At 39.7% G+C, this 144,179-nt stretch overlaps 1 protein-coding gene across 1 annotated transcript; it reads left to right on the top strand.

Moving 5' to 3' along the window:
- Positions 1-81,158: 81,158 nt before the first annotated feature.
- On the top strand, positions 81,159-143,918 carry RORB (RAR related orphan receptor B; the record flags this gene model as incomplete). Its single annotated transcript, XM_079789953.1, has 10 exons — positions 81,159-81,198; positions 94,106-94,191; positions 98,466-98,607; positions 104,153-104,554; positions 121,572-121,693; positions 122,680-122,812; positions 127,891-127,998; positions 129,742-129,852; positions 132,736-132,848; positions 143,763-143,918. 10 exons carry the CDS (start codon positions 81,159-81,161, stop codon positions 143,916-143,918), a joined length of 1,413 nt encoding a protein of 470 aa, XP_079646079.1.
- Positions 143,919-144,179: the final 261 nt, after the last annotated feature.

Here is a 144,179-nt window from a genome sequence, read left to right as displayed (position 1 = left end):
AGACGTTATAAAGAGTTGGAGGTCATACTGATTTTTCCTTACTAGCTAAAGGCTTGCATGCCATATAAAATGAATCTAACATCAAGGCAGGGAGAAGTTGTGCTGCCGAGATCCTTTTTAAGAAATCCGTAGGAAACCGAACAGTTGTATAGTCTAGTTCATAAAGTCAGGCCATAGGGTAATGGAACTTTATTTTTACTCTTTCTTAGAGAAAGCTAGATATTTATCTTTATAATTGGTCAAATAATCTTTAGGTTTCCATCTTGCATTTCACTTGTTATTAGACCAGTCAGGTTTTCTTCCTGTGCCCCTCTTCAAAGGACAAGAGGCTACCACACCCACAATTAGATTTTCACTCTGTCAACGCAGCAAGTCGGCAGGTATGTGGGAAACCTGATTTATGTTCAGATGTTCCCATGGGCTGATGAATAAATGTACCTGTTTCAATTTTTATAGTGAGTGTAGAATTCTACTGTTTTTGTCTTGAACCCCCATTCTAGCAGCACCCTCATGAATGTTCATATGTGCTTTCTGAAACCTATAATTAAATCAGAATCTCTTATTAAAAGTATCCCAAGTAGCCCAGCCAGTGTGGCTCAGTTGGTTGGGCGTCGGCCAGTGCACCACAGGATTGCCAATTGGAGTCTCAATGGGGGCGTGAGATGGATGTCTCCCTCTCACATCCATGTTTCTCTCTCTCTTCCTCTCCCTTCCTCTCTCTCCAAAAATCAATAAAAAATATATTTTTAAAAGTATCTCAAGTAATTTTAACACAGAACCAGGACTAAGAGACATTGAGGAAACAAATGCAAACATAATTGCAAAAACACTGCTTAGAAATACATATGTGATATAGTAAGTTAAAAACAAAATGATGGCTCCTAATTTATAGCTTCTTCGTGCACATTCATTTTCACAATAAGAAAACCAAAATGGATGATAAAATACTCACCTACTTTGGAATCACCCAAGTTGGGATCAGCCCCGTGGTTGCATCAGATTGACTGGGGAATTTATTTAAAATGCAGACTACTAAATTAAAATCTCTAACCGAGGGGCCCAATAATGTAACAAATACCTACTTTAACAAAGACCCTCAAATGTAGTCCACACTACAGCTGAAAATCCATACCCTAGCTAACTCACACACTTTCCCCTTAGGAAAACAAAGGCTTGCATTTAATTTTGAAGTTTGCCCTAACCCCTGTGTGGGTCAGTGGTTAGAGCATCAGCTCCTGCAATGAAGGGTTGTGAGTTCTATTATCAGTCAAGGGCATGTACCTGGGATGCAGGTTCGATCCCCAACCCCAGAAGTCTGCCATGACTTCTGTGTTTTTTTTTAATTATGTAATTATAATCAATTTCAGAATACACATCTGCAATAATATCAAAGAGACACTTAGGGCAAAGTAGGAGACTCGCGGCTAACCAAGAAAAAATCAGGTAAATATGCATTTCAGAAATTTATGCTTTAACATTCCCAAAACAAACAAGACAATAAATACCAACAATAAATAATAATAACCAATTCCAACCCCCCAAAAAACAATAAAAATTAAATGTTAAAGAAGAGACATTCTGGGACACACTGGTAGAACCAGGACTAATGAGTCGAAGTTATTAAAAAGCAAATTTCCATTCATAAAAAGAAATACTTTGTCTAAGAGAGCTGAGTTGAGCTCTGTCATTGACATACTCAAGCAAAGCTTGGCATGGTTGATTTTTACAAACATAAGCTTCACTGAATGCAAGACTGGAATTAAAGATCAAAATTCCATTCCAGTGCTAATATTCTATGTTGATATATTTACAGCCATTCACAAAAGGCAATTTGGGAAAGACACCCTAATTAATTAAAGCTATCCATAAAGCTTATGATTTGGACCTATAAACCATAAGCATAAGCAGTTGACCATTATCTTGTTACTAGCAATATAAGTTTCAATGTGAAAAAGATTTGATTATTATTTAACTTTTAAATTAGAAATTTATTTTCAAACATTTGTTAGATAGGATGGAAGGAGAAGCTTTAATTACAGTACTCTACCGGAGAAAACAGGATGCTAAATTACGAACGGTTATAAGACTCATTCATTCTATAAGTATTTATTGAGTACCTATTATGTGTCAGTCACTGTTCTAAGATCTGGGAATACAGCCATGAATAAATGAGACCAAAATCCCTACCCCAATGAAACCTACATCCCAGAAGGAGATAATTATAATTGTATTAAGCTCTACAAGAGAATTGTATTAAGCTCTACAAGAGAAATGTATTAAGCGCTACAATAGAAAATAAAATAAGGAAGGTGGATAGAGGAACTATCATAACAAGAATTTGCAGGAATTATTATTTTTCTGTCTATATAATAAAGGCATAGCCATGTTTATTATTGCCAAGAATAATTTTAGATTTCACAGACACAGTGTCATAGAGTTTAATCTTCTGGCCTTACAGAAAAGAGAACAAAGCCCACAGAAGCTCATGTTTTGTCTAAGATTTCCAAGATCTGAGTTCAAATCCCTCTCTCACAGGCCAGCACTGTATGCAATGTATCATATGTACTTCTTCAAAGTTTAGAAATTGTCCTTCAAATACATTTTGTCACTGCAAACGAGTCCACACTTTGACTAAGAATATTTTCACTCTTCCAAAATATTTCTCTATGTGTATCTCTCTCCAGCAGCATGTTGATAGGGGAGCCAGTTGACTTCCATGCACTTGAAGATAGATGGCTGTTAGCACCATGTTGTGAGTAACTTCACATGATTTCCAAATGGAGTTTCAGAGCTACTCTTCCAAGACTAAGATCTATGCAGACTATCAACAGATGACCAGAAATATAGTTTGCTATATTTTATTTTTAAACTATCTATATGCTTTTAAAAGACACTCCCAATCTGTCACTTTCTTTTCCCTACACTTCAGTCACATAAAATGAGAGAAGATCATTGTTCTCTGAGGCAAGGACCAGAGAGACCTTGAAGGAAGAGGCGAGCAAGAAACTACCCTACTTGAGTAAATCGGCAATCTACATAAAGAGAGTGGGGGATTCTTATAGTCCAAGTGTTGAAAACACTTTTAAAGTGCCGTTATTACTAGAAGTAACTGTGAAAATGCTGTTCTCCTCGTGCAGCTGCTCCCTTCATATTTGCTTTACTGAAAAAGAAAAATGTTTACTATGGTTAGTAATGCAAGCCTCAGGCATCCGTGTCTCAAGTGTCTCCTAATCTCTCCTCCCAGAGGCGTGTGTCTGACGGAGGGAAAGGCAGCAGCCCTAGATGTTTCAATCCAGGATTTAGTGTGCAGGCCCCTGTCTGCTTCCCTTTCCACCTGTGAACTGTGAACAAATGAGAGAATGAAGGAGACAGACTGTGAATGGACCTAAAGTAGATTTTACAGTCTCGCTGTGGGTAGAATTGGGTCTTCAATATTATTTGGGGACAAACTGGACATTATTTTTTCTGAACATAATGTGTTCTTTTTCGTGACATTACTGAAATGATTTTCTTCGTCGTTGGTCAGCCTGCACTGGCATGTATTGAAGAGCTGCTAGGTGCTGGTTCTTAGTCTGTGTTCTATGCTTTGCTTCAAGTTTTACTGCACTAGCAGGAATCTATACTAATAAAAGCCTAGGTGGTCATCACGCCCTCACACGACATCACCACAAGATGGCCACCACAAGATGGCCACAAGCACAGCGGAGGCAGGGCCCGGCAGCCACTCTGTGCAGTGCGGAGGAGGCTGGTCCCAGAGTCTCCACCGCCTCACATGGAGGAGGCAGCAGGGGAGGGCATTTGGGGGTGATTGGACCAGCAGGGGAGGGCAGTTGGGGACGATTGGACTGGCAGGGTAGTGGTTAGGGGCAATCAGGCAGCCAGGGAGGTGAGCGGTTAGGAGCCAGCAGTCCCGGATTGTGAGAGGGATGTCCGACTGCCGGTTTAGGCCAATCCCTGTGGAATTGGGCCTAAACCGGCATTTGGACATCCCCCGAGGGGTCCCAGATTGGAGAGGGTCCAGGCCAGGCTGAGGGACACCCCCCCACACCTGCACGAATTTCGTACACTGGGCCACTAGTTTCTATGATAAAAACCCTGTGGTCATGACGCCGTCACGACGGAACAAGCAAAGACTGGTCACCAGGAGGCTGAGTGTGTGGGCACCAGCAGAGACTTGACGATGGCATGGGTGGGCTGGTCTGTGAGCGCTGTGAGGCACATGCGGGTGGGCGGGGCCGCACGATTTCATGCGCTGAGCTCCTAGTAGTAATAATATTTCTTATGTGCCTACTCCATCCTAGGCACTGTCTTAAGAGCTTTGTTATCTCATTTCATTCTCACAATTCCATGGATACTGTTATTACTGCCATGTTTTAGAAGAGGAAAGGAAGCCAAGGGAGTTTGAATAACATTCCCAAAGTTGCCTACTTAGTGGTGGAGCTGGGACTCCAGACCAGCAGGATTCACCATCATGAAGCCTCTTTTGCCCAAGTGTTGACTGAACTCTTTATTTGACCACTTTCTCAAAGGAGAGTGCCGTATTTTCTATCCACGAAAATGGTTAAGGAATGGAGGAGGTGTTTTTGCAAATCTCAAATATTTCAAAATTAAGAAAATGTCTTCATGCTGTTAGAGAATTTGGGAGCATTGGCTTTTAGACAATAATATTTTTTCTTCATAAACGGAAGAAACATTGAAACCCAAGGACTCCTGAAGGTTGACTTGTTACTGGAAAATTAAGGAAGAAAGGGAAGAAGGTAGTTTGTAGTGGCAAGAGGATTGAACAAAAGAATAAAGAAGATAAATAAGGAACTAACTAGCCAAGAATAGTTAATGCAAAGCTAGAAAAAATATAAAACTAAGATTAGATGTAACTATTTAGTTGTTAACCATAAAAAATCAAACAAAAATAAAATATTTAAAAAAAAAAAAAAAACAACACCTCTAAGTCTTGTTAAGAAAAATATTTGAGGCAAAAAGTCATCCTAAAAGAAAGGGTTTATTGAGCCTTATGCTGGCCTGGAGAAGGACCAGGTCCTGGGGCATGCAATCTAAATCACCCGCAGCAGGGCTAGATGGAGAAGACGTGGGTCTAATAGGGCCCCTTTATGCAATGGGTTGGGGGAGAAAGATGTTAAGTCCTTTTGAAAGGATTTACATTGGCTACAGATAAAAGGGGTGGAAAAGGGTGAAGCAGGGCCAGTTCTAGGGTAGGTGCACAGTCCGTAAGGAGGAAATATTTCTTACTTCTGGATAAATCCTGACCAACAGTCCAGAAAGCTCATGCATAAGCAGGATGCTGTGGCATCTGGTGGTCAGCTATTTTTTTACTTAGCCGCCTGGAAGTTAATTCCAAGTTTTAGCATACATTTTGAAATGTGAGCAGTCTTTTGTTGGTTTTAACCAGTGGCTCTGTTAACTGATTAACCTCTCACCTCTTCCGCCCACCCTCCAGCCTGCCATAATTTAATTTAGGACATCTCAGAATTTTTCTCTTCTTATTCTCTGCTCCTTATCGAATCACTGCATACTTCCTCAATATTTAAATCTTTGGAAGTTCAGGCTTTCTTTGACTGAACTTCTTGTCTATAAAATGGGCATAATAATAGTAGCACCTGGCTCAGTGACTAGTTGTGAGAATTAATATAGCAAATGCATCTAAAAGAACAAATACAAAGTATTTTTTAAAGTGCTTTTAACAGTTTTAGTACATAGTGAACACTCAAGTATTGGGTTCTGTGAAGTTTCATGATTACATATTAATATGTAAAAGAGTATAATACATGAGGAATTAAAACTAATTCACAAGTTTCTGTTTTAAGTATGAGGACATATTATGAGCTGGTGTATTATTTAATTTAGCAACGCTCCAGAGCTGTGTCAAATGGGAGTGGGTCAGATCGCAGGCGTGGCCAGGCTATGTGCTGCAGTGTAAACATTCTGTCTCTCAACCCAAACATAGGAACATGCCATGTCTCTTCTGAAAACTGATCTCTCCTTTCTGTTTCTGCAAATCTCTGAAATAAATCCGAATTCCAGCCCAAATATGATGAACAATTGTGCACGTGACCAAAGCATTTCCCAAATAGAAGTAAAAATTTATTCCTTTACATTCTGGTGGTTGAGTAAGAAAACATGATTCTGTTCACTTCCTCTGAGAGTGGACTGAAAATTCTCTACTTTTTCATTAGGATAGAAAAAGCAAAGCGATCATAACTGTTAATACGCTGAATTTGCAGCTAAATAAAGCCTCAACAATTAAAGTGAAGCCCATCTCTTTAAGGGTGACACCAACCCAGTTATGGATGCTGCTGGGAAATCTTCGCATAGCTTTCTGCAAGTAAAATTGGCCATATGGCCACCTGAAGAGGAAATTTGATCTTTCTTGTCATGTAGATCCGGGCCTTTGAACCAAGCAGAGGAGAAATTGTCAAACTATGCCATTTATGCTGGTAATCAAAAGGCACTCATCTACAAGTCAGACCAGAACACTCAAGAGCTTGTGGCCTGAAATCACTCATTTTCCTTTAGCTCTCTCCTCCCTATAGGTATAAATTAAGGACATCAGTCCTTCTTCCCTGGCCTCAAGGTGACTTTGCTTCTAATACAGGCTAATTGTTTATTTCCCAGTGAATACTTGAGACATTTTTTAAAGGCATCTTCCTTCTTATCATTCCCATTTATTTTTTTTAAATAAATATTTTTTATTTCAGAGAGGAAGGGAGAGGGAGAGATAGAAACATCAATGATGAGAGAGGATCATTGATCTGCTGCCTACTGCACATACCCCACCAGGGATCGAGCCCACAACCTGGGATTTACCCTGACCGAGAACTGAACCATGACTTCCTGGTTCATAGGTAGATGCTCAACCACTGAGCCACTCAGGCCGGGCTTATCATTCCCATTTATTAAATGTGACTCATCCCAGAAATTAGTTTATTGTAATCCTTCATTTTCCTTTGTTGTTTCATAAGATACCAGACTATTATATTGTTAATCTCAACATTTCTCCTGCAACAGGAGAATTGTGCTCCCCTAATAACACTATTCGTCTCAGGAAGAGACTCAATGCACGAGAACACTTTGCTAGGGAGGTAGTTTACTAAGAAGTAGAGTTACTGATGTGAATTGGGGTGAGTGAGTTCACATTTTGTTAAAGATGTAAAGTGACAACCTAAACCCTTGGGTTTCTCTGATTATTGTATCAACATGACAATGGCTGATCGAGATAGAATGCTAATTTAAGCTTTCTGCTTTGTAGGATGCAGCCTTAATCCCAAAGTGTCCCAGCTCCTATGAGTACAGGACTCCACCTTCAGACCAGGGCCATGTGCACAGCCAAATCAAAAGTGCCCCCAAAGTTCCCAGTTGTCTACATATTACATCCAGGTATATAGTGAAGATCCAGAGGTACTGGGGGAGCTGAATTCCCCTCCCTGAGTGAATGGCATTCCCATTTTGGAAATGCCAAACTTGGGGTTTAGACTATTTCATCCCTCTGTAGACTATAATTCTATTTATGAGATCCATTTATAAGGCTCAGACATCTTAGGTTCAGACATCTGAACGTCACATAGGTATAACCACTGCATAATTGCCTTCTTTAAATAGAATGACAATCAAGTTTTATTGTTATTTGATTTCTTTAATATACAAGAGAGAGAAAAATAAGCCCTTCATTTTTATCTTCTTTTGAAAGAAAAGTAAATATAAGTCAACTCAGAACAGCTTTTCTCTCTCCACTCTTCCCCATTAAAATTTGAGTGTAAACATGCTAAACCTTGCCTGAGAATTATTTTTGGTAAAGACTGCAAAGCCTTCTTGCATATGAGGTGCAGTTTATATGGAGGGGTGATGAATTCCTAGTCTAGAAATTCACAGTGTCAAAATTATTGCCATTTAAAGTCATGTCTTGAATTTTCTTTCATCAAAATTAATGCTATGTGATGTTTGAAGCCCATGAAAAGCCTTCTGTGTTTCTTTTCATCTAAGCTGACACATGTCACTGCGGGTAAAAATTTTAAAAACATACAGTGCTGTGAATTGTTTGCAATCAGAAATTTGCTTTCAAGCTTACCTATCATTGATCAATTATCCATGACCTTTACAGTCAATATCAGTTTCTAAGAATCAAAACCTGAATATTTCTGTTGGCAGGGGAATGGCACCAGGTGTTAGACGGGTGGAGTCAGACCCAACCTGGGTTCAGCAACCTTGGTATTTGAGTTCTGACTAAGAAAGGATTCAGAGCCAAGACTCAAACTACAGGAGAAAGTTTATTTAGAAAGTCACAGAAGTAGTTGAAGTGAGCTGTAGAAGAAATGGGCTCAGGAAACAAGTTACAGAGGCTAAAGAAGGGCCCTTGGAGCTTAGGAGAAAGAGAGAGGCAAGAAAAATGCGCCTGGGGCAAGGAGGTGGGGAAAGGTCTCCATTCCTTTAAGAGCTGCACTGGGTTCTCTTTGTTCAGAGTATTCATCTGGAGGCCTCAGGGAGGATCCTAGTAGAATATTCATCAGCTTTCCAGGTGTGTCCCTTGCAGCTCTCGCCTGGCTCTTTTTTCCATTCCCCCTTTAAGATGTCTCACCCCGTGGTCGGCAAACTGCGGCTCGCGAGCCACATGCGGCTCTTTGGCCCCTTGAGTGTGGCTCTTCCACAAAATACCACGGCCTGGGCGAGTCTATTTTGAAGAAGTGGCGTTAGAAGAAGTTTAAGTTTAAAAAATTTGGCTCTCAAAAGAAATTTCAATTGTTGTACTGTTGATATTTGGCTCTGTTGACTAATGAGTTTGACGACCACTGGTCTAACCCACAGGACTAGCAACATGCCAGGGGAGGGTCCGAACTGCATGACCAGTGATATGAAAGGTCAGGGGGTCTAATTCATATGACCAGTGAGTGATATGCTAGGGGAGGAAAGTTACCCTGGGAGTGAGGTCCTTATTTTCCCAGTTTTGCCCATTGCTAGGCACCCGGGACCTTCTGCCCTGGTGACATTCCATCCTTGGCCTACTGTCCTGCTCTGCTCCTGCCTGTCTGCCTACCATATTTCTATAATTCTTTCTTGTGCTATTCTACACATAAGAAAATGACCAAATGTAAATGCAATCCTATTTCATCTACTGTGAAGATCATACAAAATCTAACAGATTCTCCACCCTACCCCTCTTTTTCCCTTTTCCTTGGTGGTCAGATCTAATATTCACCCCCAAAGCAACACTCTAAGCTTAGTTTTTATTTTCTCTCTTCAGTCTCATTGACTCCTCCTGCTCTTTATTCTTCAAAAAGTCACATTTACTCTTATCTTTATCATGTAGAAGAAAGAGCCCAATGTTTACTGTCTTTTGCAGTACAGTTGGAGAGCTGCTTTCTTTACTTGGTTCAGCTCCCCAAGTACACATCATACTCTTTAAGAGTATAACCCAGGCCCCAGAAGGTGTGGCTCAGTGGTTGAGCATCGACCCATTAAACTAGGAGGTCACATTTCAATTCCCAGTGAGGGCATATGCCCAGGTTGTGGGCTCCATCCCCAGGGGGTGTGCAGGAGGAGGAGGCAGCCAATTAATGATAATGTCTCATCATTGATGTTTCTATCTCTCTCTCCCTCTTCCTTCCTCTCTGAAATCAATTTAAAAAAAAAAAGGCACTTCTTTTTTAAAAGAGTAAAACCCTATGTTTCTCAGAGCATCAATATTGAACGTTATAGTCAGGAGACTCAATAAATATGGATAGCGGGGTGACAAACTCCATAAATTACAAATGACAGCAGAAGTGATGAATCCCACCAGCATTTTTATTATTATTATTATTATTTTGGTTAGTTTATAGTTGGGCTCATTTTGAATAAATGCCCTTATTTTAAAAGCAGGACACTTTACAAAAATCCAGATTTCCAGTTTCTCTGTAAAAAATGTCAGCAGCTTTAGGCCTCCATTCTCCCCAGGGCAGCTCCTGAAGCCCAGAAGGGGCCCCCCTCTTCAGATGGGCTGCACTCTGTTCCCTGTGCCCACTGGCCTTGCTTCACGCATTGCACGGGCTGCCCAGCCATTTGAGTTTGCTACCTCTGCTCTGCACCAACATTGCTCAAACACTTTCTAATCTATTTTACGGAATTATCTCACGAATGCAATTTCCCCGTGAGGCCAAATGATAGATGCTTTCCTCTGATAGAATCCGGCCAGTGTCAAAATGTTGTTCCTGTGGCTTTCCTCATATGTATGCAAAATTTTGCAGGACTTTCCTTTACAGTTCTACAGGAGTCCTCCTTCAGCTGCCCCTACCCTGGGAATATGATGAGATTTTTGAAACGTTCTGTAAAATGTCCTGAAAAATTACTAGCAGTGGCAGTGACAGCAACATCCCTCCCTCCCTAGCATGGTTACTTCTGGCGAGAGGACGGGAACGGTTCGACCTCTTTGTTTTTCATCACAATGCAGTTCTCCAAGGGTTAACAGGCTCTGCTGCTTATTATTTTGTTTTGTTTTTAATCTACCCCCTAACTTTTCAAAAATTCATTTAATCTGGATGGGCCTGTCAAGCTTATTTAAATTGATTGCGGGGCTGAATGTCAGTCCAGGGAGATAATGGCGCCAGTTCTCCCAAGTTTGGCTTTGTTATCACATCCATGAGCTCCAGTGGCTATGCTTCTTTAATTAGGAGGAACCCGGGAAATGTTTTTATTTCTTTACAATGTATGCCTTGTTGAAATATTAGACTTAGGAATATTGATTTTTTTTCTCTTATGGAAAAAAGACGACGACATTCTGGGGTGGGGGGAAGAGGGATTGCCCAATGAGTTTAAGTAGAGGCCCCATTAAAAAATGGAGACTTTAACATCGACTCACCGATTTAGTCATGTAGTGGGGAGGACGGTAATCTTTCCAAATAGTGGATGGCCACTGTGGTCCCTGGATTGCTGATTTGTTGACAAAATTACCCATCTCTCCCTTGGGTGTTCTCCAACAGACTGAGCCCACATGTGACTTTTCTAATGAAGCTCCTCCTTCTATTTCCTAAGTGTCCCTTTCCTGCACTTGCTGTTTTCTTCCTCCTGTTAAAATGGCCAGGTTCTAAGGGGTAAAGAATCAACAAAAATGCCTTTTAGCACTCTCTTAGGGAGTGAAGAGCCTTCCGAGAAAGAAGTTCCTCTCAGATTTGAATGCTGAATGGAAGTTGATTGTCAAGTGGCACCGGTTAAATATGATTGATAATGGCTTGATATTATTTCTTTGATCTTATTTTCTTTTTTCTCTCTTTAATCCACATGAATAGTAATGAGCACAGCTGAGTGAATGAATACAAAAGCAGATAAGCTACTGTGCGCGTTTTATACGCTCCAATCTAATGAGCACATTGTCTTTCACATCATTAATGAGTTTTGCAAAATCTGTAATATTTTCATACAACACTCTGGCAGCTTGTTTAAGGGTCATTTGACCATATTTTGCCCCTGGCACTAGAGTGATGGCTTAATTTTTAATTACAAATGCTAATTCTAATTAGCAGGCCTGGAAAAAGTCAGATTGAGTTCTGTGTGACCCTGTCCACCCACTTACACCCCAATGCTAACTTGAACCCCAAAGCCACAATATATGAACTCTCTCTGTGGCGCCTGAGAAAAGATGCTGCAGTTGCTGCTGCACCCCCCCAAGGTGGGAATGGTGCCAGAGAATATTTTGATATAATGATTACAATAATATTTTCACTCGGCAGTTACTCTACCCAAAAGTGGCTATGTCAGGACATCATTTCTTCTTTTTCTGTTTTCTCAACCACAAAACCAGTCTCACAATTGGATTTGGCAGCTGCCGAGCTACCCTAATATAGCAGCAGACGAATCCAGGCAAAGAACAGATCTATCACTGTATCTGACTGATCTTTCTGCTTATGCACAGTGACAAATTCTCACCCTCCATATAGATCAGCAGGCTCTGTAACTAGTCAGTCACGCATAAGTTGTGACAGCGCATCACAAGACTGGCATTTGGGAGCCCTGAGAACAAGGTGAATTGTGAATTGTGCAGTTATTTCACATGAAAACTGCAGTCTTTCCCAGAGCAACATAGGAGAGAGAGAGCGTGTGTGTGTGTGTGTGTGTGTGTGTGTGTGTGTGTGTGTGTGGTACATGTTACAGAAAAAAGCATAGTATTCCATTCACTTTATTAAAGTACATAAAAAATGAGGAGCTAAAAAAACAAATCTTTGTGCTACAGAAGAGGAATTTGCATTGTCATTGTATAAAGATTGCCCAGATTTCTTTTCCCACCTGCTTCTGAGTTACTCAAAGTGGCTGAATAACCGGAGCCTCTGGCTAATGAGAATATGTATTCAGTCTGGGATTCCAGTACTATGCTCAGGATAACAGAGGAAAAGAAATGTTTGGATAAATTTTCCAATCTTTCCCCTCCTATTCCCAGGAAAATGCACTCTCAGGAGGCTTGTGTTTACCTTCATAAACTCAAAACCTGCCACTTTACCTCTCCACTTAAAAACTTTTAAGAAATAGCGCCCGGCTGGTGTGGCTCAGAGGTTGATCATTGACCTATGAACCAGAAGGTCATGATTCAATTCCTGGTCAGAGGACATGCCCAGGTTTCAGGCTTGATTCCCCATGGGGAGCAGCCGATAGATGATTCTCTCTCATCATTGATGTTTCTGTCTTTCTCTACCTCTCCCTTCCTGTCTAAAATCAATAAAAATATATTTTAAAAAGCTTTAAAAATAGTTTTGGAATTTACATAGATTTTAGAGAAACCCCCTTGTCATTTCACAACAAACATATTCACAGAATCAAAAGCCTGGCTTCTGAAATGGTTCAAGATCTGAGGCAGAAATCACTCCCATAAGATGATCTACTGGCTAATAAATCTATTAATGATGTGTATATGCTGGAATTTATAGCTTTGAGGTATACAAATCAAATGTCTTCACATTAGTCATTTATAGGCAGCTAAATCTGAAAAAAATGGCTCAATAAAATAATATATGATTTTAGGATTGTTGGTGATTATCTATACGTTATAGGTAGAAGAGATAGTGAGTCACAGTCTTAGGACAATCTCGGGTTATTGACGCAACAGATACTCCCAAAATAGAAGCAACAAAATCATATCTAAAAACTCAATTTATTACAAAATCTCATAAAAAATAACAAAAATCTCTGCTTACATAAAGTATTAAATTCTTCCATTAAATTTACTTCCACTAAGAAAGGACAAGACCTTATTCAGACTGTGGTTTATTTTGGTTCGATGGTTAAAAATAACATCTTGTTTGTAGGTTTAAAAAAGGGGGGAGTCAGTTGTTATATTTTCTGTGCTTAAAAAAAACTAAAACACTACATTAAAATTGAGTAGGAATTCAGTAGATGATGATGGTGGTGGTGGTGGTGGTGGAAGAGGAGGAGGAGGAAGGCAAAAGGAAGTACAAGAGGAGATTAGGGAAATTATATTAACTGTCCTATTTCTGTGGAATAATGGATAAAGAGGACACTATGTCAGCAAACTAGTTCTTTAATTCAAAGTCCTTGGAAATACATTAAATAAAATCCTTTACCTCTTTGGGAACAGTAAAGTACCATATGTTCAAATATTTGGTCAATTAAGATTATAAACAACTCAAAAATCTCCCTTTCACTCTCTATAGCAAACTCAATTGCCTATATTATTTCAAACCTATTGCTCACTCTGACTGTCCTGACCAAGTCAGTAACTTCAAGTTTCCAAAAATGGACTGTGTAGCTGGAGTCATTTGTTAAATTATTCTCAGAGCATGAAAAAGAAAAAAAAAATCTGAAATCCTGAAGATGTGAAAATTACAAAGAGGAAATATCAGCTGACTAGCCCAAGGTCACCTGGTGAAACAGGGACAAAGACAGCAGCTTAATATCTGTCATTCCAAAAACTTTCAACTTGCATAGAAAAGGACAGATTTTTACTAGTAAGCTTCCCTAAAATGTGTGAACATTCCCATGACCCACATAAGGAAGAAGTCTCTCTGATATTGATACTGAGCTTTTATTCTCTGCACATGCAGTTCACCTATCTGAGTTGATCCCCCATCTATTTGGTGTGATCTACAAAAGACCCATTTTACAAGTAAGGAAACTGAGCCCCAAGAGGTTAAATGACTCCCTGCAAGTTATAGAACCAGTTAGGAACAGAGCTGGAAGTAGAATACAGACCTTTATTCTCCTAGTCTAAAGTTTTCTAGAATGTCACAGTGCCTCCCTCGTCGTTACCTTTCCCAAATGCTTCCCGGCACACAAATCTGGTTTTGTTTGGGAGACTTGAAGAATAAAGACTGTACATTATCTTACTTATGTAGTAAACAGAGGTAAATGAAGCATTAATGTATTAAGCATCGGAAAGCAAGCAAAGACATTTTTCTGTATGCGGCTTGCTAGTTCTTAAAAGGTTTATTTTTTTTCTCTTACTTTCCTCTTCTCAAAAGAAAGTCCCCATTGCATCTCATGAAACTTGAAAAGGCTAATTTGTTTCCTCCACAGGAAACCCTCAACTGTTTAAATATAAGAAATCTTCAAGCAGGTGTTTGTTTTCTTAAAAACAAGAATGACATTTTAACTTGATTCAGTCTGTTTCCAAAGCAAGCATTTTATTCATTAGCTCAAATGAAACATTTTCAAAGAGCTTCATTGCTGACTAGTTTCATGCCATTTGAAGTTATAAATGTCATTTGATGAGTGTTAGCAGGACAGAGTAGAAACAATAAAAAGACTTTGGTTAATTGATGAAACACACAACATTCTTCTCAAGATATGGATAATTTTAAAATAGAGGAAAGCAATGTTATCACTGTAGAAATGTGAGTTCGCTCACTGTTCACCCCTCCATTAAAAAATTAAAGAAGAATAAAAGAAAATGAAACTCAGAGAAAACGTTTTCACAAGACCAACTATTTGGCACAACTTATTGTGAAAATGCTTCCTCTGTTAGTGTTTTGCTTCAGCAATACTATTATCAATACTTCGGACTTTAATTATTATTTCAATTATTTATTAATACTAATAATTATTCAATTAGTATGCAAATAAAATTATAGAATTTAGGAAGGCATTTATATATGTTTGTCTGCATGTATTTTTTGTTATGCATGACCTACTTCATAAAATAATTTTGAATAGCTTACAATAAAAACAAGATTCAATCAGTAAATAAACAGGGTTAAAAGAAGAGTTAAATAATAAAAGGGAAGTGGTCCAGTTGTAATTAGGAGCATGGACTTTGGAGTCAGATAAAACTGAGTTTAAATCCAAGCTTAGCTGATGACTAGTCTGACCTTGGACAATTTATCCAAATTCCCTGATTCCCAGTTCTTTGAGCTATAAAACAGAAATAATAATGACCACCTCAATGAAAATAATGGTAACTGCTGTTGTTTTTATTCCTGAAATGTCTTTACTGGGCTTTATTGCAACTAAACACAAAAACAAAATTCTGACCTACACTCTCTGCCTCTATTCATGATTATATAGCAATGTAAAAACAAATGATGCACTAACATTTATTGCAATTAAACACAAAAACAAAATTCTGACCTACACTCTCTGCCTCTATTCATGATTATATAGAAATGTAAAAACAAATGATGCACTAACATTTATTTCCCCATGAGGTTAGAAAGATCAAATAGTAAAAAAAATTCTGTAGAATGGCCTTCATGAATACATTTCAAATGTTAATACCTACAAAAGTAAGCAATCAATTAAGAACCATAGTAGAACATCTTAAGCAAATATCAGAGATACCCACATACATTTATTCTTACAGTTCTAGGTCTTTTTGCATTAGTTTTCATTCAGATGTTACTGGTTTCTCTTTGTAACACCCCTGAAATGCAATATTTTTAGAGAAACTAATTCCAGAATACATTGAAAATGAATGCACAGCATTCCAAGATTCATTGCTGTTTGGATGAGAACAAATAAAGGAAACAGAAAATGATGTCAAAAACTGCTCACTTTGAATATGTATATATTTAGACAGATTAAACTGGGACTTTTTCTATTAATAACTTCAATAAATATTTATTGAAAGGGGCCACTGTTTCTAAGTGTACTGGGCTACAGCATCAGTAAGCCAGACGAGGTTCTTGCCCTCATAAAGCATTTTATTCATTAGTTCAGTGAGGAAGACAGACCAAAATCAAATAAATGTGACAATAAAAATTACACAAATGGCAGTGGTTGATAAATGCCATGAACTAAAATAAAGCAGGGTAAAGGAACAAAGGGTGGCAGGCAACCAGAAGCAGTGAGATGGGGCCATCTTTTACTATGAATTCCATGTGTGGATGAAAATAAAATCTCATTTTAAACACAATTCCAGAAAATCTTGAGTTTTGTGGTTAAATTACCTGGTCACCTATCCACCCCAACCTCTCAGGGAAAAAAAAGAACTTTCTTAAGAAAAACAAAGTAAATTTGCTTCTTGCTTCAGCCTTTAAATCATCTCCTGGACACAAAATCAGCTATCATATTCTAATTTAAAATGGTAAAAGAAAGAGCGCTTTATTTGAACGAAGATTTCCTTTTGTCAGTGTGACAGAAAGGCAAGGCTGGAATAAACAGGATTTACAAACTACCATTTGCAACTTCCTCTTCCAGCAATATAGCAAACAAATACCTTACACTGAAAACAACTACAAATGCTGGGCACTTTAAAATATATATACCCCCACGAATGTGGCTCAGTGGTTGAGTGTCAACCTATGAACCAGGAAATCACAGTTCGATTTCAGGTCAGGGCACATGTCCAAGTGGCAGGCTCGATTCCCAGTGTGGGGCATGAAGGAGGCAGCCGATCAATGATTCTCTGCATCTATCTCTCTCTCCCTCTTCCTTCCTCTCTGAAAGCAATAAAAATATAGCTATATATATATATATATATATATATATATATATATATATATATATATAGTGTGTGTGTGTGTGTGTGTGTGTGTGTGTGTAGAGAGAGAGAGAGAAGAGAGAGAATTCACAGATACCTTTTTCCTGCCTGCCCCATTGACTCCCACTGTACAGCAACCTGCCTCCTCTAGCTAATCATTTGTATTAGTTTCCTGTGTATCCTTCTACTTCCTAGCTCTATGACCTTGAATATGTTATTTAACCTCTCTATGCTTTAATTTCTTCATCTGCAAAAGTGGAGATAATAAAATCCATCCAAAGTGTCTTAAACTAGGGTGAACTGGGTTGATATTCATAAAAATCCAAAGGGTCCCTCCCTGACTTGCGATGGTTGGTTTGCCTTATAATTTTCCTACTTTATGATGGTGACTTTAGGATGGTACAAAAAAGTGATACATTCGGTAGAGATGTAGTTCAAATTTTGGATTTTGATCTTTTCCCATGCTAGTGATAGGCTGTAGGATACTATCTTGTGATACTGGGCAGTGGCAGAGAGTGAAGTTCCCAGTCAGACACACAATCACAAGGGTAAACAACCTATACTCCATAGTGTATTATTAAATGCATTTTCTACTTAAGATATTTTCAATTTATCAGGACCTAACCTCATTGTAAGTCAAGGAGTATCTGTACATAGAAGAATTCCTGACAAATGAAAAGTGTTAAGTACATGTATGTTAAGTAATACATACATACATACATACATACAGCAAATAAATTAGTAATATCCTTCTTTATTATATAATTGGTGGGATATACTATACTCTATTTTGTAATTTGGCTTTATAAACTTAGTATAAAATATTTCATTATTAGTACAGAGAACTTCCTTATTTTTTTATAGCTGCACTAGAGGCCCGATGCACGAAATTCGTGCAAGAGTAGGCCTTCCTTCCCCTGGCTGCCAGCACCGGCTTCCCTCTGGCACCCAGGACCCAGACTTCCCTCGCAGCCCTGGCTTCGTCCAGAAGGTCATCCAGAAGGACATGTGGTCTAATTAGCATATTATGCTTTTATTATTATAGATAGTATTCTATTGAATAGATGTGCCAGGCGTGGTTTAACTATTTTGCCATTGCTGATCATTTGGGATACTCCCAGCTTTTACCTTTATAAGCCTTTATAAACAGTGTTTCCATGAACAACCTCATAAATATATCACTTTGTAGGTGTTCAGGTAAATCTGTAGGACAAATTTTCAGAAGTGACATGCCTGAATCAAAGGGTAAATGCATTTATTATTTTATAAGTATTCCCAAATTTCTCTCTGTCATAGTTGAACCATGTTGTACCCCCACCAAAAATCTGTGAGAGTGCCTGAGAAAACATCTTTTTAAAATACTTTGTCGAGGCTCTAGCTGGTTTGGCTAAGTGGATAGAGCATCGGCCTGTGGACCTGGGTTGGATTCCAGTAAAGAGCATGTACCTTGGTTGCAGGCTGCTCCCTGGGCCTGGTGCCTGGTCAGGGCTTATGCAGGAGGCAACCAGTTGATGTGTTTCTCTCACATCGATGTTTCTCTCTGTCTTTCCCTCTCTCTTCCACTCTCCCTAAAAATCAATGGAAAAAATATCCTCAGGTGAGGATTAAAAATTAAAAACATTGTCAAGTCAAAAATCAAAAGACTTCTGAGAGGAAAAAAGTGCAAGTCAGATTGAAAAGTAGTGGAGTCAATTATTATACTACTAGAGGCCCAGTGCACAAAATTCATGCACGGGGGTGGGGGGGGGGGGAGGTCCCTCAGCCCAGCCTGAACCTTCTCCAATCTGGGACTCCTTGAGGGATGTCCGGTGGGATCGAGCCTAAATGGGCGGTCAGACATCCCTCTCACAATCCAAGACTGCTGACTCCCTACCGCTTGCCTGCCTCAACCTGATTGCCCCTAACTGCTTCTGCCTGCCAGCTAGATCACCCCCTAACCACTCCACTGCCAGCCTGATCAACACCTAACTGCTCCCCGGCCAGCCCGATTGCCCCTAATTGCCTTCCCCTGCCGGCCTGGTCACCCCTAACTGCCCTCCCCTGCCAGTCTGATCGCCCCTAACTGTCCTCCCCTGCAGGCCTGGTCACCCCCAACTGCCCTCCCCTGCAGGCCTGGTCCCCCCCAACTACCCTCCCCTGCAGGCCTGGTCTCCCCACAACTGCTCTCCCCTGTAGACTTGGTCCCCCACAACTGCTCTCCCATGCAGGCCTGGTCCCCCCTCAACTGCCCTCTCCTGCAGGCCTGGGTCCCCCCCAACTGCTCTCCTTTGCTAGCCTGGTCTCCCCCAACTGCCCTCCTCTGCCGGCCTGGTCACCCACAACTGCCTTCCCCTGCCAGCCATCTTGTGGTGGCCATCTTGTGTCCACATGGGGGCAACCATCTTTGGCCACATGGGGGCAGCCATCTTGTGTCTTGGAGTGATGGTCAATTTGCATATTACTCTTTTATTAGATAGGACTAGAGGCCCAGTGCACAAAATTCATGCACGGGGAGGGTCCCTAGGCCTGGTCAGCGATCAGGGCCCTTCAGGGCCTTCCAGCTGCCAGCTGGGGCCTTCCTTCCCCCACTGCCAGCTGCCAGCCAGGGCCTTCCTTCATTCCACGCTGCCCCTGGTGGTCAGCACACATCATAGCAAGCAGTTGAACTGCTGGTCAGTTGAACTCCTGAGGGGAAAATTTGCATATTAGCCTTTTATTATATATAGGATTATGTTTTTTTAAATAGTTTTAAATGATAAGACAATTTATATACTAAAAATTTAGAGTGACGTACACAGTAAAGAGGACAATCCCCTCTTTAAGTAACCATCCTATCCTCTAACCTGTCTCACATTTTCTTAAACTGAGTCTATTCAACCTGTGATTTACTTTTTTTCCTAAACTCTATATTGGAGTTTTTAGTGGTGATGTTGTTCTAGAAAATGGGAATTTTTAATTTTGAACTATAAAGTTTTGTGTAGAAAATATACTTTCCCTTCAGTAAATTCATAAACATACATAATCCCAAACAAGAGAGGGAGAAAGCATGTAAGCTGTCTTTTCTCTCTGATCCATCTGCCAACCCTCATGAGCTTCCATTTTGATGAATTCACACAAAGTGCTAAGGAACATAAGTTAACAATCAAAAATGACCAAAACACTAAAGAAAATAAGATATTCTGACATAAACACTAGACTTCAGTTATTAGAATCATGAGACTCAAAATATAAAATATGTATATTAACTATGTTTCAGGAGATTAAAGGGGATACATACTATGGAAATAATGAATAGGAGACAATAAGACCTATCATATTGGGGTGGAGGGGGAGGTAAAAAACTTATAGAAATGAAAAATATATTGATTCAGAAGTTCAAGGAATTCTGGTTTAAAAATAAAAACCTTAGCTTGATGATGGAGGAAGCAAAGAAGTTGGAACTTTTGAAATGACGCATATATGTTCAAATAAAAACAAATTGAGTCAGTAAATAATATCTCCCTAATCACTTGTATAAAAATCTAATATAATCCTCTATCGATGATCTTTAAAAGGGAGTTGGAAGATGTTTTCCTTTGTAGTAATGCAAAGGAAATTAATATCACTTCATCAGAACATGAAAGGAAATTACTGAGAAATACAGTCTCAGCTAAATGCATATAAAATGAAGCCTAGTTTCATCTATATGTATAAACTAGGATGTGATGTGGGCTTGCAATTTAATTTAACACCTTGAAGCTAGACTTAAACTGCTGGAGAGTTTTGTTTCTAGTCCCTGGACTTAAGGCTTAAATTGGATAAAATTTTTCAGGATATTGTGCCAGGAATTCTCTTTGGTGAAGAGCCAGTGAATGTACTGTCAGCAGACACAATACCTTTTCGCTTTCTTATTTTGTCTTCATTACTGGGCCTCCCCGCCCCCCACCCTCACCCCACGCCCTGCCTCCTCCAAACACTCAGGCTCACCATTTGCCTGCCTCCTTCTGTTTGCTCCATTCTCTGTCATTATCCTTCTGATTTGAAGACACAGCTATTGATGTTGATTGCTATCTGGGCACATACTGGAGGCAAAAGAGGCCTACACCTGTACAGTAAGCCCTTTCTCTCTCTCTCTCTCTCTCTTTCTCTCTCTCTCTCTCTCTCTCTCTCTCTCTCTCTCACACACACACACACACACACACACACACACACACACACACCACAAAGACTATTCTTTAGTTTCCAGCGACCCCAGGATGTCTATGCACACTTGCACAATTCCATGCTGCAAAATTGTTAAAACCAAAGATAGGGGGAAGGGATTTGCTCTACTGATTGCCTTATAATTTCCTAATTTGCATACCATGGCTCTAAATAAATAAATCCACTAAGGGATGTGGTCCTGATTTAGAGGGCTAGTTCTGTGCTAAATGAGCATTCATCCTCAGAGCCCGAATCTCTCCTCCCACCTCCCTCCAGGCTGATTTTCCTCTCTTGCCCATCACGAGTTCTCCTCTGGGTTCTTTCTCAGGCACCTCCTGGCAGAGACAGGCACAGAGATTCCCCTCTCCTCAATGTGCACAGGGATCCTGAGGGAGGAGGGCTTCCCCCAGCCAGCCAGCTTGATCAGCTGAGTCAACCCCAGCCTGCAGAAGGATGACAGATGTCACAGCCAGGTCCTCATCATCAGAGGAGTAAATATAAGCTTTGAAAACTGAGCTTTAGAATTTGCATTCAGCATGACCATTAACTAGGGGGGATGAGAGGGCCATTTAACTCTTCAGAAACTCATCCACTTCATCTTAAAAACTGGGATTAATAAAACAGGATATCGTGGCACTTAAATGTGGAACTGTATTGAAAGTTCTTTGGAAATTGTGATGTGCTGCACAAATGTGAGTCATTCCTCTTCTTCCATTGCCACAGGATATTTTGCAGCACTAATTGTGGGGGTCCTTTCCGCTGCTTCTCAAAGTGATAACTAGCCAGTGTTAGGTTAGACGAAGCTCATAGTTGAATATACTGTTTTGCATTAAATGGTATTACCTTAATTGAGATAACAGCCTACTTTTTTTATATATATATTTCACAACTGCAGCTTGAAACAGCAATTTCTGTGGGCTGAGAAGTATAAAAAATATATACGTTCAAGATAATACAGGGACAAACCATATAGTGGAAATGAGCTTTCTGCTTAGAACGCCAACTCTGGGCTCTATACTTACTTCCTGGTTCCTTCTCACTCTAAACAAGCTTTATTCTGTGGCTCCAGCCAATCCAACTTTACCTGTTTTGTTTTCTATTCTTTTTCCTATAAAAACTTCCTGCTTCTGCCCCATTTTGCAGTTGTCCACTTCATGAAGTGTTAGTTTGCTTGTATCACCTAAGTTGTCTTGAATCATTTTCTTAAACACCAACCCGCAGTTAACAAAGGACAGAGGATCTTTTGCTAACAGTGAAGGAGACACAATTAGGATTGGGAAAACAAGATTGGAGAAAGTTTGTCGCAGCTGATTTGGGAAATTCTAATAGTAGACCCAAGAGGCTTGCGATTTTAAATAGAATTGTCAGGGAGACCTCACTGAAATGGTGACGTTTGTGCCAATATTTCAAGTTGGTGAGGGAGTGAAGAAAGTGGACATCTGCTGAAGAGCATGCCAATCTGAGGGAGCAGCGAGTGCAAAGGCCCTGAGGTAGGACATCACCAGATGTGTTCAATGAATGGCAGTGAGCAAGGAGATAAGGTCAGAGGATTAGTAGAAGGAGGAGAGGTAGTGACTTTTATAATCCATGATTACATAAGACCTTATAATAAAGAATATAGTTTTATCTTATATAAAACTAGAGGCCCGATGCACGAAATTCATGCACGAGTAAGATCCCTAGGCCTGGCCAGCCATCAGGGCCGATCTGTGGGGCAACCGGCAGGGCAATTTGGGGACCCCCACTTGCACCTGCCTTGGCTGGCCTGGGGCCTGCAGGCTGGGGGCAGCTCCTGCGTTGAGCATCTGCCCCCTGGTGGTCAGTGCACATCATAGTGACCGGTGGTCCCATCAGTTGGTAGATTTGCATATTAGGCTTTTATTATATAGGATGGGAACCCATTCTAGGGAGGGACAGGTGACACGAACCAATCTGAGAATGGTTTAACTTTTTTATGTTGAGTTGTCAATATACTTTTAAATAAATCAAGAAGATTACTTGAAGGATTGAATGTAGGACCTGAGACATCAGGCAAGGATGACTCAACACTTTTTTAGCATAAGCGCTCAGGGCAATAATGGGATGATGATGGTGGAGAGGGTCGGGGAGGGGGACAGATGAGCTAACCTGTGTGTTTGCTGTTGTTACTGTGACTTTTCTTCTTATCACTTTCTCTATCTCAGACATTACTTTGTGCATTAAATGCTGATACTTTCATTGAAATAACAGGTTGCTTTTGGGACAAACCATATACTGAAAATGAGCTTTCTGGTTAGAAAAGATTTTTTTATCCCATGGAATTCAGTTTTCTGGTTTGTTTGTTTGTTTTGTTTTGTTTTTTGGTGGCTTTTTTTTTTTTTTTGGTCCAGATTAATTCTTTTTAGTGTTTCTTATTTTGCAATTTATTTTTTTTTTTAGAATAAGTGGATTTACAACATAATCTGAGCTGCTGCTTCCAGCTATGCCAAAAGCACCTGCTCAACTCCAGGGCCACCATTGACATGGTGGCTTCCTGCTCCCTGGAGGCACAAGGCTACTCCTCTGAAAGCAGCATGAGCTTCAAACGTAGTAGCTATCAATGCAGAGAATGTGAACAATGCAGGAACACGTAAAGAAAACCATTATCAGAAATTAATTAACACTTTGAAACATATGGGTGAATTTTCTTCCAGATTTTTTTCTATGCCTATGTGTAAATATATAGTTTTATTTTTCAGATTTGAGATCATTCTGTAAACAAATTTAGTATCCTACTTACTATCTTCTTTCCCATTTAAACATTCTAAGGATTTTTCCATGACCTTAGTTACTTTTCATAACCTTGCATGATGGCCCATAATATGGATAATGGATATATCATATTTGTTAAAAATTGCACCATTATTGGATATTTGTGTTCTTTCAAAAAAATTCTACTACATATAACACTATTCCAGGCCTTTATTTAAATTTCAAATTCTTTACTTAAATCTTTAACTTGGACCAGAGACATAGAATCACAGCACAGACTGTTGAACCTCAGAGGGAAGGCAGAGGTGGGTGGGTGGGAAGAGATCAACCAAAGAACTTGTATCCATATATGCATAACCCACGGACACTGACAATAGGGTGGTGAAGGCCTAGGGCAGAGGGCAGAGGTGAGCTGGAAGAGGTCAATGAGGGGAAAAAAGGACATATGTAATACTTTCAACAATAAAAATTTTTAAAAAGGAAAAAAAAGAAATAGGCTCATTTTGAAGTAGTTAAAATCTTATCAGTGAAAATGATCAAGCATAAAAGAGGTAGTCATTTGGCATGGATTTTTTGGGCAAGGGGTGATTTATCTTAAGTGCATCCGTAATATATGGTTAAGACAACAAACTCTTAAAACAGACAACCTGGGCTTGAATCCTGACCATGTGCTTACTGGGTGTTTTTTACTTTAAACAAGTCAATTAATTTCTCTCTGCTTCAGTGTCCTCATTTGTAAAATATGGAATATGATGATGGTACTACATCTTAAGTTTGCTCTGAGAAGTAAATGTTAATATATTAATAAATAAAGCACTTCCGCAAGTCCCTAGCATGGAGTATGCATAATATGTGTTTAGCTAGTTTAATGTAGGCTCATGTTTCTCTACAAAGCAAAAGGATGTCTCTCATATCATGTTTATAATATCATTTATTCATTCATTCAACAGATGAATCTATTAAACACATTTCAAGAAAAAGAGCCAGTAGCAAGTGCTGTGCATTTGACATAGGATGAAGTGATAGAGAATGACTGGGCAGTCATGGAAGATTTCTCTGAAAATCAGAATCAAAGGAAGGACTGGGCCCAGAGAGCATTTCAGACAGAAGAGGGTGTTGGTGCAAAGGCCCTGAGGAGGAAACGAACTTGGCAAGGATCAGCTATCCAAGGATCAAAATGAAGGTCACTGTAGAGTTTAGGAAGACTACCTAGAATAGGTGGGGTTGCAGAAGAGAAGGAGTCTTGATATGGAATTTGGCTTTTAGTCTGAGAGCAGTGAGAAGGCATTAGAGGATTTTACCCTGAGAGATGGGGAGTGGAAGCAGAACCAGGAAGGCCAATTCTGGGTAGTCTTGGTGAGGCAAGATGGTTTCAGCAATTTCTTTCTCTCTAAATGTAGAACTACCAGATGAGACTTATGTAGTTTGCCTCCTTTTTACTTTATATTTTGGTTCTGAAACAGATCTACGTGTAATGCACTTAGATATTTGGAGATTTAGAATGATGATCAAATACTAGTATTGTCAACTCTAGGCAAGAATGCTCACATTTTATAGATAAGAATTTTGAGACCTAGAGTAGTGAAATGACTTCTCTAGAATCACATTTGGTCAATAATAGAACTAAAACCAGAATTAACGTCACATAATTTGCAATGACTACACAGACCAGCACTTATTCACCAAGAACTAGAGCCACATTCTTAACAGTGAGGTGAAATTTATGTAACAAACATGGCTTTATTTTTTTAATTTTTTAAAATGTTCCAGTATGTATTGACATAAAATATTGTATAAGTTTAACATATACAATGTGTTGCTTTTAATACATTTATATATTACAAAATGATTATCCCATAGCATTAGCTAACACCTGCATCACGTCACATAATTACTATTTCTTTTTTGAGATAAGAACATTTAAGATCTCTCTTAGCAACTTTCAAGTACATAAGGCATTATTATTAACTCCAAGAAATAAACACATACAAAGAGAAAGCACAAATTCTACTAATGTGAATTTATCAACAAGTGGATTTCCAGCTATGTCTTTGCAGGTCAGTTTGTACAACGATTAATACATTGCTTATGTATATCATCCTGTACTTTCATGTAGACACTTGTCATCACTTTCTATTTTAATTATCAAACGAATGACTTCAAAGAAAACTGGAATCATGATTTTTCTACTGAAACAATAGGAGGCTGAGTTATGGCCACCCCTCAGTTCTCTTGACCCAGACATAAACAACATACAAGAGTCTAAGTTAATGTAAAATGATATGTAGCACTGAGAACTCACGGACCCTTTGGAAATCATCTGGTTCAGTAGTTCTAACTGAATGTCCCCTGACCTGCAGCGTCACCATCATCTGGGAAGTGGTTAGAAATGCAAATTCCCAGGCCTTGTCACAGACCGCTGAGTCAGAAACCTTGGGGATGACGCCCAGGAATGTGTGCTTTAGCAAGACCTGAACGAGATTGCTCTTGACTTACACGTCATTTTGAGAACCACTGATCTAGTTCAAATTCTTTATTGCACCGGTGAGGCAACTGAGAACCAGAGGAGTAAAGTGATTTGCTTGAGTTGACCCTGGTTAGCATCACAACCAGGACTAGAACCTGGGCCCCCAGATCTTGAACTGGACTTCCTTCCATTCTCTGCAGTTGCAACCTGAGAAGCCCAAGTTGGGCCCAGTCGTCATTGCTTTTTGTCTCTGCCCTCCTATCCTCCATCAGGGAAAGGTATGCTTCACCGAAGCGCCTGGGTTCTTTCGTTTCTTTTTGGACCGGTGCAGGAGTTTGTTGTTTGGAAGCTGCATAAATAATGAGCAGGCCTGGCCAGCCCTGTTTAGCCACGGCTAAACCTTAGAAGGGAGTGTAGAGCTACCCAGTGTCCAGCCTCTTCCAGATGCAATTTGAATAACTTAAAAAAAAAAAAAAAGAATGGAGGTTCACTATCTATTTTCACAAGCATTTATCTGATCAGCGCTTCAATACAAGCTTTCTGTTTGTTTGTTTGTTGAGGAATGAATTAATACAAAGGTCCCAGTAGAAGTGGAAAGATAGTTGAAACACTAGCCTGAAAATTCAGATGTGCAGTGACTATTTGGTAGCACCCGGCCATAGCAGTGTAGCCCCTGCTTTCTTTGCTAGGAAGATGGTATTACGAATTCAGTCCCTGCTAAAAAAGAGATCTTGTCATCCTAGAACTTTACCTGGCATCTCCTTTCTATAGTTGTTAATATAGCCAAACACGATACAGTTACTCCAGTGGTTGGGTGGTGTTTCTGGCGGGTGTGATTGTGAGTGTGTCTGTGTGCAGGAGAGGTGAGCAAAGAAGCAGTTGGAGAGACGAACGTGCAAAGGAGCAAATCAGCACTGGGAATTGGCTATCTGAGGAAATCAGTCATTAAAACTAGGCACATGCTAATTGCGCAGCCTGACCCCCACTCATCCTCCCTCATGGCCCCTTCCCAATCCAGTTTATCCTCCTAAGCACTGAGGCCACAGCCCGCTGGCCTCTTATGTAAGTCTGAAATCAGATCTGGCGTGCGATTTGTTTTAGCCTGTCACAGACGCAGGCCACTGTGTTGCCCTGACAAGGCTGTTCAGCATAGCATATGACTATAAATCTTCTTTTTCGCGCACCACAGTGGGGACCTTTGTCCTAGCAGTGATTTAGCAGCTTTTATTAGCCTGAGAAGCAGCCAGGAATCAGGAAACATTTAAAGAGGGAGCTTGCTCATTGAGATGGAGAAGAATCCGGAAACCCACAGCTTTTTATTTTTTTTAATTACTTTTGATTTAAGAAAAAAAATAAGGCCTTAAAAACTAAGTCTATGGTATGTTTTCATTTTAAATCTATGATTGCTCAAACTGATCCACACATAATTTAGCAAAGACTTGAACTCACAACTGTTGAAGTGTCTTTAAAACGTTGCATTTGTCAAATCCTGAGGCATGGGAGTTTAACTTGGAGATTTTAGAATGATGCATTTTGAAAGATTGTAGTTCCTGTGTATGCTATTCAGATCCTGGAATATCTACTACTTTTAAATTCACTGTGATTCCAATTAGAGTTTGGGCTCAGGGGTTGGCAGCAGCTGCAAATGAGAACTAATAACATTTCATTCCACTACTTATGTATTCTGCAAATGCGTTCTTGACATGGTCGTTTGCATATGATGTCAGCGTGGGAAAATAAGAAGGTATTAGCATCTGTAAGCCCCGCAGAAATTTCTCAGAGAAGTCACCTCTCAAGCTCTTACAGCTGATTCCACAATTTAGGCAGTGTTCGCATTTTTCAAAATGTATTTGGTGATTTTTTTCATTTACTGAGCCATAAAATAGCAATGGCTCTTTATTTGCAAATTTTTATTTCACTTTCATTGAGATTAAATGTTCTCAATGAAACATACTAAGACTACAAATCAGTGGTCTTATTACTATCTGCCACTGTAATTTTTATACAAATATAAAATAATTATTCTCAGAAATTTAAACACATCTGTATGGCCATCAATCTGGAGGTTTTTGTTGAAGTGCTTTCTATCAGTTCCTGAAACTATCTGTGGGAAGACGGAAGCATTATAGGCATTCAATTCATTTATATCTTATACTTATTATTGACATATACTATTGTAGAAACACAAGGGCCTCTGCTGTAGGTCTTAGGACCCTCTGGGAGAGTGAAAGAGTGTCATATGACACTAAGAGAGGGAAATGAGCCTTTCAAAAGGAACTTTGCTTTTAAAATGTGGCATAAATGATCTTATCTCTATAGCAAAGAGTTTGATCCTGATTCACAAAGAGCTGGAGTTATGCAGCCAAAGAAAAGTGGAGGCCTATCCATTTATCTGAGGATTTGGGGACCATCCACAGCGACCAGGCAGGTTGTTCAGGAAACAAAGCCCACCCTTCCCGGCATTATCTGATGGCATAGATGGTCTTATATTTCCCAGATAATTGCACCACACACTGTTTTGCTTTGCTGGGTCATAGCAATAGGCTGATCTGCCATGAGATAAAGGGGGGGAGGGTTGAAATTCACCAGGAAAGTCATTCCTTTAAAAGTATTTACCTATAAGCTGTTGTGGGCGCTTTGTGTGCTGGGGAGCAGGCCGCCAGGATTGGGGGGATGGGGGAGAGGCAGGGAATGAGTAACAATCTGATAATGGGACTGAATGGGACCATAGAATTATTTTTACACCAGCTTGCTATGGCTGCAATAACTGAAACCCAGAAATGTTGCGACTTTCTTCAGTCAAATGGTTTGTTAATGCCAACCACTCGAATAGATTCTGGGTGTCCTGACTCATATCTTGATAATTTTTCCCCCAATATGAATATACTACCATGTAGTACGTACTGTTCCTTGCTAACTAGTATTTATTGGCCCTTTTTCTTCTATTTACTAGAAACCCACCCACCCAACCTCCCACCTTCTCTCTCCCCCTAGGAACAAACTCTTTCCCCATGTAGTACCTAAGACCCAGGCACAATTGATTCTAGTCCCAGCTAGAGTCTAAATCCAGGCAATCCCGCCCAACCGTGCCTTGCCTGGGATTGGTTCTGGAAACCAAGCTGAAGCCAGTCATCACAAGGCATTCTCAAACATCACTATTGGCCCAAATAAAGTGATGGGAAGGACTTTTATCCCATTCTTGGGTCAGTAACATCAATAAGGAGGCAGGCAGGCGGCCCCAGTTGCTGCTGGCAGGCATCTTGAACCACACGGAAAGCCAACTTGAGGAACATGCCTCACAACACGGCAGTCAGAATACTAACGGTACCGTCCCTTGAACTAGTCTGGCCTCTGGATGTTTTAAATGACTTAAATTTTCAATCAATTCAGCCAATTTGAGTTCTAGTTTCTGTGACTTGCAGTTGAAAATATCCCACCTCGTAGGCACTAATGTGTTTAGATATGTGAATACACCCGTACCTGTGATGGGGCCTCAGGAAACCATTGGGCTTTGACAGAAGATCCCCCTCTCACTAAGACAACCTTCCAGAACTTTGGCCTCAATTGTGGTCATGGCAGAGAACTCCTTGTGATGTTCCTCACAACTCCCGTAGCCTGGGATCCTGTCTTTTCTCCTTTATTTTAGTTGTGGCTTTGACTCCCTAACAAGGAGAAAACACTATGTTTGATTTCTTTTAGGTTGTTCATATGCAGAACACTTATTGGCTTATGTTGTATTTACCTATGAACTTTAAGTTTCTAGAACTTGAGCTTGATGGCCAATTATAATATAAAATTTAAAAATGATAAAATAAGAAGAGAATAAAAATGATCTATCATATTCCCAGCTTCCAAAGCAAACCGTTGTTGGGAAATGGTCAGATTTGCTTCTATTCTCCTATCAAGGCACATATGTTTTCTTTAATATTCATGGTTTACTTATCTAAATATTTATATAAATGTTATAATAATTATATTAATGCTATTTTGTTTTTTTTTATATAATGTGACATCTTGACTAATGTTATATTCCATTTGCATTATAACATCCCACAAAGCTACTTCTCCTTTTGTGCTGCTCCTCAGGTAGCAGCATCGAGCTGAGTGCCTATGGATTGAAGGAAGTCAATTAGGCCTCCACAGGACCGGGTGACTGTTGGAGCTGGGAGTGCTGTTCCTCAGCCTTGAGAATCTGCTGTCCTCAGGGGGCCCCTCTTGGAGACATGCCCATCACCTCTGTCAGTTTTCCAGCTTTCTTTACCTTTTTATCTTAGCTCTCATCCCCACTTTAAGACTACATTAAATAGATACATGTTGATTTTAGAAGACTAACGAACAAAAGATGGACTTTTTGTCATAAACAGAATTCACTCACTCACTCTGCACACCCTCGCCTGGAGTGAATGGATCGGAGTACCTTATCTCCGCGGTTGCCAGTCTCCTGGGGGAGACAGACTAGGAAAGAACCATGGCAATACACTCTGAGGAAGGAGAGAATGCAGGGCTGAGAAGACACAGAAGGGGGAACAACTGAACTCTGCAAGCCCCGCTTCCTTTTAGGAGATGCTCACGTTTGTGTTACAGAGTCACTTTGCATAAGGCCTAAGGCTGGTTAGTTGCCAGTTATCCTGAGACTTTACCCCTAGAAAGATACAGAGAAAGACAAATACCATGTGATCTCACTTATATGTACTAGTAACATCTAAAACAAAACAACATAGAAAAGCTCAGACATACTGAGAACAAACTGGTGAATGGGTGAAGGGGTCGAAAGGTACAAACTTGCAATTACAAAATAAATAAGTCATAGGGATGTAATGTATAGCATGGTGATTATACTGTGTTAATAATACCATGTAGCATATTTGAAGGTTGCTAAGAGAGTAAATCTCATCACAAGGAAAAAAATTGACTAACTATGTGTGGTGATAGATGTTAACTAGACTTATTGCGGTGATCATTTTGCATTACTGGTACATACAAATATTGAATTATTATGTTGTACCCCTGAAGCTAATATAATGTTATATGTAGATTATACCTCAATTTAAAAAATGACTGCTTATCCTGGGCTTTTCACTCTTGAAGAGATCTGAGCACTTATCTGCTATAATAAAATTCGCCTTGGAGAGGGTTCATTAAAAGCAGACACATGTAAATGGTCATTATTAGCAACAATTATGAAAATAAATTCTAGAGAGAGTGTGACTGACCCATTTAACTAAGACTTCAATCTCTTGAATTGGTATGTGGTTGTCAACTTCAAAAATGTCCCATTTGGTAGCCCTATTTTCCAAACTCAGGGCATAGGACTTGATAACCACTGTGGGCTAGTGGGGCAGAATATATGAAATCACTACTATATCGACAAATCCAAGGCACTGGATCTCTGTAAACCATATTGCCTTACATATTTGTGTATATTGAACAAGTCACTTGATTTACCCTCTATACTAGAATGCCAAGTAGTGGCATTTAAACTCTGAAAGAGGTAGAGTGAGTCTTTACATATTGGCTCCCCAGCTCCAAGGTACAGAAATTACCGGAAGATGGACACTTCAGAGCTGCTCCTGCCAGAATGTGAGCAGGAGGCTGGAACTGTGTGTGGTTACTGGGTGCCTCTGGCCCGTGAAACTCTTCCCCAGATCCTCAGCCACCATCTTTCCTTGCCTGTTTTTCTGTCTGTGAGTTATTTTTTCTTTTTAATATTAGCGACAGCTTCATCTTTGACTTTGCACGTTACTGACAGAAAGTTGATGAAATTTTAAAACAAATCCAGATTTTCAGACTGAAATTTTATATGCAAAGACAGGAAGTTTGGAACAGGCTAGATGGGATAATAATGGTAATATTCTAGTTTTCTATGACATCCTCCCACCAAAGAGATGAATGCACCTTGATAACAATATTGAAATATTCATAAAATGTCCATAAGTAAATGTAATGCCACCTTATTTATGAAAAAACCAGGCCTGCTTTTCTTTTTTTTTTTAAATTTTTTATTGATTTCAGAGAGTAAGTGGAGAGAGATATATATAGTAACATCAATGATGAGAGAGAATCATTGATTGGCTGCCTCCTGCATGCCCAACACTGGGAATCGAGTCCGTAACCTGGACATGTGCCCTGACTGGGAATTGAACCGTGACCTTTTGGCTCACAGGTCAACACTCAACCACTGAGCCACACCGGCTGGGCAAGGCCTGCCTCTTTTGAAGGCACTTTTCAAGGCTGAACAGAAAGTGGCTAAGTTGGAACTTTCAGGGTCTTTAAAACAGGGACACCGAGGAAAGATTTAAGAATTCTATGTAACTATCATACAACCACATTATGAACCATTTACAAAATCCCATTTAAATGTATTGACATTGAATAGTCATAGGGAGCAAATCCTGCTTGAATCATGTATCTTAAAAAATAACTATAGCAAATGTATTTGGAAAACGTTAAGAGATTGGAGCATTTGTTTCCTTTACAGTTCACCCATTTCTATTATTCTTCTTCAGTGACATGTGGAAACCTCATGGTTCTCCTAGGATGTGTAATTTAAGAGGAAAAATCTATCTCTAGAAGCATCCTTTGGCTATTCCCCTTCACGAAGTTCAAATTGCAGTTCACAACTTCAAGTGCAAGATATTTTTAATCTATTTCTGTGCTTGTGGTGGAGTGTAATGAAAACATTCAGAATCCAAGGTTGGGCATAAGGCACGTTGTGGCACAATCCCTGAAGTCCTCTAGCAACGTAAGAATGTTATCCTACACAAAGCGTGTCAAAGAGCGCTGTGGCTCCATGTACTAACAATCGCTGTGCCCTGGTCGCCACCAACTCTAAAGCAGCTTGTTGAACTGAAAATATTAGGGGAGAAAGTATGACTGCAGTTGTTGATTCATAGATTTAAGAAAAAGTATATATTCTCAGAAGTTTTTGGCTTTAGTAAAAACATTTGAGACTTTTCCAAAGAGAAATGGAGGCTGTTGGGTTAAATCTTAAAGCAGATTCAAAAGATTTTTGTCAACCTTTTGAAATTTATCTAATACCTAGAGGCCCGATGCACGAAATTCATGCAAGGGCCTTGGCCTCGGCCCCCTCCCGCTGCCGCCTCTGCCTCCGCCCCCACCCCCTGCGGCTTTGTCCAGAAGGAAGGACGTCTGGTCTAATGAGCATATTACACTTTTATTATTATAGATATGTGAATTTAACCTAAACATCTTTTAATATTGATAAGATGCTATTAATGATGAGCACAACTCACCTATAATTTCAAAATTACTTGCTTCACTAAAAAATCAAAAGCAAGACACATAAATGGTTCTTTCCTTCAAGTAGGTGGGCTTCAGTTTCTCTTACACGATCCTCTCAGAGTCCTGTAAATGTGCACTATTTGCCATGATTCTATCTAAAATTACGTTATCATAATTAGGCCTGAGACCTAGTATGAGGAAGGGGTCTTAGCTTCCCATCTGTGGAATAGACATGAAACTGTTACTCCTCAGTCTCTGAGCAAAATTAAAGATGATGTTACCTACAATAGATGCAACATCCCCTCCATTCTTGTGTAAGAGAATTAGTCATGCTCTTCCTCACACTCCCAGTGGATAGAACCAGAAGAAATATTAGAACCAAATTGCAGCACTGAAAGTTTCCAACTCCCTGGGATGCCTTCATTGAATCTTTTCTAGAACCATGAAGAATGGGCTATTTTTGCTCATTACCATTCCCAGCATTATATGTTTCTCTAGCTCTTGTCCTAAATGGCAATCAAAAAGAGGATTGAAATGTCAGGGGACAGCCCTAGCCGGTTTGGCTTAGTGGATAAAGCGTTGGCCTGCGGACTGAAGGGCACATGCCCGGGTTGCAGGCTCGATCCCTAGTGGAAAGCGTGCAGGAGGCAGCCAATCAATGATTCTCTCTCATCATTGGTGTTTCTGTCTCTCTCTTCTTCTCCCTTCCTCTCTGAAATAATAAAGAAAAAAAGAAAGAAAATTGTTCCAGCTAAATAAATAAAAAATTTTTTAAAAAAGAAATATTTGGGGACATCTTGGATAAAGTACCACATTCCCTTGAAAGATACTCAAAGTAAATATTTTTTCATAAATGCTATGAGCCTAAAGAATCATACATACTTTGACATCTGTCTATAAGTACCGACTAAATGAATACCAGTTTAACATTTGAAACCTTTTAAGTTGGGTACAAAATAACATTTTAAGACTTAATGTGCCATGTCTATGCACAAAATTGGAAACATTCAAAACAACATTGTAATAGTTTTATATTCCAGAATGAATATCTGGTAATATTTTTTCTATTTGAAATAATTTTAGACTTAAAGAAAGGTGCAAAAATAGTACAGAGAGTTCACATACACCCGTCACTTGACTTCCTCTAATGTTAACAATTTATATAACCACAGTACTGTGATCAAAAGCAGGAAATTTACATTGGTACAATATTATTAACTAAATTACAGACTTTATTCAAAATTTACCAATTTGTCCTCTAATGACCTTTTTCTTTTCCAGGATCCAATCCAGAAGTCCACATTTTATTTTGTTGATGTGCCTCTCTAATCTGTGAGAGTCTCTCACACTTTCTTATCTTTAACATTTTCGATAACTGCTGGTTGAGTATTTCATAGAATGTCACTCAACTCAGTTTGGCTTTGTCTGATGTTTTTCATGAATAGATTGATGATATGCATTTTTTACCAGAATATCGTAAAAGTGATGTTGTGTCCTTTCAATGCATTATATCAGGGGCTGGCGCATGATGTCAATATGTCATATTGCTCATGGTGATTACCGGGATCGTTTGGTTCAGGTGGTGTCTTCGAAATCAATAGTAATCTTGACTCTGCTATCCTTGAGCCAGTGAAACTGTACCCAAATTCAAACCTTCTAACATACTGCATATTCAAATCTGCTCTCGTGTTGTGCACCCAATTACAGGTTGGGTGTGACTCCACATCTTACCTGAGAGGACATGCTGAAATATTACTCTTGGTATCTCAAAGCTAGATTTAGGGAAGCAGAACTTAAGTCAACTTCATCATGTACTCTGACCCCTGCCAACGTCTCAGAATGTGCATATATACATTTTTATAGATTTAATGTGTGACATTATTTGATATATTTTATGTCAAGATTATCAAGTAAGTTATAAATTTGCATTTGTGAATCCCATCTGAGAGCAGAGTTAGGGCTCCGAGTGCTCTGGGAGGCACCCTGATCACCCTCCTTCTGGTTTACCCCCCATTAGACCTGGTCAGCTAGGCGGCCATCTTTTCTTCTCCCCCAGCCCTTATCGCGATGCCTCATGTGGCTCTGACGCAATCAAAGGGTCAAATAGCAGGATCGTCATTCTTAGTAGACAGCAGCTAACATGGTGATTCAAATCCTTATCAGTGAAAGTCCTGGCAGAAATTAGACAACACACTCAGCTTGAATTTTTGGAAACTCTTTTTAAATTATTTTTATTTTTTGACTTTGGAAAAGTTTCCAATTTGCACAAAAGTTGCAGCAATAATACAAAACACTCCTATATACACTCCACCCAGATTTCCCAGTTGTTAACACTTTATCACTATTGCTTTCTCGTTCCTTCTCCCTCTCTCTCTTTCTCCCCGCTCCTTCTCACTCTTCTATATACACACCTTTTTTCCTGTTCCACTTGAAAGTCAGGTGAAGATGTTCCTCTACTTTCCTAAACATTTTAATGTGCATTCCTAGCAATAAGGACATTATCTCATATAACCACAGTACAATCATCAAAATCAAGAGATCAGCAATGATACATTACTATTACCTAATGCACAGGCCTTACTTACTGGTATAGTTCACCTATTTTCCCAATAATGTTCTTAACAGAAAAAAAGTAATACTCTTATCTGGAGTCCAATCTGGGATCACATGTTGCATTTGGGTGCCGTGTCTCTTTAGTCTCCTTTAATATGGAAATTTCCCCAGTCTGCTTTTTTTCTTTCATGGCATTGACATTTTAAAGTATAAAGGCCAGTTATTTCGTAGACAGTCCCTTAATTTGGTTTTGTCTGATAAATCCTTGTGATTAGATTGAAGTGCATTTTTGGCAGTGATGTGTCTTGAAGAGACTCATACTGAAGGGACAATGTACATAAGGATGGGAAGGATTAAGGAAACCATCAAGGGATGCAGAGGGACTTAGAACTAGCAAAAGAGGAAGTGGTTACATACCTGCAGGGAACTGTTATGAGCTAGAGTTGGAACCTTGTGGGGATGGATTGGGGGCAGGAGGAGGGGAGTTGAGAAGAGCAATAATCTTAGAGGGAGGTAGATACTGCGAGAGCTGTGGGAGTGGAAGTGGGTGCCTCTCAATGTCTGAATTCCACAAGAAGCTGTCAGGCAAGGAAGTCCGGTGATGTAGTTCATGAATGCCAGCCCCCTGAGACCCAAAACAAGGCAAAGAAAAACAGAATGGATCCGGTAGGCAAATAGAGAATAGCCACTGCAAAATTTCAGATTCATAGTTCTCATTCCTCCTCTTACAATCAACGCATTCCATCAAGATGCAATACATAACGTTCTAGACAATAAACTATAAAGGATTTCAAACTATGAATCAGAAGACTTGGGCTCAGTTGCTAGCATCACATCTTTCTGGCATGTCACCCTAGGCCAGATGCTTATCTCTTCTGAGTCTCTGTAAAAATCAGCATCTTAACATCTGTCTCTCTATTTCATGGTGTCATTGCAAAGATTATTATCAAGATATATAATAGGTGTAGGCCTATGAAGTTAGCCACAAGTTGTTAACTTAGAGCAAACGTAAATGAAGCACAATAATTTTTGTTTATGCCTCATGTTTAAAGCGAGAATGCCTTACCTCTTTATTACTAGTAGACTTGTGTTCTAAGGAAACCATTTTCTCCCGCGGATGCCTTTCTTGGATTTATCATATTACTGCTTCCCTGTGAGTAAAAAGCTGTAACTTGGAAGCGCACCATTTTCTCCCATGTGGGGATATTACTGAAAAGAATTGAACTTGTTGTGACTGCTCTATCTCTTGTTTTCTGTTCTTTTTTGCCCTTTTGCATTTCTGCAGTCATTCCTTTGTGTAGTTGACTATGATTCTTTCAATAGTCAGTAGACATACAATTGCTGGAAGGTAGAAAGAATGAATGTAAACATGAATTTTATGTAAGTATGCTTTTTAAAAACAGCATCCACTGGGATTTACAAGGAGAACTTAGAAATAAAAAAAGAAGATTTTTTTAAATGAAGTGGAAAAACAGAATTAAAAATGGGATGGGTCAAAGCACTGAGAGGTTGAGATTTAAAGGATCTCAATCTCAGTTCTAGAGCTCTTCTTAAGGGTGGGAAGCTGCCAGGAGTTTAGGCTTGGAATGCTGGCATAGAGAAAGTGTGGCTTTTTGAGAGGCAGCAAACATTCAGAACATCTTCTCAGTGAATATTAGTTCACTGACATCTCAGAGCAGTGATGACTCTCAAAAGAATATATCTTTAATGTAATGGGCACTGGTCATTAAGGCATATCTTTAAATTTTCCTATTTTATTGTTAAATGTCTTTCAGTGGTATTACCTATTTTCTGTTACTTAAATCTGGTATTCAGGACGTAACAACATAAATACCAGATATCAGTATAATTCTCACCCGAAAGCACCCACCCTTTGCAAAGACATACCACAAATTTGTGCAAATACAATTACTGTTTGAGAATTTCTGGAGAGAACAAATGGGTTGCTCTTACCGGTTTCTTCTTTGATTTAATATTTAGCATCCTTGGGTAGGATGAATTTTTGAGACATCAAAAATTCAAACTCAGAAAGTTGATTAAAATCACATAAATGAATTTGGCCACTGTTTATTTCTCAGCTTTTGCTTTAGCCGGCCAACACAAGAATCAGGTTTTAGCATAAGCAATCTATATCTTAGAGATCAGTGTGATTTTATTTTTAAAGGTATCCCGCTTTGTGGGCACTCACATGACCCATCAGCAATAAAATTTAGAGAATGTGAATTCAAGATAAAGATTATTTACCTTTACGTTTCTTCAAAAAGTGGAATCTAACAACTTGTCAATAGCTTTAAAACATGCCTTTCCTTTAAAAGCACCTTCTTTTTCCTACATTTTCATTTAAACTTTGTTACTTGTGTGTTGGCAAAATAAGTCTCCATCAGGTTATATGCGACTGCCCTGTGGATATTCTGTCAGTGAGGTCAAATTTTATCATTCACACTTCTGCATAAGTCACAGTCCCCTTCATGACATCCTCTAGCATGAATATCACAATTGCCTAATTCGAATGAAACTGCCCTGATTAGAGACAAGTGCTTTTTGAATAAGATGTTCTGATGATCTCTAATCCTCAAATTCCCCGCTAAAAAGGTTCTAAAACTACTTCATGCATTGTAATCTTGCTCTCAAGCACTGACCGCGTATTAATGAAAAAGACCATAGTCATCTATCTATTTACCTCCTGAGAGAGGTGGAATAGTGCCAACCCAGGGATAAATCTGTTCTCTTTTTCTTCTGTCCCCTATTCCCTCAAATGCTGAAAGGAGGAGTGAGGAGGTGATAATATTCAAGACCAGGGAGATGCATTAGCCAAAATAGTCTCTCCATTAATGCCTTCCATCAAAAGTTTTTACAACGCTTTGACTTTTTCTGGCTTTATGAAATCTAAATTTTTAAAGTTAAAGTCTCAAAATAATCCTGCTTCATACAGCTGTTGGGAAGTTATGAGATAATGTATATATTATTTATGTTTTCTCCATTATTTTATTTGTAGTGTTAGTTTTATTAACTTGCCTATACTATTATTAACAGTTTTCTGTTTCTATAGTTACATTCCTTATAACTTTCTCCCCAATATTCATCTTTGATAAGTCTTCGAGGCTTCTGATGACCCTTTCCTAAGTTAACTGGGGAAAGTGGGGTGAGATGTAAGGCTAATAGCCCCGATTAAATCAGAGAAGTCATCAATATTTCAGTAAGTCGGCCATATTGATATTGTCACTTGATATGAATTATCTTCCTATGTGGGAACCTAAAATCCCCCAGAAGCTTCTGCTTACAGGAGTATGGTCTCTGTGTTATTTTGGCTTTCCAAAACGCTGCTGCTTACCTGCCTCATTTGGGACAGAGGTGCCCTCTATCTGACAGTACCCTCTTGTCCGAGAAAAGCTGGGTAGGTTTCAAGGGAAGGGAAGCAAAGATTCATTTGAGACAAAATTAAATTGGACCTTCGCATTTTTTATTGGTAATTAAGCCCACATAACCAAGATAGGAAAAAGAAGTCAGAGCAGGTAATGGCAAGGAATGAAAAGTAGATCTCCTCAATGCCATAGCTCTGAGGAACAGGCACATGATAAGTGTGGGGGGAAATGATGACAAGGATCTCCACAGAAACCATAATGTTGATGGGTACCCCCTTTGCAAAGCAATGGCACATAGCGGATTTAATTCAGCACCATAACATCTCCCTCTCCCCATTCTGAAACGTGGCTGCTAGCTTTAAGGGAAAAACATTTCCTCCCATGAAATACAAAGGCTCAGCAGTCCTGTTTTCAACATTCTAAAACAGCACATCTCTTTCCTTGAGCGAGTGGATGCTTTTATACAAATGTATTGGAAAGACCCGTGCTTCCTTGGAATGGAGTGTCATGAAAGAAAACACATTTTGACCAACTACAGAGCAAACATCAGGAACTGTCAGATGACTTGTCATTGAGGTTTTTAAGCCTGGTGTCATTTCATTTTTATAACCCACGGTTTTCCCAGCTCAGAAGGCTTTCTATGTGTTCATTAACCACAAATCTGTAATTTAAATGTACAAATATCTCCTGTTTCATAATCTCTTACATCGTTTCCATTAAATAGTTTCCATTTCTTTCTGCTCTCAACACTCCAGATAGAATCTAAATATACCAAACTCTTATAATACCTTTCACATGTTAAAAGTGTGCGGTTTTGCTGAACAAAACAAAATAAAATAAAATTCAGCACTGGACAGCACTCCCCAAAGCTGCCTGATTCAGGTGAAAAGGATTGTTTCCATATTGGCCTGCAGGATATATTTATGTAAATGTTCTGAAAATAGAAACCCAGCAATATTACTGTGAGGTATTTTTTTTAGGTCATTACATTGGGGATAGAGAGATGTCACCTAATAATGATGAAAACTAGCAAAATAAATATGACTATGAGATTAGCAATAATTTTCCCCAGAAAAATGAACCAGAAACTTATCTTTAAAAATGTTAGGATAATTTGAACTAGTATTTTTAACTAGAGTGAATGAGCAGTTAAAATATAACTCTAAAATTGTGTTTCTAAATGTAAATATATATTTTAAATAATTTGTAGTTTCATCAGAATATTTATAGTGTCACATTCTACAGCTATGAAAATCCATCTTTTACCAAATATTGAAAATCATAAGCCTCAAAAAGTCCTCATTATAAGAAATACTCTCTTAAGAACACATAAGAAATACACTCCCAGTTAGACATTACAGTGAATGGCCTTTGTTAGTTGAAGAGGTTGTTCCTAGAATGGATATAAACTATTGAGAAGTTATTGTGTAACTAAAGCATATATCAATCTACCTCAGTCACAGCACACAAGTGGAAAAGAATTTTAATGGACCACAATAAAGTGAAATTACTAGTATAGTCTAATTTTTCTTGATTTCATTAATGAATGCAATGACCTGCTCACCATTATTTCAAGCTTTAGCTTGTAAAGCTTATTCATATTTTTCTGAGTTTTTATAAATATGTAAGATCCATTTCTTGTTATTGTTAAAAGGGCCATGTCAAAGGCATTAAGAATGTATATATATTAAAGTGTATACTATAGCCATAGTCAAGGTTTATTAGAAATGTCAGTGCTATTTTTTGCTGAAGTTCATTCTAATGACAGTTTAAAAAGTGAGACCAATTCCAGAGTGTTTATTACATACAGAAAATGGTAATAACTTTGTAGGAAAGTAACATTGTACTTTATGGTGTCACTGGGAAGAAGATTGTTTCATAAATGTGACATGTTACATTAAAATAGCATGTAGAAACCAGATGGAGATACCTTACTCAAAGGTGAAACATTGCTGTTGGTGTGAGCCCCTAGTCATCCTTGAAATAGCCTGGAAACTACAAAAACGGTCTACAAAATTAAGAAGTTTTTATATTCTTGTTTATAAATAATTTAAAATACCTCAGGGAACTTATAAAGAGAAAACTATACACTACATTTTTCACAAACGTGACTCCGTGACAGCTGCAATGCAAATGCAAGTGTCTCTCTTTGGCTGTATATACAGGGTGGGCAAAAGTAGGTTTACATTTGTGAGTACAGGAAACATAGTTTATTCTTGTATTATTATCTATTAACTATTAGGTTATTTTCCATATGCACAACTGTAAACCTACTTTTGCTCACTCTGTAAATAAAGCCAAATATCCAGCATGTTTAATTAAAAATTCAGCTCTGTGTTTTCTCCACCAAATATTTGGAAACATTCAAAAATTTTATTCCATTGTTTTCCAGACCTCATTAAAGTGTTTATTAAGAGCATCATTTTTGTTCTTCCTCTCTCCCATATGCCCTAAAAAGGAACAGCATATACATATATTCCAATCATTTATAACTTCAGTTGATATTTTTTTAGGGCTAATAAAATTATATCAGTCTTATGAACACTGAAATCCTTTCTTTCCATTAAGTTTTTTTTTTTTAGGAATGATAGAATAATCAACAAAATAAATATAATTCCTTAGAACTTAAGGTTATTTTTAATAAAAGGAATTTCTTTATAAGCTTTTGTCAGATAGCTTTGTTGTATACTTTCTCACTTTATAATGTATCATTACATGCTATTATTTGTTAAATTAATAGAATTCTGCATGTAGGCATATATGTGCTGAATGTCTAAATAAATATGCATTAGTCATCTTTAATGTATTTTAATTTGGCTGATATACCCTTAAAAAGCTTCCAGCATATTTGCATAATTAAGCATACTATTATGATAAACCATTTCAAGGAAATGGTTTGGTCTTATCATCATAATACATTTATTTATTTGACCCTGTATATTTAGAGTATATTTGTGAGAGGAATTGAGGATAGAAAAGACCAGCTCTGGTTCATGAAGAGAGGTGAAATGTTATTTTAATTAATCTTGTGTTATGCCAAAATAGAGTAATTATATAATAAATATTAAACATGACTGGTACAATTTTGAGGAGCAAGATTATCCTCTACTTTCTAGCTTTCACATAAAAAAAGATTTCTAGCAGGTGGTATTGATTGGGATTGCAGTATGCTACAGCTGTGTGTGTGTGTGTGTGTGTGTGTGTGTGTGTGTGTGTGTGTGTTATAAATGTGTCTATTTCTGCAATTCACCATGAGCCTCATAGATAGTGTTCAAACCATATCCTTTGATTAGTTCTTACTCTCCCTCCGAATTATGTCACCATAACATAGGTGAAGGTTAATAAGCAAAAGGATCTTTTGAAAGGATATTTAAAATTTTTATTATTAATATTTTAAAAATAAACAGGAATGTGTAAATTCTGGGAATCCCTATACTGGTAAATTAATAATAAATAATAATATAGTGATAGATTAATGTTAAATGCTAATGTTTTTTAGCTTGATGGATAGAAAGAAAATTCATGAACAAACTAGAAAATAATTTAACCTTTGGGGAAATGCATGCATTAAAGTTTACCCCCAGGCTCTAAGTCAGTACTGTAGTTGTTGGTGACATCGTGTGGTTGGTATTGGTATCGACAACAAAGGCAGAGAGTTTCCTAAAAACAATTGAATTACTCTGCTGGCAAATTTTAATTATACCGTGCAACTATATCAACTATGTTACACATTGCATCCTCAGATCTTATTTATCTAATAAATGAATGATTGTACCCTTTTACTAACACCTCCCTATTCCCCTTTTTTCTCCCTTCCCCACCCAGCCCCTGGCAACCACTTTTCTATTCTCTATTTCTATGATTTAACTTACATGTTCTCACACATACACACAAAAAATAAGTATGTGAGGTAATGGGTGTGTTAACTTGATAAACAGAACCTTTTCATATTGTATATGAAATTATCACATTATACACTTTAAACCTCTTACAGTTTCATTTGTCAATTATTCTCAATAAAGCTGGGAAAACATACTGTTCAGTGCAGTAAAAGGTCTTAAATAGATATTGCCTAAATTAAATTTGAAACAAAGCACTTTACCTAAGTCAAGACTATTAATTTGTCCCTCAAATGATAGACTTCTTATAGAATAACATGCAGACGCTTGTGAGAATTGATGAGTCATAGTACTACATGCAGAATACACAGGGGACATTATTTATATTGCAGCACTTGCTCCTTTTCATTTAAAAAAGCTAACATTTTAAGTTACTACTAGAGTTGGGTACTAGATCTCCTCAAAATTCCATACATGAGCGTGCTGGCGTCTAAAGTAACTTCCACGTCGGCGATGCCATGCTGCTGCACGCAGTTTGATGAGAGGGGAGGGCGCTGACGTTCATCAGCCCGTTCTCCCGGAGGAAGGGCAGGGCTGAGGCGCAGGGTGGTCAGCACAGGTCACAAGGGCTCACTGAGCCATCTTCCTGCCACACCGCAAAGAGGTGCTGATTCCTTCAGTCAGCATTCCTGGGGCTGTTCCCATCTCTGCACCTCTTCCTCCCACCTGCAGCTCTTACCTGGTTCCCACCTTACATTATCTATAATAATAAAAGCGTAATATGCTAATTAGACCGGACAGCCGAACGGCCGTCCGGACAACCTTCCTGATGAAGCTGGGGCTGTGAGGGCCAAGCCCCTTGCACGAATTTCGTGCATCGGGCCTCTAGTGTTGTATAATACAGGGCCCCCTAGGGACCCTTCTGTCCCTACCCGGGGAAGGATTTTTAATTCGACCACATCTCCACCTGAGATATCCATTTGCGACTTTTGCCAGGGTTTAGTGAATGCACGTTCCCTAGAGGAACTCTCATTGTGCCACGCGATACCAAATGAAAAGCTTCCCTTCTCTCTTTCCCTCTTTCAAATCCAGGCCTCTGGATTCAATGGGATGGGGAAGCACAGATAACATTTACTTACATAGGCTGGTTGCAAAGGAAAATGGAAGTGATGGGTACTTTAGCATTCAAGAAAATGGGGTTGTCAGCCATGTCTCAAGGCCACGTCACAGAAACACAATCTTTACTTGGCTACGAAAGTTCCTTAAAGAAAGCACAGGGATGAAGAGCCTTTTCCCCGAGCTGGGGTGACTGAGGAAACCTGGGCTGCGCCTGGGACTGCAGTGCAGGCTATTTTTGGAGAGAGCCGAGACCTGTGGTTGCTTCTCGTCAGGGAAGATGCCCCACAGCGATAGCCGGTTATTGAACTGGTGGCATTGGCAATTGATGAGGCGATGGTATCATCCTTTAAGTGCAGGTCACAGGAGGGAAAAAAGGGTGATCTTGAGGGCAATGAGATACAAAACCAGCGGGAATCACACTGCCATTGCCCAGAGCTAAATTAAAAGCGGTAAGGAAATACCCCTTGGAATATTTTTCCTTCCACCCTTGGGGCCAGCCTTGGGACAAACCAGCTAAATTCCACTGAAATCCCCTTTTTCCTCACTAGGTTTCATTGAATTACTACTTCATATGTTTCCAGGTGTAACACGACCAGGTTAAGTTCAAACAAGTCCCAGTGCCACTTTGTCAAATACATTTCTAATTTTCCCCCTTGTGTGTGGCACAACGGATGAGAGCTTCTAGAATGCCAGGAACTGACTTACCGAAGGACTTCTCAAATCAGCAAATTGTAGCTGAATTTGAAAGGGTAATTTTAACCCTTCAGAGTCTTTTGATTGCAGCTAACCAACACCTCCCCTCTTTTATATTCAATTGGGTAATTCATCCAGGAACCCCACTTTCCCAACCTATTAACATATTTAACAGGAAGCAAAAGTAATTTAAAAAAAATTTTTTTAATGTGTATTTCGACTACTAGAAAGATTGGCAAGTTTTTAAATGTGCTTTTTCCACATCTTAACTCTCTCGGTTTTACTTTCTCAAACTGAGTAGGTGGCGCCATTTCGGACATTTAATTAGCTGGTACATCTTACAGGGAACGCAAACATGATCTGTAATGGCTCTGAAGGGGCTAAAACATCAGGCGCTGACGAGGCGCCAATCAGCCGCTTGTGAGTGCCATTTGTACAAGTGGATTTTCCCATTCGATTCTGGTTCCACTCTAAGTGATGACTTCAGCGCTTGGGCTTGTTCCACGGACGGCCAGGAAAGCACCGTGTCCTCTGAGTTCGATTTGCGACAACCTTCAGCCAAAGGGAGGGCTTTTGTTGTGAGGGAAAAAAAACTGGGCTTAATGATCGCAGCAAGCAGGACGGGGGTTTTATTGGTGTACTCTATGTGACTGTGACAGTGTTGACATTAAATCAAATTCAATTAGCATGGGCCTGCTAATGACTTACACTGCTTCCAAAAGTAGCAAGGACAAAGCACTTGGCAAAAAAAAAAAAAAAAAAAAAAAAAAATCTCCTGGTTACAGTCTGGTTTCCAACTCCTTCTGCTTGACCAGCGTGTCCCCTAAAGAACTTCGCTAATGAAACACTTAGTATCTGTGTGTGATGAGAGGGAAGGAGCAGGGAGGGCAGGGGGACTCCTGTCCTCAGGTGCTCTCGAAGCAATTTCGAAAACCACGGTGGAGCACATCGAGAGAAACAGCAACTGCGTCCCTAGAGGATAACTTGGCTGGACAGGGTATCAAAGCTGCGAGGGGAAATAAGGTCTGTGGTCAGGGTAGGGTTTCAGTAAAGCTAGAGGCACCCTCTCGGAATGCGTGGGAGGCCAGGCCATTATCTGAACAGCATTTTAAAGGAACAGAGGAGCCATTATGATCCCTGCACCACCCCAGCACGACCAAGACGATGTCCGTTCCAGATAGCCACAGCTTTGATTGACTGCCTCCCCATTGTTTCATCCCTGAGCGACTGGCACTCTCATTATCATACCCACCCACCCCCACGGGGCAAGGACAGCTTGGATCACATAGACACCTCCCCCTATGCTATCAGCCAGCAGTCCCAGCCCTGAGTCAGTTTCAGCAGTGCTCTGCAAACACAATGCTGAATACCTAAAATATGATCTTAATTTAGAGAAAGAATTTATGGAGAAAAAGCCAATATCCTGCCATACTGTTATGTCATTTTAATACTTCAAGCTGGTTCCTTGAATGTTTATCCTCAAATTATCTTCTCCCTTTCACCTCATAGATAATTTCCCTTAATGTCTCTTTTCCATTCACTTAAATATACTGTTAATAACAATTGCATAAAAGAACTAGCATTAAAGAGCTCCAAAAAGGAAATAAAATAAAGCATGGCATCCGATGAGAACATGCACATCTGTTTAATTCTTTAGGCATACAGCATGATGCTGTAGTGCCACCAGGTTATTGCGAAAGAACTAAGCTTATGAAGTGGACACTGGGCAAAACCTTCAGCTCTCTCAAAACATTTGTATCTGATAGAGAAACTGGAACTTGGAAATGCCAGTAAAAAGCCCCAAGCTAGCCATACAATTGAGAATTCAAGTCTACAGTGAGGCAATTTTGACATTAGCAAAGAAAGGGAGAAATCATTCCATTCCAGTGACTTCTAAGGTTATAAACAAAGAGGAAATGGCAGGGAGCGATGCCCCTGAAAGAAGTGTTCATGGTAAGGGGACCTCCCCCCCATACCCCACCCCACCTCAGATCACCAGTCAGCCATGCTGCTCGGGACTAGGCTTACCCGGGACTGAAGCCTGGATTGGTTGGGGGCAAAGGAGTATTTTGTTCAGGAGGAATACGGATGTAAAGAATTATAAGGCATTCAAATTGCTCTGTGTCCCCCAATCCCTTTAAAAGTTGGTTGAGCCACATGGAAAATTAGTCTGAATGCCTCAAACATATGGCCTGGTGCAGAACGGGCAGTGTGCCCCTCTCTTAATAACAACAACTACAAGCTGGCCTCTACTATGGAAGAATCACCTTATTTACCCTTTAAAAGTACCCTGTAAAATAGGCATTATTCCTCTCTTTTTACATATGAGGAAACTGAGGCTCAATCTCCAGGGCGGCTCTAGAATTTCTCAGTGGAAATGTCCACTTGGAAGAGGCAGTTCAAGGAGAACGGGGAAGAGGGAGGCCCAGTTAGGGCTGCACTGGCTTGGCAGTCACACTCTGCTCACTTACATAGACTGTGCCTTCGTATGGCTTAGCCCTGCTACCTCTAAACCAGAGAAGGCGAGAAATTTTTTCAAAGTCTACCCAGTAGTGGTAGAGCCAGGATGATTTGAATCCATCTGCCTGACATCAAAGCTTGTACTCCTATAGGCTGCTTGCAAAATGTTCCATCAGTGGTAACTGTATTCACGGTTACAGGCATCCAGTACCACTGTGCATGCCTGGACATTCATCCAGGAAATAACTACTCCAGCTCACAAGGCTATGGACACACACATACAAAGTCACACACTTTCCTGTCTACAAGTCAGGAATTTGCCTCCTGAAATTTTGCACAAAAGTCCTAAAAGCAAAGAAATAAAGAGCAGTCTCCCCACCGAATGGAACAGGGAAATGTTATAGTCCACAGAGTAGGAAGGGCAGATTGGACACAGAATTTTGTGAAGATCAAATGAGATAATGTATGTGGAAGCACTTTGTAAATGAAAAGGCACTGTGAGATGTAGGCTTGCGTTATTAATAACATCATCACACAGGATTTCTCTGCCTCCGTTCTTAATGAAATAATGATCTTCTTCAAGGTCCCTGGAAGCCAAGCCAAAGGAATGTTTCGTTTCCAGAGAAACAAAATGTAAAGATGAATTGTGGATGTTCAATAAATATTAAACAGCCTCGCTATTTGTGGGAAGCTTCAAGTGCATGATTAAGTTGCAGGTGATGGTAAAGGAAACCAGCGTGATCTTTAATTATAAAATACTTCTTAGGTTTGATTCCAGTAAAATGCAATTACCTTGAGACTTCCGGTTATATCTCACAAGAGGTTATGTTCTCAAGATGAAAGCTTTTGTGGTTGAATGTTAGACCCCATTGTTTGGGACCATCTACACCGGTCCTGGCTCCTGTCTGCAGCAGCTAATCACCATTAACTTGGCGAGCCTCACAGGAATTCCCAGTTGTGTGCCAGCCATTCTGTGGCCCGCCTTGAAGTATGGAAACATCACAGAAGTGGGGATAAGGGCAACAGTGGCAGACCAGAGCATTAGTTAGGCTTAGGGAGAAAAGGACTTAAAGGGAATTCAAGATTTCATAGTGGACAAAGAAAGCTCAGTAGGAGGGACAAAATGGAATTGTCCTTGTACATGTCACCATGGTTATAATGCAAACATGTATTTTTTAAAGACTAGCAAGAAAAATGATTTCATTTAGGAAAGTGATCCCTCAGTCAGTATAGCTTCATTTTAAAATTGAAATTTTTAATCAGTGTCTATTTTTTTTTAACCTGCCCATGGAAGCAATTGATGGGCTAAGAAAATGCTATTTTGAAAGCCTTTTTTAGTTTCATACTGGTAAGGTTCCTTTCTTATATAATAATAATAGCTAGCATTTAGCTGGTGCTTGCGACGTGCCGTGTATGGGCAAGTGCTTTATACATGCTCACTCAATACTCATAGTGAACCCATGGGGAAACTGAGGCACACTAATGCTAATTAACTCGTCTCCAGTTACACAGTCTATAATGGGAGGAGTCGGCTGCTGTGTCCCCGAGGTCTGGATACGGAATCCATGGTCCTACCCACTGCACCTTCCTACCACACAGGCTAGTGCCACAGAGGTTTCAGATGCATACAGGTTATGAGAAAGGCTACATGTCTGTGTGTCTATGTGGTCTGTGTGTTTTGTACGCTGAAGCAATTGAATTGTTCTGATTTCTTCTCTCATGTTCTTCAGCTTCTTCCTGTACAATTGGTTCGATCACATGGGTTTAGTTTCCTCACTAATGTCAAAATGGTTCTGTAGGAGAGTTCCATCTTCCCGTTAAGAATGGACTTGGTGTTTTTTCCTTTCCCTTCTAAATTATTACTGCCTTCAGTTAGAGTAAGGAGCTTAAATGCAGGGTGACCGTCCCTCTACTTTTAGAAATCTACCTGGTTTCATTTGCTCATCTACATTTGCTCTAGGGGGCATTAACACTGACTGTAGGTTTGCCATCGGAACTGAATAATAACCTGCATGAAGTGCCTGGCATGCAGTAGCTGACTAATTAATTATAGTGCCAAGCAATGAATTGTTTCTCTTTAATGGGTCTCTTTAAGTTGTGACCCTCCTTGGGAATGACTCTAACTTAAAGAATTTTAAAAATCTCCAAATGTTATCTGGTCTAGCCAGAAAAAGCATTAATCCCTACCCACTCTCCCATTATACAGATAAGGAAACTAAGGACCTGAAAGGGTAAGTGACTTGCTCAAGGTCATATATCTAGCAAGTGATGAGGGTAAAACTGGAACTAAACACTCTGCCTCCTTCTGGGGCATTTTTTATTACGCTTGCCACTTTTTTTTTCTGTACTGAAAGTCTTAGGCCAGTAGGGGTCAGCGAAGAGCAATTCTAGTTATAAATGTTTACCCTAGTTTCCAATGATCACCAAGATTATAAGATAAAAATAGGGGTTCTAAGAAGGGTAGAGAAAATATAGGTTATATTAGGCCATCAAATGCTCATGTAAGAAAGAGAACAGTAACAGTTTACAGAGAACACAATTAAGAGTCAAACTGAACATATTCTCTGGGGAGGGTCCTTTTGCCTCACTATTTGGCTAGGTGAAGTGTGTTCAGGCCCAGGGTCTGAAGGACTCTGAGAAGTCAGTTATGACAATCAAGTGATACAAGTGTCTTGTGAACGGATTTATAAAACGGTTCGTGCCATAAAATGCAGTAAATGTTTTATTTTGAATATTAAAAGTTTGTTTAAAGTAATAGATTCTTTTAGATATACCTTATCAATGTTATATCCCATTGACTTAACTGAAATGATACAAGCCCTTTTTATTTTCTATACCACTATTTCCATGTGAAGTCTATTATGGTAAAAAACAAAACAAAACAAAACAAAAAAACACCTTTGGAGTTCTGTCTTTCCTCCGAAGGCTGCCTAACTCATTTGCACAAGTTCTGATTGCCAATCAGGTCCTCTGCCAGTTGATGTTGCGTCTTAGCATGTCCTTATCCCGTTCCTTCTGCCTGTCCTGCCCTACTTCAGCTCAGCAGTCAGCGATTCTCTGTATGTGAAAGAGAGCTCTTGATTTTATATAGATGAGTAAATGCATCCCTCTTTGAAGCAAATCAGACTATACACGATATTCATTAAATATATACATATTATCTGTAATGAATATTTTATCTGATCATTACGTTATCTTTTTGTGATTTTCTAATGCTTATTCTATTATTTCCTCATCTAGATTAATAAATAATAATCCAGTGCATAATATTTTAGTTTTAAAAGATATTTTTAGTTTTGACTTTCAGCAAGTCAAGCATAGGGACATGGAACTTAAAACTAGACAGATATTAAATTCTGGGCAATAATAAAACTCTTTATTTATATATTAATAATGATTTACACATTGCAGACTGTACTTCCGTTGTTTTTCTTTTTCAGTTTCTTTCTTTGGTTTATTTTAAGTTGCTGGCAGCATTTATTAATATTGTTAAAGGGCTGAATTCCCAAAGGCTTTCCTCCTTCAATCAGAGCAGGGCTAACTGAACTCTGAGGGATAGGCCATTCCTTTTCTTATTAAAAGCTACCAAGAGCCTGGCCAGTGCTGCTCAGTGGCTGAGCATGGACCTATGAACCAGGAGGTCACGGTTTGATTCCAGGTCAGAACACATGCCTGGGTTGTGGGCTTAATCCCTAGTAGGGGGTGTGCAGGAGGCAGCTAATCAATGATTCTCTCTCATCATTGATGTTTCTATCTCTCTCTTCCTCTCCCTTCCTCTCTGAAATCAATGAAAAAAATATATATTTTTTTAAAAAGCTGCCAAGAGTTGGATTTGCACACAAGAGTAAAATATAGATGGTAAATAAGTGGGAGATAGAAAAGAAGTTTTATTTGTCTAAGAATGTAAGTTGCAATCCTGAACTTCAGGTCTTTTCCTATCATGTCAAGTTCACCACAGTGGAAGGAAGCAGCTTATAAAACACCAACTGTAAGAATTTGGAAATACTAGATTTTTTTTAATGTTTTTATTGATTTCAGAGAGAGGAAGGGTAGGAGAGAGATAAGAACATCAATGATGAGAGAGAATCATTGATCAGCTGCCTCCTACATGTCCCCTTCTGGGGATCGAGCCCACAACCCAGGCATGTGCTCTGATCGGAAATCGAATCATGACCTCCTAGTTCATAAGTTGATGCTCAATTACTGAGCCATGCTGGCTGGGCTGAAAATAATAGATTTTTATTTCAGTTTGTGCTAGTTACCCTTGACTCTCCGTGTCAATGGACAGTTTGTGTTCCTTTTAGGTGGACTTATTTGTCCAGAGAACATTGGAAGGCATTTGGCAGTAGTTTTAGAAGACTTTTATTTAGGAGAAGGTAAAATTTGGAAAAGGCCTATAAAACGTAGTAAGCTTCAACACTAGTGTAACTGGAGGGATAAGGAAATTATCAGACAGTTTAAGATAAAATTCCCTGTCACACAAAGTGTCTCCAAAATATACATGAACTGCATTTGAATGTTTTTCTATGTTAATTTGCTAAGGCGATAGATATTACTTCTTGCCAAAATCTGCATGAATATAAAAAAATGTGAATGGGTTCTGAGCCATTTTTCTAATATCAGTGACACCTTCCACTCGTCCATTTTCCCTCTCAGCTAAATTCTTTTTTGTACACATAGAAAAAGCCAGCTGAAATTGATATTAGAGACAAATAGGGAGAAAATGACCCTAGACTGGTTAACAGGCTCATAATTTCAACCCCTAAAGCTTGATCTTGTTAATATCATAGCCTAATCAACTAAGAAAACCAGTCTTAAACTTTCCCCACTCCACTTAAAATATAATGCTATTTTGAGTGTTATTTCTTCTGACAGAATGCAATATTTCATCCATGCTGCTAAGTTCAAGAAGAGACATAAATAGACACTGAATAGATGATAGAATATTTATATTGTCACCACAAATCCAAGGAATCCGATTTTTCTTTGAACTGATTGATATGGGTGAGAATTCTTTATTTCACTTCATGAGTACAGACTTTAAGAACTAAAATAACAATGCTTTTTTTTAATGTAAAGTAACAACCTACTCATATAAAAAGTGTATAGCAGGTGTCTTTGCATTTCTAAAGCTCTAGAGAAATAGTGGCATAAAATATATAATGAATTAATCCATCAGAAGAATGTCTGTGTTCTAAAGCCTACTGGTAGTCATGAATTCAATATCAAATGGTGTTTGGCTCTTGGAGGGGGTTCACTTCATTAGGAGAGAATTTCATTGCAGGATACACAGACTGGGGTCTTTGAATAGACAGATGCAGATACACTTGTAAAGAGAGTGGAATATTTGAAGAGAATGTAGGCTCACATTTTATGGTTAATGCCTCTTGCTCCTTTGTATTTTAGCTTGAGGTCTACCAACTTTTCCCTCTCATTTCCTGTCATTTTGGCAAGGTTGTGAAGACAATCAATTCATTGATGGCAAACCTTGCTTGCTAATAGAAGCCTTCTCTTAATGTTAAGTTTCTGGGATACGAGATAAAAAACAAAATAAGTCTGGTTTCCTTAGTAAATGATCTCTTCCCATCTCTATCCTGAAACTAGTCTTAGTTTTATTAATCAGCCTATGTAGGAGTGGAGCACATAGAAAATGTTTGTTTACAGCTCAAGGAAAAGCAGACCTTCTGGGTCCTATTTCATGCCCTCCTCATTGACCATGCTAAATACTCCCTCAATATCGCTTTCTTTTTTACCCTGGAGTGTTTTTAAAAACACCTGAATTAGTTACCTGCATTAAAGATTGAAAGATATCACACAAAAATCTGGGTTGTCCCTTGTGCCTACATTCTTGTTTAGCAACAGTCATTTGGATCTGAGCAGTCGCCTAGATCTGAGTTTAATGGGAAAAGTTGAGTAGGAAACATACATAACCTCAGAAGGTGCTTGAGCTTAAAACCTTCTAAACTTCTTGTATGCGCAAGTTAAACAGTTGTAGGATCTGAGTCATTGATCTTTTTAAAATAACAGATCCATTCATTTGATAGGTATCAAAATTTTCTTTGAAAGGGTAGAAAAACGAGAGCGGCTGTATCTTTAAGAGAAGAGTCAAGAACTTGTACCATTGTGGTTCTCTTGCTCAGGTCTCTGCATGGGATTGTATGTTCTAAGGGCTCTACTCGTGCATAAGGCAGCTGGCTGTGTGGCATGCAGACTGGGCTCTGGTGTGCACAAATGGAAGGGTATGGAATGCATATCTAGCTTCTTGCACACATCCCCTTCCTCCCCAAGAGTCTTCAAAGCTAACCACTTCCAAGACTGACACAAACCTGATTTTTAATCCATAGAACTGAATCTAGGACTTATGTGGGTGTTTCTCTCCAGTAATTTAGTATTGCCTAAATAGATAGTTTACAAAGCAGCTATGGGCTGAAGAAGAACTGGCATGCACTCACACAGGCAGTTCCCAAAGCTGGACAAGCCTCAGGCATCTTCTCTGAGCATCCAGACAGTTTCTATGGGTCCATTGATCCATTTCCTATACACAGTCCTGGTAATTCTGGTTTATTTACTTTTCCAGGATTGTTTATATTTCCAAAACTGGTGATACGTTTTATTTTGTTCACTAATTCTATAGGTAAATATTTATTTACCAGATGATTGTTTTGTCTAGTCAAATAGACTTCCAAAAGTTTCCCACAGGTTGATGATCTACTAGTTACAGAAGATAAGCAGGTCAGACCACAAGCCAGCTTCATCTTTCCTGATGTGTGGGCATTGACCTGTGGATGAGGTTTAGCATCTAAGAAGTCAATACCACTTAGCACTAAAGCCTTTGACTTTTTGAGACTCTGATGGCTGAATCCATGTTAGTTCTGGTTTGTGGTCTACAAGCTAAGGATGTCTCTTCTCTCTAAAAGGCAGAAGTCAGCCTTTCCCTAGCCAGAAGCTAAACTCACTGGGAAACAGCTCCGAACTTTAATTGTGTTGTTTACGTTTATGCAAATATTGTCTCTATGTAGAACTGGTTCAAAGTGAAACTTTTCTGCAAGGACTCTTAGGGTGGTGGGGAAACATTTCAGAGGACTTGGCTTTTGTGTGCCCATTGTGTCAGCCATAAACATTCTCTCCAAACCTGAGACTCTGTCTGAACAGGCTGAGAATTAAAGACCACTAAAATCATTAAATGGGCTATTACTGGTAGGCTCAGTGTAGCAAACCATACACACTGTATTCCCATCTCCTGTGCAGTCTTAACAATTACATGAGTTTTGTCTTTTTTTTTTAATACTGTTGTGTCACTTAAGCAGCACTCTATGATGAAGCGGTGGAGAGATTTTATGGAGCCAGTCTGTCTGGAGTTGTACTGGCAACTAGAACTTGGACAAAAATTTATCTTGTCTATGTCTTAGTTTCCTTATGTAAAACAGGTATTATAATAATATATCCACTCATAAGGTTATATCAGTAGTATGAATAGATGCAAAAGTTGGGTAGTGAAGAAGACTTATGGGGAAAAAAAATGATTCATTTGACATGTCATGTTGGATGAGAGCTCTACTGATACTCTGGATCACAAGGAAGACGAATAAGTGAGTCCAAGAGAAAATTAAGTCTGAAATATTGTTAAGAGGCAAAAATGACAAAACTGAAGCTGCCTTACTTCAGGCACATCATGAGAAGGCAGGGTTCTTGGGAAAAGACAATAATGCTAGGAAAAACAGAAGGCAGCAGGACCAAATATGAGATGGATTGACTCCATAAAAGAAGCCATAGGCTGAGCAGGGCTGTTGAGGACAGGAGATTGTAGACATCACTTAGTCATAGAGTCATCAGGAGTTGGAACTGACCCAATGGCATGTAACACAGGATTGTTGTAATAATTAAATGAGATAATATATGAAACAAGACTTGTTGCAATGATTGGCATATAGTAAGCACTCATTTAAGAGTTGATTTCTTATTACTTCTCCAAAAGGTGTAGTGTGCTAGGCTCTGAAGAGTAGTCTGGGACTTTTACAGTGCCATTCATTGCATTGGAAAGGTTGTCTATTGATTTAAGAGTCTACTTTCTTCACATCAGGTCAGTATCACAGAGGACAGTAGCCATTAAGAACACACTTAGCTAGACATTATTTTATTTAAAATCATTGTTCAGTGGTAATAGAGACACATCTTTGCAAAAGTGTTATTCTCCCTTCAGTGACTATTGTCAGAGACTCTCAGACTAATGTTTCTATAAACAAAGGGAGGTAGAAGCATAATGAGTCTGGGGGCTGCCTTCAGAGAGATATACCTGTTGGTACTGGAAATGGCCATCAATGGTTGTGAAGTTTGTTTGTAGCATAGGAAAAAAGCATATATAGATAAATGCTATGGAACATGCTGAAAGTGGCACTGCTCATATCAACTCTTTCCTGACCACCTCTCAGTGACTAAATTCTATATTAAAAGTTACTGTTATATGAGAAATTCTATTGACTATAAGAATGAGAGAATTTAAATAGTTTTAAATTCTGAAATGATTTAAGAATTGTCGAACTGCATGGATAAACCCGGAATCATCCACTTGCCTATTTTAACATTCTGTTTTTCAGTCATATGCTTTATTTTTTTAAAAAATTTTTTTCTTAATCCTCACCCAAGGATACTTTTTCCCATTGCTTTTTAGAGAGAATGGAAGGGAAGGAAGAGAGGGATGAAGAGGGAAGGGGGGGGGAGGGAGGGAGGGAGAGAGAGAGAGAGAGAGAGACATTCATGTGAGAGAGACATATCGATTGGTTGCTTCCCACATGCATCCCAACCAGGGTAGAGATCAAACCTGCAACCGAGGTATGGCCCTTGCCTGGAAATCAAACTTGTGATCCTTCTGTGCACGGGCTGATGCTCTAACCACTGAGAAACACCGACCAGGGCTCAATCATATGCTTTAACTCCAAAATAATGTATGATCATAATAATGTATATCCAAATATATCAGTTAGCTTTACTGCCTAAAAAGCTCCTACAAAACTTGGGGACTTACAAAAATAAACATATATCATTAATCATGATTCTGTGGGTCAGCTAGGTGGGTTTTCTTTCTGAGCCAGTTTAGCTGATCTCTGATGTCAGCTGAAGACTCAGCTAGGGATGGATGGCCCTGGATGGCCTTACTCATCTGTCTAGTGGTTGGCAGGATGGTGGTCAGGGGCCTTAGCTGGAATGATCTATCTTCTAGTAGGCTAGCCTGGGTTCCTTCACATGTGGCTTTTGGGTTCCAAATACCAACAAGAGAGGGCAAGCCCCAAGGTATATGCACACGTCAACCCTCTGCTTCTGTCAAATTTGCTCTTGTTCTGTTGGCCAAAGCAAGTCACATGATCAAGACCAGAGTCAATGTAGACGGCACTATCCAAATTTGTGGACACAGGGAGATATGTAACATTGTGGGCTTTTACAGCAACAATCTACCAGACCAAGCCAGCATGAGAATTCTGTTCAGTCAATGAGCTTTCTTTTTCTGTGTTTTACTGAAAAATCACCCCAATATAATTCTGCATAATTTGTCTCTAGATTCTGGTCATTTCTGTCTTTTTACACAGGGCTCATTGGTTACAGGACTTTATGTTGCTCATGGGGATTTTATTTAAAATAAGGTTTCTCTGGATTTAGAAAACAATGTTCATAATATCTAATGAGGGCAGGGGGATATAGTGGCAAGAACATTAGACTAAATCTAAGTAGGTGTGCTTTTCCACCAGCATGATGTTGGGCAAGTAGGATAATTAGGGCAAGTTCCTCCCTTTCAGCAAGAATCAATTTTCTCACCTGGAAAATAAGGGATTTGAGTTAAGCTTTGTCCTGACTCTGATATTCTACAGCTATAAGATGTCCAGAATATGTTTAACAGTACAAAATTGATTCTGTGTTTCAATAAACATATGGATGTATTGCTCTATGAGGAAAACATTAACCTTGGCAAATCCAGGTCAATAAATTTTGATGGTTGGCTCAAAAGAAATCAATACCCACTTTTTTATCTACACATGAAATAATGCTTTTAAGAGCCAAAGCCAGTGATGAAAATTAGTTTACCTCTCATCCTAATAAATGCATCATATACAGTGTAATATTATTATAGATAATCATTCATTATAGTTTGGTATTCTTTGATTTAGAACAAGGGTATAATACTCTTAATTCATCATTTAGTTAACTTTTCCTCTGAAGGAAAGATAAAAAAAAACATTTCTCATTCTTTTCAGGCCATTAGTACATGAAATAGTACATTCATTACATAAGAACACTCGGAGCTTTTAAGCTATCAATGGAATCTTGTTTAGTCAGCTAAAGTACATGTATTACCTTGTTGTATGGGTACAAAGTGATTCAGAGCAAGATATCTTTTAATCCTCTGAGGAAAACAGTTGTATATTTCCCTGGCCTGCTTTCACTGTTAACGTTTCTTATTTCTTGTTTTCCTTTGGATTTGGCTCTGACCATTAGATGAGACTTTTTTTAAAACAAGAACCCAGAAAGAAGTGAAGGCTTTACATGCACACTTGGTGAAATAATGATTCTAACTGTAATTTTTCTTTAAAATGAAACAGAGTGTTAACATTCACAGAACAGTACAGGGAGGACTCGGTATGGGTTGGACATCCTGTCAGAGAGCATCTCAAAAGCATCTTTCTAAAAATTTTCCGCATTTGAGGTCAGAATATTCCTTAGAGTCATTTGTCCACAGATTCAATCTAAGTCATGACAAAACATGACTTTGTCACCTACTTGCTATGGGACTTTGGGCAAGTCACTTTGTAAGCCTCAATTTTCTCATTCTTTAAATGGTGACAAGACCTATCTCACATGACACATATGGGAATTAAAAAATCATTTATTGTATGGGATGAGTCTAGCAAGTACCCAACTCAAAAAATGTTTTCTTTTTCATGCCTTCCTTCCTCCTCTCCATATCTGTGCAACCAAATTTGAAAGGAAATGGAAAAAACAATCATAGGAGGAAAACATCACAGGGGTGTCTCCCTTGCCCTCCTACATATCCTGCTCTCTGCTCTCTCAAGGACCTGTTGAGTGGACTCCCTCTGCACTTCACCCCAAACCGCAAGTCTCAGGTCTTCCTCAGAGAAATATTGTCCAACTCAGAGACTAGTTTGGTTCTCCAGCCATGCACTCCCTCTTCTTCTTTGCTGCAATTTGCACACTTGCTATTCATTCATCCACTGTAATGACTGGCTTTCTGTGGTGGCTAAGAACATGGACTTTGGAGTTAGACTGCCTAGATTCAAGGTCCACCTCCTCCACTTACTATTTGTATGACCTTAAGCAAGTTACTTAATATTTCTGTGTCTTAGTTTCCTCATCTGTAACCTAAGGATAACAATACTCCCTGCCTCAAGAAGGTAATATATATAGAGAGAGAGCATTTAAAATCCTGCCTGACACATAGTAAGCTCCAAGCGGTAGTTGTAATAATAGTAGTAGAATTAGTACTAATACGTAGTAGTAGTAGTAGTACATAGTAGCAATATTAGTACTAAGGGTACCAGGAGTAACAGCACCCCTTACTGGACTGGAATGCAAGGAGGGCTGCTACTCCTGGTTTTTTGTTTACCACTCTATCCTCAGAATTAGGCTTGTGCCTGGCACATAGTAGATTTATGGATCAATTATGAGTACTTCTAAAATGTAATATAAATTATTTTATCAGTTCCATATAACAGTATTTGCTATTAGCCTGGGTGATAGTCTAAGAGTTACCGTGCTTCAGTCTATACTCTGATGTCAGCTGGACCTTAGTTCTCAAGTCCTGATTCTACCACTTAATGCAGTGTGTGACTTTGGGAAATTTACTTAACTTTCATCATCTTCTGTTTCTTCCCTTGAAATTGAAATTGTCATGAGGATTAAATAAGATAATACACATGAAATGATAAGCATATTGGCTTACTCACAGTAAGTGCTTTCCATGACTGGCTGTCGGGTTGAATGAGACCTCTGGCCCACCCAGCTTTGTATTCGATCTCTCACAAGGCACCAAAGGGTATTTTGTGAGCGTACGTTATTGCTCTTTGGTATTTATGTGTATTTTCACTTTGGAAAACTTCCTAATCTGAGCAATGTGATTATTTTTAAGGGAAATTTCTGAGCTAAATGAATTGCAGTGAAAAGGGGAAAATACTAAAAAGCATAAAAGTTACACACACTCCAGCTACAAAGAAAAGGAAACCAGCAAACAACATAAGTAAAACAAAGCTATAAACATTCTAATTTAAGGTGGATAGCTGATACTAAGTGGACAGCGCCTAGAATGATATGCTTGAAATAATAAACAGGTGCTTTCATGAAATTTAGAATTGTTTTTCACATAAAACATGTTTTTCTCAAAGCTGGATTTACCTAAATTCACTGACAGCTGGAAGCCAAGTGTATTCACATTAAATTATTTACATCGCAGGGATTCCAGCAGATAGATTAAGTACATTTCATTTATTAATGCACAAGTAGAAGAGACCCTAACTCCTATATCTAACCAAATATATCTCTCATAATTTCTATTGTTTAAAATGTTACTGAGGGCAGGGGGAAGAGAGATGTAGCATGAGATGATGGTTGATTTTTGGTTTTGACAGTGTATCATTTTATGTTTGGTTCCTGTCTGGTTTTGCAAAATATAAAATGAATTACTATCTACAATTACCCAGATTTTGATAGTTCACAAACTGACCATAATTATTCATATTTGCTTTCCCTGGAATCCTCATCTCCTGCTTCAGCATTCACACATACCTGGAAAATAAACAGTGAGAATGCACACTTCAAGATGACAAGACAAGGGTTTGCTAGAGAATGTGTAGTACCTGGAGTAGAAGAAATAATTAGAAATGCAGACTCTCAAGCCCCCTCACAGATCTACTGCACCAGCATCTGCATTTACAAAAGCAATTTGCACATACATTAAAGCTTAGGAAACACTACCCTGGGTAGTTTTTCATGCTGCTGGCTCCTCCAACACCCAGGTTCTTTGGAGTATCCCCATGATATTGCTGTAGAATTTATAGAGTTAGAGAACTGGAAATGGACAAGGGTGTTGAGAAAATGTTTCTGTTACCACTCACTGTCTGGATAATACTTTTTTCAGATTACATGACGTAAGGGCTGGTGAAAGGTACATGGAGAGGACTCAGCGGGGAAGCAGACACTACCTGTATGGAATCTGAGAAGCCTGACCCAGGTTGGATAGCAGTCAGTAACAGTCTCAAAGCCCAATGGATAACAGGAAGCACTGAGAGTCTGTCAGAGACATCCCAAAAACCACAAGTTAGGGGTGAAGAGAGAGAGAAAACTAGGGGCTGTTGTTAGTGACAAGTCTGTGAGGAGTTCCCTGCACCTGAGGAAGGCCTTCCTTGTGTCTGTAGACTGTTCCTTGGGTGAATGATAGTCACAGCAGCTTTCTATCCATGATATCTTCAAGAACTCAGTCAGCTTCTTACAGTGACCAGTTATAGCCCTTCGACCATAACTCTGGCAATGTCATTCCCCCGGATGCACATCAGAAATTTAATTCAAGTCAACCTATTGATGGTATGCATCAGGCACCATTACTATGATTCACTTTTTAAAAATTAAAAAGAAAAAAGCATCTCCAAATAACCAAAATAGGCAAAGAAGTTCATTGCTAAAGCTCATCAGTCTTCCATGAATAATCAGAATAGGACCAATTCTGAGTCTACTTTTATTTACCTATTTCATTGTACTTTATACACAATCCCAGAAAACTTGGTTGTCTGATTTCCAAGTCCTCCATAGAAGGTCCCTAATTTATATTATATACCTTTAGCATGAATATGGCTGTACACTTATGAACATTCCATAGCATTTGTCTGTGACATATCTGAGGACTGAGCTGCCAACACACCCTTCTCATATTTCAACCCCCAGTTCCATGTTCTTGAGGGTTATTTCATTTAAACCTCCTAGGAAGTTCCAAAAAAAAAGGACCATGACCCTTATTTGTCTGCTCCTTAAGGAATATTCAAAAAATAGGGATAACTGGGTAAAGTAGTATAGAAATTGTATATTTAAACTATATGTAATATGTGTATTGATATAGTATACTTAATACAAATATATATTTTTATATTATATTATCACACATATACGAGAGAGAGAGAGAGAGAGAGAGAGAGAGAGAGAGAGAGAGAGAGAGAGAGAGAGTATTTGGGAATACACCAGGAAAAAGTTCCTTAAGAAAATACTCTAAATGCTTAACAGTGTTTTTTCTCTGGGGAATATAATTATTTGTTCCTTACTTTGTTCTGTGTATCTCTGCATTCTATGAACTTTTTGCAAAGAACACACACACACACACACATATATAATACCAATATTTTCATTTAGAAAATAAGGAAGAAGAAAGGAGGGAGGGAAAGAGGGAGGCAGGAAGAAAAGAAGTAAAGGAAGGCAGGCCCTGGCCCGAGAGCTTAGATGGCCAGTGCATTGTTCCCTACTCCAAAAGGTTTTGGACTCAATTCCGGGTCAGGGCATATATGTACCCAGGTTTGGGGTTCCATCCCTGGTCAGAGTGCAAGCAGGAGGCAATCAATCAATGCTTCCTTCTTACATCGATCTTTCTCTCTTTCTCTCTCTAAAAATCAATACAAACAACATATCCTCTGGTGAGGATTAATAGAAGAAGAAGTCAAAGAAAGGAAAGAAGGGAATAGGAAGGGAAAGAGGGAAGTTGGTTCACTGATCTCCCAATGCCACTTAGCCTGTCAGCTTCCCTTCATCCTTATCTTTTTATTTTTAATCCTCACCCGAGGATATGTCTTTTTTATTATTATTAATTTTGGAGACAGAAGAGGTGGGGGGAGAGGGAGAGAGACAGAGAGAGATCCATTGTCTCCCATACACTCCTCCACTGGGGATGGAACCCACAACCTAGGTATGTGCCCTGACTGGGGACCAAACCTGCAACCTTTTGGTGTACAGGATGATGCTCCAACCAGCTGAGCCACCCAGCCAAGGCCCTCCTTCTCCTTTTTATTGCATGGTGCTTCCTCATCACTGCCATTGATTATTCTACACACCCAGTGCTTGAAGAGGCCCCTTGTTGGTGGATGATAAAACCCCAAAACTAAGGCTAATTCCAGCCTGAAGCCACAAAGCCAGTCCTGGGTACAGCCAAAGATTGGGGATGCTCCCCCAGTTGGGTCTCTGTGATTCTCTTCTTCTGCTCCATATGTAGTCTGGTCATCTTCCTATTCAGAAACACGTTGTGGGAACCTTAATCTGTCAGTGTCTGCCAGATGCCCAAGGCCACTCTGAGCATGGGAATCCTAATCCGGGTGTTCAAGGCTAATGTGCTATACACAGGTGCAAAAGCAAGGATGCAGCAAGCTATACACTGCGCAGGCGTGCCCTTCTATAACCCAAAAGACTGAAGCCTCTTTTGTCTAAGTTAGTATAGAGTATGTTACTGACCAGCCAGTGGGAGGCTGCTGTTATGTGAGGCTACTTGGTATGGCTCCTGTGTTTTGCTACTGTGTTTTGCAATGACTGCTATGTTAGCAGCGGCTACTGTGTGAGGCTCCTTCAAAGAACTGCTTTGTCTGATGGCTCCTAGTAGCAATGACTACTTGGCCTACAATAAAGACTCTCCTCTGTGGCTATAGTGGAGCAGGATTCAAGGAGTGAGTATTCCAGCAGTTGCGCAGTGAGCAGGGTCAAGGAGAAGCTTACTCCCCACACACATGTAAGAACCAAAAGACAACTCTTGGCTCAGAATGACAGCCACCTGTCACAGGTTGGTACAAACTGGGACAGCTGGGGAAAAAGACGACCTTGGGTACAGGCGGCCTCTCATGTGAGAAACCTTTCCTGAAGCCTATTCATCATTCTCCAGAGCAATCAGGGCATAAGTCCTCTAAAGAGATAGTTTTATTTTTTTCTCTCCTAAACATGCCCTTTCTTTTTATGCTGTTTAAGACTAAGCAGCATAAAACGGGATTGACATTATGTAATTACTTGCCTTTTACACTGTGCTAACTTAATTTGCTTTTCATTCTCAGGTATTTAAGAGACCATTATTCTCCCATCAGACTTTACTGTCTGCCAATTAAGGCGTTAGATGGATGAGGTAGAGAGAGGCCATTGTTCAGGAAGGTTTCAGGTGGATATATCGAAAACAGCAGCTTTGTATCACTTTCCTTTTGTCAAAGACGGATTTTTTTTTTTTTTTTGCCAGTTTACCAATTTATGTGATACTCTCTGTGCACAATATGTTGGTTTTTGGTTCGCTTACAAATAAAAACGGCATGGCCATCCTATAAGTTCTAGCATTTACAACTAAGTGCAAACTGAGTCTCCTCTCTATGGGAAGAGTAAGCTGAAGGGATCAGGTTTAGAAACTAGAGTTGTTTTGAGGTCATGCTTACCCTCTGGGGTGCACCCCTAAGTTACAAAGAGTGTGTGATGGGCTCAGTGGTTTCACAGAGCTGAGTCCCTCTGTTCTGCCCAGTAAATTTCATCAGGAGCCACATCCCAGTTCCAGAGAGCCTCCTTCCATCACATGACCAAATACGACTCATGTCCAGGGAAACATGGAGGTTGAGTCGGTTTAAGTGAGGTGTGATGACCCGAACAAAAAATGCAAGTCACTTCTCTTTTTACCCACCCTCATTTTAAATAATAACCATGTGGCACTGAGGTTTTTCCACCTTGGACCTTGAAACCCAGCCATTTTCTTTTTCTCTGTGTTATTATGGAAAATGCCTATACTTTGGAATTGCAAGAAATTGCTCAAAGACTGTGGCAGGAGAAAAAGTCCAGGGCAAAGGTAAAGACATGTGTCAGCTCCAGAAAGCACTTTTTAGAAAAGAGAATGAACAAAACAAAACAAAAAGTCGTCATAAACACAGCCAGATAGCCTGTACCATTAAAAAAAATTAATAGACTGTCAGTTATGATAACTCAAGGGCCAAAGGAAGAGAACAGCTTGTGCATTCATTAATTACGAATGTGATTACTGCGTGTCGTGGCCTCCTTGTCAGTATTCGTGGTTCTACTCCTGACCTGGAAAAGTAAGTCCCTGGGTCTTGATCAGGCCGTGGGGCTACAGGTTGTTTTGATTACCCTAATCCTGCACTTGGAACACACGCCGGCTCAGTGAATCCGCCTCCACCTCGCCTCCACCTGTTCCAAGAGAGTAGCCCTGGAGAAGACAGGGCTGCCACCTATCAGGTTCCACCTCTGAGTTAACTCTGAACTCACTCCAGGTTTGCAGTTACTGAACCCCAGGCCTGCCTTTAACAGAGGCTCATTCGATAACCACTAGCCACATGCCGCTATCTACATTTAAACTTAAGGCCATTAAAATTAAATTGGCATCTAAAACTTAGCTCTGTTTTTACACAAGTGGTGAACAGTGAGGTGGCTAGTGGCTACCACATTGGACGGTGCGGATATTGAATATCTCCATTGTCAAATGACGTTCCATTGGATGGCACTGCAGAATTAGAAGCTCTTGTTCTCTTGGCATCCCGACCCCAAGAAACAGCCTTTAGACCCAGGGCAGCCGTTTTCCAACTTGAGCATGCAAGTTGGAATCGCCAGGACAGTTGCTTGAACAGATTGCTGGGCCCACACCTCCACGTTTCTCACGCAGATTTATGAGGAATCCCTCAGATTTGGGTTAATAACAAGTTCCTGGTAGATACAGATGCTCCCTGTCACGGACCACACTCTTAAGAACCACTGCTCAGCAAGAAGTAGGGGTAATACCAGCGTAAGTGCAGGGGTGCAAATATCAAGCCCTGATTCAGTAACTGAATAGGAATATTACCTAGAGCTGCACTGTCCAATATAGTGGGCACCAGCCACATGTGGCTAGGAAGCACTCAAAATATGCACTGAAGGAACTGAACCTTTAATACAATTTAATTTTAATTAATTATATTTAAATTAAATATTTAAATATTAAAACAATGTGAAATATTTTTGCCATTTAATCACAACTATGCTGTTTTGGCAGGACTAGCTATCATGGAACTATTGAAAATTTAACATTCAAACTGAGATGTAAGTGTAACATACATATACATCCAATTTTAAAAATTTAGTATGAAAAAAGAAAGTAAAATATTAATAATCTTTATGTTCATTACAGGCTGAAATAATACTTGGTATATATTAGGTTAAATAAAATATCTTATTGCAATTATGTTCACCTGTTTCTTTTACTTTTTTTAATGTGGTTACTAGAAAAGCTTAAACCATGTATGTGGTCTTTATTATATTTCTCTTCTACTGTGCTGATCTGGAACTTAACTTCACTCTCGTGGCTTGTCAATTGCCCATCAGTCAACGTAGGTCCCAGGTTGGAAGTGAGGAGTGGTCGATTAGTGATCTCTGAAGGCCCTGTATGGCTGTAATAGTCTCTAACTCCTACACGACCAACTGCTAGGAGCTAATTTGCCTTTTTTTCTGCTTTTCATCCAAACATTGGGCAAACCTGCCAAATATTTCCCTTTGAAGGCCGTGACAGCTCACTCTCCATCAGCAGCTTAGAGAAAAAGATGATTGACTCCCCCTTAAGCCACAGAGGACTATATGTCAGGCCTAGATATTAATAACACACTTTTCTAACTGGGCTGCCCTTCTGAAACATATCCCTGCATAATGAGAATGAGACTTGTTTTTGTTGTGTATAATAAAACATTGGGTTCCAACTTCAGACATCATGACACAAAAATGCCATGAATTGAAATGCCAGCAATTATTCAACAGCCTCCAAGATAAAATATATAGATATATGAAATTTACTTCTACCATATACAAATGACATTTTTAAAAGTTAAAGCAATATGCCCACATTTCTAGAAGCATTATTCACAATAGCCAAAAGGTGGAAGTAACCCAAGTGTCCATCACTGGGTGATGGATAAACAAAGTATAGTATATACATAATGGAATATTATTTAGCCTTTAAAAGGAAGGAAATGCTGACACATGCTGTAATGTGGATGGACTTTGGAGACATTATGCCAAGTAAAGTAAGTCGGTCACAAGAGGACAAATGGTGTATGATTCCACTTATAAAAGTACCCAAAGTGGTCAAATTTAGAGATACAGAAAGACTGGTGGCCCTGGCTGGGTGGCTCAGTTGGTTGGAGTGTTTGCTTCCAGGTCAGGGCATATACCTACGTTTCAGGTTTGACCCACCAGTTGGCACATGAGGGAGGCATCCAATGGATGTCTGTCTATCTATCTATCTATCTATCTATCTATCTATCTATCTTCCCCCACCCCCACCCCAACCCCATCCCTCTCTCTCTCTCTCCCTTCCTCTCTTTCTAAAAATCAATTTTTTAAAAAAAGAGAAAAGCATGGTGGTTTCCAGAGATTCAAGGAAGGAAGGACTGGGAAGGTAACAAAATTCCAGACACAGGAAAGGCCAGAAATGAGATATTCTCAGACTTTCTGTGGTGTCCTTAGTCAAATTAAGGAAACAACTGTCTATCTATAGATGAAAGGAATGTGCAAAGTGAATTCAGGTAAACCTCCTGTTCACCACTGAGACGCTTTGGCCTTCTTTCCAAAAGGATGTAGAAACCCTCACAAAGTCCCTTCTGAGGGCAGTGGGTGTCCCTTGGATCATTAATGGGCCATGTGGCCGATCATTCATAATCATTATTTCAGATCGTCCTCTCATCCATGGCTAGTCCCAAACCTGTCATTTGGTACAACATGAGGTGAGGGTCTCATGATGGCTGTGATATAGTTTTTCTTACTGTGATAGACTCACATATCAAGACAGCAAATGACTTCGGTGACTTTGTAAGGTATATGATGTTGAATCACTATGCCGTACTCTGAAATTAATATAATAGTGTATGTCAACTGTATTTTAATTTTTAAAAGGTAGAAAAAAGCCCTCGCTGGTTTGGCTCAGTGGATAGAGCATCGACCTGGACTAAAGGGTCCCAGATTCGATTCTGGTCAAGGACACATGCCCAGGTTTCGGGCTTGATCCCCAGTGGGGAGCATGCGGGAGGCAGCCAATCAATGATTCTCTCTCATCATTGATGTTTCTATCTCTCTCTCCCTCTTCCTTCCTCTCTGAAATTAATAAAAATATATTTAAAAATAAATAAATAGCTAGAAAAAGATGAATTTCAGAGCTGGAAACATTCATTAACAAATCAAAATCTTTTATTGAAATACAAATCCTATTTTATCAATACAATATCTTCTGCATTGACCATAACTCTGTCATTCATCCAGTGCAGAACAAAAACTGCAAATTTTACCAAAATTATGGGAAACCTAAAGACTATTTCTACCCAGGGCTGAGTAGATTTTCCTTTAAAATCATAATTACCTAATGCTTTTGTTAATTTTTATCCCACAGATACAAAACATAAGAAGCAAAAATTTATGTTAAGTGGCAGATAGAAGCCAATCCAGGGTAAATATGTTGTCATATTTTAACATTTAACATATCAAGAGTACATTTTTCACCTATTATATTAGCACTTACTATTTTTTTTAAATAATAGTGTGAGGAAGAGTACAATGAGTCAGACAGGCTCATAACATGCTCAATGCTTTGTAAAACTTTTAAAATAATTACACCCTTTTTCTTAGCTATCCCTTTTTATAATAGGCAAAGGAGTCTTAGAAACAACTTAAATATCCACTGATGATGAAATTGAATAAATTAAGGCAAATCACATGAGGAAATATGACATATTTACTAAAAGTAACATTTCTTTGAGAATATTTTAAAATCTTTTATTTTAAATTTTAATTTAATTTTGCATAGGGAATATCTGAATAATATATATAATATTTATTGGTTCAAAAGGTATTTAATTAAATGTTTCCCTCTTACCTCTAATCATCTCCCTAGAGACAAACAGTATTATCAGTTTCTTGTTAGTCATGTCAGAGATATTTTATGCACATACAAGTTCTAACATCCTATCTAATAAAAGAGTAATATGCAAATTAACCATCACTCCAACACACAAGATGGCCACCCCCATGTGGTCAAAGATGGCTGCCCCATGTGGACACAAGATGGCCGCCACAAGATGGCCAGCAGGGGAGGGCAGTTGTGGGTGATCAGGCCAGCAGGGGAGGGCAGTTGGGAGGATCAGGCCAGCAGGGGAGGGCAGTTGGGAGGACCAGGCCTGCAAGGGAGGGCAGTTGTGGGCGATCAGGCCTGTAGGGGAGGGCAGTTGGGAGGGACCAGGACTGCAGGGGAGGGCAGTTAGAGGTGCCTGGGCTGGCAGAGGAGGGCAGTTGGGGGTGACCAGGCCTGCAGAGGAGGGCAGTTGGGGGGAACCAGGCCTGCAAGGGAGGGCAGTTGTGGGCGATCAGGCCAACAGGGGAGGGCAGTTGAGAGGGACCAGGATGCAGGGGAGGGCAGTTAGGAGTGACCTGGCCGTCAGAGGAGGGCAGTTGGGGGTAACCAGGCTGGCAGGAGAGGGCAGTTTTGGGGGACCAAGTCAGCAGAGGAGAGCAGTTAGGGGGGACCAGGCCTGCAGGGGAGGGCAGTTGGGAGGGACCAGGCCTGCAAGGGAGGGCAGTTGTGGGTGATCAGGCCAGCAGGGGAGGGCAGTTGAGAGGGATCAGGACTGCAGGGGAGGGCAGTTAGGGGGACCCAGGCCTGCAGGGGAGGACAGTTGGAGGGGACCAGGCCTGCAGGGGAGGGCAGTTGGAGGGGACCAAGTCAACAGGGGAGAGCAGTTAGGGGTGACCAGGCCTACAGGGGAGAACAGTTAGGGGTGACCAGGCCTGCAGGGGAGGGCAGTTGGGGGTGACCAGGCTGGCGGGGAGGGCAGTTAGGTGTTACCGGGCCAGCAGGGGAGGGCAGTTGGAGGCGACCAGGCCAGCAGGGGAGGGAAGTTAAGGACGACCAGGCTGGCAGTGGAGGGCAGTTAGGGGTGACCAGGCCGGCAGGGGAGGGCAGTTAGGGGCAATCAAGCTTGCAGGGGAGCAGTTAGGCGTCGATCAGGCTGGCAAGGGAGTGGTTAGGGGATGATCAGGCTGGCATGCAGAAACAGTTAGGGGCAATCAGGCAGGCAGGCAGGAGAGCAGTTGGGAGCCAGCAGTCCTGGGTTGTGAGAGGGATGTCTGACTTCCTATTTAGGCCCAATCCCCGGGATCAGGCCTAAACAGGCAGTCGGACATCCCTTGAGGGGTCCCAGATTGGAGAGGGTGCAGGCTGGGCTGAGGGACACACCTCCTCTCCCCCACCCCACCCCACCCCCCCGTGCATGAATTTCATGCACCGGGCCTCTAGTGTGTGAATAAAATGCTTGTTTTTTTCCTTGAGGATGCTCATATTAAATTTGTAGCTTTACAAGAAATTACTATTCAATCCTAAGTATCTAATTTTTCACTGTGAAGTTTCCTATGAGATTTCTAAAATATTTATGGTAGAAGAAGGACCTGTATCATGTAACATTGCCAGAAATCCTATTTACCATTTGTCTATAGAAGCCTTTTGACTAAGAGCAAAACAAATAAGGAGTTGTAGCCATGTGGGCACTTTCCCTCCAAACTCCTAATAACCTATTATAATTTGGCGAGTGAATGGGAGTGAATGTTTTCCTCTCCCTAAGCCTAGATTATAGTCATTAGGAGATTATACTCCTAATATAAATGTCCAGAACAAGCCAAGTAACACCCCCAGTCTTGTCACAAGCTACAGTGAAAAAGGAAACCCACATTCTCACCTTAAAAGCAAGACTAGACCTTGAACTTAGCTTAGCTCATGGTCAGCAGAAATTTACACTGTCCACCCAGCACCAGCTATGCCTGCTCTCCATCATGCTGAGGCCAGGTATCTAGCTCTATCATCACGGTGCATATAACCCCCAACCTGGCCATCAATGTGCTTAGAGGAAACCACCCTCCGTGAGCTTAGAGGAAACTTTGCAGGCCCTGACGAGCGACCCTCACCTGCTGTCTCCCCAGGCAGAATAAGATCTCTTCCACCTGGCATTTGTTCTGAGATGCTGTGCTTTTTCCTCAGATTAAAGTCATAAGATATAAAATTTGTTACATAGAATATTTATTGAATTTCTGGATCTGATACATCAGCACTCAATAATTTTTCAAAGAGATGCCTAAGTGAATGCATTCGGTATTGTTGTTTCAAAGGATATTTTTTTGAAGATGCATGTAGTGCATATTGTATTAAATAAAAACAGCGCAGGTGGAAGCCTGGTGGTGAGGAAATACTGGGAGGAGTTGTGCTTGAGACAGGTTTGCTGCAGCGTTTGGTCCTGAGGCACCAATGACGACAGGATACATGACATGACAAGTGGTGTTCTGCCCTCTGTGGCCGGCCTTGCTAACAGACTGCTATGTCCCTAAGCCATTTTGTCTGAACTGAACCATACACACAGAATAGAGAAAAACATTAATGATCTTTGAATTGCATAGCACCTTTTCTTTTTCTGATGAACTCCAATGTTTGCTTGGTCAGCAATTCTTTTCCCCATATCTGGTTATTTAATCCCTTTCCTTATGTTCTGTCAAGAAATGCTTCACTATGTAAATCGATTTCACTTATAACTGGTAAACATTTTTTTAATTATAAAATGTGCATGGAAACGTACATAAAATGTGTTAGGTAAAATATTATTACTTATAACTATTGTTGCCATTATAACTTATACAGAGGGTATTATTACTTATAACTATTGTTGCCATTATAACTTATACAGAGGGTGCAGGCCGGGCTGAGGGACACCCCCTCCCTTCCCCACCCCCTCCGTGCACGAATTTTGTGCACCGGGTCTCTACTTGTTTATAATGTTCTCTCAGAGTAACAGGCAACTGTCAGTTGGATAACCAGTGAGTATAAATATTATTTGAATCTTTTCCTGTTTTAAGGTATCCTAACAATTGTGCCTTTTTCATACCTTAAGCAATATAAACTCCTCAGCAAGACCAGTTAGTCTCTCTTCAGAAAACCAGAATAAACACTTTTCTGAAACATACCTAAGGAGGCTGCTCCTCAAACACATCCCCACCAACTACCTTTAGCAAACAACAAATAACTTTTAGGTTCCGAGCATTAACTATCCTTGGACCCACTAGTTGCAAGGGCACATGGGTAAATTGGGTTTTTCACTCTATGAGTGTCTCTGTCAGAGTCGAAGATACATATTGTGCTTTCTTTATTGAGATGTTCCTGCAGCATTCATGGTCGACTCATCTGAAAAATTTCAATATTTATTCCTCCAGATCATCCAATTATTATTTGCTAGTGAGTGTTATGGCTTCAAATAGCAATTATTTCTACTTGGCGATTTTATCTCAGCACAACGGGGGGAAATTGTCTAAATAGGGTAGGAAAAGTCGTCTTTTAAGTCTGTGAAATGACATTTATCACTGAAAATTCCCCAGGCTTTGTTGACCTCCAAAGCAGCAATATTTTGATAATGCTTTTAAGCGGTTTGAAAATAACTGGAATTCACCACTCAACATGCTTAAGACAGTGACTTGAACACCTAGTAAGTATTAAGAAGCAAAACAAAATACAAATAAAATAGAAGGGCAGATGCTACTACATTCACTAAATTGTATCCACATTCAGCATCTTACCCTTTGTTCTGACAAAATAGGGTAAGCCTACGAGTTTTATACCGTAACCCTTTAATCCTAGGAAGCAAAGGGAGAGGTCATCGTAAACATGTATTTCTTTGTTCCGCCTTCCTTTCTTTAAGGAAACCGAAGTTTAAATCTTTCATTCAGCCCTAAAGTAACAGTCTGCATGAAGTATAGCAAAGGTACTAATGATAATGAGTAAAAATAGTAAACATGAAAATGACAACCCAGCCAATGTTTAAAAGATAGAAAGAGAAGATAAGTGCCAATTATTTTCTTATTCAGACGCACAGATTGATGGCAGGTAATCAGATTCCACGGGAGTTAAAAGGATCATAGATCGCCTTTAGAACCACAAACTCACGGTACTGTTTGTGGGTAAGTGAACCCCAAGAGAAATATGCTGTGGATTTTTAACCCCAGCAACAGTGGCATGCTCCATTTTCCACGGTATGAGCGGCAGTCACCAAATTGCCCCGGCGAGGAAGTAGCCCAGTGTCTGTCCACTCCTTAGAAAGAGACAGGGAAATGCTTGCACAATATGCATTTTATCCTTGTTGGCAGGGATCCTCTAGCCCTGCTCAAACCACTGGGGCTGGAAACACAGGCCTTCAGCACTTCTTAAAATAAGAGAAACAAACAAAACCTACTTAGCAAAGAGGATGTGTGTCCTGAAGTACTCCTCAGTGTTTCTCACTTTTGTGAACAAGTCTCTAATATCTTGTATCTAATTTAAATGGGCTTAAATGCCGAAACAGACATGATCAAAGCCACTGTTCTCAGACTTTAGCAGTCATTGGAATCAGCTGGACGGCTTCTTAAAGCACAGAGTGCAATGATGTTCAGTCCTAGTCTGGACCACACCTCAGCATATCTGATCTGTGCCAGAGAATTCACATATCAAACCAGTAGATGGAGCGGGTCGTGATACTGGTGTTGCTCATCGGTGGACCACATATTGAGATGACCACTGTTAGTTTCCATTCCTTAGACCTGTTGTGCCTCAGTTTCTTCACCAGTTACTTGAGAGTACAAACACCCACTTCCCAGAGTTGTTGTGGTAAATAAACAAGGTAATGCATTGAAGCTTTTAACACAGAGCCTGGCACATACCAAGTTCTCAATCCGTGCTAACTGTTTAATTCTGTGGACTCGGGAGGATTTTCAAGTGAAAACAGTAAATGGCTTGATACATTTGCCTTTAATTGCTTCTCAGGTTTTCCTGCTTTTAACTTTGGATCAAACTCAACTCCTGTTTTCACTTTTGAGTTATAAATGAAAGATTTTGTTCTTCGAGGATAATAAATCTACATTTGTTTGGCAACACGTGATTTATGTGGTTTTACACTCTCCATTTGTTTCTTATTCCGTTCAGCAAAATATTGACAATTTTGGTTGGCTGTAAGATGCTGTAAGATGTCCCAGGACGAGTGTGTGTGTGTGTGTGTGTGTGTGTGTGTGTGTGTGTGTGTGTGTGTGAAGACTGTGCATAGTTCTCTGTTGTAAGATACTTCAGGGGCAGATTTCTTTCTACTAATGCAAATGTGGACTGCACACAGAGATAATGCTACCGTTTTTGGACTTTCTACACTTTTAAGTAAATTTACTGTATCTGGTTGTTAAGTTGTCTCTTGGTGAATATGTTCTTTAGAAAATAACACATAAAAAACTCAACCCTCTTACTGAGTTTGTTTAGCACTAATGACTTCACCTGAATTCTTTCTGACAGAATTGCCTGGTTCTCGTGTAAAATAGGATATGTTGTTGTTGCCTTTATACAGAAAGAAAAGAAAGGAATTTGATCAATAGCAATAAATGACAGAAACTGGAGGTCTAAGGTTTAAAAAAATCACCGATGTTTATAAAAGTTATTCTTTTTATTTGACTGCCACAAAGGAGGAAGGCCAGACTCTTGGGAAGTGGAAATGGTTTTGCTGTAAAATTCTGAGCTAGCCTGGATGAAGCCCATGAAGAGTGTGTAATCCTACAGGTCCCAGGTGCAGCAGAACGTAGTCATGTGTCCTGGATCAAAATACTTAAAGCTCATCCTGTAATGTCACATATTTAGCATCCTCAGATGTTGCACATGCAAAATCACTCTGTCTCCCATGATACCAGATAATAGTGGTCTTATTATATATAGGCTTAGAAAGGACCTTAGGGAAAGATATTTAACTCAGTTACTAGAATATTGTTTGCATTCAACAAACATGTATTTCCTGAATGAACAAATGTCAAATTCAACATGACTGACTGGGTTTCAGCCATTTTTTAATGTTCAAGTCTTAACTCTTAATAGCTATATTTCTGCAAAACTAAACACTATTGAGTGAAATGGTGTTTGCTTAATCTCAAAATATCAAAGGCAAAACAATGGAGACAATTAAAAAAAATCAGTGGTTGTTGGGGGAAGAGGAAGAGGGAAAGATGAATAGACAGAGCACAGAGGATTTTAAGACTGTGAAAATACCCTGTATGATATTATAATGGTCAATGCATGTCATTATAGATTTGTCCAAATCCATAGAATGTACACCACCAAAGGGAAACCCTAATGTAAACTATGGGCTTTGGGTGATAATGATGTGTCAATGTAAGTTCATCCTTGTTTAAAAAAATTCTGATGATGATGATAATGGGGAGGCTGTGCATGTGTGTGAGCAGGACTTAACATGGAAAACCTCTATATTCCAATGTTGTTGTAAGACTGCTCTAAAAATTTAGTCTTTAAAAATATTCAGCACTTTTTAATGTAAATAAAAAAATGATTGTTCCCCCCAATCTACCTTACATATTTTATCAACCTCATAACTCATATAATAAAAGGAATCTACTTTACATGATACTGGGAAGTTACTCTTGTTCATTTTCTTACAATTTAAAACCTGTGTCAGAAGGAAGCATTAGGAATGTGTTAGAAAATAAGGGCTCAGGATTTCTGCCCTTTGAATTTGGTTATACTACGAATGTCAACCAGTAAGAATATTACCAGTCTCTTTGTTTTCCATTTTGTTGTTGAATATTTCTTTCCCTTGAGTGGAAAATAAGTAGGAGCACTGCTGGATAAAATGTTTGGAAATGTAAATGGTTTTTATAATACGGGTTTGTACCAAAGTTTAAATATTTGCAAGCTCAGTCACCACAATAATTTAGCTAGTGATTAAAGCAATAATCACTACTCTACACTGCATCAAAATTAAGCTGCTAAAGTTTCTTAAATGGATTGTACAAAGTAAGTGTCCTCCAGGGTATATTTAGAAATATTTGGAAACATTTTTAGTTGTCACAGTTAGTGGATAGAAGCCAAAGATGTTTACAATTTTGCTGTTGAGCAATAGCATAAATGATGCATTTACATACTAAGAACCAGTTATGATTAAATTTATTATTACTATAAATAATATGTTTAGTTTTGACAACATTAATATATTTAATTTTACTAAGTACCCTTCAGAAACCTAATTTTTCAAATGCAATTTTGGCAGGATAAAATATTATTGTGACTAGAGAAACCCTTTTAACTGCTTACTTGTCAATTTAGATGAATTATGCCATTCAAAGTCTATATTCATGAAGATAGGGACAATGCCCACCTTTGTTTCCTACTATGCTCTCATCAATTATGACTGTAAGGGAATTAAATCTTTACTGAGTGCCTTCTGTATACCAGGATATTGGCTTATAAGCTTTCACATGTATGATATAATTTTTATAACATGTACATGAAACAGTAATTATTTTCCCTCTTGACAAAGGAAGAAACAGTGGTTCTGAGAGGTTGTCACTTCCTAAAGGCGCACAGCTAGAAAAGGGTGGAAGCAGAACTCGGTTCTGATTCTGACATCCCCTTGATCTTCTCCAACACCAGCTGTAGACCCTAAGATGTACTAGTATGTGAGTATTTAGTTATTCTGATGTATTACTCGAAGAAGAAATTGATGAATGGATAAGAACTTCTTTGTAAAGACTTTAAAAGTTATCCCATGGGTGTGGAATCAATATAAGACTAACATCTATCTATCTATCTATCCATCAATTATCCATCAAGGAGAGCTAGCATTTACTGTCTTAATCATTTATTTGGTGACTTATAACTAACAAAAATGTATTTCTCATAGTTCTGGAGGCTGAAAGTCCAATATCGGTAATGGCAAAGTTGGAAAATCCTATTTTAGAATCTACATTTTAGTATTTCTCTGTACTTTTCTACTATTAAGTTGGGGCAAAATCATGGAAATAATGAATTCAATATCTGGCATTACTGATGATTAATTCTTATCTGCATTTAATCTCACACCTCTTTTTCCTGGTAATGCTGATTTTAATATATAACAAAAGTATATTATTCTGTACTTCAGAGTTATTTTGTCTTTTATAAAAAAAAAAAAAATTCTTGGTCTTCCAAAAATTCTCACTGAATTGGTCTATGCATATCTCTTGGGAATCAGATATTTTAAAATCTCACTTTAAATTTTTCAACACTTCCATCATGTAGGTATTCTTATGGCCGTTCTACAAATAATGAAACAGAGGCATCAGTAGATAAAATAATTTGTCCAGATAACCATACAACCAGTATGTGAGAGCTGCAAATTAACTGTAGCTTCTCCTGATTGGAAAACCCAAGCTGTAAACCAGTGGCTGTGAAATATGACTGCGTCAGAGCCAACTGGAGGGTGAAAATGTAGACTGCTGGACACACACACACCCCATACACACACTCACACACATACACACACATATACATGCACCCACATCAGTTTCTGATTCAGAAGGCCTCAGATGGGGCCGGAAATTTGCATTTCTAACAAGTTCCCAGGTGATGCTGCTGATCCAACTATTCTGAGGAACTAGACTTGGAGAACCACTGTGCTAAACAGGGACAGTTTCCTATAATTCAAGCTATCTCTCGTTTAAGACACTTCATGAAGAAGCTTCATCTTTCATTTGCCCCCAAATCTTAGGAGGTTTTCTAAAAGAACTTTTTGTCCCACTAGCTAATGTATTGTGGTACCAGGGACAGTCTAAGTACTATGTTGGTGTGACAAGTGTTTAATTGCCACTACTTACAGTGGAACAGGGTCAAGGGAGAGCTATCAACCCCCCCTTGCCTCTAATGATAATACTCCCAACCAGAGAAAAAGAAATCTCCCTACTAGACAGAGAAAAGACCTAAACCAATGGGACAAGACTCCAAAGTGGCAATTAAATGCCAAACAAACGGGGTAAAAAGAAAGCTTGTTAGTTGATGAAGGGAAAATGGGAGCTCAAGAGAAGTTTTTTTGTTTCAACCTCCTTGTTCCTATACTGAGAACCAGTTATGACTAAATAAAGAGCAAAAGGAGGCAGGCCCTTTTTTTTCTTAACCTTCTCTCATCTCCACTAAGTAGCAGCAAGCAAATAAGCTTGCATGTCCCAAAGATGAGCTATCAGAGTGAAATGCAAGTGAAAGGAAATGGTGGAAGTAGGTGATGGGATTTATCTGTTGTCCCCAGAGCTACAGTCATTCAGCAGGTACACCATCACCCACTAATCAACTCCATACATGTTATTGACTCTCTATGCCAGACACTGGGAGACACACAAAGATATGATTTTATCCCTAAGGAGCTTACAGTCAAGGTGAAAGGTAAGCATGTAAAGAGGATTAATGAAGAACACCAGGACCAATGAATGGTCGGTTACCCAGGGTAACCCTGCAGATGGAGTGTTCAGGGGATGCTTTTCAGAAGTGGTAGGAGTTGAGCTAGCTTTTCAAAAGTTGGCCAGATGTGGGTAGTTGGAGCAGATTGGAGTGAGGCCTTCAGGAGGGCCAAGGAGAACAGAGAAGTGAAAAAAGGTAGAGAAGTAAGGAACTGGGGGAAGAATCTGAAGGTAGATGGCTGCCTTTGGCCCTGGATCACAGGGTGAGTACCTGCAAACGCAGGCTGTGAAAAGCCAGGCCCAGGAGGAGATTAGGTTTATCTTGTGAATCACAGAGAGGGGCTGAAAAGTTTTGAGAAGGACAGTGATACGATAAAACTGTAACTCTAGAGAAATCCCAACCATTTCTTCCTTCTTCCTAACTATAGGCCGGATCCCAGCCCCAAGCAGGTGCTCCTATCTCCAACCCTGCCTGCCCTTTGCTTCCAGGAGAATGAGCATGCTCTGTGCATTAAGATGCCAATGAGTCTGTTTTGATATCCTTGGTGCCCACTTCCTTTGGCCAGAGCAGGAGCTGGGTATTTTTCAAGGCTTAGGAGGCATGAGGAGATATAACTTTCTAAACCTGAGATTTGGCTTCCAGCACCCTATGACTGGTGCCTATAAATTTAATGCCTCACTGTGCCGCGCCGGCACAGCCATGGGTGAACCTGAGAGGGGGCGGTGAAGGATTTAGAAAACACAGACAAGAGAATAAAGCTGGGGCTAGATGGGACACTGCTGTCTCTGATGGAGAAACAGCGCCACAGCCTGCAAGCCGAGTCTTTATTTTATAGCCAGATTCCATGAGGCAAAGTAGGGGCGTGGTCAAGATGTTTACAACATTCTCATGGGTTTCGAATCTACTTAATGACATGCACCTGATCAAGCTTTGTTTACTAGCTGCACCTCCTGCAGCCTATATCACTTAGCCACATGGGACCACGGGTTCAGACAATATGTTCAAGCTTACATATGGCTATAATTGTGCTGGGAGGGCTTTACCCTCCAAGCTGGGACTTGCACGTGGCTTTGCCACGAGAGGACCATGCCCTCTCATTAGTCCAAGGCCGGAACCTGTCCAAACGCTGTAGCCGCTCTTCACACCTCACTAGTATTAAATACCCTTTAAAGAGTTCACAGAGAATAATTCTGTCTCCTTATTTAAACTATAACACACGAAACATCTGCTATCCCCCAAACCTGTTTACTTTCTGACCAAGGAAAGTTTTTAAATGACCTTCCTACTCCTCATTACCAAAAAGGTCTTCTAAAAATATTATTTCCAGCCGTTGTGGCTCAAGGGTTGAGCACCGACCCATGAACCAAGAGGCCACTGGTTCAATTCTCAGTCAGAGCACATGCCCAGGTTGCAGGCTTGATCCCCAGTAGGGAGCATACAGGAGGCAACTGATCAATGATTCTCTCTCATCATTGATGCTTCTATTTCTCTCCCATCTCCCTTCCTTTCTATCTAAAAATCTAAAAAACAAAAGTATTTAAGAAAAATATATATTATTTCTAGTATTATACAGAAAACTCACAATCACAATGGAAGAATTTAAATAGGTTTAAATTTATAGGTTTTCAATACACATGAACTGTGAGCTCCATAATACTTATTTCTCAGTGCCTGGTACAAATAATATTTATTATTAATTAATTAGTTGTATTAACCGAATAAACAAAGTCAAGAGCCAAAATGCATGCTTTCATAAGCAAAGGTAGGCAGATTTATTTTTAAGTAGACTTCCAATTTGTACTAGGCTCTGTGCTAAGGATTTTCACATTTACTCCTCACACAACTCTAGCGGATAGGTGTTATGATCTTATTTTAGAGGTATACAACCTGAGGCACAGAAAATGTTAAGTAGCTTACCCAAGAATTCAAAACCAAATACTCTAATTCAAAGTCCAAGCTCCTATCACAGCAAACACCTGTGCTTATTACTATAGCTCTCCAGGCCCCTCCTCAAAGCATTCTGACTCAGTAGTTGGTGGGGGCAGGAACCTATACGTTTAACACATGTCTCTGGTGGTTCTGAGAAACATTCGGGGGGTCTTCAATCCTGGTTGCCCATTCGAATTACTTTGGAAATGTTTCAAATCCCAAATCAATGGGAGGTAAGAGAGAAATCTCTGGGCATCAATATTTTTAAATTCTCCAGATTATTTCAATGGGCATCCATTGGGCTCAGCTCTACCATGTTGACAATCATATTTAATGGATTTACTCAGCCTCCCCTAACCACTTCTCCACCCCTTGCCTTTGTGTCCAAGGAAAAGTAGTTCTACTCCAATGTGAACCAGGAAAAAGCAAAGATGTCTAAGGGAGAGAGAAACAGAAGGGAGAAGATCAAGAAACCATTTGTGACAAGGGATTACTGAATAGAAAATGAGAGCTGCCAAATGTGGTAGAGAGGTGAGGGGTAAAGAGCAAGGTTTGAGATTTATCCTTGAAACAATTTAGTAACTCTAAGCAAAAGTTAAATAAAGCTGATATTCATGTGAGCATTTTGCTCTCACAGAAAGGTCATGCATTTTATATGGCAGTCAAAGCAATTTTTATATATTTATCCTTCTTGGTGACAGGAGTTCAGGATCAGAAATTTCAGTCCGTGTGTCTTTATCATTCTTATTTTATAAGTGCGAGCACTGAGGCATGCTGGGAGAATGAAATCGCCTTAGACCTCAAGGTTGGGGCCAAGTGGCCCGCTAGCATGAAGTCCCAAACTGGTTCCCAGGCTTTGTTGACGCTGCAGCTATAAGGGATGCACACTTTCTTTGACTTTAAAATACTAGTGTGCTTAGACAACTTTGATCCGATATTTGGGGGGACAGAACTTGGTAATACTTTTATGTAATCCCTCACCTGGACCTCAATAGAGGGTCCAAAATAAATGGAGCAAGCCAATCCTGAAGGAAATTTATGTTATTTATTTATAATCACAGACGACTCTCACCTGGCATATGCCTATTCCAACAGATGAAAAAGAATTGCAGTGCAAAAATTATAAGTGTCTAAGTGTCTATACAATGGGGGGGGGGGTGTTTTTAAACTGCTGATTGCGATTTAGCAAACTCTGCATTCTTCTCCAAAAAGAAAAGCCAGTCTTCTCCCTCCGCCGTGCTTGCCTGGGCAGCCCTTCACCCTTACTTAATGAAATGGAACAGTTGATGCCTTTAACTCCTCTTTCATTTAATCTCATTAATGCAGTCTGTTGGGATTCTAGTTGTGAGGTAACATAGGAGCAGTAGTCAGACCTCTAGTGAAAAGTGCAATATTTTTCAGTTAGATTTTTAATTGCAACGTCAAAATGTGTGAGAACGAGCTAAAGTCTAAAGCTGACGCCACTGGTGAGTTTTACATTTTCTTCTCTCTGTGACACGTAGCTGTATGTATGAATTGTTCTCAAGGCAAGACAGTAAGCATGTATAAGCTCTCAGTGAAATAAATTAATGGCTAGGTGTGGGAACAATAAAATACTTTTCTGACTCAAGAATGTACATAATAAAAAGTCACTCAGGCTTTATTTTATACTGGAGAACATATTTATATATAAATATTATCATATCCGGAAGTGAATTACTGAATGTGTAAGATTTGAGGCTGAATTTAAATAGTCATCTGCCACATTACAAAAACACTGCAGTTAACAGTATGAACAACCTCGTCACAATTTTGCATCTTGATTTTAGTCATTGGCATTGCTATCATTTAAACGTTTCTAATATTTTTAAAATTCAGGTTATGAATATATTATACCAAACACAATCCTATGTAAGAAATCTATTTTCAAAAGAAGTCTATTTCATTGAATGATGATTAACAATTAGATGAATTATGTTTCTGTATTTTTTCTCCTAAGTTTACTTGGTGTAAGTTAGTGCATAATTCCTTAAACATACATTATTTCATAGCATGGGCAGGCTCTGAGCATGGTTTTAAAATGGCAATAAATCATACTGCATTATTTATTACCATTTTTTGCTAACACTACATAGCAATGAACATTTGACAATATTAAGATATGAATTGATATATAATTCTTTCAAATAACATAAAACTTACAATTGTTCAAAAAAAGTTACTAATCAAACTGAAGCTTCTTTAGATAGTATATAAACTTAGAATTACATCTTTCCACAATGCTTAAAGCTTCCTAGTGCTAGTATTTTTAGAAAAGAATAGGTATTGTTTCAATGCAATTTTACACTGGCTTCAAAATCTATGTATATAAAGATTTTATTGGTGAGATAAATGATTACCAGGAGGTTGCAGTTCTGACATCAAGGGAATCTTCAAACAACTATTTATCCTTACAACTGACAGATTATTGTTGCTATTGTTGTTCAGAAATTAATAACACTGGACATATTAACGTCTATGTACTTAATCCTCTTTGGGCTTGAATTACAATTAGCAAAGGCTGACAGGTGAACATAAATGTTCTTGTCTCCACTGACTTGGTGATAAGGGGAAAAAACAACCATGAATTTTCCTTCTCTTGTAAAACTACCTAAAACACAGCGTTTGATTTTAAGAACTTATCTGTGCACACGCACAACTCATTTTTTAAGTAAGCTGTATGAATAAACGTGTCTTTACATTTTGCAAAGAGAAGCAGGTATTTTGCTTTCCTCTTAAATTTTAGGGGAATTAAAAGGAATACTCGAAATTAAAGCTACAGCTTTTTAAATATTTTTTTTATTGATTTCAGAGAGGAAGGGAGAGGAAGAGAGAGAGAGAAACATCAATGATGAGAAAGAATTATTGGTCGGCTGCCTCCTTGCACACCCCTCAGTGGGGATCGAGCCCGCAACCTGGGCATGTGCCCTTGACCTGAATCGAACCCAGGACCCTTCCGTGTGCAAGCCGACGTTCTATCCACTGAGCCAAACAGGCTAGGACAAAGCTACAGCTTTTTTTAAGTTACTACAGTAGAATATTTGGTGCTATGGGTAGCAATTTCTGGTTTTCACCAGTCTTTTTCCTCTATTATTATTTTTCCCAAGATAAATATCTCTGCTGCTTTAGAAGTATTTCAAACCTCTAAAGCAGTGGTTCCCAACCTTTCTTTGGCCATGCCCCACCTAAGCATGTCTAAAATCCTGATGCCCCACCCCCCGTGACATATTAATTCTTATTATTCAAAAAGTGAACTCCTATTCACGTGGAGAAAGCCTAAACGGCTATTAACTTGGTCTAAACAAGCTTCCAAAGAGCATGGCATTCATGAAAGAGAAAAATAAAAGAACAAAAGGACAGTTGAAGTACTGAGGAAGAAATCACTAAGGAACTGTTAAAAAATAATAATAATATGAAGTGATATGAAAAATAGTAAATAACGTTTCAACACGTATAATAGAGAACTGAAATGCATAAATATGTCACAATATATATATTTAAATACTGTATATGAGGCCTGTAGAACCATAAGAAATACAAAAAACCCACTGTTAACAATTCATTCTCAGATTGCCCCCCTTAAGAATCAAATTGACCCCCCTGTGGGGCCTGTGCCCCACACTGGGAACCACTGCTCTGAAGAAACGACAAAAAGCAAAACCAAAATGCACATTTTCTCCTACCAATGTAGTCCACCTGCATCCAAATGTCTTTGGTAAAAAGTCATGTATAAGAAACACAGCTAGCAAAGGACAACCACAAACATCTCCATGCGAATGTTATTATAAAGTATCAAACAATGACTGTGAATTGTCTGCTCGTAGAAAAAGAATGTTCAAAAGGAGGAAACTTGCTAAAATGGAATTTGAACATCACAGTATCTATTCTTACTACTTTGTCATTGTGTTCCTACTACTCCTTCACCAGCTTACATAAACGCTGAATAAAGCTGTTAGGGATTATGTGCAGCATGCTGGATCTGATGAGCTCAAAAATAAGATAGCTCGGGTCCTATAATATTTAGGATTATGCTGTTAATCTCTTTAGGGGAAGTGTGCAGTATCAGCAGAACAGGCACTTCAGACTTCCAGGGAGCCATGCACTACTAATCCCACATTTTTCCAGTGGCTAAAACCACTACCTGCATTGATATGCTGGTGTTGTTTAGCATAGGGTGACATTATAAGAGGAAGCTTCTAGAGTGAAATCTTAAAATTATTTCACCCCTAAAATAATTGCTGGTGCTGTGTGCAGATGAGAATACTTTTCTTTAAAATGCTCTATGTCCCCTTTTTTTTGAAAAAGGCCATCTTATGTAAGGATGAACTGAACCCAAATATTCCTTTCTCTAACCTCTGAACTCATACTTGTCTTTAAAGATGAAGTACAAATTAAGATGATCTCTTCAATCCTATCATTTCTTCGTATTTCAAGATTCAGCGCTGAAGCTATGGGGGCTGAATTGCAAGTTTGGCCCCACCCCGACAGATACAATTTCCCCTGTTATTAATATCTTGCATTAGTGTGGCATACTTGTTATAATTAATGAACCAGTACTAATACATTATTTTTAACTATAATTCATAGTTTACATTAAGGTTCATTCTTTGTGTGGTACCTTATCAGTTTTGACAAACTCATAGACATGCATCCATAATTGCACTGTTGTACAGATTAGTTGCATTACTGTGCCAAGCTGGCCCCAGGTTCCCATACTCAGCCCCACATTGGGCATCATATGTGCCAAGCCAGCTTGACCATGGGTGAACCTGAGAGGGGGCGGTGAAGGACTGAGAAAAGACAGGCAAGAGAATAAAGCTGGGTGCTAGGTGGAACACTGCTCTGATAGAGAGACAGTGCCACAGCCTGCAAGCCTAGTCTTCATTTTATAGCCAGATTCCACAAGGCAAAGTGAGGGCATGGTCAAGATGTTTACAACGTTCTCGCAGGTTTCGAATCTACTCAATTACATGCACCTGATCAAACTTTGTTTACTTGCTGCACATCCCGCAGCCTATATCACTCAGCCACGTGGGACCACAGGTTCGGACCAAGAGGTCAAGCTTACTATAGCCTTTGGCTATCATTGTGCTGGGACTTGCAGGTGGCTTTGCCACAGGAGGATCGTGCCCTCTCCTTAGTCCCAGGCTTGAACCTGTCCAAACGCTGTAGCCGCTCTCCACACATTACCTTAATGATTCTCTGTGTTTTACCTATTTCTCCCACCTCCCTCCCTAGAACCTATGGCAACCATTCATTTTTTTTCACTGTCTTTAAAGTTTTGCCTTTTCCAAAATTTCATACAGTTGGAATCATATATAGCTTGTTAAGACTGGCTTCTTACACCTTGCAGCATGCATATGAAGTTCCTCCATGTCTTTTTCATGGCTTAATAGCCCATTTCTTTTTATCACTGAATAATATTTCATTGTCTGGATGTATCACTGGTAGTTTATCCACTCACCTATTGAAGGATACTTATTTTTTCAAAGTTTGGGGCAATTATGAATAAAGTTGCCATAAACGCATTCCCTTTGCTCTGCATCCTCGCCAGCACTTGGTATTGTCAGGTTTTGGGTGTGTTGTGTGTGTGTGTGTGTGTTTTAATTTTAGTCATTCTAAGATATAGTGGCATTGCATTGTTGTTTGAGTTTTTAATTCTCTAATGACATACAATGTCGAGCATCATTTCATAGGCTGATTTGCCATCCATGTTTTCTTTGGTGTCTGTTTTGATTTTTTACCATTTCTTTGAATTTAAAGAGCTCTTTGAATATTTTGGTTACAAGTCTTATCAGATGTGTTTTACAATATTTTTTCTGTAAATATAAGTCACTCTGTGACTTGTTTCTTCATTCTCTTCATGCAACTTGAATTTTTAACATAAAACGGCTGTATTTTTTCATCTCCTGAAAAGAGGCTTTTTTTTTTTTTTTTGCTCTTTTTTGAATTTTCCCCAAGGGCATGAACTCTGCCTGGTCACTGTGAATCACACGTGTGACCTGGCGTGTGGAGTCCCATCCCTGCTCTCCTTCAGTGGAAATAGTGCTGTGGAAACGAGCTTCCTGTGGAAGGTTTCAGCAAAATGGAGATGAGAGAAGGAGGCTCAGAAACAAACTAAGGAAGTAAGGAGAGACAGGGTTTTTTTCACTGAAGCAAAATAATTGCTGTTTCCTTCTTTTTATAACTGGGAAAAATAGCTATCAAGTGGAGTGCATGTCTTCTTTTGTATATAAAGTTCTCTGTACAGAGAGTTGAGTTTGGGGCAGAAGCCCAGAGAGTTAAATTGTAGAATGTCTTCCCTTTCTCTCCTCCAGATTGTCTCAAACTTTACTACCTATGTGCGTCACGGAGACACTGTTACAATGAAGATTCAGATTCCGTTGGTCTCGGGTAGGACCTAAGTGCTTGCGTATCTATCCAGCGCCCAGATAATAGGAACCCCACTTTGAGACAAGCATTGTAACAGATGAGAGCACTGCAACGAGTATGGGCATGATGGCTCCCCGACTCTGTGTTAACTAAGCTGCACCCAGGAGGTGGGGCAGCTTTCCAAATATTTCCAGAATTAACACGAATAGCTGAAATGAGTTCATTTCTGTTTCAAATATTGCTTGACCCCCCGACCGCCACCAAAAGAAGGAGACTTGGTGCAATTCCATTTTTAAAATAGAAAAACTATTTTTAAACATCTTTTCAAGAGAGGCTCTTTTGCACTCAGCATCCAGAGTTAGTGGCTGTGCCGAGCTGGCACGGCCATGGGTGAACCTGAGAGGGGGCGGTGAAGGATTGAGAAAAGACAGAGAAAAAAATCTGGGCCTGGGTGAGACGCTGTCCTCTCTGATGGAGAGCTAGCGACAGCGCCACGGCCTATAAGCCGAGTCTTTATTTTATAGCCAGATTCCACGAGGCAAAGTAGGGGCGTGGTCAAGATGTTTACAACGTTCTCTTGGGTTTCGAATCTACTCAATGACATGCACCTGATCAAGCTTTGTTTACTTGCTGCACCTCCCGCAGCCTATATCACTCAGCCACGTGGGACCACAGGTTCGGACCATCAGGTCAAGCTTACAACTATAGCCTTTGGCTATACTTGTGCTGGGAGGGCTTTGCCCTCCAAGCTAGGACTTGCACGTGGCTTTGCCAAGAAAGGACCGTGCCCTCTCATTAGTCCGAGGCTTGAATCTGTCCAAACACTGTCTCAGAATGTGAAGATGTAGGCACAGCTGACAACAGTTAAATATGCAAAGGAAACTGGGTATACTGGGTGTTCATTACAATCATGCAAGATGTTTCTGGGAATAGACTGGCTTCTCTTTCTTCTGCCTGGTCAATTAATGACCAGAGTTTTTTGTAAACAATCCTTCAATTGTCTTACTGCCTTTTGCACAAAACAGAAATGCAAAAAAAAAAAAAAAAATAGCAGAAACTACTTTTCTAGAATCCTGTGAAGTTTTTAACTTCCACTAGTGCCAGAGAAATTAAAAATGCCTTCAGTTCTCACTTAGGGTAGCTACAGCTGAATTACCTGGGCATCACAGAACATTTGTTCTCAAACTCCAATGCTGTCCTGGGGACCTTGTTAAACAGCAAATTCTGAGTCGATTGGTCTTGACTAAGTCTTTTTTTTAAAAAAATAGAGAGGAAGGGAGAGGGATAGAGAGATAGAAACATCGATGATGAGAGAGAATCATTAATCGGCTGCCTCCTGCATGCCCCACTCTGAGGATAGGATCGAGCCTGCAACCTAGGCATGTGCCCTGACCGGGAATCGAACCGTGACCTCCTGGTTCATAGGTTGATGCTCAACCATTGAGCCACACCAGCCGGGCTTGAATAAGGCTGGAAGGTCTGCATTTCTTTCATGCTTCCATGCCAGGGCCATAGTATCCGGACCACAATGTGAGTGGTCACAGAAGACATTAATTAATTGCTTTCAATCTGAAGGATGTCAGGTTTTACACACACATTATCACATTAGAATTAAAACTTTTACAGGACAAGAGGTATTTAATGGGAATTCATAAATTATGAGTTTAAAACCACTATGATTTATAAAAGTGATTTGCTTTGTTTCCGAAGGAGATATTTAACTTGTTATCAGTAATTGCCACTAATGATGATCCTAATCACTGACATTGTTCTTTGTGGGTTATATTCTCTGTTATTTAAGTCTTCTGGGGAGTGAGAGTAGGCAAGCACTTCAGGGGAAAATGTTCTTGTGGAAAAGATAAATCAACTCTCTTCATGATAATCCTACAAATTGTGCCTTTGAAAAAGTCATTCTTTTGCCACACCATACGATAGTAATTTTTTTTCTTACTCTAGTTTCCAACGATACATAGGTTAGGAAATTATAATGTTGTAAAAACAAATGTTACCTTTAGGTCATTTAGGAGCTCTCTACTGAATGGAATAGACAGCTCATACAGACCACCACCCAGATTATTACAGAGAAGAGTGTGAGAAGAAAGGGAGACCCCAAATGCTGATAGATGTGAGGGCATTCTAGTAGGAATTAGAGTGCACTGAATTTCATGAGCTATGTTTGGTATTTAAGCAGGAAGCTGGGATTAAGATGTTGTGTGCCTGATGAGATATACGACCCAACAACAGGAATCCTTTACAATCATCATATATTATGATTTAAGGCAGGGGTCCTCAAACTTTTTAAACAGGGGGCCAGTTCACTGTCCCTCAGACCGTTGGAGGGCCGGACTATAGTTTAAAAAAAAAACTATGAACAAATTCCTATGCACACTGCACATATCTTATTTTGAAGTAAAAAAAAACAAAACGGCAAAAACACCCGCATGTGGCCCGCGGGCCGTAGTTTGAGGACGCCTGATTTAAGGGCTAAGCTCAAAGACTTAACTTTTTCCTGAGGGTTTCATTTTCCCACGCCTCCATCCCATTCCAGTCTTAGGGTTATTTTCTGATAAATCAAAGTTAAGTGGAACCAGATCTTAGGAATACTGACTTCATTCTTTAGATTTGCTGGCATGTGACAGCGGAAGGTTTTATACCTGATAAAGGTAGACACTTACCAGTCTGTCCGTGAGAAAAAGAATGAGTACAGACAGTGATTTTTAACTTGGATTTGCCACAAATGATAAATGAGATGCAATTTGAGTAGAAGAGATGCAGCCTGGGCTACTGAGACCACCTGCAAAAGGATTTTCGACCAAAATAGTCATCTTTATTGGAGTTTTTGTATGTGTAAATTGTGCTTTACTCAGACATTAAGAGTTTTTCCTTCACTACCTGCTTTTAGCACAGCTGTAAAATTCTCAAAAACAGAAACTGAGAGGCAAATCCAGTGGTCTGGAATGGGAGTTATTATAGACTGGGTAGATGCTTCTTCTTCTTAAAGGAAAAAAGCAGCGGGGGGGGGGGGGGGGGGCCCAGAAAACAGAAGATGCCACAAGTATAGCCCCAAACCAAAGGTTAGGAAACAGAGAACGAATTACTAGTCACTCCTAAGTATTTTCAGATTCTAGCCTTGTACCAGGTTTTACTTCTTTACAGATGGTTTACCTGCTACGGAGATTTCCTACTTAATAACTTGTTTCACTGAATACTCAGTGGGGCCTTATCATATCATATCAGAATCACCTAGGGGCCTATTCCAAAGTATGCATCCACCCCAACCTCAAGATTCTGATTTTTCTCTCCTCACCTCATATATGGAAAATCAGTGTTGCTTAAAGCCTCTTTTATAGAAGGGAATATGTCAATTTTTTTGGTTGTACTAAAAGAAAAACAATTTTAGGACCACTGCTTTAAAGAGTTATAAAAATTCTCTTTTGGGCTCCACAGAAAATATAACAAAGAAATAAACCTGGACTCTGTCCTCAATGGACTTGGAATGCCCAGAATATAAAAATGGCCAGGTTGAGTTGTAAGAGATGGAATGGTAGGAACTGAGAGTCACAAGAGCACACACAGTAAAAATACTTTCACCAGCCAGAAAGTATCTGAACAGCCCATTCTTACTACCATTCCTGATGGTTGCTTTTAAAAGTTCAGGTATTTGTATGCATATGCGTAACACGTGGACATAGATAATAGGGTGGTGAAGGCTTGGGATGTGGGGGTGGAGGTGGATTAGAAGAAGTCAATGGGGGAGAAGGGGAACATATGTAATACTTTCAACAATAAAGTTTTTTTTAATGAGAAAAAAACGTTAAGGTAATTTTATGGATCACAGCAATACATTTTCTAATTAACTCAATAGTTTAGATTGGTTAATCTAACTTAATACCTGTCTCCACAGGCAGGGGGATCTAAGGGAGCAGAAGGAAAGATAAGCAGAAAGGATTCAACACATGGTGGCTTTGTTGGATGGGAAGGTGCTCTGAGCAAGGACAGACCCTGCCATCTTCAAACAAGAGACAAATTTTGACTACTCTGTAACTATTACATAACTCTGCCAAACTATGGGTATTAAATTATTTATAGTTCAAAAATGGTTCTAATATAAGGTAAACCATGAAATAAGTTTAAGTATATCATGACTTTCTTTGACATTGTAAGAATCATTTCAAAAAACTATCTGATTGCTTTTATAAACAAAAAATTAACTGGTAAATAAACTTTTAAGTAGTCTCTACAAAGGATTACCAACAGAAAAATAAAAGTGAGAGGAAGAAAAAAGAAATGAAAAAAGATCAGCATATCTCGGTGCCGAGCCGGCACGGCCATGGTTGAACCTGAGAGGGGGTGGTGAAGGACTGAGAAAAGACAGACAAGAGAATAAATCTGGGCGCTAGGTGGGACACTGCTCTCTGATGGAGAGACAGTGCCACAGCCTGCAAGCCTAGTCTTCATTTTATAGCCAGATTCCACGAGGCAAAGTGAAGGCGTGGTCAAGATGTTTACAACGTTCTCGAAGATTTCGAATTTACTCAATTACATGCATCTGATCAAACTTTGTTTACTTGCTGCACATCCCGCAGCCTATATCACTCAGCCATGTGGGACCACAGGTTTGGACCATAAGGTCAAGCTTACAACTATAGCCTTTGGCTATCATTGTGCTGGGACTTGCAGGTGGCTTTGCCACAGGAGGATCGTGCCCTCTCATTGGTCCCAGGCTTGAACCTGTCCAAACGCTGTAGCCGCTCTCCACATATCTCAAGCCATCTCTCAGAGCATTTCAGCTCCTCTATGTTTATCTGTCAGAGAAGGCTATTTTTTAATTAATCCATGAGTCAAGCAAAAGTATGAAAGTTGAACTCTCTCCTCAGTTTCCTTATCACACCATCATTGCAACAGGTGATGAGGTCCAAGCCAGCAAATCCTCCGTAGATGCTCAGTTTGAAACCATGATAGATAGCATGTCAGTGGATCTGTATGCACTGCAAGTCAGTTATATTGGAGAGAATGGCTGGTATAGTGGTGAGACATTTAGACATGGCAAACATTGGAGCAATCACATGACCTGTTGTCTTAACCAGTGTCTGAAATACTCTGTCTTGAAGATGTGCTTTATAAAATACATAGTAAAGCCCAGCTGGTATGGCCTAGTGGTTGAGCGTCAACCTATGAACCAGGAGATCACAGTTCAATTTCAGGTCAGGGCACATGCCAGGGTTTGGGGCTCGATCCCCAGTAAGGGGTGTGCAAGAGGCAGCCCATCAATATTTCTATCTCTCTGCCCTTCTCCATTCCTCTCACTCTAAAATCAATTTTAAAAACATATAAAAAATACATAGTATGAATTATCAAGTTGTGGCTCAGAAGCAGTTTATTTTAAATGAGACAAAAGGATTAGTGACTTTAATTTATCTTCATCTATAATAGACCTCAGATTATCTATTCTGCCATAATAAGTAAAAATAGTCATAGGTTTTCCAAACCATTGATCCCTTCCTACACACAGCAACACACATATACCCTTAAGTGGCTTCTTTCTCTTTAAAAAATACTATTCTAATGTTTATGGTTCTTCAGGATTACATGTTGAGCTAGGATTATAAATATGTATAAATATGCAGATGCTCTATCAAATCATTTCTTATCCCATTTGTATTTCCGAAGTTGTGTAAGATAACCTTTGTGGCTTTCAAAAACATCTTCTCACTTCCCAGGGGGCAAATTACCTCTATTTTCATTTCCTTTAGAGTTAGATCATTTTATAATTAAGAACTTATTGAAGCAGATTCGCCCCATGTGTAAGTTACTCCCTGAGGAGTAATTTATGCAAAGAGCCCCCCTGACTTAATATCATATAAGACTAACAACTGTACAATGGATACCTGCGATTCTTAGTCAATTTTGTAATCATTGTAAGGAATTTACTGTTCAAAAGGTTATCACTGTCAAAAATAGTATAAATAACAAATTTTTATTCATTTGGTATTTTTAATAAAATAAGATTTTTAATAAAAGAATAATGATGTGGCTTATCATATTTCTTGTCCAAAAGCATTAAAAATACCAGTTAACAATGATGCTGCTGCTGATGAAGAAGACTGACATTATACAACTCTGCTACTTACAAGGCACTTCTACATACAATATCTTATTTAACCCTCACAAATCAATGAAGCTTGTCAGCTGAGCTTTATAAAGCAGAAAACAAGATCAGAGATTTTATTTTTGCCATGGCCTCAATCATTAACAGATTAGGGACTGGAATCAAGGAGAACAGAACAGAGTAGAATGACATAAAATCTCTCTTTTTTTTTTCCACATCACTAAATCTTGAAAACAAATACTAGTTCATGTAATCTGAAAGCTAAAAGAAAAGAAGCTAATAAAATAGTTTAATAAGCATTTTAGTCAACTTTGTCTTTTCTGATGTTTTTATCAATATCTCTATGGCTGGTGCTCCTGGGATAATATAGGAATTCAAAATTGTATTCATATTTTATCTTTGCGGGAGGCCGAGAAAGGGTTACTGAATGAAGTATCAGGAAAACTGGCTAATTTCTGGTTGCCATCTCCTTAGTCAACTCAAGGCATCATTAGCCACCTTGAGCCTCAGTTTTCTCATAGAACACAACACTGAATTTCTTTGCTTATAAAGATGATTTTGTTGCAGAATTTACCAGGCAACCAGAAAATATACAAGGAGTACTCGGAGATTCAGGAAAAACCCTTTATTTAAAGCAGCGCTGTTGGCTCAGGGAATTCGAAGATCCAAAGCCTGAACAGTTAATACAATGAGACCACCCCTTATATATTCCTAAGTTTCTTTGTTTCCTATCTGTTTCCTAACTAACAGGCTCTTGTGGTGGGCTTTCACATCCCCTCCTGTGTCAGTGAGACTGGGGAAGTTAGATTGTATCTAAATGCCTGGCCTGGGTGGCGCCAGCGACCCCCCACCCCTCCACCCCTCGGCCAAGCTGCCAAATTCCTGGCCCATGGCCCCTGCAAACTGGGAGCACCCAGGAAAACAGATTATTGCCTAAGGAAGGGGCAGTGACTTAATTACAGACTAACAAGAATGTGCACTAGGACACTGGTCACTGGCACAGATTCAGATTGCTAGCCATCACCCCCGTGCCCCCCCCCCAGGTTTCCCCCTATATTCCTCCTCAATTTAAACTTACTATGAAATACTTAATTGCAAAAAATGTAAAGTGGTATCATTTTTAAGGTGGAACAATAAGGTAAAGAGGTTTATGTCTTGCTTGCATTTATTTATTTTGTATATTTAAAGGTCAGAAATTGTAGAAAAGCATCCACGTGGCACATTCATATACAAAGCATTTTGAAGCATATTTTGCATATTTTAATTTGGGTGTAGGAAAAGCAAATCTTCCTAGTGTGTATATTGTATCTTATGTAAACAACATTTATTATTTTAGTGGACATATAGAGTATGCTCAGTAAATATTTGACTGATTTATCATCGGCATTTTCACAAGTAAACATTCAGCCACATAATGTATAAAATCAGCACCACCCCCTCCAGTTTTGCTTTACTTGCCTATTTTAAAAATTATTGAAATCAGGCAATGTGATAGCTCTTCTTAACCTAATGTTTGAAGTGCAAAATAAGAAAACCAAAGCCTCAGGTCCAAGGGATTTTTGACTCACATTATTTCAAGGTCAAGTTTATAAAGGAGAAAATGATGAAGGCAAGAGTTTACAAAACATCTGTTTTCTGGTTATATTCTTTAGTTTGAGGGAAAAAAGCAAGTTAGATGCCCCCCCGCCCTTTCAATTAGAAGGGGCTTAGGGAGGCCATTCCAATAGTAGTAGATCACACCACACGACACCTCTACTCCCACGCCAGTGTCTTCAAGCACCAAGGTCATGGCAGGGAGGGGTGGAGAGGAAGGTAGGGGGGTGAAAGTAAGAAGACAACTCTGTGAGCTCAAAATGTCTGTTTTCCCTTTTCAGCACAAATTGAAGTGATACCATGCAAAATTTGTGGCGATAAGTCCTCCGGGATCCACTACGGAGTCATCACGTGTGAAGGCTGCAAGGTATGGGGCTTTAACACAGCACTGCCCACAGCATCCGTGTTTGCCTCAGGCACCTGTGTACCTCAGGATGCATGTGGTGACACCGTTTTAAAGAAGGCCTGCTATAGCATTCGTGTGCCTGCTGCTGACATTCGGGGATTCTTGCTTGATTGGTGGGTGGGTTTTCCATGCCTTGGCCTTTCACCTTTTTGCTATTGTCTAACTGGTCAGCAGATGCTTAAAAACAGATTGTTACGTAAAAGCTTGAATTATTCACATTTACAGAGATATAAATGCTGATTCTTCCCTTTTTAAATCAGTATTATCTCCAATAAATTCTAGGGCATTTATTACTATATGAAGAAACTAAAGGTGAAAATAAAGATTATAAGCTAATGGGCCTACATTTATTTATCTGCTTGAGTAAGAAGTCAAAGGAAGAGTTGCATTTATGCATATAGCCATCCTTTATTCTCACATTCCAGAAAAATGTAAAAAAACAAACAAACCTGGAAGCATGAAATGTTAGACGTAAACCAGATAATCTCTAAATTAATTAAAAAGCATCTGCCTAACCTCCTCATTTTTCAATGAGGTCCTGAGGTATAAACAAGATTATGTCATTTGACCAATGTCACTGATCTGGCTAGCGAGAGAACATGGCCAACAACATGGGTGTTTTCATTCTTGGTTCAATGTCCCCCTCCAGGACAGATTCACCATTCCTTGCAAAACAAATGGACAAGTTGCTTTTAAAATACAAAGCTGAGAGAGAGAGAGAGAGAGAGAGAGAGAGAGAGAGAGAGAGAGAGAGAGAGAGAGAGAGAGAAGAGAAAGAGAAAGAGAGAAAGTAAGTTGGTGGGTATAGTGGTTAACACAGACCTAATCTGAAATGAGAGAAATTTGAAACTTAATAGTACATTTGTTGACTTAATCTTTAGAAGAAAAGAAAGACTACATATCAAGGGGGAAATACTAGTAAAAGCAGTTCTACAACTAATTTTAAAGGGTAACGTGGAACCAGAACAAATAAAATCAGCTGTAGTCTGGTAAGGAAAAGAGATATGCTGGCAAAGTTACTGATAAAAGCAATTATATTTTTGATAAAAAATGCAAGAGAGTAAATCATTAATTTAAGGTTGGTTCTAAGAATCTTGAGAGACTTTCAAATATAAATAAAACAAAACATTCTATATCTGTCAAGTAGTAGTATGAAAAATTGGCAATGTCTTATCATAGTCTCAAAAACACACACAAAAAAACCATGATTCCTGGAATTAAAACTGGAGGTAAGGAAAAAAAGAAATATATGAAAATAAAATTGGGGAGGGATGCAGAAAAGGGAAAATAACATTAATATAAGAACCCATTGATATACTGACTTTCTTTCAAAGTGATTTGAACATCATGAGATGTGCTTTTCATTCTTCTGCAGACCCACAATTAAGAACTGCATATTAGCCCAGATGGTGTGGCTCAGTGGTTGAGCATTGACCTATGAATGAGGAGGTCACAGTTCAATTCCCAGTCAGGGCACATGCCTAAGTTGCAGGCTCAATCCCCAGTAGGGGGCATGCAGGAGGAAGCCGATTGGTGATTCTCTCTTATCATTGATGTTTCCATTCTCTCTCCCTCTCCCTTCCTCTCTGAAATCCATAAAAAAAGTTTTTTTTAAAAAAAAGAACTGCATGTTATCCACTTTCATGCAATTTTTTCAACTCATCATAAGGAACAATAAGGCAAAAGTACAAATCAGCAATTTTTTACCCTCCCAGAATGTTATCACTACTGTTGGGCAGGTAGATGGTTTTCTTCACAAATGCTAATAATTTTGGAATCAGAACCCACTCTAGTGAAAGCTGGTCTAGTTTACATAGTGTACACACACACACACACACACACACACACACATGCTTTTTAGACTAGTTTCAAAGCAGAAATGTATTGTGTTTCATTGCATAAGCTCTAATGGAAAATATCTGATATCAAAAGATAAGGATATGTTCATGTTAAGGAGCAAAACATTTGAAACAGTAATTCCCAAAAGATTTAACTACTGAACAAATATATCCCAACAGGTCAATAGCCAGGGACAAGTGTTTAGGCTCCTGTCATTTCTTCTATTTAAAGGAGGAATCCACAATCAAAGAAATTAGGTTGCTATTCTGAAGCACACACTGAGGTTTTAGTCAAAATGACATTGTACACCACACTGGTGTTGTTGTTTTTTTTAATTCCATGGGAAAACCCACAGTTGTAAATATGCTACGTTTTTCTTGAAACAGAACACTCAAGAAATTCTGTTTAGAACAAGATGTCAGTGTCAGCACATCTAGTAGCAACCTCTGAGCTTTCATAATACTGTTTCCCAGTCAACATAAACAACCCATTTTAAACAACATCAAGTCAGCTTGTGCACTTATTCGAATTTCTAGTCAATTTTTTACAATAATGAGCAACAGATACATAAGTAATGCCTCACAATTAATGTCAAATTGGCCTTAAATTAGGCTTGGAGCCATGACGTCAGAAGGGTCTTTTCTGCCCATTCATTTAAGTAAGTGGCCCTAGAGAGTATCCAAAAATTCAAAACCGCCCAATTCTTCCCTAAATTGTAAATTCCCAAGGTATCTTTAGTCAGTTCCGATGGGCTGAGGTTATGCTTTCTGACAGCTTTTGCAGAATATGAAATACATCATTTCAATCCCTGGGGGCTTGGTTGGTTATGATCTCCATTTTAAGGGGCATGAATTCGTTAGAACTGGGCCATCAGATACCGCGTTCTGCCACCATTGGTCCATTAAATAAATAATACACATGTATTTGTGGGGATGAAACTAGTCTTTGTTGTTGAAAGGCTTGGGGGTTACACCACAAAACCAGCTGGCCCGCTCTCTCTATGAAGATCCTGGGCCGCGCATCCATTTCTGAGGTTTTTCACCAGGCCCGCCAACCTCTCTTTACAGTGCCATGCCGGGCCATATGGGAGCCTGAAACAAAGGGCAATCGCTAATCTTGATCTTGTCTTTAGTTAAACAGCTGGAAGATTTTTTGCATTAGTGTTGATTTTTAATATACTGTGTTATTATATGACTTATCTTGTTTACCAAGTTTTTGGGTGATCCTTACATTTTGGGGCCAAGGTAACTGCCTCATGAGCCTCACCTTAGTCCCAGCCCCACCCCATCTCCTGTTGAGGACACACACACCCTTTTGACAGAAGTCAGGGGACCTATTCCAGGCCTCTCAGCAAGATGGGTATTGGGTTTACCACCTGGAACTTCTCTAGCTTTCCTCTTGCAAAACATATTACTGTGGGTTATCTTTTCCTAAAATTTCTCCTGGTAAATCTGTAGACTACCACTTTGTTGCACTTGGCTCTTTGGCTATATTGCAATGCAAGAGTGAAGAGTGATTAGGGAAACTGATTAAATAGGTGAATGACACTTTTGTATCTCTAGAGAAAATGTTGATTTCCTGGTAGGGTCTTCTATAAGATAACTAAGGCAAGTGGTATCCAAAAAGTAAAAAATTAATAAACTCAGCTGTGGTTTATTCAGGAGGGCAATGTATGGTCCATGGCAGTTCATGGTGTACCAAAAAGAACCAAACTTATTTACATAAAAACTTCCTACATCAGTATAGCCTGAGGCCAAGCAGAGAGCATTAATTCAGCTTTTACTTATTGCTTATGTTTTATTGAACAGTTAATATACTATGGTTTCTTATTCAACGATGTGATTGATTAAAAGTACATCACTGGTTCAAAAAACAACCTTCCACATACATTCTGGCCAAATTCAAAAATTTTCAAATGGCAAAAATGCATCTTAGAAACTAGGAAGATAGTAGTATATACCGAGCCCAAACTCCTCAATACTGCTGTTTCAACCAATACCCCAGTCCCTCACCCCCACTGCACTTGACATAAGCCTCTGTTATCATCCCCATCAAGTTTTGTCATATTTGGCTTAGCAGTGACACTTCCCTCTGCCACTCCTTTCCCACTGTTCTTTTAGGGCAGGAGCTCTGTTCTGGTTTTCTTTGCATAAAGCAGCATAGCTCGCAAATGTCTTTAGTAAACATTGATTGAATGAAGGAATGAATGCTACTTTCCTATCTCTATAGATAGCACATATTTTCCCTGGTAGAAACATCCTTAAGCATCCAAAGAATTTTAAAAATCAAACGCAGTTATGTTCACTGGAGAAAATGTAGCAAATATATATATGTTAATAGTCTCTGTTCCCATTCTTATGTCTCTATCTCCCTCCCATTCTTTTTCTCCCCTCCAGGGATTCTTCAGGAGGAGCCAGCAGAACAATGCCTCTTACTCCTGCCCAAGGCAGAGAAACTGTTTAATTGACAGAACCAACAGAAACCGTTGCCAACACTGCCGACTGCAGAAGTGTCTTGCCCTAGGAATGTCAAGAGATGGTAAGGCATTGCCTTCCTATTTCTTACATAAAGGCTTTCAAATGAAGGCTTTCCTGGAATCTATTTAAGCCACTGGAAGAATTCTAGACAAAGGGAATTGGAAATAAGAAGGAAAAAAAGCATGTGCTGGTAGTGCATTAAAAGGAAAAGTAAGAACATACAAAAATATAGTATTGCCGATGAAACAGGAAGCAAGGAAAGGCTTTACTGTAGCTTTTGGAGCAACCTGTGCTAACTAAGTGGGGTGAAAGCCACATAGTCCTAGACTGAAGGTGACCACCTGTCTAGGTTTGCCTGAAAATGAGGGGTTGGTTTCCTAGAACATGAGATTTTCAGAGCTAAAACTGGGAAGTCCTGGGAAAATAGAACCATTTGGTTGCAGGGTAAGTCTTACTGGTGCGCAGGTTGCTTAATATGTGGAGATGCTAAGGAACAGAACATGTTTCTATAGGAAGCCCAGAAGCTCGTTGGCCCGTCACAGCTCCTCAGATAAGGATGTAGACTATCCTGAGCCATGATGAAAATCCCAAATGCCAGAGCAGCAGTCCAGGTCTTAGAAGGGTTGTGTAGGTAGTGTCCTTCTCAGAATATGACTCAAGTGTGCACTCCACCTTCATGCCCAACCCAACTGGGTGGCTTGACTCAACAGGTGAACTTAGATTAATGAAAGAGGACAAATAAATTCAAACAAAAAAATTTTCATGTAGCTTTTCTTCCATTTTTAAGCATTCATCTAAACTAATTATTTTCCCACTGGCATGGACCACAGCACTGCTGTATCAGATTGTGAGCAGTCCTGAGTCTTGGGGCCATTTCTGTCTTGTTCCCACTGTATCGTCAGGGTATGCTTAAAAGCAGCCACCTAGATGTTTGTTTAATGAACCATGGCATTCTCTTTTACCCAGAGCCTGAGACACAGTGCCCTGATATTTATTCTCTTTATATGAAGCACTGTAGATTCTGTGCCCCTGGTCACACTGCCTCTAATGCAGTTCAAGGTGGTGAAGACCCAACCCCCTCAAAAGAAAAAAAATAAATACTTCCAAATTATTTTTTAAATGGATAATTGGCATGTATTGTCCCTTGGTATAAAGGGATTTTATGAATTATTAAATTAAATGTGGGCCTTTTAGTCATTTGGATAAATTCAACTCCACATAGGTCTTGATATCTAAGCATACAAACTGCTTACTTCTTAGCTTGCATTCTCCAACCCGTTATATCTTGAATTTTTGTTTACGTTTTCTCTAATTTTTAACCCACCTAAACTTGTCTTACACAAAAGTACACATATGAGATAAATTTGATCAAAAAATAAAAAGAAGAAAAAGAATCTGACCTTGAGCCCTTTAGTTTACAGGTAAGCTTCCAAAGATGCAGAACTGTAAGTTTCCAAAATTTTTCTATTTATTACCTGATTTTTTTGTTTATTTGTTTTTCTAGACTTGTTAACCTCATAGATATACTCCTAGGGTAAACTTTCAGCACTTGTAGTTCTACATACTAAAGTGAAGAAAAATGGGAGATTGGGGTTAAGTGGTTTTCAAGATTTATTTAGTAAAATTTTAAGGTGGAAGTATGCATTTATATGTGTGTGTGAATTAATAGCATGTATATGCCCACTGCATCTTCTCTACCATTTTATTGCTTTTTAACTGGACCCTTAAAATAATGATAGTTGCAGAAATCTTCAATGTTTCCAATTGTACTACTATACTGGTAAACAAACAAACAAAAAATAGAAAAATGTTTGCATCAGTAGGAAGATATTGAGCTCCAAAGAGAAAACATGACACCCATCTTGCAGTAATTAAGTCTGTGTCCTCCTTAATGACATTCCTCTATGAAAAACTAGAAGCTGTCCTACAAGGTAGTAAGTAGATGTCTTTGAAGAAGCAATAACTTTGTTTCATTGTTACTCCAGAAACTTTCATTCCATTTAGAATCCCACAATCCAAATAAATATAAAAAGATTTCCGATATTTTGTGAAAATTGTTCTTTGCTAGTGTGGGATCAACATGAGGGTTAAGAGCTTATCATGAGCAAATACCATCATCACTGAATATTTATGAAGCACTTGCAATGTATACAGAATTGTGCTAGTTTCTTTGAGAGCTAGAGGTTTAACAAGAGACTGCCTCTATACTCAAGTGAATCTCATTAGCAGAATAATTCCAGTTTGAGAGGGGCAAACACTCAAAATATGTGCCATTCTGATTAATGGTTAGTGGTGAGAAGAATGCTAATATTTGAAACTATAATAGTAATACAGCCTTTGTTGAAATAGGCCTATGGATACAACAAATGTATTGACAAAGAGTGACAAGGAATTATTTATATGTTAGGAAAGTTCAGTGGATTTACTTTTGCCATTTACTGTAATTTTCCCCAAATATGTCACTACATTTATTATAGGAAGGGGCATAAAACTGAAACACTGGCTCATGAGTATTTCTGAAATAAATGGGAAATTCTTTCTAAAGTAGTACTATAGCAATTGTCAGTAAAGTCCACAATTTAGGATAAAGCCTGATAATTCCAAAAGGTAGTAGGGCTTTAAGTTGCCTCTCTGAAAATATTTCAGCTTGCTCAGTGACCTGATAAGTTAATTTCCTGGAAAGGGCATAATTATTCATCACTGAGTTTTCAGATGTTCACCAGGGCACAGGTCTTGACTGCATACTTATTTGACACTGTTAGCTTTGATTTTGAGATCAAAAGCAGAATTCTGAACCTAAAATTATTAAATATGGGGTCTTGACTGAGCTCATTCATTCGTCTTCTATCAGCTACAAGTTACTCTGTGCCTCTATTGATTATAGATGGCTTTGTCTGGGATAACTGAGGTGACTCGACTCTACCTCACATATCTTATCCTCCAGCAAGCTAGGTGAGGCCTGTCCTTTTCATGGTGTGATACGCAATCACATAAGCATTTTGGAAGCCTCTATTTGCATCACATATGTCAATATCCCATTGGCCAGAGCAGGCCACATGACCCCGAGTAAGAATGCCTACACAGATAAAAGGGCCCTGTAAATTTACACGAGGAAGAAATGGAAGTAGGTAAGAAAAATCAGGGTCATTAATAAATTCAATCAACCACAATGTATAATTCACCTAAATACAGTGTGAATTATACATTGTGGTTGATTGAAATGCAGAAATCTAAAACAAGGATTGAATGGAAAGTTTTAAAAGAGACACTGCATTTCTACCTTCATGTTAAAAGAGCTTCTCATTATCCTTTTTTTCTCCCTATAAATTTTAAGCGAACAAATGCAAAACTATTCTACTAAAGTAAGTCAGAAAGTAAACATACTCGAACCAGAACAAAAACTTAATCTATAGCAATAGATACAAAGTTGGTCTTCACCACCACAGCTCTGTAACAAAGAGCTGTCCGAAGCCTACATGAATGCAACAAACAGAGGCTCAGCAAATAAAAAAGCATGTCACATTACTTTCCTGGGGGGGAAGGTTCTTTCTGAATCCAAATGTGTCATGATTTATTTTATCTTATACAAAATAATTTTTTTCACTAGAGAATTAAATGATGTATAAAGATATAATATAAAGATACAGAGAACACTTTCCCTAAAAGTCACTATAGAATTCTGTCCATGGACAAACTACAAATATCACAAAAATTAGTAAGCAAATAAATTTGTCTTTGAGAAGCAGAGTCTAATAAAGACAGTGTCTCTACAAACAAAGTTAAATACAATTATCTAAATGATTCAAGACCCTACAGAAATGACAGTTGAGCTGGAAAGAGGAATTTGGTCTAAATTAACCAGATTAATTTTCTTCATTCAGAAAAATTACTGGATAATTGCTACTATGTTTTCCAACTTAGGCAGCATCAGAAAGCAAAAACATAGGATTAAAGAGACATAGGAAGGGTCTGGGCTGCTCCAAGTCCACCCCTCACATCCACAGTCCTGCAGGCAGGCAGGAGGAAAATTACATGCTTGTCACCGGAAAGTGTACACAGTTACTCAGAACTTAATCTCCTAGTCACACTCGGCAGTGACAGAGGTTGGGAAACGTGGTCTCTGTTCTGAACAGCTGATGCTTAGATAAAATTCGGTAGCTCTGTAACCAGCACATGGAGAAAATGAACTGAAGAACTGTGGGGGATGAGTGGCAGCTCCTTCACAGCAGGGATCTCTTCCGCAGGCCCTTCGTGCCGGGCTGGAGAGTTAGTTCTTAAGCACGTCCCTGTTTAGTTATTCTCAGAAGTTATGCTCATCAACCCTAATGACCGAATCAGGGGTTGAACCAGTTTCTTGCCTCCACTTTATTCTTTCTACATTCTCTGAGCTCCCAACACCATCAGGTGACGGGAACACTGTCACAAAGGAAAACAGAGACTCAGAGAGGAGCCTCCAAGTTTGTCACAGTTCCCACTGTTAACATGAGTTGAACGACATACAGCTGGATGATTCAGACAAGGGAGCCCCTGGACTCAGGATGTTCACAGCCTAAAGTGGGAGTTGACAGCTGGTGAGGAAAACATCACTACCTATGACAGTTCAGGAGATTAATCTCTGTAAGTTATGAAACAATGCATTCAGCCCGGCCGGCATGGCTCAGTGGTTGAGTGTTGACCTATGAACCTGGAGGTCACGGTTTGATTCCCAGTCAGGGCACATGCCTGGGTTGTGGGCTTGATCCCCAGTGTGGGGCATGCAGGAGGCAGCCGATCAATGATTCTCTCATCATTGATGTTTCTATCTCTCTCTCCCTCTCCCTTCCTCTCTGAAATCAATAAAAATATATTATTTAAAAAGAAACAATGCATTCAGATGAAAGCATCCTCATATCACTCTATGACCACTTCCAGAGCCTCTTCCTCCTTTTTCCTCAGAATGGCTAAGGCTTTTGGCAGAAGAGATGGGCAATACAAAACTCGGGAGGGGGACTGTGGAATGAGGGAGGAGGGGTTACTGTTGGATCACTTGCTGGCCACTAAATGCACAAACTTCTTCCAAAGATCCATTTCATTTGCCCCAAAAGCCAACTGAAGGCAAATGATGTGGTTTACTTAAAACTATGTTTATCACCCTGCCCCACATTCTTGTTCTTACCCAACACACTAGAAAATAGTGAAATTATAAGGTCCTAGTCAACAATCTAATAATCCTAATGCTTAAGAGAGGAAGTTAACAATGAGTTTAGGTTGACATCTTCATAGCAGGTACTATTTGGTAGTTTGTATTATTTATGATTTTTTTTCCCCACAAGTAAAAAAGAACAAGAAAATATGCTTTCTAACTTCACATCAATAAGAAATACATAAGTTTTCACATTTCTTCCTAGCTTAGATTTAATTCTCCCCATGCATATAAACCAGTAAGGACACCCATGAATATAAATTTTACCAAATACGGAGTGCAAATGAATGGGCTCTTGGGCTATGGTGCTAGGAGTCCATGCATTTGCTATTGAGGGGACAGCCATCCATGACCCGCTGGACTTGAGGTGGTCAGCGAGAATGATAACCGCACGCGCTGTTCTCTGCTTTTCTCTCCGACCCAGCTGTGAAGTTTGGGAGGATGTCCAAGAAGCAGAGGGACAGCCTGTATGCCGAGGTGCAGAAGCACCAGCAGCGGCTGCAGGAGCAGCGGCAGCAGCAGAGCGGGGAGGCGGAAGCCCTCGCCAGGGTGTACAGCAGCAGCATCAGCAACAGCCTCAGCAATCTGAACAACGAGGCCGGCGGCACTTATGCCAATGGACACGTCATTGACCTGCCCAAATCCGAGGGTTACTACAGCGTGGATTCCGGCCAGCCGTCCCCCGATCAGTCAGGACTTGACATGACTGGGATCAAACAGATAAAGCAAGAACCCATCTATGACCTCACATCCGTGTCCAACTTGTTTACCTATAGCTCTTTCAACAACGGGCAGCTAGCACCAGGGATAACAATGACTGAAATCGGTAAGTGGGAGTCTCCCCCCTCATTTTTGGAAATTCTGCTTTGAAGGTGCCTTGGTCCTATCTCTGGGGTCATTTTCTCAGTTTGTTGAATTGCTTGCATTCATGGCTTCTAGGGAGAAAAGTAATTGATTTTAAAATATTTTCTAATAACTGTCGCTGTTTCCCTATCCAATAAAAATCTGTCCCAAGCAAAGGAAGAAATTATACATAGAAAGATGCTATCTGTAAAGAACAGATGCTATCTGTTAAATTTGGGTTCGTCACCGAAAGAAAAATATGATGGTTATAAACAGGAAACTTTCAGCAAGGGGCTATTACACGTGAAATAACTAAGGGATCCAGACACAGTATGTAAGAATTGAATGAACAGGGCTCCAACTCTCCCTCTAAGATAACAGAAGCAAATGGCACCTCAGTTTCCTTCTTAGTAAAGGCAGCGGGGTAGACCAGGAGACCTCTAAGCCTCTTGCAGATCTGAATTCAAGAATTCTACATGGGAATAAAATCTGAATTACTGGCAATGAAAGCGTCTAGTCTGGAGTGTGGCAGAACCTAAGAGCAACAAACTAGCTCTGGTGAGGAGGGCTAGTCACAAGCGTGATGATCAGTAACCCAGTCCTCCTTCTGCTGTGATGTTCTTTGAGTCCTAAGGAGTGGTCTTCAAGAGTGTCCTACCCTAGGATGCTCTTCTTACCTGTCACAACTGTGTCTGACCCTGTGAAGCTCAGGAGCCTATGAAATGTTTAACCAGTTGATCTCACTAACTAATTGCCATAAAAATACCAATGTGGGTTTGACACATTACCCTCCTGGAGTTGCATGCTAACAGTAGCCTAGAAGAGCTAAACAAACAGTGGCTACCAGGACTCAGTGTACTGGGGAAAGCAATGTGGAGCTCAGAAACCGCTGAGGCCTCCTCACAGCCCACCCTGACAGACGGCAGGGCAAGCATGTTTAAGAACCAGGCCACCTGCGTTTCAACCCCGACTCTGTGGCTTAGTATTTGAGCTGGAGCAAGTTTCTCAATCCCAGTTTACTCATCTTTTTTTTCTCATCTTTAAAAAGAGAAAAAACATTAGTTTGTAGAGCACATGGTGGTTGTAAGAATTACGTGAGTTAATACTTGTAAAACAGAGCAATGTTTGGAACTCAGCAAATGCCTAATAACGCTTGGCGGATATTGCTGCATGCCACGTGCTCAGGCACCTTCTCTGTCTGCAGCCTAAAGCCTACGAGTGTTTTAAATAAAGTTGATGTGAACACATAATGAAGTACATGCCATATGTATCTTGGCTACTTCCACCATCTGGTGGAGGGAGGAGCAATGTTACACAGTTATAAAACCCGGAACATTCTTTCTCTCTTTTAGCAATTCAGGATGCAGCAGTGAGTAAAGAAGTTGTTGACAAAACATCTGAAATGACATACACTGAGAGATGTAGAAAACTAAACATCAGCTATAATACAAAATATTAGTTACTATTGCCATCCTTAACCTTGCTTTTTAACTATGTCACAGGCACTTTGTACCCACTTCATTTTCACGAGCATCTTATAAGTACAAATATTATTCCCATTTTACAGATGAGGAAACAGAGGTTTAGGGAAGTCTCCTGATTTTCCCAGATTCCTTTAGTTACTAAGTGATAGAGCCAGTTTCCACCCTAGGCAGTCTGATTCCAGAGCCCTTTTTCTTATCCATTATTCTGTTACCTGTTGTGGATTTAATATTCACACACTGCATTGTCAACAAATAGGGACAGTCTTTTTAAATGAAGTCACTTAAATCTTTCCAAGAGAGCATGTTATGGGAGAAGAGAGAGAGAGAGAGAGAGAGAGAGAGAGAGAGAGAGAGAGAGAGAGAAAGTCAGCACCATTTTTCACTTTTATCCTACTTAATATCTAAGTGCAAGAGTCTGCTATTGATTTGGAACACATGTTCAAAACCTAATGAAACAAAACTCACAATTCTTGGGCAGCATTCTTCCCCATACCCAGAAAATAAAGTCTTGTAAGAATTCAAAAATCATAGTTTTCTTGTCATCTAGAATCACTAGAAGTATGGAAAAAGAAATACAGCCAAAACCATCAGGCCTGGGTCACCGTAGGCAAGTCACTTTTCCTCTCTGGCCTTCAGTTTATTATTCTCAGAACTGCTGCCTTTGGACTAGATAATCTCAAAATTCATCCAGATGTTTTACATAGAAAGTGATACCCAAAATGGACTGGCATATATTTTTTAATTATTTCAAGATACCATTAGTCTTTAGAATAGCTCTAGATATTCTTAAACTTTGGAGACCTCTTTCATCAGACATTTAGGGGTGCGATTAGATTGTCCTGCTAATGCTCCCATATTTAGCAGGCTCTTAAACCTAAATATTGACTTGGTTCACATTTATTTAAAACAGCAATGCCATCTAGTGGACACAAACTCCTTCAATGGGTGTAGGCACCTATGACAAGCCACAGTGATTGGACGTGCTATTCTTTCCTGCACCGTGCAAAAAACTGCCACTCATTTCACTAAAACCTAAGTCCACAACAGTGTTGGTGAGAAGGCATCAGAGGTATAGCATTGATGGTTAAGAACTCTGGTTCTGGGGTCAGATTGCCTGAGTTCAAAGCCCGGTGGGCCTTTTCCCGTAAGCAATTTATCTAACCTCTGGGTCTCAGTTGTAAACCTGGGAAAATAATAGTCCCTACCTGTGTGTGTTGATTAAATGAGTTAATATTTGTAAGTTCTTAAGACAATCTGTCATGCATAAGCCTTATTATTATTAATATAATTGATATTATAAGTTATTCATTTCATTATTACTCAATAACATTACTAGTTATTACAGGTCATATTATTACCTTTCATTGAGCACCTGCACTTGCTGAGCAATGTCCTTTATTTAATTCTCATAACAATCCTATTATGCCTGTTATATACATATTTGTATGTCCATTTTACAGATGGAAAATTGAGACTCAGAAGTTACAAAATTTGTCAAAATCAAAGTAAGCACATAAGCCCAGGTCTGAGTAACATCAAAACCCATTCTCTTAACCATCATACTACTAGTATATATTTATCCCGTCAACAAAGGGAGCCCCTCAAGCTAATTGGCATTCCCACCGCAAAACATGTTTGGTGTTTGTTGCCTGCCTGATGACCTTCTAGGTGCTACAAAGGAGCTCACAGTGTGAACATGCTGACATTTTGACTTGATTTGATGAATGAGCATCTGTATAATCGGGCTAGTGGCAAGCTGTCAGGGAGAGAACCCTGTGCAGACAAAATACAAAATCAAGTTTTAGCCCCATTGCACTAGGTGAATTCAAGGCTCTATCACACTAAAGAATTGTTTTACATCACTCCTGGCGACGAGAAGTCCTGATGTACTTCCTCTGGTTTCTGAGAGAGCAATGAAATGTGTACAGCCAGGTCATTATTCTGATACTGGGTCATCTTAAAAGCAGTTGTTTCTTAAAACCAGTTTTGTTTTTTTATTATTCCACGGAGATTATAGTCTTACAATTTGAAAAAATTTTTAATTAAAACATAAAGCAACTATATAAGCAACAGTGTGAAGATCCCAAAAAGTCAGTCATATGAATGTTATCAGAGTCAGGAATATTCCCCCAGAAAAACCAAACTTGTCTTTCTAAAAGTGCAGCAAAGAAACTACACACTTTCTAGGTTAAGGAACCTAGTAATAGTATTTTATAGAGAGAAAAACAGAGACAGACCTTTTATGCATGTTAGTCAATTTGAGCCTCTCACCAGTACCTTCAGTTGGGCAGTGAACCCCATGGTGCAGATGAAGAAATTAAGGTTCAGAAACAGTCAGTGATTTTCCTAGACCACATAGTAGGTGGTGAAGCCTAAATTCTAAGGTGGGGTTATTCTACTACCTTAGACTGCCAGGCATTCCTTCAAAAGCATATTTTAGAAATGTGCCAAACACTCAAGGCAAGCAGACTATGGTTCCTGACCTCACTGTCTAGGATCCAGACATGAAAATAAATAATTGCAATTCAGTATCATATAATATAAGTCCTGGGCATGATACAAACCTTCCGGGAGGTGAGGGGGGTAGGGGCTATTGCTTACTCTGAGCCACATCTCTTATTTAGAACTAGTGGCCCGATGCACGAAGATTCGTGCAAGAATAGGCCTTCCTTCCCCGGGCTGCCGGCACCGCCTTCGCTCCAGCCTGGAGCTCCCTTTCCGCCTTCGCTACAGCCAGAGCCGCCTTCCGCATCTCACCTTGTCACATCAATTTGCATATTCCCTCCTTATTGGTTGTGGGCGCCACCATCATTGTCACAGAGTTATGGTCAATTTGCATATTCTGTCTTTATTAGATAGGATAATTTATTCCCATCATTTAATGAATAGAAAACAAAATGTATGTAAGCAGACAGAAATATATGAAACATTTCAAAAATTATATCCTGGGGTTTCTCAAAATCCCATAGGAGGAAAAGACATGAAATAAGAGAAGGGTCAATGGAAGCTTCAACTTAATATTTAGGCAGCAGTATTAACTGTGTTTGGCTGGAATTTTCCTTCAAGCTGACATAGTAGATGTGTTATATCTCTGGAAGTAAAATTTCACAGTCATTGGGGCACCCAAGGATACTCAGCACACAAGCAGAGAAGGAAAGTGGATGTTCATGTTTTTCCTTCCCAACTCTGGCCCTCGGATGGTTTGGGAGATTCTGCAGAACTAATACTCTTAGCAAAAGCTCATTTAGGCTCAGAGATGATTGACAATGTATCTATGAGGTACCAGACAACAAGACAATTCAAACTGCCAAACATGCCCTAGCTAGTGGATAGAGCATTGGGTCGTGGACTAAAGGGCCCCAAGTTTGATTCCCTTAAAAGGCATCTACCTTGATTGCAGGCTTGATCCCAAAATGGGCATGTACGGGAGACAACCAATCAATGTGTTTTTCTCACATCAATGTTTCCGTCTCTCCCCCTCCTTCCACTCTCTCTAAAAAACAAAATCAATGAAAAAAATATTTTCAGGTGGAGATTAACAAAACAAAACTGCCAAACAACATGCTTTTAAAATCAGGAAGAAAAAACAACAACAACACATCCAGTTAGCTGTGATGGTAAGGGGATAAATCACCTTTTACACACATCACCTGAGTTTACTGTTCTAGTCAGTAATTTCCTTTCCAGATAAAGACAATGAAATGTAAATTCATTGCTCTCTCCTATACAATCTTAAACATTGATTTACTTTCAGATTCCTTTTGTGTTCTATTTATGGAACCTGGAATTTTAAGCATCACAAATAGAAATTTAAAAGTGCACCTATAGTGGAAGCTGAGGATTAAAGAGAGGGGATTGGCCTAAAAGTGATCTATTTCCTGTAGTGTACTACTTTATTCTGTCAAGTCTATATAGAAACATAAAGATAGACCAGTGCTGTTTTATTTTGAGGAATTCTATAAAAGTTGGTGATATTTCAACTGTTACTTATTAAGAACCCCAAGTGGGTACTGTGGTCTTAAGGTAGCACCTTTAATGACACGCTTCTATAGATAAATATTTTATAACTAGAGGCCCGATGCATGAAATTCGTGCAAGAGTAGGCCTTCCTTCCCCCTGCTGTCGGCACCAGCTTCCCTCTGGCACCTGGGACCTGAGCTTCCCTGCGGCCACCGGCAGGCACCCGGGACCTGGGCTTCATTCCAGCCACTGGCAGGCACCTGGGACTTGGGATTTGCTCTGACTGCCAGCAGACACCCGGGACCCAGGCTTCGCTCTGCCCCGGCTTCGTCCGGAATCACGTCAGGAATGACATCCGGTCTAATTAGCATATTGCACTTTTATCATTATAGATTGCTTTAATCTGTCTATGCATATTTGTATGTATATTAGATAAATATGCATTTCTCTGTCTATACATATTTAACTACTCATTCAGAAATAGCACAGAGAATAGAATTTAACTCTAACTATGTACTTTCTATGTCCTCTGATCACACCTGTATCAAACATAAATAGGCATTTGATTTAGGAACAACTGCCTAGTTAGTCATTAAAATGAATGAAAGTAGACTAAACTGTGAGAAAAATCATTATGCAGCGTGGGGAAAGGAAAATCCGGTGTCTTTAGTTCCTCCTTTCTTGCTTTGAGGGATGACATCTTGTGAACTGCCACAGTCATCTAACCCCCTCCCACCCTCAGCCCAACCAACCTCTGCAGGCAGCTCAGGAAAAGGACATCGAAAAGGAGAGTCCTGACTGCATGTAGGAGCCTCATGAACACGCTCCAAATTAGTTTAGCTTTCCGAGGCTCAGTCTCTTCATCTGAAAAATAAGGTGGTTGAACTAAATGACTTTGAAGGATTATTGTTCTCCCAAGTCCTGGTGGGAGCTTTGGCCATGTGAACAAATATTCCCTTTGTTCCAGCCACTTTCCAAGGAGAAGGACAGCGTGGCGGAGAGGAGATTTGCAGGCAGCCAGGAAATTCTGAATGAGGCTGAAGCACTCCCTGTGGCAGCAGCCAGCCACACCTCCCTCCCAAGGAGCAGGACCACATGGGGCACTTTCCATGGGGCTGAAAAACCCTGTCACATATACAGTTAATAACCACAATCAAACCAGAATTGTGCACCAGACTCTTCTCTCCAACCACCCTCCTGAAAACAAGCAAACAAAACAAGATATCTGGAATCAAGGACAATCAGAGGCAGCTCAAGGAGAGGGTGGTGGCCAATCCCAAAATACCCCAAGTTCATGTATAATCAGTGTAAAGAATGAGCTGCTATACCGATATACAGCTTCAGGGCAAACCCCCCTGTCCTCTCTGGCACACTCCAACCTGATTACCTTCCCGCACCCCTTTTAAGAGAAAATGGGAAACTATAAAATGAAGATACATCTTGACTACTAAGGACCAGCCTTAGCCCCAGACCTACATGGGTCATCTTGGTCACTAAAGAGGGACTTGCTTGACTTCTCTGAAATTTTAGCACCACCTTGTTCTTTGCCACCCAAATAATATCTCTCCAGTACCTTGCCCTCTATCTAAGAATTCCCTGAGGACAGGGACTGAGCTAATCAACTTGATTTGTCACCAGTTCATGGCCATGAATTATTCTAGAGCATCCCAAGATAAAGAACCCTATAGTTCTTTGCTAGGGTCATTCAAGTCCATATCTTTCTAGCTATCTTTTAATAACCTCACAAAGATAATCTAAAAATCACCTAGCAATATGTTGTAATAACCCTACTGTCATGCTCAGGCAGTCTTTACCCACAAGCGGAGTAAAAGGCATAATGTAGACAAAAGCACTTTGTGACCAGCAAGGCTCTAAACAAATATAAAGATGCGATACACACATACTAGTACATGCTAATTCAAGTGCTTACACATACCTGTTTATAGTACTTGTATACATATTAGTCACTACATGCTTAGACCACTGATAATACAGCTTTCCTAATGTGCTAGCATTCACTAGATTAGGTAAATCTTCTAAATCACCTTTTCTATTTTGAGTTGAAATTGTGCAAATTTGATCTTCATCGGTGGACTTCCTCTAGAGATACTAGTTTGGGATTAAATTTTTGCTCAGAATTCAGAATATCATAAGAAGATTCTAAAATCCACCTACCTGGGGGCTTGGTGGCGGGGGGGAAGCTCTTGAGAAGCTATTGGAAAACCAATTCCATTTTATACACTCAATTTCAAAAGCCAGAGTAGATATGAAATACTCTGCAGTAAGGAGGAGGAAAGCAGATTTCATGCGGTTCTGTCTGTGACTTATCGAGGGAGGGAATGTTTATGCTTATAAGGTAGCCTCTGAAACAGACCCCACTGTTGAATAGCATTTCAACTCGTTGCAAGCTTTGATACTGGTCTCGGACAACGCTCTGAGTCACTTTTCCTCTGTTAGGTTGGATATGGCCTTAGCCTCAGCGTTAAGCAGTATTTGGGGAAGAGCTGGCTAGGGTTAAAATGCCATATAGGCCATGGAATACAGAAATGTCGAGTGATGACCAGGTTTCTGGAATAATAGTTTGGTGTTATTAGCTTAGTATACAACTGACTTATCAGGCTCTCTCTACCAACCAGTATAGGATTTATTTATATGATGGATACAAAATTGGGGAAACCTCTTGGAAATGTTCCTAACTAGAAAGACTTTGTGTTTACTTGTTTTATTTCATTTTTATTTTAGGTTATAAAGTTTTCTTTAAAAATATACCCTCGATACTGAGGAGAAAGAATTTACTATTTAAATTTGAACCATTTTTATGAAGTCTATTATAGAACTGCTATTTGGTTTTCAGATAGGTTTATTCTAGGACAATGTTGTGCTAGACTATTTAGAAAATGCTTATTTTAAAACATTAGTTGATTAAATAAGATAATCAAGTTTTTAATTTTATTTTAGATCAAATGTTAGAAAATGTAAAATTTACCTCCAAATATTTCCTCTGAATTAGTTGTTCTAAAGGTCAGAAATACATTGACTAAATTTCCAAAGAAGGGGAGGAGTTGCTTGTGTTTAAATTAACAGTCAATCCATATGTCAACAAAACCCAAATAGTAAAGGTCAATCCTAATGATGGCCCTGAGCAATTTTCATAATTAGATTTTCATCCTCTGTGACTCACTAATTGTGCTTCTGGTAGTGTGTGGAGGTGGTTTTTGAAAGTGAGTAGGGCAAGATTTGAATGGGCTCTGGATTATATACTTTTTATTTGCTCTATCAAGACTCTTCAAGTGCTTTTAGGACTGTGAGCTGTACTCTCAACCTCTGTAACTATAAGACCTCTCCTCCAAGAGCCAAAACAGGGAAATTCCTGGGAAGACCCTCACACTCAAGTTGCCATGCTTCATAGAGCCCTTAGAAAATGTCTCTGCTGCCAAATCCTCTGTAGATAGAAAATCAAATCCAGAGGAACTAAGACTTTAAGATGTTAAGTGATTTTCCAAAGGGCTCAAGTAAAAGTCTGAATGGGGGCATATTGGCTTCCTCATCTTACAACTCACCAAGTCCAGGACATTGAAGTAAGCTGATCTTCGCTGATCTTTTACTATGAAAGCTGATTTTGAAATGAAATGTTTTCATAATAGATTCTTTCTCAATTTTCTTAGCTAGCTTAAAGAAAGGGAACTGTAATTTTTCAAACATTAGGCATGCACTATTGCAATAAAATGAAAACACTTGTGATCCTAAACAGCTTTTCATTATTAAATTATTAAGAAGCCACCCTCTTAGTTCATTTGTTTTGCTGCCTGTGATGTTTTTTCCCTTTGCATACACCCTGCTGAAACACAAATGCTATATAGATTCTTTCAGTTTTTCTTTCTGCTTTACTTTCTGCTTTCTCACCTTCTCTTAAAATGCAGAATCTCAGAGGTGGGGGAGGGTGGGTAGGTGGGAAGAGATCAATGAAAGAATGTGTATGCATATATGCATAACCCATAGGGTGGTGAAGGGACATATCAAGATTCCTCAGAATCTTTATGTCCCATTTAAAGATACACTCAACTTTCCCCACTCCCAGGATTTGGGACTCTAATGAAAGGCAAAAGTTTTTTTAAATGCTCTTACCTAAGCTTTCTGAAATTTGAGAAAATATTAACTTTTTTATTAACTTATTCATTCATTCTTTGTCCAGATATTATTATTAACTGTATTAATCTGATTTTTTCATTGTCTTTCTCTATGTTTATATTTCATTGAACTGTGTTTTATCACATTTTCATTATTATTTTTTATAGTTAATATCATAGTCTTATATTTTATTAATATATTTTATTGAAGAACTCTAAGAACACTTTGGCTCAGGTCTCCACAAAGTAAAAATCAATTATTTTATTCTCTGATACAATAATTGGCAATAGAATTTGTATGAAAAGAAGACCAGAAGCTACCCTAATTCATTGGTGAGAGAGTTATGAGTGGTTGGACCATGAAACTGAGCCAACAAATGAGTTATAGGTTATTTTTGTCCCCAACTCTTTCTTAAAAGAATTTGAGGAACTTAAATGCTAAAAAAACTACTTTTTTATTGAAGATGTAGATTACTAAGAGATGGCTGTTTTAAGCTTAAATTGTGTTCTTAAGCTGACAGCACAATTCTATTTGTGCTAAAAAACTAATGATCTCTAAATAGAGATTAGAAAAATCAGAAAGGTCTTGAAATTGACATTGTCCTTTCTGACATTTGTTGCCTATTACACTGTAACCAGTAGACTTGTTTTACTAAATAATAGAAAACTTATAAAACTAGAGGTCTATTGTCAAAAAGGCAAAATGCACACTTGGTTAAGTGGTTCACCTTTTAACCAGTTGTTATAGTTACTGCCTCAGAGCGTGGATTCTGAGGAATCTTGATATTCTGAAAACCTAATGCAGGCACTTAAAATTTGCCTTGAGCAAGTCCGTAGAGATATCCTGGCATTAATTTAAAGCGAATCCCCTAAGAATTCCACTTTCACACTAGTAGTATAAACTAAACAGAGAATTGAGCGGTTCTCTAGATCCTTAAGGCAAGTGAAAAATTAAAAATGCATTAATCATTTTGATTGAGGCTGAGGTATAGTATTTTAGGAAGAATACTTCCAAGTTTAAAAAAAAAAAACCTTTGGGGAGAAAAATGAATAGGGGGTATGTAGTTCACCAAGGAGAAACCATCGTTTCTCATTTTAAAAAATCAGGGAAATAAAAGAGGGGGAGGAGAAAGAATTGGGAAGTTCAATGCAACCCCCTCTAATGCTATCTATAGCCTTGAGTCTCAGCTTTCTCACCTATAGTTGGGCCTTGGGTGCCCTTGGTAATAACACTAAAAGCAGCAGTTTTTAAAGATACACTCAACTTTCCCCACTCCCAGGATGTGGAATTCTAATGCAATCACCCTCACAGTCCGTGGCTGTCTGAGACACTGTAGCCTTTGGGAGCACCTTTTGCTGAAATGTCTAGTGAGAGCTAAAATAAGCCCCTTTGGTGGGAAAACCCGCTGAGTGGTTGAAATCAGAGCTGCAGAAGGTCACTTGCTATTTTAGTAGTTGCAAGCTGGTCCTCATTTTATAACATTACAGTTATAAACAAGAAGTTGTCACCTTGCTTGTCAGTTTACTTATTTCTCACGGAAATAACCAGATGTCGCCTCTTTCCCTACGTGGAATTAGGTAATTTGAATGACTTGTTTCCAAACTTTGCTTTACTGTTTGGATCAATATGTAAGGTGTGTGTGTGTGTGTGTGTGTGTGTGTGTGTGTGTGTGTGTGTGTACACACATATATATCTTTAAGCATTACTTCAAAATATAATTTTTCCACTGTCTGATGCGATTCACCTTTAAAACTCCATTTACCAGTGAGAACTTGATCATATGCATCTCAACTATCTGTAAATGCCTTAAGGGGGATTTCTTTCCTACTTATTTCAATAGATCACAATGAAGATTGATGAGGACTGGGGAGAGATGTGGAAGTCCATAGAAAAGAACCCAACCAGCTTCTGGAATTTAGATACAGTCCATTTGGAAATAGAGAAAGGAAGTTAGTTTCAGCCCCAGGGTCCTATGATTTATGCACACACTATTGAAAATTACCACTAATTTTATTCCATTTTCCCTTCAAAATTTTATTTCTCTCTTCTTAGAATTGCCCATATTATAAGTGTATTTAAGATTAACCTTAAGTGGGTTTAAGATTACACTTCTAGGGAAGAGAGACAATTTTAATAATATTTTAAAATATTTTTATCAAAAATGATAAAGCATCACAGGGTTGTAAAGTACACATATGAAATATAGTCAATAACATTGTAATAATTATGTATGCTGTCAGATGGGTACTGGAAATATCAGGAGGAACACTTTGTAAGGTATATGACTGTCTACCCACTATGTTGTACACCTGAAACTAATACAAAATAATATTGAAAAAATTACAAAGCATATTTACCTATATCAATTATTTTTAAACCTCTTCATCAGGGTATTAATTGATATACAAAAAAACTATATATTATTTAATGTGTGTAATTTAATGAATTTGATGATAAATACCCATGAAGCCAGCACCACCATCTCTGCCATAAACATATCCCTGTATCAATTATTTTAAAGATTTCTGGGACGATCCTTTCACTTGAATCCCACATTATCATTTCTATTTCATAAAGAGGGTTATTTAATACATGAAGTTACAAATGTTATTAATTGGTTATAAGTCTTGAGTTCCAATATGCCTTCCTTCAAGAAAAGCATCAGGGTCAAAGTCTAAAAACAAAGCAATTTTATTTTTTTTAAGTTGTACACATTTATATGGGGAAATAGAAGAGAAAGTGAGACGCTATTCTTCATGAAATTAACAAATAGAAAATAGGGATCATGGACTTAATATTAACCTGTAATTACACACCCAACTTTCCCTTGCCAGCATCAATATTTACATTTTATCCATCATGATTGAAAGAAGTGACTGGACTGAGCATGTCAAACTATTTTTCTCGGTCCTTGATATCATTTTATTAATTACCAAAGCAGCCCACATACTCTGAGTTGGACAAACCTCTGTATACAGAATATTAACTGCTGAGAAGAAGTTAACTGCATTTTATTTTCCACTTAAGAAATCTCCAGCCTCATCCCTGGTTTTAGGAAGGGCAGAGTGTAGGGTCCATGGGCATCGCCTCTGCAGGTGGTAGAATTTCCCATAGTCAGTCATGTGGGCCCTGTTCCTGTCGGACCCATTATCCCAGCACAGTCCGTGCTGACTCCAACGTGTGCCTCCTGCAGCCCAAGTCAAAGAATCCGACAAAAACTGGGCTCTGAGCGCAACTGCAATCCAAGTCGGGGAAACGGATGAAGGGGATGTGATTGCCCAGAAAGATTCCACATCCTCTGCTCTTTTACCTCAGTCTCTTTGTCTGGACTTTCTCATGTGGTCTGTCCCTGGAGATGGTAGCGTTTACTATTACCTTTTCTATTTTTCCAGGCAAGGACTCTTAAAAGTTCCTTTGGCTCCCAGCAGGAACTTTGCATACTGTATTCATTGTCTCTCCCTTTGTCCCTTCTTTTTTAATCTTTCTCCCCTTTTCACAACCGCAGACTCTCTAGTTCAAGCAAACTGTCTTCTCGGTTGTGCATCTTTCTAATTGACAGAGTGAACCCTTGGGCCTTGCTCCTATGGGACCAAGTCTAGCTTTACTTTGTGGCTTATTGACCTGAGCTTTGAGAGGGTCAAGTTGGGTTTTTGCACGTGGCTCACCTTTGCACTGCAGACTCACTGAAGGAAGTAGAGGGGGACTGCTTCGCAACTGTGTCTGAGCTTTCATTGATATTTACAAGTCTTATGTCAAAAAGAGATTTGCCTTTTACTTCTCCCCACAAGAGTATGGGAAATAATTATGCATGTTTAATGTTTGACTTCAAAGCCATTGTGAATGCTTCGGTTTTAAAATCATTAAATGAAGACTCAATCTAAGCTTTCTAAAATCCTTTGGGAAATAAAGCAGAAAATGGAAGGATGATGGATGGATGATGGATGGGCAGATGGATGAACATTTTCAACATTATTTTACTAAGTCAACATTGGCTGAACACCTACTATGTAAATGTTCTCACCCTCACTTTTCTGTCTTGAATCTAGCCCCTCCATTGTATCTCTGTCAGTCTTACCTAGTCCAGAACCCCCTCACATCTTGCCTGAATTTTCACAACTACCTGATGAATCTCACATACTCTCTAATGCCATCTCCCCTTCTTTGCCATGACCAGGACCACCTTTCTAACACAAAAACCACATCACTCTCCTGCTTCACAGCTTCCACAAACTCCCAGACGCCTACAAAATCCAAATTCCTTTCTCAGCTCCTCAGTTGCTAGTCACAATTTCCATCCCTAGTCTTATTTATCTCCTTATCTCCTCCATGCACTCTATGTTGCAAACACTATAGAATTCTTGCTGGAAAAGACAGACTCAATTTCAAAACACTATTTGCTAGCCCTGTAAAAATGGCTCTAGAGTCACTCACTTTGAACCTCATATTTTTCCGAAGTAAAAGGGAAATTGATTCTAAAAGGTAAGGGTTGTGCCCCACTGGCGCAGCTCAGTGATTGGGCTTCGAGCTATGAACCAGGAGGTCATGATTCAATTCCCAGTCAGGGCACATGCCCGGGTTACGGGCTCGATCCCCAGTGTGGGGTGTGCAGGAGGCAGCCTATCAATGATTCTCTCTCATCATTGATGTCTCTATCTCTCACTCCCTCTCCCTTCCTCTCTGAAATTAAAAATATATATTTTTTAAAATAAAAGGTAAGGGTTGTAAAAATGTAAAACATAATGTTATAAATTATCAAGTCAGTTTTTCTATCTGTGCCTTTGTAATGTCATTCCCTCTACCTGAGGTTCATCTTTCTCTTCTTCATGTAACAGACAAACTCCTACTCAGACCCAGGGCAACCGGCATCTTCTCCACGGTTGTTTTCCGTCTCCCCCAGACTGAGTTAGACACTTTCTTCTTTGGGCTCCCACAATAACTCAGGACATTCATTACATAATGATATGATAGGATATTATTGTAAGATCCTAAAAATAACATCTTTTTAAAAATCTGTACCTTAACCTGGCTTAGGATAGTTTCTCAAAAAGTACCTGTTGAGTGAATATATGAAGGCACTACGCTGGGCTCTGCAGTCTAGTTCTCGAAGAGCTCACACGCTTGAAGGACAGGGAACAAACAGAATCTACACAAATAACCACAATGTGTGGCTGCCTAGATTAAGGGTTTAATTGGAGGTAGAATCAAAGTGCAATGGTAGCTGTACGAGGACACAGAGAAGCAGGAAACCTCCACCAGAAATGGACATCTGAGCTGAGTCCTAAAGCATGCATGTGGATTTAACTTCTAATTTTGCTTAACCTGCCCATCTGATTAGGTCCACTCCTCCTCATACACCATAAAACCCTAAGCTTTGGTGGTGTAAGACTAAATAATTCTAAAACTTTGGCCAACAATTCCTAGGATGTGCCATAAAGGAATAGATAAAGAGTTTTTCATAATGCAATTTTGAGCAGCAATTGTAATTTTGCTTATTAACCCTGAAGCCTGTAAATGTTAGCTAACAAATCAGCATATCTTTGAAGATGAAAACAAACTATGCCAAGAAGATAAAGGTTTGAAAACTAAAGAGCTATAAAAAAAATCTATGTTTTCATTATATACCTGCTGAGGAATAGATACGTGTTTTTTTAGACTCTAAGTAATTAAACTGCCCAAGTGAAATTGAAAAATGATGAACCATGATATACCAATCTATTTTAATATTATGTATAGAGTTGTTCCTGCCCTTTTTTATAATATAAAAAGATATTCAATAAAATTTTGAATATAGGATTTTTAAAGAAAGTATTTTATAAGATAATAAGCAGTGAAAGTCTAAAAATGCTTAATGCTGAATCCGATAGAGCATTAAATACTACAAATGCTAACTCATAGTTCTGATTGAAAAAAATCTAGTAAATATTGAAATATCTTCCTTCAGTGCAGCAGTGGTTCCAAAACTAAAGTTCTCTGCTTTGTTTCCATTGCAGTCATCACACTGCTTGCTTCCCTGATGACAAACTATATAACATGTCCTAAGAATGGTAATTTACTTATTCAGTGTTTGTAATGTGCCAGGAAATGGGCTATATGATTTTTTTTTTAATTTGGGAAGTTCATTAGGAGTTTCTCTCTCCATCACTAAAACTCTATTTCACACCATATATACCAGAAGCTTAGCAAGGCCAAAGAAGTTACCTAAGTACTGCTTTGAGAGTTATCTTGGAGAAATTAAAAAATAGCTATTTAGAAAAACAAACTGTCATAGAAGAAATTATATTTGAAATGGCACAACCTGAAACACAAGAAAAATGCCATTTCTGTATGAGCCAAGAACAGTCAACAGGCTGAAAACCAGTTATCTTCACTTTGCTCACACCCAATATACAGAATTCCCATGTAATTTGGACAGTATTCTAAGATATTGCCTTGTTCATGTGTTCCAACAGCAGATGGAATTATGAGGAAACCTCTTAACAGCTCTGTCCAACCTCAGGGGTTTGATAACAGGTTTTTAAGGAGAGCTCTTCTGTCTGTTTTTTTTTTTACTCAAATTTCATATCTCCAAACCCCAAATCATCAGTATTTAAAATACAATACCAATTACAACTCACTTGGAATAAATGGCCCCAAAGACTGACTATGTTTGTTACTACCTTTTTTTATGAATATAGTTATTTTATCTTTTTTAACTCTTTTAAAGAAACATTTCATCATATAAAAAATTAGAAAGAATATAATGCCCCCATGACCCAATGTCAATAATTATCAACCCATGAGTCCTGAAATTATCAACCCATTTCATCTATAACATCTCTCCTGTTTTAAATTATGTAAGATATCTACATGGTTCCAAAGTCAAATCCACAAAATAATGTCATCAGAGAAGTCTAGCTTCTATCCCTGTCCCTCTACACTATTCTCCTTCCTCCATAGAAAACTGTTGTTTTATTTTAGATTATTGCTTAATCCTCTCCTTTTTAAAATATGAGCAAATATATTTATTAATTCCCCCTTTCTGAGCTAAACAATGGGAGGTCCACAATTTTCAAATATTTTAAAGTATTTAGAGTGTAAATGTCAAGACTGTTAGTGGAATTTTAAGCCTAAAGCAAGAGACATAATAATTTGTATTTATTCTTTAAATAACTGATTATTTGAACACTTTACAACTTGTAAGACCCAGGTGTGTGATCAATCAGAGAAGGAAAAGGCAGTACATTTTGATTAAAAGGCTGAAAATTAAAAATAGGCAATAAAGAGTTTGTCTGAAGATTTTAAAATAGAGTGTAGTGTTAAAAACGCTCTCATACGATTGGAGTACCTCCCAAAGGCATTCCAATTGTCAACACATTAAGAGCAGGTTCCTTTGAGCAGAGTGGAATTTCATTTGCAAACCCTCAAATCAATTGATATCCTTTCTCATAGATCGAATTGCACAGAACATCATTAAGTCCCACTTGGAGACATGTCAATACACCATGGAGGAGCTACACCAGCTGGCGTGGCAGACCCACACCTATGAAGAAATTAAAGCGTATCAAAGCAAGGTACTCTGGAAAACTACAGGGAAGTTTTCCTGTAGTTTCTCTATTTCTGGCTTTCTCAACTTCACAAGTACTGACATTTTGGGCTGGACAGTTCTTTGCTGTAGGGACTGTCCTGTGCATTGTAGGATGTTTAGCAGCATCCCTAGTCTCTACCCACAGAGCACCCCCTCGCACAAGAGTATGACAACCGAAATGTCTTTGAGATTGAGATCCTCAATTATAAGATCTACCAATAAATGAAATTTTAATTAAATGTAGAAATCTTCCTGTTTCTAAATATTTGACTATAATATATATTGGAACAATGAAATCTTATCACTTTTATATAAATAAGAAGACAAAAGTATAGTTATGCTCAATGAAAACCGGAATTAACACAGTCAGATTTATGTTTCCCATTCCAAAGTAAATAACCCAGAGTTCAAAATACATTTCTGGGATTCTATATTAGTTAAGAGAGCAATTTGATTTGATATATTTTCCCTTAAAATTAATTTTATACCCCCCAAAAAATCACTGTAAGTTCTGGGAAAAGAACACAAAAAAAACAATATTACAAGTTTAGACTCCATCAAGTATACATGAAAATAAGGCTTTTATAACCTTATAAAAGCCTGTGGATGAAATTGGTATTCCTCAGTGCAAGAGTTTGTTTTTACAAATTGGACTAAGTGCTTGAGTTCATTTAGGTGAGATGATGGAGGACAAGGAGGGGGAAAGGATAAAGAAACTATAAATATCTTTACATGCTCTGGCAATGTTTCCATGATTCTAGGCTCAGTACTTGGATAACTGTGGCATATCAAGGTTCAAACAGGTCAAAATAATATCTTAGAAAATATTGCCCACCTCTTTTAAAGGAATCCAGTAAATTCCCCCCTTGGTCCCTAAGTGACAGATAAGCACAGTAGGGCAACCCTGAGTATTTCACTGACTCTCCCAGTTGCCCTTTATTCCACATACATTCTGTCTTTTCTCTCTTGAAGTCCAGGGAAGCACTATGGCAGCAATGTGCCATCCAGATCACTCACGCCATCCAGTACGTGGTAGAGTTTGCAAAGCGGATAACAGGCTTCATGGAACTCTGTCAAAACGATCAGATTCTACTTCTGAAGTCAGGTAAGCAAGGCAGAAATGGGGTGGGCCTATTTTAGACCAGGATGTGGTCGACCCTGAGCTCAATGTTGGTTCTAGAAAATCCTCCTTCTAACATATACCTCGTTTTTACCACCCACACTGTCAGCCAACTCCCAAAGGAAACTCTCAGCAATAAAAATGCCCTGATACTCACTCAGTTCCCCGTTTGAAGTCAAATACAATTTTGCTTATTGAAAGTAGAGCTATTAATTGCAAAGGTTGAGATACCCAGCTTGACAGGCAGTGCAAGTAATTAGTGTGTCAAGGTGGCTGAATTGCTGAGCTGGCTCTAAAATGTACTATTTGCCTTCTGCTGGGGGAACATGGTGGGGGGGATCCAGGCTAGCTGAGCTCTGCCTCTGTGGTCATTTCCAATCATTTTAATGAGGATAGCCTGCAGCCAGAATACACCGGGAGAATCTCCACTGTGCTCTCATCATTCCCTCCTCCTTCTCTCACTTACTCTGACACACACACAATGAGGAGGTAGCTTAAGAAACTGCACATGATTGACTTTGCAGATACTATTACCCAAACAGGAAAAAAATTATTTGTCATTCTTGGCCCTATTTGAAAATAGAAGATAAGAACCACCATGGTGTATATATTAACATTCGTGGTCTCTAGACCATAGTAATAATAATGTACTCTTATATCTATAACTAGAGGCCTGGTGCACGAAATTTGTACATGGGGCGGGGGAGGAGGGTCCCTCAGTCTGACCTGCACCCTCTCCAATCTGGGAGCTAGTTGGACATCCCTCTCACAATCTGGGACCTCTGGCTCCTAACTGCTCACCTGCCTGCCTGCCCTAACCACTCTGCCTCCCTGCCTGATCCCCCTAACTGCCCTGCCCTGCCGGCCTGATCTCCCTAACTTCCCTCCCCTGTCGGCCTGGTCGCCCCTATTAACTTTTTTTTTTTTTAATCTTATTCCCTTCACACACAATTGTATTTGACTTCCTTAATGGCTTCTCCCTCTCACACAATTTTTCTCTCTCCTTTATATAACACTTTTTCCTACTGACTCATCATTTATAAACTTTTCTTTCCTCCTTATTTCCTACTTCTGTGCCATCATCCTTCCCATCATTCTCCTACCCTCCCTCCCTCCCCAATTCCTTCTTTCCTTTATTTTTACCCCTGCCCTTCCCTCCCCTTTTCCTTCCTTCCCACCTTAATATTTTTCTTCACTTCCTCCCTCGGACCTGCTTTGCTCCCTCCCCCATTTCTTCCTTCTTCCCATTCTCCTCTTAAGCTCTACCCGCTCCCCTTTAAAACTTTTCTTCCCTCCCTCTTTCTCTCTCATCCTACCTTTCCCATACATTCTTCTCTACTTACTTCCACTGTTTTAATATCTATATATCTACCTGCCTAATTATTCACTATCATTTATCTTTTTTCTTTTCTGACTCCTACTTTTAAAATCTGTCCCAAGTACACAACTATGCTTGACTTTCATTATAGCTTCTACAGTTCACTCACACATCCTCTTTCCTTCTTTAACTCTGCTCTCTACTGACTCCTTTATAAAGTTCTTCCCTCCCTCCCCTCTTTTTTTTTTTTTTCCCTATGTTTCTGATCTGGGCACTACTGGGGGCACTTGTTGCCCGGGTCAGTGAATCAAGACCAGCAGATTCTCTCCAAGAACTCTAGGACACCAGGGACAATAGCTGTCAATACCTCCCTCCCTTCTTAAAGCTTCTGTTCAGGGGGGCGTTAACCCCCAGCCCAGGGCTCAGCCCCAGCCAGGTGTTTGCTGCCCCCCTCCTTCCCCGGCCTCCCCGCTGCTGTCCTGATCCCATTCCCTGCCTGGGTCACCCGGCCTAGCGAGGGTGGCCGAGGCCTGTGTAGCCCGGGTGCTGCTGCCGCGAAGCAGAAGGGCCCCACCCAGAAGGCCTCGGACCGTCCACCACTCCGTCCCAGACCCATGGGTGCCTCCCCGCCAACGGCCCGCATCTGGGGCCACCGCCCTCCTCCCGTGTCTGGGCAGGGTGCCCCACTCTGCGCCACCTGCGCCCCACCCCTCGCTGGGTGCACCTGCTCCACCCCACCCCCACGGTCGCCACCCCCTCCCGTGTGCACCACCCCCTCCCAAGTGGTAGTCCCACGTTTCCTTCCCTTTTCCATTCCTGCGTCTTTTTCCTGTTCCCTTTCTGTATTTCTGTTTCTCCTCTCGGCCTGTCTGCATGCAGGCCTGCCTTCCTCTCCCTCTCCGTTCTTATCCCCTCCTATTGTATTCTATCCTACCCCGGGCCTTGCAGCTGCCTGAGCAGAGGGTGGGGACACAGCCTACTGATCGGTTGTGACATGACACTATAATAGACAATTTGCATATTCCTCTATTATTACATAGGATAGCATACATATATATGTTTATGCTTACCTATGACATTTAATCTTATGAGGTCAGTATTATTTCCATTTTATAGAAGAGGAAGTGAAGGTTTATAGAAGTGAAGGCTCAATATGACTCAAGTGTTCAATATCACAAAGCCAATATACAGCAAAGTTGTTGCTTCTTTACCAAATGGTACAGGTTGATGTAAACCTTGGCTCGAACATTAACTTGATTACCCTATTGCTGTGTAAAAACAACCCCAAAACTAGTTCAAATGACAACAATCATTTATTTGGCTCTCCCAAAGCTACAATTTGAGCAAGGCTCAGCAGGGATGGCTTGTCCTGCTCACTGAGGCAACTTGATGGGGGGCAGTGAGGGAATCCATTTTCAAATTGGCTAACTCACATGGCTGGCAATTTGTGCTGGTTGACAGCCCAGAATTCAACCAAGGCTCTGGGCTGGGCGCCTCAGTTCTTATCCACGTGAGCCTTTCCACAGACTGCTTGGACTTTCTCACAGCCTGGTTACTGGGTTCCAAAAGCTAGCATTCCAAGAGAACAAGACAGAAGTACCTAGCATTTCTCTGACTTGGCTTCAGAAGGCATTACTGGAGTCAGTCATGAAGGCCCACCTGGGTTCAAGGGTAGGAGACACAGATTCTACTTCTTGATGGGGGAGTGGTAAGGTTCTAGAAAAGCATGTGGAATGGAAGATATTTTCATGGCTTTCTTTGAAAAATAAAATCCACCACAGTTGACATGTGACCTCGAGGTAACCTCTCTAGATGAAAGCTTCCTTGTTTGTAAAGTAAAGAGACTGACCAGAAGGAATGGATTCTAAAGCTGGAATTGCATGCACAGTGTCAGAGGAGCTTACTGACTGTTCTGAGTCAAGGACATCATCTGAGGCCCATGAAATCAGAATCTCCTAGAGGGGAATCCAATCCATTGTATTTTTTAGAAAGTCTCAGATATAACTGGTCCATGGACTGACATTTGGGAACCATTGGACCATATAATTTTTATCATCTCTGCCTGCTGTAAAAATGTTGACTTAAATATAAAAGGCAGAGTATTTAACCTCTTTGAGCCTCCTGTAACTTATCCATAGAAAGGAGCTAATAAAGCTTACTTGAGCCCTATCTGATTTGGCTCAGTGGATAGAGCTTTGGCCTGTGGAACCAAGGGTCCTGGGTTCCATTCCAGTCAAGGTACAACCAAGGGTTCCATACCTTGGTTGCAGGCTCCTCCCCAGCCCAGGCCCTGGTCAGGGCACGTGCAGGATGTGTTTCTCTCACATCGATGTTGTTCTCTGTCTTTCCCGATGCTTCTGTCTGTCTTTCCCATTCTCTTCCACTCTCTCTAAAAGATCCTTGGGAAAATATCCTCGGGTGAGGATTAACAACAACAACAACAATTTTTTAAAAAAAACTTACCTGACATGGTATTGTAAGGGACAAATAAAATAATGCATGTTCCACATTGTAGATATTCGATAAGTGGTACCTATTGTTTTTGTTAGAAAAGCAATGCTTCGATTAACATTTGCAAAACCCCTCTTATGTGCAAGCCCCTATTCCAGGTGACCTATGAGGGACAGCGAAGAGAAATCAGCAGAACCAAAGAAACAGAACACAGGCATAGATATAAAGCAGCCGCATAAGAAAGGCACCATGGGTGCCCTTGGGTACACCACTGAGAGGGGCCAAATCACCCAGATGGTGCCCTCATGCAAATCTGTGGCTTCTGAGTCTGGCTGTCACCTTCCAAGGTCTACGGGGCAAAATCCCATTTCTCCCAAATGTGGAGAAACTGCAGCAATATAGTTCCTCAGGATGCCAATAAATTTGGGGGGGGGGGTTGAGGGGGGCGCTAAAGGTAGTAAACTAATTCATTCAATAAATATGTATTAAGCAACTTTTATGTGCCAGAGACTTTTTAGGTCATGGAAATATATGAGTGAATAAAATAACCGCCGCTGCCTATGGCTGCAGACAAGGGTCCACTCCTCAGTGGGCTAGCAGTGACGTCAGAGAAATTTCGAGGTCCCTCAAGGTTGAACAAGGTCCTTCATGCTGGGATGTTCCCAAACCTTTGATCTGTGATTGTTCAGACTCATTCCTTCTATAACCCATTTATCTCTGGAGAGAGAAAATATTCAGCGTTTTGCCAAAACTTATTTGACCAAAGAAACCCTCATTTCAAAGAACATCAGATATAATGGTGCCCCAAGCAACACACTGAGGGAGTCCCTGCTTAAAGTCATCATGTGCTAAAATATACATGGAGTATGCAAAAACGGAAGCAGACAGCTAGTCTTCCCAATATCAAAACTGGTACAACAGTTAACAGCCTCGGCTTGGCTGCCGCAAAGCTCCTTTCCAGGTCACTTACCATCACTTGTGAATTCAAGAATTGAAACCAACTTCAATATTAGTCAAAAAATAGAAAGAAATATAGCTTTAAAAAATGTTGTTTCTTCCCTCCATTTCAGCCACCTTTTAAGCGTATTTTATCTTTAATTCCTCACATAGTGTCAAGAGAGCTATATTTCAAAAATAGGTATTTTTTTACTTGGGAAGGAATCTTGAAGGATTTCTGTATATGTATCTATATGTCTTGGTGTTTTAAAGTTTTTGAAAAGTCTCTTGACCTATATGCAGTAACAACCTCTTTATGACTACATATATTATACATAGTTGTTGTTTTTTCTCATAGGTTGCTTAGAAGTGGTTTTAGTGAGAATGTGCCGTGCCTTCAACCCATTAAACAACACTGTTCTGTTTGAAGGAAAATATGGAGGAATGCAAATGTTCAAAGCCTTAGGTAAGTTTACCTTTGATGATGACACAATTTTATTAGCTACCAACCATTTCTCTACTAAGCTTGCAGTTGGTAAATCAAATACCTTCTTTAATGTGAACTAGTATCTCACTTTCTTTTCTTAAAATATATTTTTACTGATTTCAGAGAAGAAGGGAGAGGGAGAGAGAGATAGAAACATCAATGATGAGAGTCAATCATTGATCGGCTGCCTGCCCCACACTAGGGATCACAACCAGGGAATATGGCCTGACCCGGAATCAAACTGAGACCTCCAGGTTCATAGGTCAATGCTCAACCACTGAGCCACACTGGCTGGCCATAGTATCCCACTTCTGATAAGTGTTGGACTAGGTGAGCCTCCAATGTTTTATTTAACTCTTGAGATCTTATAACTATGCATCCAAATATGAAAGGAAGGAGAAAACCATGGACCTATTGAGACTGACCAGGACTCATTCAGAAATCAATGAAGACTCTTTCTAAAAGATCTGGACTGCATTATAGGTCATTCTTTATAGAATCAGCCTTTCTTTTACCTTCTAGCTTACTGCTTCACAAAGTATATTATGTAGACCACTGGTGATCCATGGGTGACCTCTTACATTTTAATGTAGAGTCATAATCATTACTTAAGATACTTAAGAGAGGAGCTCCTTCATTTGTTTCTCACTCCGAGAAGTAACACTCGTCCTGTTAATTTATGAAGTCTGGGACCACAGGTAGCGTGGGTATCAACCTGCCCAAAATGACCACCAGACCCGGCTCATGAGAGGGCAAGATCAGAGTTAGCCTCTGGAAGTCTGTGTATAATTCACATCCAGTCATCAGTGCATGGTATGGATAAGAAGAACGTTAGCAAAGATGGGCTAATGCCAGGAAAGGTTTGAACGATTGACAGTACCATTTGTTCCACATCCTGCCCACGGACATCCAAGAAGGCCACTGCCCTTTGACCTGTTGTGCTGTTAGGTGATATGGTAGGCAGCAGCACCATCAGGGCTGGCAGTGTTTCCTTCTGCAGCTGATACACGTCCATATCATCTCCAAGGCTAGATTTTCAAGAAAGGAGGAAAAGCCTTGGCAAGCAACTTGGGGATATTTCCATCTTCATAAAATAAACATTTACCCAGGGTCAGTGTAGGGATGAAGCATTATTTTGCCAAAATTCACAATGGCTAACAACTGACCTGCAAATCATTCATTAGAAGATTTTTTAAAAATGCTTATTCCTCAATCAAATTTCCAGGGAAGTTACCAAATTGAAAGATACCTCATCTCTGTTCTATTGGTTTTTAACATCTCAGTTCAAGGCCCCTGCTCACCGTATATTACCAGGTTCAAGTGCCACCATGACTGATAGCCCTCAGCCCATTATACATAATGTTTTAGATTTTCTATGAATGCTCTAGCTATACTAAAGGAGCCCAAAATCACTTACTTAAATTGTTTTAGTTGAAACTAATTTCAAGCTTATACAATTAGACTCAGGCCATGTATTCGCACTTGGATATTACAATGGGCACACACCATTTCCAACTGCCCCTCACTGGTAATATTAACTTTCATTACCTGGTCCAAGATGTTGCCTGGATTCCTCATCTATAATTACTACTAAATCACTTTTTATGGGTAGAAACTTGGAAATATTTTTTTCTATGTGCCTACTAGGTAAAATGTTGAATAACTTTTCTTACTATTGCCCATTCCAATCAAGTATTTTCATTGATTTGCCTTCTTTTATAGGTTCTGATGACCTAGTGAATGAAGCATTTGACTTTGCAAAGAATCTGTGCTCCTTGCAGCTGACTGAGGAGGAGATTGCTTTGTTCTCATCTGCTGTTCTGATATCTCCAGGTAGGGAAGGCTGAGGTCTTTACCTTTTCTTTTTAACCTGTTTTATTATCTTTCACATGGATGGCACCTACCTCAGCCAAGGTGCTCAAGAGAAACTTTAAAAGAACCATATTTTCTTTAGCAAGCTTGTGATATTTTTAGACAACCCAAAGGAAAGTAGTTTGAAGTTAAATCAAATGGCCGGTTTTGTCTCAAAAATAAGAGTAGAGCATGTGGTAAGCGTTATTCCAGATTCAAACGAGCCAAATTATTCTTTAACAGGCAAATAAAAACTGATAGTGACTTGTTATAACTAAGTTCCATTTTGATTTTTAAAATAAAGGACATGGTTGAAAAATTGTCCAGTAAGATGAAACTCAGCAGAAATATATTTAATGAAGGGTCCAGCGTTAAGTACAGCATACACTTTCTCCTCTTAAAATACCATTTTCTCTGGCTTATCTACCCATGGTAAGCGGGTGTGCTCATTGCAAGCAAATGATGGTTCCTTTTCTTTCTTTTTTTCTTTTTTCTTTGCCACATTGGAGAATTTAAAAGAAGGTGAGGACAGCAGAGTAAAAATGGGTCCTATTAAGACCAGAAAAGGAAGAATCTCTGATGTGGCAGTAGACATTCTAGTATAGGCTCTGCCACCAATATCTGTGTGACCTTGTACACTTGCCCTCTCAGAGTCTCAGTTTCCTCATCTATAAAGTAAGAGGATTGGGCTTCATAATAATAAAGACCTCATATACCTCTAAAATGCAATAACATGGAAAAAATTTTTCAAAGAAGGTAAAGTGTAATATTTATAGATCACATAGAACTGTAGAAATTGAGATTCTTTTTAAAAATATATGCCAGATAGAATCCTAATCCATACCTGGCTTCTTCTTCAACGGGAATGAGAATTCAGAGTCACTCATTCAGCTGCCTGTACAGTTAGATTTGGATAGTAGTGTTGTTGATAGTTCTCTACTGAAAGAAAGACACATTCCTGCTAACTTTTACTGTCAAGAGACTCATTCCTTCAATAACCCATTTATTTCTAGAGACTAGATCTCTTTTCTTATACCCTAATGTATTTTCTCAGAGAGGCAGGAAAAAAATCAGTCTTTCCTATGAAGGTACACTTTGACACATCATTCTAGCTATACCTACCGATAATACCAGCCTCTATACTTTTTATCCATTAAGGCTTATTTATTTCTTTTTTAAATGGAAAAAGTGACAAATATTTACTTCTGGTAGCAAACAAATGCCAAATAGTTTTCCTCCTACCATTTACTCACTGCATTTGATTATTCCCATAGAGTGTATTAATTCTAAGCCTGTGGGTCTATGATGAGGGAGGTGGTTTTACCTCTGATGCCTGCTTGCTGGAAGGAAGGGTTACAGAACTCACTGTCCTCTTTTGGTATGTTTGTGGCAAGTAGAGTAAATTCCTAACAGCAAATACTTAAGACATGATTTATCAATCCTTAAAGATAACTCTTCCAGAGGAAGGCAAGCCTGTACCTTATGAGTTAGGAGGCAACTGAACCATGGGCCGTTCTCTAGAATGGCCATCAAATTCTGCTGAGCTTGGAAGCACAATATTTGGCTTACTCTACCTAGTGGGGAATCTTCCAACCCTGGTAACAGACCCACACTCAGAGGCTTTAGCTACTCAAAATACCTTGTTTGCCACTCTGGCCCAGTGCCATAATAAAAAAGAGAGAAGATAGATTTCCAGACTATGAAGGCTCCATCTCGTGCCAGACCCCCTCCCCCCACACACAAGGTTCTTGCCATAATGACCACTGTCTATTCAGCTCCAGAGAGTTTAGAGAGGGGAGAGGGAGAGAGACTTAATTTATTCTGATTGACAATTGTCAACTGAAGGCTTTTGTGCTCACTTACGTAAGGGTTTGCTTCACTGTTGGCTAGACTTGTTCTTGCCCTGTCTAGGATTACAGAATCGAGTTTCTCACCTGACTTGAACTGTGTTCAGAAGGATCATGCCCAGGTTCTTTTCCATGAGTATTTTTCAGCATTTGGAGATTCCAGGTGTCTCTCCATTGAAGTTCCAACCTAAGGCATTGATGCTGGGCTGAATTTTGTCACCAGTGTCTAGAGCTTCTAGGAAGGAAGGAGGGCGAGAGGGAGGGGGAGAGGGAGGGATGAATGGAATGAAAAGAGGGAGGAAGAAGAGTAAAAAGGAAGGAAAGGAGCAAGAGAGGGCTTTTCCTATTCACCTTTTAGAATTTCATTTTAGAAAAAGAGGACTCAGGATTAAATTTTTAAAATTGATTTTATGCTTATGTGAGGATTAAATGAGACAATACAAACCGCCTTTCCCTTTTATAAGTGATGTTATCATTCTGTAACACTTCCTTCCAGCAAGCAGGCATCAGAGGTAAAACCATCTCCCTCATCATAGACCCACAGGCTTAGAATTAATATTCCATCGTACTACACTCTATGGGAATAATCAAATGCAGTGAGTAAATGGTAGGAGGAAAACTATTTGGAATTTGTTTGCTACCAGAAGTAAATATTTGTCACTTTTTCCATTTAAAAAAGAAATAAATAAGCCTTAATGGATAAAAAGTGTAGAGGCTGGTATTATTGGTAGGTATAGCTAGAATGACATGTCAAAGTGTACCTTCATAGGCAAGACTGAAGTTTATTTAATCATTGGGTTCTTAGTGCATTCTGATTTCCTATGTCAATGTATTGTGCATTCCTGTCATCATGGAATTGCTTATAAGATATTTATGTTCACTATCAAAAATTACATGACTTCAGAAGCAATTTAGAACAAATTTGAAATGCGTCTGAAACTCAGCACTTGTATACACAGGTGAAATAAAGCAAAGCTTACATTCCCACCCCTTCTTACCCATTCTTTTCCTCTGTCAGACCGAGCCTGGCTGATAGAACCAAGGAAGGTCCAGAAGCTTCAGGAAAAGATTTATTTTGCACTTCAACATGTGATTCAGAAGAATCACCTGGATGATGAGACCTTGGCAAAGGTAGGTCCTCAGACCACAGACCCCTTGTCACTGAAAGAGAGTGAAATGAGCTAAAGGGCGCTGGGTGTATAAAGCAAGAGATATTTCTTGGCAACAATGATTTCTGAAAGTTACCAAAGGTGCATAAATTTTGAGGTGCACATTTAAAAGGGAGACAAGTAAATTATAATAGATGGAAAGGAGAATGACACCCCTTAGGAAAGGGCGAAATTGATGGACCTGAAACCCAGGTACAGGAAAACAAATGAAAGAAACTGAGGCATGTCATCTGAAAAACAAAAGTTTGAAGCAGAAAATCAAGTCTTCAGAACTCATATGTGGCACAAGAGGAGACTTTGTGCCACACAGGAGTCAGGTCCGGGCAAAAGTTAAAAGGAGGTAGATTTTTACTCAAAATATGGAATAAATATAAAATGATGAGGGTTGCTGAAAGGAAGGGTAGACCACTGTGTGAAGTAGTGAGCTCCCTGTCATTGGCCATATTCTAATAGATACTGCTTGGTTTCCTCTCAGATATATTGTAAATGACAGTACTACCCAGAATAGAAGATTAGACTGATTCATTGTAAAACTCCCTTCAACTCTAATCTCTTCACTCAAGACTTGCCCTGGGGGGTCTTTCAAAATGACAAGTGTCTCATGGGCAAAAGCAGGCAACACACTATCAATTTCTTGATTCAGTTTAAGAATAGTGATGTTTAAGAAGAGAACTAAGAAAAGTTGTTTACCAACGTAAAATTATCATAAAAAGAATTTTCTAATAATTGATATTTAGCACTATTTTAGATTTTAAAGTATCTCTAATTTCTTACAAATTGTAATATTTTTGAGGGCCAGAATTACTTTAGATTTCTAAGTACCTTTGCTCTCTTAAAAACTGGATTTTTGTGGGATGAGGGAAGGTGGAGGAGCGATGAATGGTGATAGTCAGAGACTTGACTTGGGGTGGTGAACACACAATATGGAGTATAGATGATGTGTTTTTAAAAAATTGGAATTTTTTTACAGGGTAAGCAACTAAGAAATGGCGCTTATTCATGGTAAAGATGTTAGAAATCCCGCTCTTTGTGTTGTTGTTGTTTTTTATTAAAACGCTGTCATTCTCCTCTTGAAATTCTTTATTTTAAAAAGGGGGAAAGACTCTATCAGGGATACTATCAGAATTTACTTTGCACATAAAGAGCATTGTTATAAAAAAAATGAGTTAAATATGCTGCTTCATTATGGTAACATTGTGTTAAAATTAACACAATTTAGGAAGAACATTTTCACAATGTGGAGGGCTAGTTCTCTTTGGTATAACTTTGCACTTAGTGGGAAAAGACAAAGCACCTTCTCTCTGCTCCTGTTTTCTCCCAGTTAAGAGCAAAACTACATGCTTTCAGATAACCTGAAAGAAAAGATGGTAATGTGAATATATACATCTGTCGCTTATAATTGCATATATAACTAGCAAAATGCATAAATATATCTAGTTAATTAATTGGGGGTCCTGCATTTGGGATCTCCCAAAGACTGTGGTCCCCATATTTACCAAACTAAAATAAAGGTTGATAAAATCCAGAGTTAGAAAAAAGTTGTTGCTATTCTGCTCAGGGGGATTGTCTGCTTTTCAGAAAACTCTAGTTTCATCATGTGTAAAATGAAAATTATAATTCCTGGCTCCTGTATAGATGTGCTTTAGGTTCAAATGAGATATTTGCACAACATGGATTCTAACACACTGTGACACTGTGATTATTACTATCCTAGGAGAGTAAAACTCTCATACTTACACCATCTTTTACCTTCTGGTGTCCTGGTGCTGGTGATCTGAGGTACTGAGATAGAAAGGAGACAGGGAAAATGAAGAATGAAAGGTATTTAGTGGCAAGAAAAAAATTAGAACACAGATAGTAGGTCAGTTTCTCCTTTTTCCATCTTTGGTTAGAAAAGTACACAAGTCAATTCTTTTTAAAGATTTTTAGATATAATTGGCATATGATACTATATAGTTTGGGATGCATAATAGTAGTATAATGATTTAACACTTGTTTATAATACATTGCAAAATGATCACCACAATAAGTCTAGTTAACAGCCACTCAGTTTTCTTATAGTAACAATGTTGCAAAGCTGGGGACCAGAGAAAGTATTAGAAGAGGGTAATCCTATCTAATAAAGAGTAATATGCAAATTGACCATACCTCTGCTACACCCACAAGCCATGCCCACCAGCCAATCAGGAGTGAGTATGCAAATTAACCCAACCAAGATGGCTGCGGCCACAGAGCGAGCAGGAGGCTTGGGTTTCCCTGGCAATGGAGGAAGCCAAGCTTCCTGCACACCCTGGCCAGCCCAGGCCTCTGCTCAAGGCTACAAAGTTTCAATTATAGAAGATAAATAAATCCCAACAAAAATGTCTGCGGCCACAGAGTGAGCAGGAGGCTTGGGTTTCCCCGGTGATGGAGGAAGCCAAACTTTCTGGCTGGCCCAGCCTCCACTCAAGGCTACAAAGTTTCAATTATAGAAGATAAATAAATCCCAGATCTCAGGGCCTCTGCTTGGGTCACCGGGGGGCATGGGCAGCCTAAAAACCACCACAGGCCCCTCGCCCAGGCTGCCCCACACCCCAAGGGAACCCCCACCCTGATCCGGGACACCCTTCAGGGCAAACCCCCCGGCCCCCACCCGTGCACCAGGCATCTACCCTATCTAATAAAAGAGTAATGTGCAAATTGACCGTCACTCCAACACACAAGATGGCTGCCCCCATGTGGACACAAGATGGCCAGCAGGGGAGAGCAGTTGGGAGGGACCAGGCCTGCAAGGGAGGGCAGTTGTGGGCGATCAGGCCAGCAGGGGAGGGCAGTTAGGGGTGACCAGGCTGGCAGAGGAGGGAAGTTGGGGTGACTGGGCCTGCAGAGAAGGGAAGTTGGGGGGGGGGGACCCAGGCCTGCAGGGGAGGGCAGTTAGGGGTGACCAGGCTGGCAGAGGAGGGAAGTTGGGGTGACCGGGCCTACAGAAAAGGGAAGTTGGGGGGGGACCCAGGCCTGCAGGGGAGAGCAGTTGGGGGAACCAGGCCTGCAGGGGAGGGCAGTTGGGGGGAACCAGGCCTGCAGGGGAGGGCAGTTAGGTGTGAACAGGCCTGCAGGGGAAGGCAGTTAGGGGTGACCAGGCCTGCAGGGGAGGGCAGTTAGGGGCAAACAGGCTGGCAGGGGAGCAGTTAGGCATCAATAAGGCTGGCAGGGGAGTGGTTAGGGGGTGATCAGGCTGGCAGGCAGAAGTGGTTAGGGGCAATCAGGAAGGCAGGCAGGCGAGCAGTTGGGAGCCAGCAGTCCTGGATTGTGCGAGGGATGTCCGGCTGCCCGTTTAGGCCCGATCCTACCTGGATCGGGCCTAAACGGGCAGTCAGACATCCCTCGAAGGGTCTCAGATTGGAGAGGGTGCAGGCTGGGCTGAGGGACACACACACACCCTGTGCATGAATTTCATGACCAGGCCTCTAGTTTCTTGTATAAAATTCCCTGGAACCAGATGACAAAGCATTGCTTCCATGGGTCTTGTGTGGATGTTGGGTTTTTGTGTGGACCCTTCTTTGTAACTGTCATCATTTTAATAGGATGTAATTTGAACAAATGTGGAGGGATCATGAAAGAGAATGAAAGAGACTCTCATTTATCCCAGCTCTGAACTGTGTGGCTTTGGATAAGTCATTCCATTTATCGAAGACAGGTTCACCAGCTGTCGGATGCTGGGGGAGGGATGGCTACATCTCTAGAGGTCCTGAGCTTGAATGCTTTAAGGACAATGGCACCATCAACATTATAGGGACACCCCCTCATCAAACCCACACTCTCCAAAAGGAATAAATGTTTTGTTTAAATCTGAGAAAACAATTCTACCCTACCACAGAGTCTTCTCATCCTTTCAGAAATGTCCCTCTTGAAACAGTGACGACCATTCTTATGAATGCTATTTATAGACTCCTTGGGGAATCTGGCAAACATTATGAAACCTATCTCTAGAAAAATGCACACAGACTCAACCGTTGTATGCAAGTCCAGGGCTCGGGTTAAATCCCCAGTAGGTGGGGCAGATCTGCCTGCTGTGTACTGTGCAACGACAATTTCTACCCTGAACAGGTGTAGCAGATGTCAGGTAAGAGGTGCAGGACTCACCCACAGTCAGTGGACTTTGTCCTGAAAGAACAGTCTCCAGCACACTTTCTACATGCCCGCCTCCTGAAATTAAATTCAAGTAACAGTGTCATATTTTTAACCAAATTTGGACCAAGAGAAGGTTTGAAAATTCAGGAAGTCTGTGCTCATTAGCTAAGTGGTTTTAATCTTTATATATTAATCAGTTTTCATTTATTTGTTTGTCTAAAAAAATACCCTATTAAAAATCTAGTTTTCTTTGCTCATCAGCATAGTGATAATATACAGCATATTTATAATAAACCATCAAAAACACTTCCTAGCTGAGTGACCCTGGACAAGTGACTTAACCTCCCTGTGCCTCGGTTTCCTCATTTGTAAAATGTGACTACAAATAGTATCAATCTCATTTGGTTATTTTAAGGACTAAATGAGATCAAATATAAGCAAGCTGCATGGTTCATAACAGGTAGTTTGTAAGTGTTGTTATAGTTGTGGACAAAATAAATTTTATTTGGCAGAGAATTTTTTTTGTCCAGGAGATGGTATATTTGAGCTAATCACCAATGAATGAAAACTATCTCAAAAGATGGAAGTTGGGGGAGGAGGTGAAGAGGTGGAGTATGGCATTCCAAGAGATGGGGGACAGGATGTGGAGGTAAGAAAGTATGAGGTATATTTTGAGCTATGAATAATAGTTAGATTTGGCTGGATCTGGACTTGAGAAGCCAGGAATGAGATGACACTGATCACTTTCACTAAAGCTCATGGAAAAAAAATACACATGTGTACTTATAAAATACATATATATTTTGTAAGCCCCATCTGACTAGGGGAGGCAGCTCATCTGTTCTCTGGGCTATACTTTTCTTGTCTGGGAAATGAGTAGGTTGCACTGGAATGGTCATTTAATCCCTTCGGCATAATATTCTTTTACTGAAAAAGAGGAAAACAAAGGTTTCTCCTTAAGATCTTTCTTCTGCCCTCCCATGCTCTTCTCCAGTGCAGCCCTTCCTGCTGTGTCTCCTGGGTGATTAGAGTCATCGAATATTATTAGGTAGCATATAGTCTTTTCCCAGCATTCCTTCAAATATGTGCAAAACTCCTGAAGGTATAGTCTCACCCAGAGCTGGACTGAGAAGTTTAAAAGTAGCAAACTCAATAATAACACATCATATATCCAATGGGAAGGCATGGAGAACTCCTGGTGTGACTCGGCCCACAGAGCCCACTCACCTCGCCATATGCAGAGCCCAGAGGAAGAGTCATTTTTGTTACCCCATCTGGAACACTTCAGTGAGTGCCATGCCTTCAACTCGCTTCTCAAAACAGTGTGCAAATGCCTGTGCTTTGACATGTGCTAGAAATGCAACCTTTCCAGGAATCACAGGCCATACCACCCTCGGGTGTTCCAGTGATGGGCAACCTTTTGAGCTTGGTGTGTCAAACTTTGCCAAAAAACTGAGCATAACTCAGGTAGTGTGTCACTTTGATGAAAAAACTAACTCCAAGACTCTAGTCGCAAATGTTTCATCCTCAGGAGCAGCAAATGTTTCATCCTCAGCATGCAGCCGCGTGTCATATTTTGCTGAAGCTCAGAATCTCTGTCACTCCTCTCTTTTCCCCTATCCCTAGCTGGCCAGAAGTTACCTGCCCCCCATTCAGCTCTCTCTTTTCCATTATTATACAAAATATTATCCCTTCAAGGAGAGAAAACAGCAATACTATTATTTTCTTTTTCTATTAGTATTAGTCAGTCTTGTTAAAGCTTTTGCTGTCCATGAAGATGCCACACAGCATCCCTTCCTCCATAGGTATTAGCCTAAAGTTATGCCATGTTAACAAAAACACAATGGAGATCTTGGGTTGGCCATGGGGAGAGAATGACCTGGACAAGAATGGCTGTACCACATGGTGACGAGTCTGTTCTTTGAGGTTCATCTCCTCCTCGGGTCTGGAAGTCTTCAGCCTTCCCAGGGGGGACTGTGATAGATCAAGCTGGGAGAGGTACAAAACCACAGGCTCACTAACTTTTTCATTCCTAAGTCCATTTCTAGCATAACAATAACAAAACTGCATCATCAATATAGAGACGGAAGTCTGTCTTTCTATTATCATAGTGCCAAGCTACTAAATAAAAGCTCAAAGGTGAATGAACAAGTGAAATGGATGTATTTAGCCTCACTTGTGCCCCTTTTTTATCAGCGCTTCTGGAGCTTCTTACACTTTGATCAAACCCTTGTCGGCTTCCTGCGTCAGTCAGGTTGGAGAGCATTTGGTGGCCTGGGAGCCCTTATGAACAAGATCACTAGTTTTACACTCTTCAGGTTTCATGTTTTCAACACCAAATGTGCCAGTCATAAAATTATGCATTTTCCTCATAAGACTACCCTCTGGAAAGAGGCATAGGATTATTATCTCTTCTCGAGCAGCTGCCTTTTCTTCTTGCAGACCCAGTAGGTATAAGCTAAAGCTTCCTTCTTATAAAAATGGCTTCTATAAGAAAGAGATGAGTGTGAAAACGCCTTTTTATAGACCCTCTGTCTATCCCCGCTATGGGGATTACTTAAGCATGAAGAAATTTCATGATGATTTGAAATTGACTACCCCCTTCATCTCCAAGTGCTTCGGGATCACCTCCCCAGCTGTTTAAAAAGTTGTTGAGCCATTAACTGCTGCTGAGGCTGCTCCGAGCTCCCTTTGAAATGGGGGTCCCCCAGCGGTAGTACATAATATTGATGAACAATAAGTGACTGCCAGCTGCTTCCTCCACCAGGCCTTGCTGGGCGCTGACAAGCGCTACTGCTGCCTGTGTGGCCTCCTGGCCCACCATGCTCCAGAGTGATGGATGCCCCTGTCAGCACTTCTGTTTCCACAGCTGATTGGACGCCTTTACACCAGCCTCTTCCGAGAGCACAGAGATTGGGGAAGCTCTTTGCCTTTCTCGGTGATCCTCGTTCGAGTGGTCCCAGTGTTCTTTTACCAAAAGCAAGTCTCGCCATTCAGCCCATTCTCCAGATGAGCAACAGGGAAGAATCCAAGTCCCATAGGAGGGGGGAGAATGAGTTTCTGAATCAGATGCCTCTTAAATCCAGTTTTAGGCAGGAGAGAAGCAAGAGTCCATATTCCCTTTCCAAAACCGAACACATGGTCAAATAATTCTGGTGCAAGTGAGTAAGGGTTTCAGTCCTTGTCTCATACATTTGATTTCCCACCCCCATACTCCTTCTCTAAAGGAACAAAAAACTGCTTGAAGAATCGTAGCACCTAGGATTCGATTTTATGGATCACAGTTTATTAAATGAGCAACTTATTTTAATTGCTACAAGAAAATGAAAACTAATATGTTGCTTTTTTATTTCAATAGAAGTAAGTGGCTGATTTTGTATGCACGCATGATATACAAAGATTCGATTTTTGGTGCTTGGTTGAGGGCTAAGCTGGTTTCTTGCCTTGTGTCTCATTTGACTAAACAAGTGTGGTCTTGACTAGATATTTCTCTCCTTGAAGGAAGCATTATATGGGAATGGAAGCATGACACCTAACATATATGTTGACACACATATATTATGCTAGGCTCTGCTACAGACAATACATATATTAAATGTATTGTCTCATTTAATCCTCACAACAATGCTCTGAGATAGGGACTGCCATGATTGCCACCTGGTAGATAAGTGAGCTGAGAGGTTCAGTGACTTGCCCAAGATCACATAGCTAGAAATAGCAGATGCAGGATTCAGTCAGGCCTCAAACCCATATGTCATTTTTGTTTTTAGTCATTCGGCTACTCCTTCTTGTGCAGTATTTGTGTCATAGGGGACTCGGGAATTTCATGACTTGTCCCTCACCAAACTAATAGGACTAAGCACACGGACTCTTTCCTCTCTAAATATAGTTGCTTGTCTGTCTCCTGAAAAGGAGCCAACTTTACACTCAGCTACCAGGACTGTTTCAAACATAACAAGAATTTACTTTTCAATTGTGAAAAACAGTTGTAAATGTATACGATTTGAACCTCTGAAACAAGTGTTTCTCAAACTCTCTCTCGTGGACCCACTACATCAGTATCCCCACGGAATGTTCATTTCAAACATGGGGTCTGAGCTCCACCTAGACTTACAGAAAAACACAATCCCCAGGGGTAGATCCCAGGAACCTGCATTTGCGGGAAGCACCCCAGTGACTCACACACACTAAAGATCGACAAGCATTCCTGAGTTGCTTGTGGAAGTTTCAGGAGCTCTGCACATCATCCATTCGACTGCAATGACTGTAGGAAGCTTTCACAGCCTTTCTGCATTCGGTAGCAATTTCTGGGAGAACTGCAACTGTTCTCACACTGTTAGAGTCTCCTCCTGTGTGGACCAGCTGGTTAAGAGAGCCTGAATAATTTCCCAAGGAACTCTAGTTAAGTGGACACTCACACGCTCTTTGCCTATGAAAGCATAGAAAAGATGCAGTTTTCCATCCTGGACCCAAAGTGAAACCTTTCAGAATGGGCTTCTGGTCATCTTTCTCTTTTGCTCAAAACCCTTACAAAGACCTTAACGTAACTGAGACCTTGTGTCATCTGGCCAACCCCATCTCCAGCTTTATCCTTGGACATGCTCACCCACTGCTCCGGCGACACTGAACTTCCTTCAGTTGCTTCCAGCGCCCCAAAACACCACAGCACCTTTGCATACGATCCTGGGGCACAGTCTGTAACCTCGGCCCCAGCAGCTGGTTAGATCTCACCCTTGTTTCAGATCCTAGTATACATGACACTTTCTGCCAGTCAGGGAAAAGTAAGTATCACGTGATACCACTCATATGTGTAATCTAATGAACAAAATAAACTGATGAACAGAATAGATCCAGAAACACAGAAGCATGGAACACAGACTGTCGAACCTCAGAAAGCGGGGAGGGGGAGAGGGGAGAGAATTTGTATGCATATTTGCATGGACACAGACAACAGGATAATGAAGGGCCTGTGGTGGAGGGTGGGGGTGGCTAGACGAGGTCAATAGCGGAGAAAAGGGGACATATGTAACACATTCAACAAAAAGGTGTTTTTTTTTTAATGGCACTTTCTGCGGAAAGCCATCCTGGCCTGCCAGAGGAAGCCAGAATGTCCTAATAGCCACCACTTCCAGCATCATTCCTCCACAGCATTCACCACAGGTTTTCACTTGCTTTTGTCTGTGTGGCAACTTGATTCATATCTGTCTTTCCAAGTTGATTATTAGCAAGAACCAGTCTGTTTTGAAGTAACTCATAGTGTTGGACAGAAAGTCTTGGCTCTCAGTCTAAAATTTAACATTCATTTGATAGACAAAGGTTCCACATGTTTCATTTCTAGCCCTATCAGTAAACAGCAGCGGAAAGGGGAAGTCTGAACACCAGACTTCTTCATGTGTTCTAGATCCCTTTAATAAATATGTCAACAGCTCTCACCATAACGCTATTTTTAAATTGTTCATAGTATGACAATATCGTCATCAGTTGTTTAAAGGAAAGTTAATGAAAGAGTGGAAATTTCGGAAAGCCACAAAGTACCTAATTATCTATTTCCTCTTGTACTTCAAAGAGTGCAATGGTTTCTTATGATTAAGTAGGGTGGGGAGCACAGTGAGCCTACTTGGTGATTAGATAGGTTTTATTAAATTTTATTTTATCATCACTTTCAAGTGAGCTATATGAACGATCAAGCTTATCTTTTGTAAAACTATTCTCTATATGAGAACATACCTCCTTCCCACAGTAATTGGACCACAATCAGATTTGGGTTTAAGCTAATGTTGACATTAAATGATAGATTCTAAGTATACCTAAGTTACAAGTATGTTAAAAGTTAGAATTGCTCATCTCCTAAGACTTCTGTACCATTTGGCAAACTGTGGACATTATTACAAAAGCATGGTCTTCTTATTATTTGAACTCAAAATTACACCCTATGTTATATATGTAATTCAAAACCTAGCAATTATAAGTGGATATTCTCACCCAGGTTTTTAAAACATCTTCCTGAGGGAGCTAATTGGCAGTGACCTCCCAAATTTCCCCTTGATTAAATATAGTTTCATTTTGTGCATTACAGCAGAAAGGGGTTTGAGAGATGTAGGCAGGCTAGTGAGCCTGACAGCAAAGCAGCCCAGGTAATTATGAACCACACCTCATATGGCTTAGGGTACCCCTTCCTAACTTCTTCACCTTCCCAAACTAAAAACCTAATACTCACATCCCAAACGTCTGTGGGAAATAATAGAAAATAATATTAGCTAACAATTGTGTTTCCTGCCTGCAGTGTTCCTAACACTTTGGTATAATTACCTCATTCAGTCCACACAACAACCCAGTGAAGCAGGTACTGTGCCCATTTTACAACTGAGAAGACTGAAGCATTGCGAGTGTCACAGCCACACAGCCAATTAGCTGCTTTGGAACCAGGATTCCAAACTCGGTCAGCCGGCCTGCAGAGCGCCCACTCCTAAGGCTTAAACTAGACTGCCTCCCATACATACTTTATTTAAGAACAATGAATCAGGAAGCTTGGTCCAGCTCTCCTTCTCTGTATTTTCCCTTTAGAGGATGGTGGGGTGGGGGGTAGGAGGAGCAGTTTGTTTTGTTTTGTTCTAAAGGAAAAGCCGAAAGTGAGCCTTCTGTCTTTCTGAACATCTTTTTCCAAAGCCATTTCCCTTCATCTGGGGCCAAGAAGGACACTGATTCAGAAGACAGAGCACTAATGAGCTTCCCCCTTTGTCTCCTTCCCTGCCCCTCCATTCTGCAGTTAATAGCCAAGATACCGACCATCACGGCGGTTTGCAACTTGCACGGGGAGAAGCTGCAGGTATTTAAGCAATCGCATCCAGACATAGTGAATACACTCTTTCCTCCGTTATACAAGGAGCTCTTTAATCCTGACTGTGCCACCGTCTGCAAATGAAGGCAGCGACAGAACTGTCTCATAGTCCTGGAATGCATCACCATTAACACAAAAGCAATGTGTTCATGAAGACTTAAGGAAAATGTCACTACTGCAACATTAGGAATGTCCTGCACTTAATAGAATTATTTTTCACCGCTACAGATTGAAGAATGTAAATATGCACCTGAGTGGGGCTCTTTTATTTGTTTGTTTGTTTTTGAAATGACCATAAATATACAAATATAGGACACTGGGTGTTATCTCTTTTTTTTTTTTTTT

This window comes from Cnephaeus nilssonii (assembly GCF_951640355.1).
Source record: "Cnephaeus nilssonii genome assembly, chromosome: 14".
Lineage (NCBI taxonomy): Eukaryota > Metazoa > Chordata > Mammalia > Chiroptera > Vespertilionidae > Cnephaeus > Cnephaeus nilssonii.
This window is presented reverse-complemented; position numbering and strand designations above follow the sequence as displayed.